General features: G+C 34.4%; 9 protein-coding genes, 1 non-coding gene and 1 pseudogene across 14 annotated transcripts; 5 read left to right on the top strand and 6 right to left on the bottom strand.

Annotated features, from left to right (window-relative positions):
* Window positions 1-507: 507 nt before the first annotated feature.
* Window positions 508-6,393, bottom strand: LOC110702077. The gene is made up of 3 exons (XM_021879724.1): window positions 5,332-6,393; window positions 4,569-4,699; window positions 508-1,663 (listed from the first exon to the last, which is right to left on the bottom strand). Exons 1-3 carry the CDS (start codon window positions 5,638-5,640, stop codon window positions 904-906), a joined length of 1,200 nt encoding a protein of 399 aa, XP_021735416.1. The 5' UTR covers window positions 5,641-6,393; the 3' UTR covers window positions 508-903.
* A 4,250-nt stretch (window positions 6,394-10,643) lies between these two features.
* Window positions 10,644-10,716, bottom strand: TRNAA-AGC. The gene has a single exon. It is a non-coding gene; the product is annotated as a tRNA-Ala (tRNA).
* Window positions 10,717-10,788: 72 nt separating this feature from the next.
* LOC110702076 (photosystem II stability/assembly factor HCF136, chloroplastic-like) lies at window positions 10,789-17,879 on the top strand. Its single transcript, XM_021879723.1, has 9 exons — window positions 10,789-11,204; window positions 12,396-12,631; window positions 13,105-13,235; window positions 13,776-13,908; window positions 14,289-14,411; window positions 14,895-14,969; window positions 16,664-16,779; window positions 17,140-17,223; window positions 17,558-17,879. The coding sequence occupies exons 1-8, from the start codon at window positions 10,907-10,909 to the stop codon at window positions 17,204-17,206; spliced, it is 1,179 nt and encodes a 392-aa protein (XP_021735415.1). The 5' UTR covers window positions 10,789-10,906; the 3' UTR covers window positions 17,207-17,223; window positions 17,558-17,879.
* Window positions 17,880-18,097: 218 nt separating this feature from the next.
* On the bottom strand, window positions 18,098-47,579 carry LOC110702075. Its single transcript, XM_021879722.1, has 13 exons — window positions 47,045-47,579; window positions 44,464-45,190; window positions 35,175-41,167; window positions 33,103-34,556; window positions 32,723-32,986; window positions 31,833-32,050; window positions 29,598-29,869; window positions 25,420-28,447; window positions 24,064-24,196; window positions 22,111-22,631; window positions 21,117-22,022; window positions 19,486-19,662; window positions 18,098-18,767 (listed from the first exon to the last, which is right to left on the bottom strand). Exons 1-13 carry the CDS (start codon window positions 47,380-47,382, stop codon window positions 18,570-18,572), a joined length of 14,229 nt encoding a protein of 4,742 aa, XP_021735414.1. The 5' UTR covers window positions 47,383-47,579; the 3' UTR covers window positions 18,098-18,569.
* A 4,817-nt stretch (window positions 47,580-52,396) lies between these two features.
* Window positions 52,397-58,000, top strand: LOC110702074 (annotated as a pseudogene).
* A 567-nt stretch (window positions 58,001-58,567) lies between these two features.
* Window positions 58,568-66,472, bottom strand: LOC110702073 (glutamine synthetase nodule isozyme-like). Its single transcript, XM_021879720.1, has 13 exons — window positions 66,308-66,472; window positions 66,154-66,193; window positions 65,819-65,922; window positions 64,363-64,411; window positions 63,542-63,648; window positions 60,600-60,687; window positions 60,352-60,480; window positions 59,982-60,056; window positions 59,835-59,888; window positions 59,643-59,680; window positions 59,372-59,531; window positions 59,171-59,231; window positions 58,568-58,928 (listed from the first exon to the last, which is right to left on the bottom strand). Exons 1-13 carry the CDS (start codon window positions 66,379-66,381, stop codon window positions 58,831-58,833), a joined length of 1,077 nt encoding a protein of 358 aa, XP_021735412.1. The 5' UTR covers window positions 66,382-66,472; the 3' UTR covers window positions 58,568-58,830.
* A 1,865-nt stretch (window positions 66,473-68,337) lies between these two features.
* LOC110702072 lies at window positions 68,338-79,486 on the bottom strand. Its single transcript, XM_021879719.1, has 13 exons — window positions 78,685-79,486; window positions 77,938-78,015; window positions 75,819-75,976; window positions 73,866-73,941; window positions 73,058-73,125; window positions 72,014-72,224; window positions 71,768-71,896; window positions 71,552-71,658; window positions 71,422-71,475; window positions 71,248-71,331; window positions 70,013-70,176; window positions 69,267-69,419; window positions 68,338-68,870 (listed from the first exon to the last, which is right to left on the bottom strand). Exons 1-12 carry the CDS (start codon window positions 79,013-79,015, stop codon window positions 69,269-69,271), a joined length of 1,611 nt encoding a protein of 536 aa, XP_021735411.1. The 5' UTR covers window positions 79,016-79,486; the 3' UTR covers window positions 68,338-68,870; window positions 69,267-69,268.
* Window positions 79,487-80,263: 777 nt separating this feature from the next.
* Window positions 80,264-89,880, bottom strand: LOC110702071 (sodium/hydrogen exchanger 6-like). The gene is made up of 22 exons (XM_021879718.1): window positions 89,497-89,880; window positions 88,614-88,665; window positions 88,460-88,519; window positions 88,319-88,343; window positions 88,140-88,225; window positions 87,918-88,029; window positions 86,477-86,539; window positions 86,333-86,352; window positions 86,155-86,249; window positions 84,379-84,407; window positions 84,250-84,281; window positions 84,099-84,146; window positions 83,955-84,015; window positions 83,734-83,831; window positions 83,581-83,656; window positions 83,453-83,472; window positions 83,043-83,140; window positions 82,830-82,939; window positions 81,790-81,870; window positions 81,245-81,342; window positions 81,069-81,148; window positions 80,264-80,933 (listed from the first exon to the last, which is right to left on the bottom strand). Exons 1-22 carry the CDS (start codon window positions 89,675-89,677, stop codon window positions 80,884-80,886), a joined length of 1,575 nt encoding a protein of 524 aa, XP_021735410.1. The 5' UTR covers window positions 89,678-89,880; the 3' UTR covers window positions 80,264-80,883.
* Window positions 89,881-96,505: 6,625 nt separating this feature from the next.
* Window positions 96,506-102,178, top strand: LOC110702069 (nucleolin 1-like). The gene is made up of 17 exons (XM_021879717.1): window positions 96,506-96,684; window positions 96,780-96,822; window positions 97,049-97,215; window positions 97,856-97,957; window positions 98,037-98,132; window positions 98,222-98,362; window positions 98,502-98,621; window positions 98,892-98,981; window positions 99,073-99,174; window positions 99,450-99,503; window positions 99,598-99,689; window positions 99,768-99,885; window positions 100,222-100,310; window positions 100,404-100,488; window positions 100,564-100,655; window positions 101,325-101,662; window positions 101,851-102,178. The coding sequence occupies exons 1-17, from the start codon at window positions 96,652-96,654 to the stop codon at window positions 101,874-101,876; spliced, it is 1,788 nt and encodes a 595-aa protein (XP_021735409.1). The 5' UTR covers window positions 96,506-96,651; the 3' UTR covers window positions 101,877-102,178.
* A 1,022-nt stretch (window positions 102,179-103,200) lies between these two features.
* LOC110702068 (RNA polymerase-associated protein LEO1-like) lies at window positions 103,201-108,935 on the top strand. 5 transcript variants are annotated; one of them, XM_021879714.1, is made up of 12 exons: window positions 103,201-103,634; window positions 105,582-105,935; window positions 106,051-106,197; window positions 106,490-106,609; window positions 106,709-106,801; window positions 106,876-106,986; window positions 107,072-107,206; window positions 107,302-107,427; window positions 107,550-107,603; window positions 108,069-108,227; window positions 108,535-108,591; window positions 108,661-108,935. In XM_021879714.1, the coding sequence occupies exons 1-12, from the start codon at window positions 103,508-103,510 to the stop codon at window positions 108,663-108,665; spliced, it is 1,488 nt and encodes a 495-aa protein (XP_021735406.1). In that variant the 5' UTR covers window positions 103,201-103,507; the 3' UTR covers window positions 108,666-108,935. The 5 variants fall into 5 exon arrangements, with proteins under 5 accessions (XP_021735406.1, XP_021735408.1, XP_021735404.1 ...); XM_021879716.1 differs by having other exon boundaries at window positions 106,051-106,203; window positions 106,888-106,986; XM_021879712.1 differs by having other exon boundaries at window positions 103,202-103,634; window positions 106,051-106,203.
* A 6,850-nt stretch (window positions 108,936-115,785) lies between these two features.
* On the top strand, window positions 115,786-120,200 carry LOC110701821 (protein FAR1-RELATED SEQUENCE 5-like). Its single transcript, XM_021879443.1, has 3 exons — window positions 115,786-115,931; window positions 118,680-119,896; window positions 119,995-120,200. The coding sequence occupies exons 1-3, from the start codon at window positions 115,786-115,788 to the stop codon at window positions 120,198-120,200; spliced, it is 1,569 nt and encodes a 522-aa protein (XP_021735135.1).
* The last annotated feature ends 1,696 nt before the right edge of the window (window positions 120,201-121,896 follow it).

Below are 121,896 nucleotides of genomic sequence, written 5' to 3'. Positions count from 1 at the left end.
TTTCTAAATCCCATTTTAGAGCAAAAAAAAAAACGCAGTTGTATATCCTTTTCATCGAATATCTTTCCTATCTAGAGCGGGTTAACCCACTCCTCTCTCAAGTCTCAAGGAGATACCTTAAGTAATCAAGAGAAACAAGAACATGAATCGTCTATCAGAAACATCAGTAGGAGTGTGGGAGAGATATAGGTAAATTACTGTCGGCGAAAATGTGGGGGTTAAATACATAGGGCTTAGGTGAACTTTAATGAAAGTAAACTCGAACATACTGAAAAATACAGGGAAAAAAAAAGGATTTTATTTTAATAAGAATATATTTAAACAAATCATTCCTGACTAGTTGAACTAAACCAAAACACTGTCCATCAGTATGGCTCACTAATTACACCTCTTGACAAACAACTAGTCCACAGGGATTACTGTTCTGACACGAAGCACGTAAACTACAGCTACTTGATCTATAGATTCAACATTTGCCTAAGGTAACAAATAACACAATGGAATAAATATTTTTTTTTTTTACTATCGACCTGATTATTTCCAATAAAAAGGTGATCCAGGACTTTACATATACAAATTTCTGTGATCTGAATTGTAGCAGAAACTTTCATTAAAAAAATACCTGAGATGAGGGGGCAAAATAAGCTTCATATGTATCATTTGTATCCTTGAAGGTATATCACTGTAAACAAAATTCATGTACTCGGCTTGCATCTTGTGCGACCATCACCACAGGGCATTGTCAATTTAATTAGCCTTACTACCTCTTCCTGTTCTTGTAAATGAATTTAATGCAACCTTATGCACTTTTTTCTCCATCTAGAACAAGATACAAAAAGAGCTTGAAAACACAGTTCAGTCTATATCAACTCAGGAACTGGAATTGCAACGTGAGGACAGCATCTAATCAAGGGCTGCTTTAGATTTTCGGCCACTAATTGGCTTAGGTAGACCATCAAAAATTGGTTTTGTAAGGGCAGCTTGTAGTTCTGGCGTCAAGGACCACTTGGCAGCAGACCATATAGATGAGCTACTACTCCCATCTTGATCTTGGAAACTTGGTGTGCTAGAGGATTTCCTTACTCCAGATGAACTTTCAGCTGCATTAGAATCTCCCAAACTGAAGAGAAATCCATTTGATCCTCCTGCTTCGGCTTCAGAAGCCAAACTGGTTCTACTTGCTGCTTTTGTTCTCAAAGCTAATCCTTTCCCTGTGATTGCAGAAAACCAACCACCACTTCCATTCTCTTCCTTCAATAATTTTCCAGGAGTGCGAGCAAAATCAGCATCTGATTTCTGGCGCCTCTTGTTTAGGTTATCAATCCATTTAGCTGCATTGTCCATATCATTAGACAGATCATCCTCCTCTGTCTTAAAGCCATTAGCCACACTTCTAGATCTCCTATGCTGACTAAGAGGTGGGTTCATCAGTGATGGTGATGTAAAAGATCTCTCATCTTCACCGTAACTGGTACTTCCTTTGCTGTAAAGTGCCATTTCAAAGCCATCTGAAGAGTTTTTCTGTTCATTAAGCCCATAGTAGCCTCGCAAAGAACTCATGGCAGGAGACACCTTATATTCTGGAGTTATTCTCAAAGTTTGAAATGATTCAAGGACATCAGGGCGCACACGACGGGATGGAGTCTGCTCAGAGCTGCTAGGTCTGTAACAAGGTTCAAGAATGAAAGCTCTGTTATTTGTGAACGACTAGGTCTCCATGGCAAAATGCAACAAAGAACATTCATGGACCAAAGAGATACAATATTAATAATCAAGGAACAGGCATATCATAGCAAACCTAAAATTGACAATTTTCTAGATTACAAGTTTTATGATTTCTTATGAGTCTGGTGTTCACCAAGGGCAGATCAGAGGAGAAGGCCTAGAAGCGATATTAGATACATGATAGTGCACTTGCATGGGCTGAACAAGTAACCTCAACACAAGTGAAAGTTCGGTGTCAGGGAGAATTCAAGTAAGCCTTATAAAGGGGTTGTCGTTGACGTGCCAGTTATTTACATTTATTTCAAGCTGAAGGCTCTATGTTGTTCCAATAAAGCAACAAGCCTTGGAAATATTTCAGCACATATATCTCCTCCATGGAACAAGCATTGGAAGTTATATACATTTATTTCAAACTGAAGGTTTATGTTGTTCCAAGCCTAGGGAAATTTCAGCACATTATCCTCCTCCATGGAACGAAGATTGGAGGTATTGAGGTTAGAAAAAGACCCGACTACCAAGTCCCTGATAATGTTTTCCTTTAAGTCAACCAATGAGAAGATGTAGTAAGTACTAAGTAGGTACTTGCTGAGCTAAAAAATCATGTCCACAGTCAAATAGAGAAGCATGTCTAATACAATGTACAATATTGTTGGTTTACCAATTTTCACATAAAGCTCCATGCCCAAGACTCCTCTCACCAGACCAGCATCACAAAAAGAAGAAATGAGTGAAAGCACACCAGAATACATATACTTCCAGGCCATCTATTATATCATGTAATTCTTCATATGAAACGTTAGCATCTCAAGAGAAACTATATTGTCTCAAATAACATCAGTTGCCAAAATGACAAAACAACATCATAAATATAAAACTTTTAATTTCCTAATTAGAGCTGCTTAAAATTTACATTCTAAAAAGGTAAGAGAATGAAATTGAATTGCACCCGATCTATGCCAAGATCCAAGTGTAAAATTCTACATCCAATTTGCAATGTAATTATCACCATATGTTATGAGATGGGCCCTTTAAGATCACAAGTAAAGTTACCAATATGAGCCATTGCATAACCATATTGGCAGCTGCAATTTGCTATGAACAACACCACTACAGTAAAAATGCCACTAAACATACTATTTTTGTTTCTTTTAAGTTAACAAGCATTCCCTTTTGAGGAGTTTCTTTTTAGTTGAGAAATGTACTTAATTGATAACCTTTACATCTCCATTTATACCCATGCTTTACCCACTTGATTTTGTCTTCTTTCTAATCTCCTTGCTTTACATTTCTAATTATTCTTACTTTACCCACTTGAATTTACCTTCTCTCTCCTCCTTATATATTGAGAACCTATTTTTAATGTGCCAACTTAAAAGAACAATGTACAAAAAAATCTCTTGGCTCAATTTGGGCTATTGGGGACATTTATGTTGAAAAAATAGAGCTAACAAAACAAGGTAAACACGTCAGTTGTGTATTCCAACTTTTCCAAGTATGTCCCAACATTGGTCTATTATCAATGTAGCACACTAAAGAAATAGAATCTTTGCAACCTAATAGGTGCAAGTTGTGTAACGCGTAAAACAACTGACAACCAGGTATAAATTGTGATAGTTTAATACATCTTGACAACTTCTAAGGAAAAGGTTCTATTTCACAGACATATACTGCATAGTTGAGTTCCCAAAAGCTAAAGCCTCCAGCCCCAAACTCCTGGGATAGTATAAGCAAACTGATACTAGCCTAATTGTCAATATCGTAAACATCTCCAGCTTGAACCACTAAGTATTCATCTATGAAGCTGATTCAGCTCCACATTGCCCAACAATACTTGATAGGATAACCACAATTAATTCTATTGAATTCTCACAACTCCTTGAGCCTTGAATTTCCTACAGTAGTAACTAACAGGGGGAAAAATTGAGATGAAAGAATTTAACTACACAATCTTAATATCACAATAATTTCACTCATCACTATTCAACTGCCACTAATAACTTCCAAATTACCCCCCCCCCACCTCAAAACACCCCAACAAGTGAAATTACACGGGTGAGCTCCAATGTTCTGGTCTCTCACAATAAGGTACTAACCATTGATCAAAACAATGTGCGACTAGTTCATTCTGACACATGGAAGCCTCAGCCCAAACAACCAAAACAATCAAGACATGATAAAACAAGAAGTGGTTTTGGCAAAGGACACAAGATGAGGACACGGTGTGACAGTGGTAGAGGTAAAGATAAGTGGTAATTACAAGTGTTAAGTGAGGCCGTGAAGAAAAAGAAGTGACTAAGAAGGGATACGAAGGTGGGAGATATGACTGTAGAAATAGGTTGTGATAAGGGAAGAAATTATCATAAAAACAACAATGAAGGGTATCAATGGTCATTCTCAGCCTCCAAACAATACACATTGGGGTAGTTGCACGTGTTTTGAAACTCCGAACTTCTGAAGTTCCTCCCTTTTATTAGAATCAATTAGTCCTCAATCTGATTAAAAAAAAACTCGACTCCATAACTATTTTAGTTTTGTTCCTGCAATTGTCGTCGTTGTTTCTGTATATGCAACAAAAGTTAATCATATAACTATGAAACAATTCTGCCCCCACCTAAACCTATGGCATAAGTGTACTCCCCAAATTCAAAGATGAAACAATCAGGAGATAAATTAACTCACTGCTGCGGATCATACTAGTTGAGTGCTAGATGACATAAGACTATCTAAAAGCACAAGAAACCTTAATGAGATTGTTCAAAAATGCAAAGACCAAGGTGTAGAAAGATAGTATGATACTTATGCTTAACATATAAGTATTTTGAGAAGAAAGCAAGGTAAATTACCCTGCAGTGCTGTGACCATTTGATAAGCAAGGAGAAGGAGGGTGTCTTCCAGGAAGTGGGATATAAAGCGTCTTGAGGGCAAACATTTGTAGATCCGTCACCAAGCCATTTAACTTCTTGATGTCTGCAACCTAAACAAATGAAGAGCTGTGTTACCGCACGGAATATAAAGATTAACCAAACAACTCATCATCTCCATAGAAAAATCCAAATCCAACCACTGAAACCTCATCACACAGTTAATTCAGCATACAGATACAGTGAATCCATCACACAAATAAGTAGCTAACACGAAATTTCTCCAGCAAACATCTCAAATATTTTTCAAAACATAGCAAAACCTAGTCCATTGCCATAAAACAACGGTATCAGAGTCTCGAAGATCCATAGTAATTATTTTATTAACCTCACATCCATAAAATTAATTCCCTACACTTTCTTTGAGCAAGACAATCTCTTAACATCACTAAGAACAACACATTCATTTCAACTTCATAATCTCTTAACACCAATCAATCAAACCAAACTACCCTTACAACATCTAACATTATCACTTTCCATAACCTAATGTTTTAGCCCAAATGTTCTATCAATCCGAAAATCGCAATAAATAAATTTTTTCCCTCATACATCACACAAATTACAAAGCTCAAATCAAAATAACATACTCAAATTCAAAATTAAAAAAAAAAAAAAAAAAAAAAAAAAAAAAAAAAAAAAAAAAAAAACATTTCCAAATATTAATTGAAAGAATATTCAGTACCTCAACACCATATCTAATGGCAACTCCAGCAAGAGTATCCAACTTTGTAACATAATGCTCGATGTAACGCGACGGCGAAGACGAAGACGAAGATGGCGAAGATGAATTCGTTGATGATGAAGAAACCTTGAAAGAATCAGCTATAATTGGTCCATCACCACATTCTCTCTCCTCAAAACCAAAACGATCGAACATCAAACCATTTCCATTACCATTACAGTTGCCGTTTCCATAGCTGTTGCCGTTGCTAAAGCTTCCACCGCCATAACCGTTACCATTTCCATTCTCTCTCCTACGACCAAAGTCCATCACTTTTCTCTCTCCTCCACCCTGAGGGCGGATCCAAAACGCCTTTCCTTCTCCAATTTTCACCGAATCATCAAATTCACAATCCGATTTTTCATTTCTAATCACTCAAATCGAAAACAAAAATTGAGTTCGTGGAATCAAATCAATTGAATTGAATTGATTGAAAATGTTCTTCTTAGCAGGAAAATCAATCAGCAAAAATTATGTGGATCGGAGTAGGATTTTGTATGAGAGTGTGAAAATCAGAAATCGATGAAATAATTAATTAACCAGAATCAAAATCAAAGTGATAATATTACGATGAAGAATCAAATGAAACCCTAATATTGAAGAAATTCCCCCAATTTACACCGACGAATGAAGACGAATTCACACAAATTACAGAAAAAAGTTACGGATTTTTTTGGGGATAGGTAGAGCGAAAAAGAAGGGTAATTGAGGAGAGAGAAAGTGTAGATCTGGAGGAGAGAGAAAATGAATTTGTTTTTAATTTTTTTTTAACATTTTTATTTTTTGTGAGTGGAATTCTAAGTCTTAACGAAAAAAAAACAAATGCTTTTATACTGGAATTTTCTTAAGAAGAGTAGAAATACTGAGTTATCAGTATTTTGTGGTTGGACTTTCCTTTTCTTTTTCTACTTTAAAGCTTTAATTCATCCGTAAATTATTGCTTTCTAATTGCTCTAATTAGTTTGTTTTAACAATAAACTAGAAAAACAAACAATGGCTTTTTATCTCTTTGCTTCGTTATTTTACTTATCCAATGCTAATACGCTATAGGTTTATAGTCTCTTTGTTTTATAAGTTTGCGTTTTAGCAATCTAATCTTTTCTTATAGAACTTGATTTTAAAATGTCAAAATCGAATAAGGCTTAAAATTGTCCTATGGGTGGAAAAAAAAAACTTTTGAAACTTGGTTTAGTTTAACACTCATGGCTTTAACTTTGTCTTTTTATCAAGCGTTTATGTTTATCTTTATCTAATTCCAAAAAAGGTATGGAGTAACTCTATGGAATAACCAAAAAAAAAAAAAATTAAAGCAATTTTAGTGGGACGAAGACAATATCCGACTTATTTTAAGTTGTTATAACATACTTGTATCATATATCTAAGTTTATTAATCTAAACTTTTTTTCAGTTTAGAAGAACATGTGAGATGTGACTATGTTTGAACTAAAATTCAATGCAACAAAACTTAATTTGTCCAAAGTATATTTTGTTGAACTTATTCAAACTAATCTTACACTCTATATATTCTAACTTATTAGAAATGTGGTCCTTACAAATTACAATTGTTACAAATGTAAATATTTTTAACCTCTTCATAAACATCAATATTTTAATAATTAATGACAAGTTTAATTTAATGAAGCAATCAAGTTTCGATTTGATTCATCAAAACACATCAAAAAAAAATGAAAATACTAAATTATTAATTAAGGAAAAATAGCTACTTGTATACAAAAACAAATTGTATAAAATTCTTCAAAAAAAAAAAATGTATAAAAGCTACATCATTCATGGCTTCCCTAAAATCATTATTATTTTATTATCTATCTATACCTCCCCTTAAATCATTGGTATCTTTCTCATCATTTCTTCAACCTTTTTTTAGGTATCGTATTGAATATTGATGATTATCCTTACCTATTGTTGGTTGTATTATAGTCATTTATTGAGCATGACTTTTTTTAAAAACAAAGAGTATAGGTTAATAGCCTATATTCTTGATTATTAAAAAAAAAAAAAAAAAACTATAATAATGTAAATGAGATATTTAAAAGAAATATTATAATTATTTATATGTAATAATTTAAATACTCCGTAACATAGTACATTCTTTGTTTTTACCAAACAATGTCTATGCAAATCCTTGATTTTGGCAAATTTTACTTATTTGTTATACTTTCTCCACTTTTTTTTTTCTTTTTTTTTTAATTGCAAAACTTATACTACCTCCGGGCCAAATTACTCGCAACTTTGGGATAAAGACAAAGAAATGTCAAAAATCGAAAGTGTTGCGAGTAATTAACAATTTTCAAAATAGAAAAGCGTTGCAACTAAAAAGAAACGGATGAAGTATAAGACTGGTTTGATTGTCAATTGTCATTAGGGTAAAAGAAGAGCATCATAAAAAAAATTAACACATGAAGATCTAAAAAAAGTAATTTTTGATTTGAGATAAAATTTAGGGATGCACACTTTTTTATTTATTGAAAATTATCTCATTATCTTCGATCATGCACATCTACCTTTTTACTAAAATAACAGTTTCTGTTACAATGAATTAAATTTTAAAATAAGTGAAGGTATTGCGTGAGACTTGACTCACTAATAGTTTGGTGAGTCAAGCCTTGAAACAACAATTCTTGTTGGTAGATGATATCATCCAACAAACTAATAGAGGATATTATCCAGCCTACAAATGATATCATATAATCATTAGAGGATATATATCATCAAGCGTATACATGATATCATCTAGGCAATGGATGATATCATCTAGCTTATAAATGATATCATAGAACCAATAGAGGATATCATTCAGCCTATAGATAATATCATGAAACCTATATAATAGAGGATATCATGGAACTAATATGGGACATCATCTACACACAATGGATGATATCATCCAACTTATAAATGATATCATCTAACTTATTATAGATGATATAATCTACACAATATAATTTACTTTATAAAAATAACTAAAAGGTCAACAATGGCGGAACCACCATTGAAGGTCCCGTACTAAGCTCATAGGTATAACATAACATGCTCATTTCTCAACCAAAATACATGCAATGTTATCAAAACGCTCACAATTCAACATACAAACCACACGGGACAATTAATATCAATAATTATACACAACACAAGAAAGCCCCAAATCAATATTTATTTTTGGCATTTTTCGAAAAATCCAAAAATCTCAAGCAATTATCAAGCCAATTCAAGCATAAATCATGGACAAATATAATCAACAATCTTTATTTATTCTATCTCTCCTCCATCCTCTTCAATTCTCTTAAACTGTCTCTCCTTTCCTCTATATATGGATGACATCTTTGATCTCGACGAGTTTCTTGCTGTTGACGTTACCAATCTCACTATTGTTAAGGTTTGATTATCAAGTGTGCTAAAAATAAAAAGAGGAGAGAGAAAATGAGAAAGAAGATGAGACAGTGTTTGCGGAAGAGTTAAGGTGGACTGAAAAATGTTTGGGTGAGGCTGGTCTGACCAATACTTGGTGTCAAGGTAATAATTGATAGGCAATTTTCCCCCTCCCTAAAACTATGTGTCATATTACTTATATAATAAGTGAACATAGTTATTTGAAATAGGAGAGGTACTATAAAATAGCTTAGGCTTAGGGCTTGTTCACATTTACTTAATTTCAGTTCAGTTCAGTTCAGCTCTTAATTTCCCTCTCTCATAAAATATTCATTTCAGCTCACTTCAGTTCAGCTCCAATCAATTCAGTTCAGCTCAACTCATTTCAGTAAATGTGAACAGATCCTTACTCTACAAACATATGATTGTTCATATTAATTGGGTAAGTCTGATTATACAATAAATTGGGTGTAAAATTATCACACATAAAGTATACTATACATTATTCACTTAAATTAACTATACTCCCTTTTGAACAACTCATACAAATGATACAATGCATTATTAGGTAGTAAGTTTTTATTCTTAAAATATTAAATATATTAGAGTGAGAGTAGAATAGAGTGATGTAAAGAACAAAGATTAAGGATCGAAGAATACGATTCGATTGGACTAGATTTTAATCACTACTTAAATTTTTTTTTATTTTCTTTAAACAAATATTGAGTGGACTAAAAGTGAGTTCACACGTGTCGGTAGAACCAATAATGGAGTTTATTTATAGAATTTTTTTTTCATTATTCTTGAGAGTCTCATTATATACTTACTGTAATACTCAAAGGTCAACAGCAATTAATTTAATTTCCCTAAAATATTCAATTGGAATAAAGTATTAATTAATTAATAAAAGTATAATTAATGAGAACATGGTCCATAAAATAAAGTTAATTTAAAAATAATTACAGTCCAAAGAAGTTGTATGTCCACCGTGTCCACCGACAGCAGAAATAATGATACATGGTTTATGTGGTGTTTGTTTGGGCTATTGGCGTTACGCCGTTACTACTCAAATTCTCTTATTATTGGCTCACATGTAGTTCACTTTCAAAGCCGACACTAAGAAAAGGTCTATACTTTTAACTTATTTTTGGATAGTACTTGTAATGATTGATTGTAATGAAAGTAGGGTTGTAAACAAACCGAATTGAATAGAAAACGGGCTTAGGGATACTCAAGCTTAGCTTGTGATACTTTGATTCGAACTAGCGTTGAGTCTCAATCTTGGTACAAGCTTAAATTCTCAAGTTCGACTTATCTGAATACTCAACTTTATTATTGATATTCAAGCTTAGTTTGTATTCTTTGATTTGAACTCGAGTTGAGTCGATCTCAAGCTTTTTAAATTCTCTAGTTCGACTTACCTTACTACTATGCTTGATTTGCAACTTTTAGCCATTTAATGTTTAACTGAATAATGTACTTCTCTAACTCGATCCCTTACAAAAGCAAACTTATTGTCAAAACTCATAGTACAATTGTTGTTTTGACATGAATTTTGAATGCATATAATAAAAACATCTTTTTTACCCGTACCAGGGCCATAATTGAAGCTTGTTGAGACTTGATCATCAACCAATTCAATCCTATCAAATACCAGTACGGAGATTGGGCTAACACTAGACAAAGCAACATAAATTTGAAATATCATTAAAAAAGAATAAAAATTATATTTCATTCGTCAGTATTACTTAAAAATTTAAATAAATATCAATATGACAGTATGCATGATCCAAATTTAAATTACATTCAAGTAGAGATGATAAAAAATCGAACTGAACTAGACCGGACCTTAACACAATTTCTCGTGTCCAAACTCGAAAAAAATATGGAGATGCAGGGTATCGATCCCCGTACCTCTCGCATGCTAAGCGAGCGCTCTACCATCTGAGCTACATCCCCTTTCGATCAAATGATTCAAACAATTACATTATATTGATATTTAATAGCATTTCAAAACAACGTTATCCAGACAATTCCATAACCCCGCGAAATCATTGATATTCAACAAGATAAGAAACAAACACCAAAACTAGATAACACCACAACAATCCCAGTACTATTAGGAGAGAGAAAGCTCTTTCCGGCAACAATGGCGTCTTCAACCACCGCCGTCAGCCGTCTCACTCTCTCTCCTCTCACTCAACAACGTCGTTTTTCTCCTCCTAGAGCTGCTGCTTCTTCCTCTACTCCGCCGCCACAACAACCTCGAAGAGTCTTCTTAACGAATACTACTGCGCTTTCGTTGTCGTTGTCAATGTCGCCGTTGTTGACTACTCTTCCTGCGAAGTCCGATGACGTGCTTTCTGAATGGGAGAGAGTTTATCTTCCGATTGATCCTGGTGTTGTTCTCCTTGATATCGCCTTTGTTCCTGATGATCCTAATCACGGTACTCGCTTTTTAATTTTATTTTGCTGAATTTTGATTTTAATTAGTTTTTGAATCATCTGATTTTTCTAATGTTTTTGGTTTAATTTTCGTTTCAATTAATATTTTTCTGTAAATTTTGTGTAATCTGAATTTTCTAATATTTGTGGTTTAATTTTCATTTGAATAATTGTTTTTTTTGGCTGATTTTTCATCACATTTTGAGTCTAATTTGTGTAATCTGAATTTTCTAATATTTGTTGTAATTATTGTTTTTTTTTTTTTTTTTTTTTTTTTTTTTTTTTTTTTTTTGGCTGAAAATTCATTTTGAGTAGAGTTTGTATAATCTGATTTTTTCAGAATTGTGTTTTGTCACTTTGTGATATATATATATTTTTTATTTGGTTGATGTGATGAGCTTTTGATAGAATTTGAGTACTCTGAACAATTCAACAAATGCGCTATTAATGTGATTGTGAAAAATGAATTGGAGGTGTGATATAAAAATCATTCTGAGAATTAGAGAGTACTTATTTTGTATAGTAATAAAATTTTGTATTTTATCGACTAATGTAATATGCTTTGATGTTAAATTGATTTTGTTGCTGAAATTGGTGTTGGATATTATGCAAAGGTGTGGGAGCTTGCTAGAGTTTTGTTTCTAAGACAATGTTCATAACACATCATAGCGTTCAAATACATTAGAAATTCGGCCCACATTTCTAATCTCCTTCTGAATTTACAGAATCATTTCATATAGTTGCCTTCAGTTTGATAATCAACATGTTTTTCTAAAATGATTGAATGATTTGTGTCGCCTTTGATTGCCTCGGAAGGCCCTTACTACCTTTGCTAGTCAGGATTGCTTCATCTGCTATCCATGTGTCATAATAATTTATAATACATAAATGATATTAATGGCCACACTATTGCATTGGAGACGCTGAAATAAAAAGTGAAGGTAGTTGACTTGCTTACTCAAGAGAGTAAGGACGGAAGGATGGCTGGTCAATCAATTAGTAATTATTTTGAAACGGAGGAAGTAAATTCATTACTTTTCCCTAACAAAGTTTAACTGAAGCTCTTTTACTTTGAGGAACTACAAAGTCATAATCTTAATTCTTAAGTAATTTGTGGTGCTTTCTAAGGCTGATTCTCTTATGTATAAAAAGAAGTCTTGTACAAAAGGCTGAAGGAATGTTTTGGCTTGCAGGGTTTCTGTTAGGGACAAGGCAAACTATTTTGGAGACAAAGGATGCAGGACAGACTTGGGTCCCGCGTGAGATAGCATCAGCTGAAGAAGAGGATTTTAATTATAGATTCAACTCCATAAGCTTCAGAGGGAAAGAAGGTTGGATAGTTGGTAAGCCCGCGATTCTGTTGTACACTAATGATGCTGGGGAAAACTGGAAAAGGATACCATTGAGCTCTCAGCTTCCGGGTGATATGGTAAGCGTTTTTTTTCTTGGTTGGTCAAATTGGTGTATTGCTAGAAGCAGATACAATTAAGAGCTCAAGAAGTGATGTTGCTCAATTTTTTTCATTGGTCTTTGGATGAACTTGGAACTTTCAGTTGTATATGATGTTTCCAACTATTTAAGGTTCTTGTGCTTCTATGGTTAGTAGTTGTCAGAGACTCCTAGAGTCCTAGTCCTTATCGTCCTGCATCAAATTTGCCACTCTCACTTCTCAGCAGTTGGGAAGTTGCTGTTTGCTTGGAAGTTATTATTGACTATCATTTTGAAGGAAAGCTTTCTGAGGACTACTTAATGATTAGGTTCACAAAATTGAGACAGATATTCTGTCTTGTTCAATAACCACTTACAGATGATTGTTTTGTTTTGTTTTGTTTTGTTTTAATCAATTTAATTTTCTTCTAATTTGCAGTTGTGTAGCTACTAAAGTGCAGTTTGTCTCTTCAGGTTTATATAAAGGCCACAGGAGAAAACAGTGCTGAGATGGTAACTGATGAGGGAGCAATTTACAATACTTCAAATGGGGGTTACAACTGGAAAGCTGCTGTGCAGGAGACTGTTTCAGCTACTCTTAACAGGTGAATTATTCTGAAACCTTGTCACTTATAGTTCCTTTATATTTAGGCCTTTGTGACAGAACATATGATTATATGTAATCTTTAAATTAAGAAGAAATTTAGAAGTTAATTTAGAACGTTAGCCAGCTTTTGATGTCACTTCTTTCACTGGCAGCTAGACTTGGAATGATGTGCATTTCATGCTTTTAGCTTGCTGTTATACAAAATATACAATTATTCCTGTTATGCGATAGAAACTGTTGCAATATGGCTTTCCTTTTTAAGTATATCCTTGTTCTCTTATATGAATGCCTTTTTTTTTTTTTTTTTTTTCTTAATCGACCCGTTGTCTAGCTTTGGTTACATTGAAAACCAGGGTAGCCATGAGACAATAAAGTGGGAAAGACTAGGGAGAGAACATATGGGTAATTAAGTCAAAAGTCTATAAATTGTGGACAATCTCATTATAGTAACTAACAAATGATTTTACTTGAAAGATGCTTGTTGCACAAAAAAGAATACAATTTTCATTCCACTTATAGAGCTTTGTTGCTTTTGCAGAACAGTCTCTAGTGGTATCAGTGGTGCAAGTTACTACACAGGTACCTTCAATACTGTGAATCGCTCCCCAGATGGTCGATATGTTGCTGTTTCGAGCCGTGGTAACTTTTATCTGACTTGGGAACCTGGCCAGGTAGCATCCTTTTTTGCCCTGCAATTTTAGATCTTGCAAAAACTTATATTTCCAGCACATTAAAGATGACATGCTTAGCTTATTGCTTCTCTAAGCCATTTATGAATATGGAATAACATCAGCTTGAACATGTATATATCGTCATAAGGAATGCTCATAGGACAACCTTAGAAAAGGAGGAGTGTGTGGGGGTGTGGAGAAGAAGTTTTAAATGGAAGCAAGATTTTTACATAAACCATCTATTGATTTTTTAAAGGAAAAGTTTAATCTCTGCTATTATCTGATAATACATTTTCTTAACAATTTTATATGATCTTGTTTTTTGTATACATTTTCTTATATCATATTTTTTGGATCACCAAGTGTAAAATCATTTTCAGGCTTACTGGCAGCCACATAACCGAACAATTGCAAGAAGAATTCAGAACATGGGTTGGAGAGCCGATGGTGGTCTTTGGCTGCTTGTACGTGGTGGTGGACTGTATCTAAGCAAGGGATCTGGGGTCTGTGCTAATATTGTTTACCTTTATATGGAACTCCATTACTTTCTCTTGTTGTGCGTCATCGTATATCATTGTCAAGCCCTGTTTTCGAACCTTTAAATATATTCAGACAATTTTTGAAAATGTCATTTCTCTGTTTGTCTTTCTGGGTCACTACATACTCACATTAGATTATATTTTCTTTCTGATTTTATCTCAAGTAATCTGGAATCATGTCTATGTCTGTGTGAAGAATAAATGAATTATGAAACTAAAAGATAGAAATGAAAGATGGCTGGAGTCGAGGATCTACTTGAAATTTTTGTACAGCAAAATTATTTTGCTTTAATAATTTTGAATTGGATGGTGAATGTATTATGTATCTGATTTCATCTTTATTCTGCATATGTTTATAGTTAGACTATCAATCATGAAATATTTGGACTCCTTTGGGGTTTTTGCTGCTTTCTTCAGTCTCAGTTTAATGCCAGTGTCATTCTGCAGATGTCAGAGGACTTTGAGGAAGTGTCTGTACAAAGTCGTGGTTTTGGCATTCTTGACGTTGGATATCGCTCACAGGTATTCTTTGATTTTGTATCTTATGATGGGGATATGTACTATCACATATCTTCTTTTACTTTCTCCTTATAAAATGGCTTCAAACTTCAATCATTTGAGGTTCAATGCAGGCGTGTAGTTGAACTGCAAACCACTGTATATGCTCTACTGTGAAACTGATGTGAATTTGTACCACTGTATATGCTCTACTGTGAAACTGATGTGAATTTGTTTACACTATTGAACTATAAATATCGGATATCTGCATCACCAAGACTGCATCTAACATGAAGTGACTGCGAAATCTAGCTAAGACCTATGCATATGCCCTTTGTATAAACGTAACCAAGGTAGGAAATGGTTAATTTAGCTGCATGCTTTGAGATTTATCCTTAAAGACCTTATGTTAAGGTGACCGGGACATCTTGTGAAGATGTCATGTGACTAGGCTGTCTTCTATTCCTGTCTCTACTCCAGGGACCCATTTGGTTTATTTTGGATATTGATGGTGTACTTAGTTTTAATGGAGCAAATCCATGTGGGTGACATTGTCCATTTCCTTCGTTAGTGTTACACTATTAGCAAGGTGGTGCATTACAAGAGGAGGTTCTTCTCTCATTTTGCTTTTTATATTAACATGGTTTTGTAAATGGTTGGGTGGTCAACTTGGTTTGCTACTCGAGACTTAAGAGTGCTTATTTAGCTCTTATAACTTAAGCTATTGTTCCCCTACAAAGAAGGGTTGCTACCATTAGATCTTTCACTAATAACTGTTTTCTTTGTTGTGATTCATAATAAACAAATTTTAGCAACCAATAAAGTTTCTCTGATGAGTCTCTCCTTAATGTTGTCATTCTTGACGGGGAGAGGGGGGGGGGGGGGTGGGGTGGGGGGTGGGGGGAGTAGAGGGTGTTAATTCTGTTCAATGGCTTACTGCATATACTGGTGTTTTCTGGAAGAGATGCTGTTTCCTCATAGAATAGCCACGGCTTGCTGCTACTTTAAGAAAAGAAGCAACAGAGAGTTGAATGAAAGTATGTTTTAAATTTATGTACTTCATCCGTTTTTTATTAGATGCATCACTTTGAAAATTGCAGACTCCTTGGCAATTTTTGGAGTAGAAAGAGAGAGAAAAAATTAATGGGGCCCATGTGATATGAGAGAAACAGAGAAATTATTGACTCAAAGGAAAAGTAATGCATCTAAATTGTCCATATATAAAAAGTGATGCATCTAATAAAAAACGAAGAAAGTATTTATTTATTTATTTGTTTTAAAATCTGAAATCAGCATCAACATTTACTCAACGACTCTATGAGGGTTCTGAATCACTGATAGACTAATTAGCCATTAAATTTCATCATGTTCCAAAGTAGTGATTATTCTTTGTTGTTGCAGACCTATCATTAAAGTTACGTCATTGAGCCATGATATCTTTGCCAATAGTTGCCCTTAAATGATTGCACCCTTTTTTCTGGCAAGTGAAAGTGGTAGCAGAATAAGACCGTAATTGTTTACTTATCAAAATAACATGTATTCTGTAGTATAATATTTTTCTTACAGCTTTATTGATAACTATAACTCTTTTTAAGAAAATGATGTCTACTTGGGTAGTATCAAATTTTTATCCTTTTTACGTCTGCCCTCTACAGGGTCCCACTGAGAGCTTCTTTTTGTTGCTTACTCTCAATGTTATGAATTCTTCTGAAATGTAGGATGAAGCTTGGGCAGCTGGAGGAAGTGGTATTCTATTGAGATCCACAAATGGTGGTAAGACCTGGACGCGTGACAAAGCAGCTGACAACATCGCTGCAAATCTGTATTCTGTGAAGTAAGCTCTTACATCTTAATGATTACTGCAGTTATTCATGAACATCAGTTTTTCTGGTCATCCAAGAAACAAAAGATGGATTTCTTTTGTTTGGAATTTGCTCTTATTTTAGTTTCCTAAGAAAGGTGAAGTAAACTGCTTTTAAACGTCTGTATCTGCGTCCTGATGCTTACAGTCACATTTATAATTATCCTTTAACCCTTAAACACTTGCATGTTATTGCAATAGTTAAGTCTTTTATCTCTCTCTCTCTCTCTCTCTATATATATATATATATTTTTTAAACCGCAGATACATGAGTATCAGGACTCCTAAATAGTTGGTTCATGCAGTATTGAATAGTAACCTCGTGCTTTGCAGGTTCATTGATGATAAGACGGGGTTTGTTCTTGGAAATGACGGAGTTTTGCTTAGATACCTCGGATAAAGATGATGTATACTCAGGTAAGCCAGTTACAACTTCAGTTTTAGAGATCTATTCTACTTTGCTAGAAAACTGGATGTTTTTTTCCTTCTGTATCATTGACAAATCCAAAACGTAACATATATTGTGTTATGGGACAGCCTTTAAAGAGTGGAAGTCTCGCTAGAAATGATTCCAAGCATAATTTTACGACTTTTGGAGCTGTATTCCTGTACCGCATCTTTGCCCTGTTTAACTGAGAATACATAGATGATTATCAAATTATTATATAGGAAAATGTTTGGTGGAGCTTGTTCTTCAATTTAGGTATAATGAAGCTACCTCTAACTACATTGTCTATTTAACCACATGCAGGTTCCTCATTGATCGCGGTCAAGTTTTGTATCTGTTGTATGAGTATCCTTACAATTTTCCTTGTACGAGTATCCAAGGAAAGCTGAGGTGATTCTTTCATTGTCGATATATGATATTGTAATTACAACAGGATCTTTTTTTTTTATATTAGTTTTTGTACCGAGCTATTGTATACCAGTCTTGTTGAAAAGCAACAATCACTTTTCCTCCGAGAAATACCGTGACTAATTGGGTTGATTAGCATGAACTGATTCTGTAAATTCTCTGTCTTCAAGGATATATCTGTAACTTGAGCCGAAATTTGGTTCATCTTTTAATGGCATCGATTTTTAGTCATAATTATTTTGTACATTTAGTTTTCCTATCTCCTTTTTTCGGCCAATTTCTGATTCTATTCGCATAAATTTGACACCAATCCGTAGGATAAAAAAGATTGAACAAGATTTGGTGTAATAAGCTATGACTTTTCTAGTCTACGAGTCCAAAGCACGTAGGAAGGAAATAAAGAAATAAATAGTCATATGAGCAGAAGAAAAAAAAGGCAGGTTCAATTTTAGGGATACAAATCTATCCCAAATTCCATTGAACACCTAAATTGTAAATGTTAAGCATATAATTACATCATTTTCTTGTCTGTACCTAATCACTCTCTCTGTAATTAAAAGCCTTAGATATATTTTATGTAAAATAATAGTCGTATATAATTCAAAAAATAAGCCTTTCTCTACAACCCTCTACCTATATTACCATCTGAATGGAAGCTGTTTGGTCTATAATTACAATGACTTTATGATGACCACCAAAGATCTAATCACCTAGGTGGTTATATAATATATATACAGTACACTATACAAAAAAATGAAGCCGAAGCAGACGAACCCTCTTTGAGCTTGAAAATAATACATCACGTATCTGATTCTTTATTGTCATGGGGTGAAGGCAAAGTTCCGCAGTGACTTCCACCCACTAATACACAGAACAAAAGGCATGTGTGTTGAAGCAATCAAGATTATCATGGCCGAAAGATCCTCAATGTCTTTGAAACCTGGAGACGGCAGAAGGGACACTTAGAAACAGCAGAGGAGCACCTGCGACAAAGCACATGCCCACAAGGAACGAGTGTAACATCTACTTCAGCACTCAAACATATCCGGCACTGCCATGCTGCTTTAGCTGTATCAGCTTCTCTAGCTGCAGTATCAGCCTTGTCCTGCGTTTTTTCACAAGAGCATCTCATCAGGTGTAGAACATACATTATGAACATAAACGCAACACAGCACCACCATCACCAACAACAAAGCCTTATTCCCAAAATGATTTGGGGTTGGCTAACATAAATCGTCACAAGGAACCGTAAGATATAAAGAATGTTATAATTTTTTGAAAACTAATGCTTCCTTAGTATTCTACTTGCAACACTTTAACTTAAGCACTATTCACATATACTACTTTGAGTACCTTTGATACTTTACAATTTATTTAGAAAAAAATATTCACGTGGGATCTTGATATATTCATTTTATTATACTTTCATAATATCACATATAATTTTTACTTATTGATTATAAGAAATATAAATAATTGGAATAATGCATTAGCAAGCATGAAATGAAAATGTTGTAAGTTAAAAAAAAAAAAACACAGAGAAAGTAACAAGTTAATTAGAAAAAAAAAATATAACAAGATCCCACGTGAAAAATAATTAAGATTAGACCTTAAACAAAATGAAGTAACTAATTAAAGTCGAAGGAGAAGTTAAACCGAACGAGACTAGTATAATCATGATGAATATTTACCCCAAATTCAGGAAAATTGTTTAAAATTAAGGCATTCATGTTAAGATATTGTTCATGAATTTCCAAGCAAACAGTAGTGTTTTATTTATTTATTTTTAAATAAATGGTATATCATGGATTAAGGACAGAGACCTGTTCAAGCAATAATGCTGCTTCAGAATCCTTAAGTCGTTCCTGCAGGGTCAAGTTTGTTCGTAGCAGTGTCTGTGTTTCCATATCAATATTGACCCCAGCGGCCGAGAGCATCTCATGAACTGCCTGAACCAATTCTGCAGGCGAAACTCGCCCATAGCGGAGATCTTTACCTGTCTGCAGTTGCCCAGGAAATGTCTTATAAGCAATTTTCAACAAAATCCAGCAAATTTTCCAGAGGCATCATTTAACAAAAAGTTTAAACAAACAAATCTATCAGAAGCTAGAAAACATGAAAGAACGTAATCACAGAAGCATAGAACCAAGAGCCTGTAAGCGTGAAAGAGCAACAATATATAAGTAGCCCATATGGAAACCAACCACTGACAGTGTTCAGGGAGATCAAGAAGATATAAGCAGCTATTCTAAGTAAAACAGTTATTTATAACCCCTACAACTATTGTTATCATCTAAATAGGAAGGGTGTTAATTTTGGGAGCAAACAGGTAATAATTATGAGACAATACATTTTTGGCGATTATGGTGAAATTGATCAAACAGTTATACTTCATTTGTTTTGTAATCATCGCAACACTTTCCTTTTACGATCATTCCATTAATTGCATCACTTCTTCATTTGGTAAGGACTCATTACTATTTTATTATTTCTCTCTCCCACTAACCCCACTTTCTCTCTACAAAAATAAAAAAATATCATTTTGGCTCATGTGATGTGACATCACTGGCCAACAATAACCCTCCTTTATATATCCCTACTAACTATACTTTATCCAAGCTTGGGACTGGCAGTGGGAAACCCATAAGCTACGTATTTCTCTCCCTTACTAAATTAAAAATATATCCCTACTAGCTATACTTAATATTACAAAATTCCACTAATGGTCTCTACCCTATAATTTTCCTAAAACTTTGTGGAATTCCTTGTGTTGTGATTATTACAAACGATGGGAGTAACTTCATTCTCGAAAATTTCCGTCCTAAACTTTGTCCTTGTAAGGGTGTTTTACTTGGTTAAAAACATTGCAAACTATTAGCTTCTTATTTGTGGACATAAATTTTGGTAGCCAAAAAAAAAAAATAAAAAAAAAAATGTTGATTCATGTAAGGTCTCGTAATATATGTTTCATGTCATACATGGAATTATCAAGGTTTTTCCTCACATTTCTAGTTAAGAATACCCCAGCCAAAAATTGTAGCCACCCTTGAAACTCGACCACCGGAACGACCCTAAACCAACCTCTGTTGAAAATCCAACAACCTTTAAAAACCATATTTGAAACAGGCTCTACATGCATAATATTATAGGACAGAGGGAGTATAGATTTAACTCCCATGAAACAGTGTGCACTCATGTGCATGTGTGATGTATATACAATTCATAATGTACACACAAATCCCCATAAATTCTATCATCTTCCCTACAGATTCATAAGTTGATTATTAGGTATCTGAGATTTAAATCTATACTACCCGTATTTTTATACAGAAGAGGAAGTTCCTTCCCAGATCTCTTTATCTTTCCCTTCCCCTTTCACTTTGATTGGCATATACTTTTCTGAGGTGTTGAAACAAAAACCCTTCAAAAATATATAAAGGAAAAAAAAAAATACCTGTGTTGATGCAATGTTGTCTCTTCTGGCATCTTCTGGAATTGGTATATGCAAAGTGTTTTGAGATACCATATCATTATTATCTGGCACTACTGATGAACCCTCCTCATCCAGGGATACACTTCTGAATGAGAAGACCTGTGAAGACAGAAGACTGTTTATCACTCCAGGAGCAATTTCAACTCCAAACCGATAGAGTGCTTGCCCTGCTGAGGGTCTAACATCTTCTGGAACTTTACCATACTTCAGCTTCTCTCCATTTTGAGACCGCCATGCTACTATTTCTCCCATGTAAAATGGCCTTAAAGGGTGGAATTGAACTTGACGAGCATCTTGAGCCAATATATCTTTGCCTATCAAGTCACTGTTGTTCTTCATAGTCACACTTCCTTTGTTTTCAAAGCAGATTCTCAAAACATCAGTGAGTGCACTCTCTGAGTTTTCTGGGCAGAGAAATAAAGACCTAAGAGGCAATGGGCTAGGAGAACCTAAAATATCACTCAAGACAATGGAAATCACATCTACAACAGAGATATAATTTGGAGGTTCAGCAACTAGATAGAGGTTCTTCCCTTTATGGATGTAGTAAAGAGCACGATGCTCAAATTCTGCAGCCCACTCTGGAAGTGTTGAGTCCTTTGGAACGTAGGTAATGTCAATGCAATCAGGAAGAAGCAAAAACCGAGTATAAATGGACTGAACAAACTCTATCTTGTCTGCTGCATCCTCAAGCAAATAATTCACTTCATCTGGAGATAAAGTATTGAATGCTGGAATGTTACTTTTAACACTGCTAAGAATCTTGAACACTGCATCCTGAAATGATCTGCTCAACAGCTTTTGCCTCATGAATTCCAATGAAACTGGGCCAATACTTCCCAGAGCATGCACCTCAACATTCAGTTCCTGAAAAGTATGAGCATCCAGAAATAAGGCATCAAATAGACAAATACAATAAAAAAACAAAGTTTGATTATTTAAGGTGGTTGTCTACCTCCTCAACTAGATCAGATAACTTCCTGATGCCCAAAGTTAAACATGTCTTTTCTGGAACACTTGGATGGACAAACCTGAGTCTGGATGAGTTGATAAATTTAACAAACCGGGAGCCACAGGAATCAATATATACACATGACCTGGCGTGCACAAGTCTGCTGCCATCATCTGGTACTACTGCATCAAAATGCCAACGAGACCTCTCTGACTTAAAATCCTCAGTCTCATCACAAATGAAATGTAAAATTTCCATTACTGCACGGAGTTCATTTGGATTTAAACGTTGATATCCACATGCTTTCTGAAGATTCAAGAGAAGGTCTTTTGCACTAGATACAGAAAGCGTTTCCTGTAAACCCATGTTTTTGAGGATCCTTACAAAGGGGAGATAGATAGAGGGAAGTTCAAATACAAAAGGGGACAAGTTAACTCCCAGGCGCACAAAGAGAGAACTTGCTTTCACCAGCCGAGTACCATTTGCTGCAGGCAAAAATGCAACCTTCTCCAACTCTTGTACATCTGCAATTAGGAACATGGATTTTCACAAATGAAAATGAAAGAAATGTAACGAAAAATAATAAAGGTTAACATTTAAGTCTCCTATACCACTAAGGGCACTAAAATACAGGAAAAATAAATAAGTTAAACAGGGTCCTGTGATCCTGTCTCTAAACAACAAATTCATTAATGTGCTCATTAAAAAATAGAAAATCAGAACCCCAAGAGGTCTAAGCCTTTAGCTGGAACTGCTGTAGCTGAGCTTTTGAAATTAGTACCTCCTGCCTACTAGATAATCACAAATTGAGAAGAGCTGATAGAGAAGATAAGAACTAGATCAGATAAGTTATCTAGCACTCTCACTGCACCAGGTGAGAATAAGTTAAGCCTAAAATCACAAAATCTAATCATTAGTCACGTTTCCTGCTAACAGTTGTAAAAACTTTAAATAGTGACTGTAGAGCTAAAAAAGTGAAGTATAGTATTCATATCACCCTCTAAAGTTCTTCAACAGTAGCAAATACCATTCAATTCTGTTACTTGAGACTCCCTAATTAACTAGCCATAGCCAGGTGTGAGGTACTGAGGCTACTTGAAAATAATGTTTGAAATTTAATAGGATAAAAGCTTCTAGTAGCTGTGTTGGATACTTCTAAGTTCAAACAAGTCCCATCCTTTCAAAGAGTCAACATAACATTTGAAAGACCTTCAATATAGATGCTACATGCTTAACGTCTTAATAAATTTGTAAAATAAAGTACACATAAATTTAAAAAAAAAAAAGAGATTAAAAAGAAAGCAGTGAACGTACATTAAGATGTTTGAACTTACAGTATTAGCAAAGTTTATAAATTCACCTGACAACTCAAGCCAGTACACTACATAGGATGAGATGAACAAAATATTTCCACCAATAATAACGTACTTGTTACTTTTGTTCAAATGAGAGTCTTTTGACACTTTGACTTGCCCATAAGTTGAACACATTGTACTATTATTTGTGCTCAAGGCCTTTAGGTCAATAATCATAGTTCAAAAACCAAAAACTTCGGACAGGTCCAGGCCAGGTTTTTGCTAGGCTAAATAACAAGACAACAATAAACCAGTTCATTCCAAGGGGAACAACTTTCATTTTCCCATAAGGAAAAAATAAAGAGAAGTTTTTGGTATGCCAGAATATTAAGCTGAATCTTCAATCTAAAATATTCCCTCAAAGTTTGTTGGCATACCTTTCCTTAGCCACCTAAAATTCAAATTTGCATGATAGAACAATTAACAAAACTTTGAAGAAGATTTTATTGCAGCACTTACGAGCTCTATATACTGAATAGATAAAAGTATTGATAACACTTGCATATAGCCAAAGGAGGAGACAAATGTCACCATTAGAGACTCAGCTGGGCATATATAGTCAATGCATGTACTAATACTGAAGCGGTGAAAAATAAGATACCTGTAGAAGAGAGAGAGTCCCAAACTTTAGAAAGGTACTTGAGGATTTCACATGCAGCATCCTCAACAGTCATCATGGTAGTTGTTGTTGGCCAATGTGCAAGAGCATCTCCACCACCATCTTTTCCAACAATCTAAAGCCATGGAAAAAAAAAATCAGCTTATGTTGCTTTTCTTAACAAACTGATAAAATTATACATCCTCCACTTTCTTACTTGCAACGTTGACTTTCGAACTTGTCAATGCATAATTCAACCATAATACGTATAAAAAGGAGTAAAAAAATTAATTTTGAAACTATGCATTGATACCAATCTAAAAGATACCACATGTAACAAGACTGTTTTAGCTTAAGTATACATCACAAATAATAGTCAAAATAGAGTGTGTGAATAGTGCAAAAGTCAATATGTTGCAAGAAAAAAAAAAAAAATAACCGAACAACAGAGGAAGCTTTTTCGTGAAGCATGAAAGTGCCACATAGGGATTGTCATGTCACTATTATTATAAAATAAGAATTTAGGAAATAAACAGAGTGAGGAATAGTATTAATATTGGAGCATAGTCTCCCATATGTTTCTGTTCTACCAATATAAAAAATCAAGCAGAGAAGAGCCCCATGGCCCCCACCCATGCTAGTTGTTATCTATGATTTTTGATGAGAGAGGAAAAATAAGGTCCAAATTAAGAGTTGAGATTAGTCTCGTGTAATGGGCCAACAAAGGGGAAAAGAGAAAAAGGGCTTTAAATTAAAAAGCATATGTTATTCTGACAAATCAGAATTTTAGAAATGAGGAACAAGTGAATTTGGGGGAAAATTGATATTTATATTTACAATGCATCTCTAGAAATATTACAACCCTGACGTTCAAGTGGCTGGTCGCTAATAGCTAAATGAAGTAAAAAAAAAAAAAAAAAAAACTCAATTCCTCCTAGCTTATCATTCTATAAATAAACCTTCTGAATTTCTTTCCCTCTAACAAACTCACTGCCCCCTTCTTCCCCAAGCTAACTCACTGATTTATTTGCATTGCCTAGAATGCCCCTATCCCTAAGCCTGATGCATTACGTATAAAGTGATAGTGGGTAGAACTTAAAGAATGGATCATAATGGAATGTGGGTGGAACAAAAAAAAAAAAGGGAAAATAATTTTTTCTACATAATTCAAAAAATCATAATCTTCATACCGGTCGAAAGAGATCAAAACTAAAGTCATATAATCACATACTAATACTAACCTATAAGATAAAGAGATTTTGAAGATAATATGATGGTGTCACATTAGTGTTTTTTATACTGCATTTTTTTCAAAAGCAAGAGTTTAAAGCTATTTTGAATTTAAATCAAGCATTTTACCTGCAAATGTTTCAACACTGTAGAAAATGATGGAGGGCTCTTCAGGTATAATGCTCCCCAAGAGTATTCAGGTGGAACTACATTAGGCCTCAAAAGGATGGGGGCACAACTCCAAGCCAATGGCCAATCTTTCAACAATATGGCTTCACTGTATGATGAAAGCACTCGCTTTCCACCCCTCTTACCACCAACATTAGGAAAGCCTCTTTCTGAAGGTACACAAGCAATCTTACCAAAGGCGTTGCAGAAGTTGTTGCTGTAAAGCACAGCAAAGTTTGAGAAAACAGCTTCCACAAGAGATTCAGCTAATGACCATATCTCTGAAGACAGTTCATTATGAGAATTACCAGGGTTCCCATCAAACTCTCCAAGATCTTGATTTTGTTCAACACACTCAGAACCAAGAAACTCTACCCTCCTAGCACACTCAAGCATCACATCTGCTTCAGTTGCTGATCGCAGACCTAATTTTCTCAGAATCTGAAGCCATCCATCTGTCGTGAAGCGTTCCCCAGGAAATCTCTTTCGCTCACCAGAAAATACCGAGGTTAACAAAGCATCATTTGGATCAAATAGATCCTGTGGTTTAGACAACTCCAATGAAAACTCGTCAGCATTTCTTACAAAATGAGTCTCCTTGAGAGCATCCACCACAGAAGATTCAATTTGAAGCTCTTGCCAATTCATATAAATATAAATTAATATGTCTTCCTGTTGAGACTGGCTTTTACCTTCAAATCCAGGCAAAGCAAACCGTACTAGAATCTGCTGATCATGCAATTCAGGAACACCCAGAGCTCTAAGTAGCAAACTTTCATCAGATTCCATGGTATAGGAAAGGCAATGCTCATCATATGGTTTCAGAAATGAATTAGATGCGATTACACAAAGGTCATTACCATGTAATTGTTTATATGACCCCACTACTGTCTTATATATCGGCAATTCGCGTAATACATCCAGTTCCTCTCTACCATAGTTGGACCTATTAATGAGGAAGTCTGAGACAAAAAGATTGAAAAGCTCTTCACAATCTGAAGCTGGAAAAGAGGTAAGTTCAGAGAAATAACCAGCTCGTTTAGCTACAACAAGCTTTGAAGCAATTACTCGTCCTAGTGATTGGCCAGCAGAGGGGAGGCAATCACAGGGACCAGCACAATCCAAAAAAGCAGGATCATACATAGGTATATTGCATTGATTTAGAAATGACAACAGCCAAGGGTACCTACTCTGAGCCTCTCTAAAAGCCAGATAGTATGGTCGGACAGTTTCAGATAGAGATGAAGGATCTATAGTCAGTCCACTTAGCATGTTCACAGATGACTCCATTTCCAAAACATCGTTGCCAGAAGATGGGCATGTAGAAATGGGTGGAATAAAAACAAGATCACGCTCTCTTATACGGCACAATACCGGCCTACCAAGAAATGCAGGAATCAAGGGCCAGTCTGAAAAGAGTGAAAGATCATCTGAAGACCCATCAAAATTCTTCCAGAAGAGTCTAATCCAATCAGGACTCGGACCAGCTTCTCCACCAGAGTCTGTGCAATTATCCCAAGAAAACCATGGAGCCATATTTGAGTTCATAACGTGTTTCACCCAACTTTCATGGAAAAGCAACTTCATATGATTAGCTAGTAAATGAAGGGAAAGCTTATGCAATTTCAACAATGACTGCAGAGAGACATCAAAAAATATATCAGCTAAAGTAGGACGCTCCAATATCTTAAGATGAATAAACTTTCCCAACAAAGGCCGCAATAGCATCTGCTGATCATTGTTTCCAACCCAAAGATCAGTAATTCCCAGCCTTGCTAAATTATTCGCCGCAGTGGGGCATGGCAGGCCTCTCAGCTCAGCTGCTATAGACAAAAACTTATTTCCACCATGGGCAACATTAAAACTATTAACATTTGTGATTCTATCCCTTTGAGCTGTTGGATTTCCAGTTTTTCCTATGTCTTCAACTACTCCTCGTCCAAAATCAAAGAGGGCCTTTCCTAAACTTGACATCATTTCAAGTGCATCTGCTCCTGAGCTTGTTGGACTATGAGTAGATACTCCATGAAGTCCACGTATGCTAGCCAATGATGTTGAACTTCCATCAACTAATCTGTTTGCTTGTGGAAAGGAATTAAAGTCTACAGATGTGTCACCTTCACTGGAACCAGAAGACTCAGGAAGGTGGATGTCTGACAAGCAATATTCAAGAACATCAACAAATGTTTCCACTGACCGGAGAACCATAGATGTTGAGGAAACCCTAAGAAGATCACGAACCATTTTTGGTTTTATTTCTCGAACTGTAACTCCCACCAATTGAAGCTCACTAATGAGATACCATGGCACAGAAAACACTGGATAGTGCTCCTTGACAAAATTACAAACCGTGGCCGGAAGCAAACTCTCACCAACTCCATTCCCAGGTTGTGACAGAAACATACCTTCTTCAACTCTCACCAGATTCCCAGAATAGAGCGGCCACACTGGAAGGTCAGCAAGGCGTACATAGAATGGCCTTATTACACGTTCAACTATGCATTCCCAGTCTGCTTTAGGCACTTTTACTGAAACAAAATTATCACCACCTGGTTGATCATTCTGTGAATGCATATCTGATCTTGGCCACAAAGAATAAAGATGATCACTGAATTTTTGTAAAGCAAGATCAACTGCATGTCCAGCACTTGGCTCATCTGCAGATCCTCGTCTCATTTTCTGCATTACCATAGTGATCTCAATATAGGAATCACGAATGCAAGCCATCAACTCTTTGTTCCAAGCCTCTATCAACTGACTTCCAGCATCAGGTTGCACTTCATAACCTTCTTGAACTTTAAAAAGAAAACGACCTCTATTGTGACGGACGAGAAAGTATCCCAATAATGTAACAGGTATGTCTATCTTTGCAGACAAAGGAAGAGGAGACATAACACAGCTTGAATGGGATAAATCAGCAGGATGACCATTTCGAGATACATGAACTGCAACTCCAGCAACAGGTGTGAGGTTATACGCCAGATAACGCCTGAACAAGTTAGGAACATACAGAATTATATAAAAAATGTTGAATGAGCAATTACATAGGTGCCTTATGAGAGAGAGAGAAAAGGTGGGGTAATAATGGTTGTTAATCTTGTTATCACATGTGAACAAGGGAAGTTAGGGTCTTATGTGTGTAAACACAAGCAAAAAATGAATAAAACATACCAAATAAGGAAATGGTAAAATTTATATGCAACTTCCCAAAAAGGAAAAGGGTGCAATTAAAAAAGACAGAGGTATATATTAACCTGTAGCACTCATTCGAATTTGAGTGTCAAGACTTGGGTTAGGGTCCAAGAGTCTGACATGAAAAAATATAAACAAGTTTGGTGCACAATTACAATTCCCAAAATTGTGTTCATTACATGTGGACAGAGATATTTTCCAATGTTATACATGCATGTAAAAGTAATTAAGATTCTCAATTTCAGCAAAATTGTAAGTGTCCATATCCATATGAAGTGTTAAGTTTTCAACAAGGGAATTTGAACTAAAATGAAGAGACAAACATCAAATTATATGTTAAAAATTCTTACCGTCATGTAAATAGCACCTGTGAAAATTCTATGAAACTCAAAGTAGTATGTGCAGTATAAAACTATAAAAAGTTTGTACTCCCTCCGTTCCTAATCTATGGTTATGTTTCTATTTTCGGAGCGTTCTTTCTTTGGTTACGTGTCTACTTCCAACAATATTTTCACACTTACCCTCATATTTACCGACTTCCAATGCAACTATTCCCATTTACAAAATTATTTACATAATTCCAAAGCAACTATTCCCATCCACCAAAGCAATTATCTATACCCAAAATAAATAATCGCAGTTTACATACTCCCAAAGCAGTTTTCTTAACACCCATGAAAAAAACCCAAACGTAACCATAGATTAGGAACAGAGGGAGTAACAAAGCAGCAACAATGGAGTATGGACTTAAAGTAAATAAATCAAAGAAAGTAATCAGCAAGCAAGTTAAACTTAATGAAGACATAAAGATTGATATCAATCTTGTAACTAAGGCCATAAGAGTGAGATGGGTAGAAGAGAAGACAAATATGGGTCATTTAAATTCAAGTACAAATTCAAAAGAAAAAATAAACTAGAAACCATGCTTATTATTATCTGTAACTTACCTATCGAGGGCCATGTTTCTTGTTTGCCCAGAACCCATACTCAGAGCAGTGACCCACTGGTCAGAAACTTTATTTTCTCCTTGGCGACAAGTGATGTCAATCACATGCATCTTAGAGGCAGCATTAGAGCTGCTAAACAGCCTAGATATCTGGAATTTCCTCCATTTCTTTTCAGAAAAAGGATTCCTTAATCTGGCTGATGATGAATCAATACAAACCGAATAATCTTCTGAAGGTTGTAGGTTTCCTTCTTCCCACCTAGACAATGACACCTGCAATCAATCTCCATCATATGTATAAGTACGAAGCATCTTAGGTGAAATGAAGCTGTTACAATAAAAGAAACAAATATATAATAGTGACACCTCAGCCACACACTACCAAAACAAACAAAAAAAGCGCAATTAAATGTTATTATTCAATAGAAGCAGTTTGTTTTCAGTTGAAATGTTGTTGAAACAGTACTTAGCCATAGCGGCAAAAACATAGTGTCATAATTTGCAAGCTAAGTCATCATATTTCTTTATGAGCACAGAGTATTCACATTAATAGAAGTATAGAACTACCATTGTGTTGTTACATGCAAGCTAGAGTTACCAACTTTTAAGAGAAAAAAAAGTGTTATAATACTAATGGACCTTTGGTAACAGTGTTAGATTGTTCAGAATTTCACTAGCTCAGTACTCAATAGTAGAGCTGTTCATGGGCGGGATGGCCCGCTACCCCGTCCAACCCGGCTGCAAAAAGGGCGGGCTTGGACAACCTTTTTGAAAAAAATTGGATATTTGGGTGGGCTAGGTTCGGCCCGTCAATATAAATGGACAGGTATGGACAAGAAAATATTTATCGCGGGCTAGCCCGCCAGACCCGTTTATAATAATAATAATAATAATAATAATAATAATAATAATAATAATAATAATAGTTTAACTATTTTATTAAGTTAGTTAATTATGACATAATTTGTGTATTTTAGAAAATAAATACAAAGAGACTATATTGAACTATAAGCTTTTATTAATTACAATTATTTATTTTAGTTTTATATTTTATCATTAACACTTATTAAATTTCAACTTTTTTTTATTTTTTTAAATTTCTATTATCATTTGTGAACAAAAAACATTAAGACAACTCTACCAAAATAATTTTAGCACAGGTAAATAATAAAAAGATTAATTAGTGTTATAAAAAAATAAAAAAAAGTTTAAGGCCCGTTAGCCCACGGGCAAGCCTGGCCCAATAAGCGGGCATGGACAAGTATCAAGCCTATATAAAAGGGTTTGGGTTTGCTACATAAAGCCCGTTGGACAAAAAAATAAACATAAGCCCGGCCTGCTACCCGCCCAAGCCCGCAAATGATCACCTATACTCAATAGGTCTTTAAATAATACTTATAATGTGATATAAGATGGTTTTCTTGATTAACAAATAGTTGTTAAGTCATAAATAGTTACTGTACTTAGTTACATAATTTTTAAAGACCACTTGTACTTTAATAAGCAAGAAGCGTATTGTTTAGTTGTTGGTCAAATCAATAAAAGATTAGGTTAAGTCATGACCAGGGTTTTATCGGAATTAATCAACGTTCAGGTTATTCTCAATTCGGGTGTGGTTCAGGTTCCAGTTTTCTATACTTGAGTCTACATTGGGTACATGGGTTTTAGATATTCATCGAGTCAGGTTTTGTTCAAGTACGAATAACATTCAAGGGTCATAATGGGTATCAACTTTTGAGATAATAGATCGGATTTGGTTTGGTTAAATGATCATTTTATTTTATTTTCTTGGGTCAGGTTATGGTTGGTTCCTTACTCTCTATCCAAAATCCAAATAAGCTTCACCATGAAGGGACTTTAAAGTCCTCCAAGAAAAAAAAATGAAGTTTTCAGGGCTTAAATTAAGATTTAACCTCAACAGAACATAATTTCCTCTGCCTCTTTCTCAGCACAAAATGATTATTGCCCTCCCGTCGAATCAACACTATTAATCCTGAACATCACACTTCACACTTTGCCCAGATTTTACAATACAATAGGAACCCAGATATTTCCTTTACTGGAGTATTTATAAGACAGATTACTCCTTGAACAAAAAGGTACTCTAATCAATTGATCCTCCATCAATTACTGTACATCTAAGCATCTTGTATTTGCTAATTAAAACATAGCTCTGGCAGATCATATATAAACAGCGCCATTATATAGCACACTGGATAAAATAAAAAGAGATTACCTGCAAGACTGACTTCAGGGATAAAAGTACACGAGATCCATGCTCCACAAATCTGTCATATATCTGCTTTATTTTATGAAATCCAGCTTCAGGTTCTTCGGTCATAAACTCAGACGAAAGTGGCATGCGGATAATGGTCATATCGGAAGAGAACCTCATATTTTGGCCTCCGAGCATAGGAGAAAATTGATCTCGAAATCGTTCAGTCAAGTTAGTACCTAAAATGACATCAGATGAAGCATAATGATTCCAACTGTATACATGAAGTTGAAATGAGAAATTCAAGAACCCTAACACTCAAACTGAAAGTCAATATAACTATGATTATAGTATTATCCTTGTATCTAAATCAAGCATAAACCATCAACAGTAAGGTACAATAAGAAGACTGTACCCAAACCGAGTTTCTTACTTCACCTTATTGGATGAATGTTACTTGTCAAGATCTACAATGCAAGTCATTTGACGAAGTTACAATTGTTTTGGCACACAATCATAAGTCAAATTTCTTGTCACAACAAAATATATATTCCCTCTCCCGTTCAAATCTCAAATTTCAAATTTTGGTTTGGCACATATATTAAAGCAAGTGAAGAAAAAATATGGTTAAACTTCCCTACCCTTCTATACTAATAAATAATAGAAAGACTTTAGTAAAATATTAATGCTTAACTAGTATGCAAATTGAAATCCTGCATCAAGTTCTGCTAAAATTCACAAATTAAATTACCAGCCCAAAAATATAAATCATTAATGTAATGTGGGAAAAATAATGCCTAAAAGGAAACTAAAAAAATTACTATGAGACAAAGAGAGTACTTATGGAAAATCAAATAAGAAGCATTACGAAAGGTAAAACAGCAGCACAAAGGGTAACCAGAAATAGATACCAGCTAAAGAGAACACTTTTGCTCCAGGCGAATGACTAGAGGAAGGTACAAGCACTAAACCACGCGGATCAAATATATAGTAGTAGCCCCCAGACATCACTGATAGGAGATCACAGACAGAAAAAGAGCTAAGCAAACCTAAACCATAATTAAGAGTATCACCCCGAAGTCTCCATGGGGGGAGGAATTGTAGGCTAGTAACTTCCTCCCTACTTAAGCCAGCACCTTCAAAGATAACTAGTAAAGCAGGCCCTTGAAATTCACCTGCACATCATTACAATAGAAGTTAGATAAAAATATTGAATAATACTTTTAGTATTGACTCTACATGATCACCTTGCAGAGCAGCACCTTTGTTTATAGGCTACAACGTTACTTACCTAGATTATGCTGCAATAGAGACTGGCGAGGATGTTCCCTTTTGTCAAAGATTATGTGCATTTTCTTTGTGTAGCAGCTATCGGCCAACTCAAGGAGGTCAAACAACAAAAATTCGTGACTAGCATATAGCGTTAGAAGCTCACTTATTCTAGCAAAATCCATGCAGACTAAATCTTTTGCCATCTCCTCATCAACCAAAGACATGCACCTAAGTGATTGCACTCCCAACATTAATGCCAAATCATTACTTATCCTTGGGTGAACAAATTTTTTTCCGATTGAGATGTTGTTTTCCATCCATGGTGCATCATTGAAGACAAGATCTTTAGAATATGTCAGAATACCAGAAGCATCCGGAATTAATAAATGAGAGCTTGAAACCTCAGCTGGTGGCATGTCTGAAAAGCAATCAGCAACAGCTTCAAGAACACAATGAACGAAAAATAACTGATCATCTGATAGGGCAGATCCTTTTATATCAGTCTGCAACCTGTCCAGAGCTCGGAAATAGTCAGTAACCTCAAAATCAAGTTTCACACCCATGGCTAAAAGAAGATCTCTAAAGCTTGACAATTCAGATGGAACCACATATAAGTAAGGCTGAAATTTGACAGGTGAATCAAATGCAAGATCATTTGGGGCCACAAAACCATCACCAATCCAAACCCAAGAAATTCCTTCAAGAGATGACTTCAAGATCATAAAATCCTCAGTATTGATATACTCTTGCATTATTGAATACAATAACGTGATGCCCTTCTGCAACTCAGCATCAAAAGTAGGGTCAACAACGGAATCTAACTTGAGCTGGCAATATAATTTGCTCAATTCAACCAGTTGAGTAGTTAAGACTTGCACACTAGGGCGATCCATCCAACCCAATTTGCTTTTAACAAGTGTAGAGCAGCAATCAGCATCTAATACATGCATAGTAGATGATACCATCCACATGTCCGATTTAGGTCTCACCATGGTGGGGGCTTCTGCAAGGTCACTGGACTTCAGCCATGGAAGACCATGCAGAGGCGGATTAACATATATAGGACACCAGTAAATAGATTTAAGCTCTGACCAAAATTCTTCTGGTGGCTTAGCATCAACAAAGCTACCTAAAAATGCAGAAACATCACAGTCATCCTTATAAATCATAGAGTGGAATTCTTCTTCAAACAACTTTGAAGACTCTTCTCCGTCCTCTATTGAAAGCTTCGATCCTAGAGCATCTAAACAAGCAAGCAACCTTCTTCCATGAGTACATGTTTCTGAGTCCCTGGAATCATTCAAAAGTGAAACTGTCCTTGCACAATCAAGCAACCCAGTATAACCCAAGCTTTGCTTCATTCCCAAGCCAGATAACATATCCAGTGTCTCAGGATCAGAAAATTCTTTAGCAGGAAAGAAAACTTCTTTGTGCAGCAGCAGGTGCAGCTCAGGAACACGAGGATCATAAAGCCTGTCAATATTGCACATGAAGAAATTATTCATATATATTATGGTTAAAAAAGATCTATGCATACAAACTCTTTCATCAGATAATAGATATATTAAGTTAAAAATGAAGATGACAGGAAGCGTAATTCCTTATCACAAAGGAAAATAATGCAAGAAACGATGGTAATGCCAAACTGTGATAAAAGAAAAAAAAAACATTGCTCAATAAGTAGCCATAAGAACACCGTACATATAAATAACGTGTATTATCCAAAAATTTAAAAAAAAAATACACAAAAAAATCCCAAAGGCCAAAAACAGAAACTAGAAAGGAAACACAAATCTCAAGACATTTTTCTAAATAAATTTCTTCCCCTTATCCTTCGTGTAACTAGTAACTCCACTTGAGTATGGTTTTAATTATAACGAAGTACTGTCTTTTCATGTTTTAGAATCTTCAATTAGAACAGGGAGATCTTGCCTCCATTTCTCATTAAAGTCCCAGTGACAGGCATTAATAATAGAAAATCCCACACAGTTAGAAGCAACCCAAACACTAAGCAATGTAGAGTTATAATAAGCTTTTGAATATTTTAAAGAAGAGATAAAAGCATGAAGGGTTATACAAGTTGTGTCATACCTGGAAGGCTGTTGCCATGAACCATTGCAAGACAAAACAAATGGAGTGTTTGAAAGTGCATCCTTAATTGAGACATCCTCCTCAATCAGCAGTTTTACTTCATGTAAAATAGCAGAAAGTGCACCTTGTGATGAATGGAAATCCGGCATGTGATTCAGCACATAATTTTTATAAAAATCTGCTTTGGAAAGTTCTTGAACATCCAGATATCTGTTTAATATTATTCTCTCTCCCTCTGATTCAGAACGAACAAAGTCATCATCTATAAGTTCCTCACGCAAGCCACTTGGTTTAAGCCATTTGATACCTCTACTCAGGCTAACTAATTTTCTACTTCTGCATGACTCAAACATAGGAATACGTTTAATGACCTCAATATTTATGTCATGCATTTCACCTTCAACAAACCACTTGGACTGCAGAATAAAGTTCCTTAATTCATGCAACTCTCTTTCTGAGGAATCAGCAAAGAGCCTATCAACATTCTCTAAACTACCAGCCACGGCCAGAAATGCATTCAGTATACCAGTTGCAGTCGGTGCCTGAACATAGTTCTTCAATTGCAGATGTTCAATAGCGAAATCACGTCTAAGAAAAAGGCACCCTACTTTTACCAGCAATGATGAAATGATTTCACTCCATCCTTCATCTTCAATGATATTTGAGTTTTTAACAAGCTGCATGAGAAGATCAGTTCCAACTGGCAGGACAGGCCACTTGGAAAACACTGAGAGATCATCACAACTTGATCTCAGATAACTCCACAGCAATCTCATCCATTCTAAAGAGGGTTGCTGAGCATGACCAGGGGCCCACTTTACTTGTTTAGCATTTTGCCAATCTACTGGAAGTATCCGGAGAAAAAGCTTTTCAAGCAGATGACAAGTTAGAAAAGAAATATTGGAATCCTCATTCTGTGCTATGTCACATAATTTCAAATAAACTTCTTCTGGAATTGCCTTATCAACCAATTGATTCGGAATGGAATCTTTGAGAAGATCATATTCATTGTCATGTGCAATGTAAATTCTTTCATCCACCCCTCTTGGATTAAATGTTGTAGATGAGCCATTTGACAGTGGAATTAAAGGTAAACCATACAAACAATTAGACTGAATAGGTTTTTCCAAATCAAATAAGCAATACTGAAGTGTCAAATTTAATGCACTTCTCTCAGTAAATTTACATTTGCGCCGAATTAACAACATCCTAAGCAATTGTGGTGTCAAAAAATGTAAAGAAGGACGGACTTCCACAAATCTATCAACAAGTGCTTGAGAAACAGTGACCAGAGGTAAGCCAACATCTGACAATGCATCAGCAAGTTGAGGCATCTTCTCAAAAGTAAAATCAGGAAATAAACCTTGTTTTGCTGAGATCCATTGACCACCTCTAGCTTGAGTGTGAAGAACACGAACATCAAAATCAGCTATAAACATGTATAGCTTTTGAACCACAGATGACCAAGGTTCCCCTCCTAATTTTGTCGGCCAAAAGGAGAGGAACCAATCATTAGAACCAACTTCCATAGCCAGCTTTTCAAGCAAGTGAGCATATGCTGGGGCAGCAACATGCTCAAGGAGGTATATATTCCAGTCAGAACGTGTTCTTCCACCGCCTGACATATCATTACCAAACCAAATATCTCTCCGATTAGATGACAATTCAAAGTAGGCATTAACATGGGCTGGAATACCAGTGCTTATTGGCAAAGGTAGGAAGCAGAAGGCACGACCCTCAAAGTTCTTTCGATATTGAGCAGACAATTCCACATCTTGAGAAGTACTAGACATATTGGCAAGAGATCTATCATCTAGTGTGGAATCACATGACTCAGCATCAACCTTAGAAGACTGCAAGTAGGCAGCAACAGCTGCCCAAGGAATGCCCTTGTGAGACCTTAACTTAGTAACAGCAGAATTTTTGTCCAGTCCACTACCTAAACACTCACTCATCATCCACACATGTGATACATCATCAGATGAGGATTGTTCTCTAACCACAACCTTCTGTAATCTCCTGGGTAGATTCTCATCCCCATATCCTCTCAACTTATCAAGAAGCTGATTTTTATCCACCTTGCACAGCTGGATCCCATTCAGATAATCAAACATATGTTGGAGAGCATGTGGAGGACGTTCTGGCTCAAGGACATTATGCCTTTGCACTCGGTGTACTAGCTGCAATTCTGAATTTGATCCATCCTTCACAAATAGGGATATGGATTTCACTCTGCGTAGAAAAAGAAGAGTCTCAGAAACAATCTTGGAAAATGAAGAGAAAAGTGATGTGACATCTTCAGGTTCATATCCTTCTTGTTTTATTTGACTTCGAGGGGCGGTGCTGGCTGTCCTAAGCGGGAACCGGAAGAGTGTACCAGGAAACTGATTTTGTAAGTCACAGCCAAAGTGCAAAAATGGTGTGAATTGATCTGGAAATTGTTCAAGAATCCTTCTCCCAACAAACTTAATACGCAAGCCAGGGTGAGAAGGGGAAATTCCAGGCAAGTTGCATGCATGTGGATCAAACATCACAATGTTTTCCCCAGATACAAATGAAGGAATGTCAGTAAAATGGTAAACACAATTAAATCCTAGCCCAAACCGACCAATTGCAAAAGGCTTCTCCAGTTTGCTATCTTGACCAATACGTGAAATTGAGTAAAGATCCGTTGGGCTAAAGATGGAGTCATTATAACAATATAAAGCAGGGCCCTGCCAGTCGGCCATCTCAGGTGAAAGCAAAGATGAAGTTTTATATTGAGTTTTATCCAATAGAAAGATAACCTCTGAAGCTCCAGCATCCTCAGCATTCTGTACCAGCTCAAAAAGAATTCCAGGTCCATCCGCATACATCTCAAGTATATGTTTCAGTCTAGTGGTTAATGCTTCATGCTGACCAAAAGCTTCAGCAGCCCCCGATAGACTCAAATTCATTGAATCGGCACTCTCAGCAAGCAATGATCTCCGTAGTGAGCAGACACCAAGCTTCTCTGCGACATCATTTGATATGTTACCGTGCACAAATTTCTGAACTGACCGTCTTGCACTCATCAAAAGACTGTTTGCATGACTTGAAGGACTGTCCAAATCTTCTGATCCAAGCAACCAGGGAGCATCATTATATACTAAATCTGATGCAGGAAGGAGTCGACATGATGCATCAGGTAAGTAGATCATTACATGTTTTTCATGAAACGGGGCTTCAGCCAAATGCTGCACAACAAGAATAGCAGCGGTGAGCTCCTCTCCAGTCAAAGGCTCCTCCCCTTTTCGTGTAGCCATTCTACACAAAACCATGGCATAGTCGTTAAAATTTAAGAATTCCCTCACTCCGAGCACCAAAAAAAGTTCCTTGAAAACAGCCAAATCAATAGGAATAATACGGATATAAGGAGCCAAATGTAAGGGACCATTAAGAACAACCTCTTCTGCAGTTGCAAAACCATCTCCCACCCAAATCCATCGACTTCCTTCCAAAACAACCTTAATAATGTCCATCTCATCTGAACCAATCATATCTGTCAGTCTGGCATATATCCTAGGCATGGCAAGGGCTAACTGTTGGCGAAAAGCTTGATCAGTCACGATCTCGTTATCTTTTCCAAGCTCAAGAATTTGCGCAGCAACCACACTTCCAACGGGTGGGGAAGACCATCCAAGTTGATAGGACAAGATAGTTGATGCACATTCTCCATCTAGTATACGCATACTAGCTGACACAAGCCACAAATCTGTTTTAGGTCTTACAAGCTTCGGAGGAGCAACTGTTGATGACACACCAGGCCAGGGTAGAGCTTGATAAGGAGCAGTAACTATAACTGGGCACCAACAAATCATTCGAAGATCATTCCAAAACTTTTCAAGGTCAGATTTCAAATTACGAGGCCTAAATGCAATTGCAGCTCGTGAAAACACTCTATTCAGTGTCCTGTGATCATCATTTAGTGGAATGGCAGCCCACCTATGTGCATTTACCTCCAGATATGCCAAAAGATTCTTTCCTTTCAAATATGCCTTATCTGGATCTTCTTGCTTTATTTGTTCAATGTATTGAGCACATTGAATTACTGTATCAGGAGACGCAGATGTCTTAAGACCTAAACCCTGTAGAACATCCAAAATATGTGATTCTTGAAAAGAACCACATGGGAAAAGGTCAGTATCTTCAAGCAAATCAAGTAACTCTTCATTCCTGGGGTCATATAGAGCACCAGGACACTTTGTAGAACCCGTATGGGTTGGAACAAATTCAATATTCCTCACAGCTTCCTTAAAACCAGAATCCTCAATGCACAAATGCGGCAAATCTTTTAAAATAGAGAGCATGATGTGGTCACGATCCTCAGCTGGCAAATCTTTAATCCTACAAAAAACTTGTCTCCGATAGAAATGTGCCTTGCCCATACGCTGCAATCCATAGTATCTCTGTAGTACGTTTTCTTCACCATCAGAAGAAGTGAATATGAATTCACTTCCAAGAAAGCAATTTGAAACACCCTTTGGTGGCAAATATCTTGGTGACTCAACTAGATCAGCAAAATGGAAGCTATCATTAGATTCTTCTCCATATACTCTAAAAATGGGAAGCTTTTTGCATTTCCATTTATCAGAATCGCCCATATACCCACCAATGTACCACTTTGGATCAAGAATAAAGTTACGAAGCTCATTTCTCTCTTCTGCTTCTAGCACGTGAAGACATGTATGCGTAACACCGCCACTTGAAGAGACAACATCAAAGATCGATTCAAGTACAGCTGGCCCAGTGGCTTCACAAATGTAATATGACAGATCAGGATGCTCAACTTCATACTGAGGATCTAATATCTTACATCCAACTTTCTCAAGAACACACCTCAATCTCTCAGAAAGTTTTTCAACAATAATTAATTTTGATTGCTTGGAAAATCTATATAGATGCCCCGAAGTTGATGGTAAGATGGGCCATTCGTGAAACAAAGACAAATTTTCACATTGCAACCTGAGATATTGCCAGAATATGACAAACCATAATGGAGTTGGATGGTTATTCTGACCCCTTTCATGATCCCAAAAAACCTTACCCTTTAATCTCCACTCAGGAGGCATGAATTTGTGCAATAACTGGACAAGGTATTCAGCTTTGAACACAAGTACATTAGCCCCTGAGCAATCTGCAACAGCTGAAAGTCTTTCCATAATCTTTTTTGGGATATTCCTATCAACTATTCGGTCAGGTATCTGTTGAAGCAGTTTGTGCTCCAACTCATTGCAAATGAAATAAGAGGTGCCTTGAGAAGATTCGGAAAAAGAACCAAAGCTGCCATTTGCCAAGGGGAGCAAAGGCAAGTTGTTTGCATACTTTCCAACATCAGAATCTAAGATGTCTTCAAGACAATATTCTAACAAAAGTAATCGCTGAGCACTGCCAAGATTACTTACTGAACCACAGTCACGAATGAAACACCTCACTGTGTCGGGAGTAATCACTTTCCATTGAAAATCAGTGGTGTATTTCAAAAGCATGTTACGCAGGGGATTAGGCAAACGAACAATGTGCTTTCCAAGCTGCAGGAGGACATCAGCAAGCTCCTCTTTGTCAGTATACTCCTCATCATGAAGAAAAGATTCAGTAGGTGACACCCATTTCCCCCCTCCAACATCAGAATAAAAGACAGGGGCCTGAACAATGTTTTTGTATACTTGCTGTATCAGTATACTCCACGGCTCCTCAAAGTCACCAACAGGCCATAGGGAATAGTATGAACTTGTTGGACCTAACATTCCTTGCACACCAAGCAGTAAGCTTTTAAAAATAGGGGCAATGACATCCTCCAAAAGAAGTCTGTTCCAGATAGATCTAATTTTTCCACTTCTATCCATATCCTCCCCATACCATATTCCGCGACGATTTGATGATACTTCAAAGTATCCATTTACCTGCACCGTCAACCCAGTTCTTACAGGCAATGGAAGAAAGCAAAAAGCTCGACCAACCTTAAGTCCATCACCCTGTGCAATCCATGAAGAAGGAAATTTATTAGCCAATATGACACGTATATCTCACTAGAAAGACTCCCGATATAGTATGATAGATATTAATGGACTGCAAAGTATCAAAAAGGAAACAATTTTTATTTCCTTTTTTCCTGCTATATAGTCATTTTATAAAGCTAAAAAGAAAAACTTAATTTATATGTTGCTTAGAATGACAAGAAAGTCGAGTCACGATACTAGTGAGATTCACTTAGCATAAGTTGTAGAACATTACATAAAGTGTACAAGTTAGGCTCATACGAAAGGATAGAATGATAGAATTCTTTATCTGATTGCTTAATTTCTAGTGACAATCTAAGCTACAAATTAATTGGAACAATTTCTCATAAATTTTTCCAAAACCAAGTTTCTATGGAGTTGCATCATCATTTTACAGTGGCATATAGTATGTCATAGAAGTTGCTGCCATAGAAAGTCCAGTCCAAGCAGGATTAAAGAATTGCAGAACAAATTCAATCTTGAACAGTGTTAGAACTAAAACAATCACAAAACGGCCAAAATAAATTTAGAGGGAACAATTTTTTTTAAAAAAGGCACTTTTGAATTTAGATCCTTAAAGACGAGACATATCAACTAACTGATTCAAACATGAGACATCTAAATGCAATAGGAGCTTCTAAACACACCATGCAGATAAGACACCACTTATTACAGAAGTGGCAGAAAGTCAATAAACCAGCCACAGCTTTAAAAACGCATGTTCCACTATATAGTTCTTTGTATAAGTTTTTATTTACAAGGGAAAAAAATAAAAACTTCAGCAAAAGAGATGATACAAAATAGGGGGCCTAGGAGTATCATTGATCTCTCTCTCTCTCATCTGCACAACAGGGAATCAGGGATTCCATAGGCTATCGCTTTCAAAATATCTTGACACCATACTCAAGTATCTTTCTACAAACCGGAAATGATTCAAGTCCAGCAATACAATTTTGGCGGCAATATCTTAAGTTGGCAATATCCTTTCTTCTACCAAGAAGTCTCATTTCAAAGTTTGAACCTTAAGATAAATCTCCTTGTTTAGTGTCGTCATCCTCCTCAAACATCTACTTTGCAGTTCCGACACTTCTAGAGACAAGAACATTGTGGTAGGCCTTCAGAGACAAGAGGCCATTGCAGTTCTGATATTTCTAGAGTCAAGAACATTAGTATCAATTCTCTGTGCATCCATATTCAAGGGGATCTAATCTGAGTCCAGAACATCCCTAAAAATGCAGAGGCAATGGAAGTTTTTGCATTGGAAAAATCCCATGATATTTCCACGTAACATCAAAGCAAATAATAACAAAAAATATCACGCCTTCAATGTTCCTTTTCAATTCTATAAGTTAATTCTCATATTCCAACCTATCATTAAACCAAATTCAGGCTCAAGTCTCAAGTTCTCAACAAACCAGATATCTATTTTATTTTTATTTTTTTCTTTTTGATATAAGAACGAACTACAACGAAACCAAAGCCTTATTCCCAAAGGGATGGCATTGGCTGCATGTACCAAGAATACATCTCCTATGAAGGATCCTCTTCCTCCATTCGCTTCTATATTGCGTGACTTTTCTCACACAAGCCTATTATCTTCATGTCATGTTAAATTTCATCCACCCATTTCATTTAAAACGTCCCTCATGTTCTTTTAAAATCCCCATTGTTATAACGGATTTGTGCAATGGAACGATTTGAAAATTCACCCTCAAATACAATATAAAATTAATAGCAAAACACGATAATAAAAGAGACAATGTTTATGAGGAAATTTAGATTTCCTCCCCTCAAACCAAAATATTGTTTTATTAAGTTCCTACTAAATAAGACAATAACCCTCTTGATGATTTTCCTCCTTAATAAAACCATCATTAGTTTCTATTAAGCGTAAACTCTCTTATATAGGTTAACCTAGAAACCCACATCAATTTGGATATATTACTTCTTCCTAAAGCCTAAATAATCCTAAATTGATTATATATATCTAAAATCTATCTAGTTTTTTTAATTACAAATCCCATCTAATTAGGAAAACATAAAAGATAGAAATGAATAAAAGATACAGCATATCTTTCCCAAAACAAATCTCGTTGGTATTTGGTAAGTTTAGTTTCTTTCCTAACACCCATTATCCCAACCCTCCACCTTCCGTACTAATACATCATCCAATCAGCGTCTCACATGCCCAAATAAACGTATTCTACTCTACCTCATTTTCTTTAAATTCAGCAACTATATGTTTACTCCAAAGTCCATCAGAAATCAAGGAAAAATATTCAAAGAGAAAACGTTAGGATATAGATCATAAAGGGGCCCGAAATGGAATGCCCTATGAGCAACTGCCCAAATAGAAGCTAAAAACACCACTCACTCCCATCTATTAATTTTTTTTTTTTTTTGAAAAAAAAAAAAAAAAAAAAACAGGGAAGAAGACTCCCGACCAAGCTAAAATTTACTTCTTTTTTTCCTAACAAAACAATGTGGCCAAAAAAATTGTCTAAAAAATAATGCTCTTTTCACCCTCCAAACATTTTACACAATACACTTAAATATCACCAAAGAGTAAAGTGCAATCCAATGTATCCTTTGATTCCATACCAAACCAAAATCCATATAACCCCCAAAATGATATTGCAGCATGACAATGCAAGGACAAATGATTTCCTATCTCATTGCTAACAAGACATATTATGCACATGTGAGGGGATAAAGCCATGACTGGTGTGAAGCCTACTGAACATCACAAGTAATTGAGATTCCCCAAACCAGAGCAAACTAAAGCTTTCACTCACTTCAAAAGTCATGAGCCTAACCCTCTAAATTAAAAATAATAATGATGACAAATAAAAAGAAATAATAAAAATAAAATAAAATAGAGAAACCTAATATGAAACATGGTGTTCCCTAACATTCGAGATTATGGTTCTCAATTCTCACAAAGCTATAAATATATTCGCTTTTAAATTTGTAAGTATCAAAACCAACAGCAGTTAGATATGCTTGCAACTAATGACAAAGATGAAGCCACACTCTAGGGTACAAAAATTCAACCACACTTTAGGGTACAATCAGTTCAAGGCACTAACATACAAATAACATTTTCATAAGGAATCCATGATAGGTGACAACACATGATCAATGGAAGGAGAACGATGAGCTTCAATACGAAATGGAAGCATATACAACCAGTTACATGGAAAAACTAGCAAGCAATAAGAAAAAAAAGTTATGATAAAATGAAGTCATCATTACTACATGCAGCAACTTACATCTATGGGATCATCAGAAATGCATGCAGCAATGGATGCCCATGGTAGAAGGTGAATGTCATATTCACTAGAAGCCTTGGCTGCAAAGGATCCAATCCTACTGGATGATGAAGCCATGGCTTGGACTATGTAAAAGGTGTCTGTCCGCTTCTGAATGGAGCTTCCACTAACAGCTTCTCTTACAAAATCTAACTTAAAGGAATCCATTTCAAAGGTAGAAATGCTGGACAGTTTAGACAATCTCAAAAGCAACTGACGATGTGAAATTACGTCTTCATCTGCTGAGCTGACAGAACAAGAATAGAGTTTCCTCGGCACTGTCTCCCCAACATCCCATACATACATTTCAATTGACAGCACACTTTTAAGGAATAGCAAAGAAAAGACCCCTTCTTCATAAAGCTGAGTAAACATAGAAGAAATATCATCTTCTGAGTATGCCTGCCTTGAAAGCTTACTTTCCGCAGCCTGCTCTGCATTTCTCAGAGGGAAACGAAAGAGGGTTCCATTGAAAGTACTTTTCATATTGCAACCAAAAGCACAATACGGAAAGAACTGATCTTTATAGCGCGATAGTGCTGAAGAACTGACATACTCTATTCGCTTTCCTGGATTTGACGCAGAAACATTAGGAAGATAGACTCCTTGAGGATCAAACAGCACCACATATTTACCACTTACAAAAGATGGTAGGTCAGTCAAATGGTACACTGAGTTGAAGCCAACCCTGACAAAAAAACAATAGCAATCACTACAAATTTCGGCTTTTCACAATACTTAAATGACAAGATAATTACTTTTCTAACTGTGTTTTGAAAATTGGGATTAATGAAGTTCAGGGCAAACAACCCATGTCAATAAGAGAAAGGTGATCGGATTGGGATCCTGTATAATTGCAAGTCTGTTCTGTATAGAAATGGGGAAAACTTTTTCTTGTTTTCCAGATAAGAAAATAGACATTCATACAGTGAAAGAAAGCAATATTCAATTGTATTAGCTATTATGTCCCTCTTTCTTCAACTTTCACTGTCACTCCACCAAGTTAGCGTGCTCTAACCTCTCCAATAACTTGAATCTTAAGTAGTCTCAATCATTGACACAAACTTTGCACTATAAGAAAAATTACAACATCATCCACTTTCTACAGTAAACAACACAAAATTGCATTGAAGGCTTTAGGTTTGGGAAAGTAGATGTTGTTGGGTCTTGGGTGAATGAAGTGGGCAACTTCATGTTGGATGTAGAAAGTGGGTAACTTTTAAGAGTCACGTTTGACAGCCCAAACATCAGGCTATTGTAGAAAATTATCCCTTCAGCTCTAATGAGAATACAAAAAATGCTAACTCCATCACCATAAATTAGATACTTCCTCTGTTTTTTTATTATTGCACCATAGGGGTTAAGTACAAATATTTTGGTAGTGGAAAAAAGTAAGAGAGAGAAAGGTAAAAATACAAAATTGCCCATGTGACATATTGATAAATTAAAAAGTAAGTGTGAAAAAGCAAGGGTATGTTGGGTATTTGTAGTGTGAACACAAATAATTTTTTTCCTAAAGAGGAAATGGTGCAATATTTATGAAACTTCCTAAAAAGGCAAGTGGTGCAATAATAAAAAAACGGAGGAAGTAGTTATGAATATATTTTATTTTATTTTTTAATGAATATATTTTATTTTATTTTTTAAAAAAAAAAAACACAATTCGGATTAAAAACAGCTTGTATCAAAATGTTACAATGGACGTTCATTAATTAGAGAGAGTAAAGTTCCTACCATGCTTTGGTGCTATGAAATGGAATTTGCTTTTTATCTCAAGAGTCAAATTAGGACAACTTTTTAATGTTCCTAGTTAGAGAGCATACAGTTTTACTACCATGCTTACTGATTGTTCCATGGTATGAAACAACTCAAACAAGTCATAAGAAAGTCTCAAATTGATGAACCTAGAAATATTGTTGCGCTATGCCACCTGTTAGTATGATAAAGAGCTTGACAATGTCTTTTAGATATCATGATCTAAAAGTAGGGATTGAACATCCATAGAAGCCAAGCATCCATTGGCAGTGAAATTGTTAGTCAGTTCATATAGATGAATATAGTTGACCCGTCATTGTTTGACAAGCAAATAGCATAGATACAAAACACATAATCTAAAACAACACCACCATAAAACATAAAATTAAAATCTTGAGTAAACACAAAAGAAAAACAATCACACATTCCCACTACAATGCCTACTTCCATTTCAATCAAGTAGCAAAAAAACCTCTGATTCATAGTATTGCTCCAATCACTTAGCTTATATAAATCTAAAAAGCAACTCCAATAGAACCTCCACTATTCCTAGCATTGTGTTTTCCCTAAGTAAATTCGATCATGTAGTACATTATCGTATTCGGGTTGTAAACAATACCAGGGCAATTATACTTGTTCATGGCAAGTAAAAATTTGCACCAATTCAACAACATTATCAATTCTACTAATCAATATCATATAGTAATTAAAATCAATCATAATGATTAATGAACATGATCATAATGTTTCCAAGAAAGTAACAAGAAAAGAAGAAAGATGAACTCACCCAAAGCGGCCAGTCTTCCAAGCTTGGCTATGCTTAGTACTACCACCAATTCTAGAAATACTAACAAAATCATCCTCAGTAAAAGCAGCATCATTGTAAGCCAAAAGAGCTGGACCTTGCCACTGAGCCAAGCTATTCGATAACAACGATTCGCCGCCATGGGAGCGGCGGTCCAAGCAGAGGCAGACCTTAGTGGCGCCGGCATCGTCGGCATTCTGAACAAGCTCCTTAAGCACCGTCGTCCCTTCAGGGTAGTTCACCAGAACTTCCCGAATTCGGCGAGTAAGATCGACTTTTTGCCCAAAATCCTCCAGAAAAATGGAATCGGAGGAATCCATTGGAATTTTTGGTGATCGGAATTGTGGAATTGGAGTCAAATCATTGGAATTTGGAAGATTTTGATTGAAATTGAATCAAAATTGAAGTGATTAGGGTTTTGAAAAGGGAGAAATTATTCAATTGCAGCGACGTGTACTCGGAGACTGAGTCCAAGCATTCATCTTGTATCAATGACTTCTTTCTCCACCATCTTTGTTTATCTTTTCAAAGAAGGTAAAAGAAATTCTTTTTTTAAGCTTGATGCCCCTTTTTAACTTCGATTAAAAAAAAAAATTACCTAATGACATTTTTGTAAATGAATGAGTTGTGCTCGGTTAATATGACAATGATAATATAGTGGCAGTCTTGCAAAATTAAAATAGTTTTGAAGGTAGCGTTTACGAAAAATTAAAATCATATCATATCATATAACTAATATATAACTAAAGCTAAACTTTTAGCCAGGTCACGAAATGGCGACACTTGGCATTCTAACTTTTCGCCAAGTGTCGCGCCACCTTGGATAAATTTAAATAGACTTCATGTGATAAAAAAAAACCGTCAAGTGTTGCGCCACCTTGGATAGATTTCATAAGATAAAAAAAAAATAGGTAAGAATTCTATAGGATAGAATTTTAGAATAAGATTATTAGTTTAGAGTTATATTTTTGATAAAATACCAAATAATAAATTTATAATTAGGGCACAAGACAACACCATTTAGCATTTTAATTTTTCGCCAAGTATCCACGTTGGATAAATATAGATTGACTTTGTAGCAAAAAGAGTTAATTTAGAATTATATTTTCAATCAAATTGAATTATAATACGTAGTCTAATTTTATCTTAAAAGTCCATAAACTACCCGAGCATTGCCGGGGCACAAAACTAGTAACTTATATATAAAGCTAAACTTTTAGCCATTATAAAGTTAAACTTTTAGCCAGGTCACGAGGCAGCGACACTTGACGTTCCAATTTTTCGCCAAGTGTCGCGCCACGTTAAATAGATTTAAATAGACCTCATAAGGTAAAAAAGTTAGTTTAGAATTCTATTTGGATAGAATTTTAGGATAAAACTAGTTTTATTTTCGATAAAATATCAATATTTCAAATGTACAAATTCAATTATAATTTTATTAAAAAAATTATTACATTATAATTCTTAAAAATCATAAAGTAAATTATTTTTTTGGACGAAGAAAATAGTTTTAAGCGTAAAACATACATTTATAATATATATTAATCGGTTAAAATAATATACTTCGTGATCTAGCAAATCGTATAAAAATTAAAAATTTATCTTAAAATTCAATAAACAACCCGGGCATCGCACGGGCACAAAACTAGTTAAAATAAAAATACACAAAAGTTTAAAAAAAACCCGGATGTATAGTAATTTAGTGTAAATCTGTAATCCCCCGTATTTTTAAAATATTTTATAAATGAAATTTTATTTTATTTATAATATTTATCTGTTATTTTCCGGAATTTAATTTCAAAAGTTTCAAATTATTAATCTGGGTCGAAAATTATTTGAACAAATTATTTTATACAACTTTATTCTACAATTTATGTCTAATCAAACAAGCCTAACCCATTTGTTTACTTAATTGACCCATTATTTATATGAAGCCCAATCTTCCTTTTTACCCTACAATAATTCTCTCCTATAAATACCCCATGAATCTCCAAAAATTTCCCACACAAAAAGGAGAGGAGTTTATTGAAGGTGATTTCTAGTTAGTAAAGTGGCATACCAATTCGTTTATTCAAGGTACGTACAAGTTGCAAAACCTTTCTTTTAGGTGCATGTTTAAGGACGGATCAAGAACTTAGTATCATGTATAGGGATGACTGGGTTAAATTGTTTGGTTATACATTGTGAATTTCATATGATGTGCACTATTTTATATTGCAAGTATTATTTGTGCTCTAATTATGCAAGGTGCGCTTAGAGGCAAAGGTATGTGATTGGTGTAATGATTAATTTATTACTCATTCATGATTATGCAAACAGGATGAGTAAAGGAAGAATTCAAGTCTTATAAGACGAGGTTAAGGTTTTGGGGTGCCTTATGCACTCAAGGTGTTTATACACCGAGGTAGTAAAGGAATAAATAATTAATGTTGTTCGTCACTAATAAATCAAGATTTGAATTGGAAACTTGCCTTGTTTGATTGAATTGTGTTTGGAATGTTTGTATTGTTATGCATATGAGTCATCACCAAGTCTAAACCTGTAAATCACGTAAAGTGCAAGATGGATGAGCAATAAAACTCTGGATTGGTGCACTTCTGGAGTAATGACAATCAGGGGTTGGGGTACACGAGGTATTAGCCGTGCACTTTTCTCGAGGCCATCTGATCTACGAGTCTCTTATTTCAAATACTTTTCAAAATTAGGAGTTAGATGAGATCTCATACTAACTACGGTCACGGAGCACTCGTGGTCGTTGGATGTTTATTAATGTTTCCGAAAGGAGACATGGGGTTTTTCTTTTATTGATGTTCCAAATGGAGCATGGGTTGGACAACCTTGTCTATTGCGTAATCCAATGAAATAAATAAATGAGTTAGTTAATATCAACTAGTAAAGTCTTAATAAATTTGATAGTTGAGTCACGTGTTGAGTCTATAATTTAATGATGCATGATGATTGATTATTAGTATCATGTTAGGGATTTCTTAATTTATTTCGCAGCTTGTATGTACTCAGTTTTGCTGATTGCGTGCTTTTGTGTGTGTCTTTCTTTGGTCATGGCCTTCGCCTTTCAATGACCCTGTGACGATCCAATTTTTACACTTGTAATATTGGGGAGCAGATTAACCACAGGTTCTTACATACGCAGCATTCGCATCAGGGTTGTAGGATTTTGAGTAGAGAGTTGGTTATTATTCGTAGTTTATTTCTTTTCATAAGTTTTAATTTATTTAAACTCTGGTTTTATTTATTTACTACTTTTGTGGGGTTTTGAATAAGGGCCTTAATGTTGTAAGATTTAATTTGGTTTTGGTATTGTTTTTGAAACTTATTTATAACTGAGTTAGTTTTTCCGCTGCTAATTTCTGATAAAGCCTTAACGTTTGAACACGTGGCGGTAGCACGCCAGTAATTCTCTTGGATTTTGTTCAGGGTATTCACAGGTTTTAAGAGGGAATTATTGGGGTGTTACAAAATCAGCCCAACTTAAGCAAGTGGGACTCGCTGCTTACACGTGTGAGAAACTCAGGGTTCGTTTGGCATTGCTGTGGTTTTTTGTTTTTTGGTTTTTTGTTTTCTAAAAGTATATGATATGTGTTCCATAGTGAATCAAAAATTATATAAACTTATTAAAATTATGATAATTTTAAAAACTGACAACAGAAAAGTGGAAACACCTTTTTCTTGTTTTTTGTTTTTGGTTTTTGGTTTTCAAACAAACATAAAACAGAAAATCAAAACTGATGCCAAACAAGCCCATTTTTCAGTTTCCATTTATATTTTACAATCTTCCTTCTCTCTGCTTTAAAGGATATATTTTTCTCTCCTTCCTTCCCTTTTCTTTACAAGAACAAAGCACACTTTAATTTGTATTTCTTCTTCCTCTCCCTTTTTCACCGATTTATAGTATTTATCTTGCTATTTTAATTTTTTAAACTAATTTCGAGGTATGTTCATGTATCTTTCAATTTGATATTTTTTTTAAAGCTTTGATTAATATTAAATAGTGAAAGTTGAGCTTTGAAAAAAGAAGATGACAATTGCTTTTTTTTTTTTAAAGAATGACAATTGCATTTTTAATTTCTACTAATCTAAACGACAAAATTGAACTTATATTTTTTGAATTTATTTCTTTGCCTGACAAATTTGTTTCTGTTTCTGTTTCTGTTTCTGATGAACTTGATCTAAATGCATGTACATTTTATTTTATTATTTTTTTTAAATTTGTTGTTATGTGATGTCGATCTTTATTATTTTGATTTTTTCGAGTGATTGTATTGTGTTTTCATGATTATTGTTAATTTTGCGTTTATTTTTGTTGATTTTGATACTCTGTTTTTTGAAGAAAAAAAAGGGGTCACTTTTGTGGAAAAAAAAAAGATTACTCTTAAAAAAGGGTCACTTTTGTGGAAAAAAAAGGTTCAAATTTGTGAAAAAGGGTCATTTTTGTGAAAAAAAGTTACTTTTGTGAAAAAAGGGTCACTATTATAAAAATTAAGGGTCACTTTTGTAAAGAAAAAGGGTCAATTTTCGCAAAATGTTCGATGTATAATAAAATTATTGTATACCGGGCGCATGCAAAAGTTTTTGATAAAAATATTAGCTTTCGAAGGTAAATTTTGAGATAAATGCTAAAAAGTCCTAAAATACTATCCCCTTAATCAAATAAATCTAAATTTAATAGCGACTGGTCTCTTTTCTTCCTCAAAAACAAAATCCTATATGACCTCAAAGAGATCGGATTTCTTGTCCAATACGGAGTAGGTCTCAAAAATACACTCACCCAGTCACCCTCACATATATAAACATTCTTTTTTTCACCTCACATATATAAACATTCTTCTTCCTCTTCTTTCATCATTCAAAAATAAATAAAAAATACAGTACTCTGCTCGTTGTTCCTTGCCGCTGCCACGTCACCACCACCATTCTCCGGCCGCCACTTTCACCGGAAGAACACCCTTTACCGCCCGACAGAAGCGGTCGTTACTCCTCTTCCCTCCTTTCTCTCTTTAAAGTTCTCGTCTTTTTTTTAAAATAAATAATTATACTGCTAATATTATGATCGTTGTTTCAAATAATTTGTTAGTTTACTTCAATTAGGGTTTTATAAATATTTAAAAGGTGCTGAAATTTAAAGGTGCTGAAATTAATTTATTTATTTTCGTCAGGAAAATAACTGGAATTCTCTTAAGGTATAATCTGAGATTCGAGAATTCTGCAATATGGAAGCTAATAAAGATGTAAGTTTGAATTTCTGATTAGGGTTTTTCATATGTTATTATAATTTACAATTACAATGTTTTGTTGTTTACACTAATATGGCATGGTATGATGGTACAGGAAGAATGTGGGGGGAATATAAAACAGTTGTTAGCACAAATGTTTGCAAGGTCTCTTAAAGGAACTTTCCCGAATGAGGCTTATGTACAGCCGCTAATCGCGATTTGTAACGAAAATTTTGGTGATTACCAATGGTAATTTAATGTCACTTTGTGTGATTGATTAGTGTAGTTAATTTAATTTTGTGGGCTACTTTTTGATATTTTTTTTTTTTTAAAATTTTTTTTTTCAGCAACAATGCTATGGTTTGTTTGGAAAAATTAGGAAAACAATGCCTGAATTTAAGAACCCAAGATCAGTTGGTGAGGTAATTTTCTATATTTTCAGCTTTTCAGTAGTGAAATGGTTTTTTTTTTCTTTTTCAATCACATATAGTTTTGTCTTTGTTTTTGTTGTAATTGTAAGTATAATAAGAAAATTGTTGGTTTATATTTCCTTGGAATTATGTAGGCTATCATGAAAAATTTGCCCAAATCGGATATGATAGAGAGTTGTTCTGTTGCTGGACCAGGGTTTGTGAATGTTGTCCTGTCAAAGACATGGTTAGCTAAGGTGATTGGAGTTTATTCGCTTTAACTTTCAATTGTACCGTTTGGTTTTTGTTTTTGTTGCATTTGTATTAAGAATTTAGAGATGTTATGCAGAGTATTCAGAAGATGCTTGTAGAAGGCATCCAAACATGGGCTCCAAAATTGTCAATCAAGAGGGCTGTAGTAGACTTTTCTTCACCTAATATTGCTAAAGAGTTGCATGTTGGACACTTGAGATCGACAGTTATTGGGGATACTATTGCGAGGATACTTGAGTTTTCTGGTGTTGAAGTGCTTCGAAGGAATCATGTTGGTGACTGGGGTACACAGGTATAACTGGTTTTCTAATTCTGGTGTTATACTCTGATCTTATCATTGTGCCATCTACCTTGTTAATTTTCAAAACTGTCTTCTCAAAAGGGGGGAAAAAGTTCAAATTGGTTGGGTTTTAGTCTTGCAATTCTAATCGCGCAATGTCTTATATATGTGGTAACAATATCTGAAATCTTAAGGAAAAGTAGAAACTAATACTTCGTTACAATCTTTTTTTTGTGTTAGTTGTTTTGTTTTAATAACCAATTTCAAAATTCCATTATATTTTTGCTTTCACATGTATTTAAACCTTGGTTACTACATGTAGTTCGGCATGCTGATGGAGTTTCTATTTGAGCAATGGCCACAATGGGAGGATGACAAAGAAATTCCTATCAAGGACCTTCAGGCAAGTGAAAATTGCTTGTAGTTACTTAGTAGTAGTGTCATATCTAATGTAAATCCTTTCTTCTTCAAACTTTTCGGTCTTTGGTGTTTTCATATGTTTTGTTTCTGAACTATTTTGATCTCACAATCATGATTTGCTTAGTGTTTGTTTGGTTGGATGTGTGTTAGATGCCTACATATGGTTTATTGTTTTAAGATTTATGATCTTGTATGCTTGATTGGCCTGTGATAAGCAAAATAGTGGATGCAGATTTTGACTTGGGAATTTACTTGCTTTGTTTTTAGGACTTCTACAAACAATCCAAAAAAGATTTGACAATGATTCCAGCTTTAAGGAAAGGGCACAAAAGGCGGTGGTGAGCCTTCAGGTAAACAATTGGACAACGTTTGCTAGTTTATTTTAGTTGCTTAAAAGCTTGTATGTGTTTGCTGATATAGTCAAGTATGAGTATATTTTCTTTATTGGTGTTCTATATTCATTTTATTTGCTTGTGCACAGAGTGGAGAACCTAAGTATTTGAAGGCATGGGCTCAAATATGTGAAATAAGTCGTAGGGAATTTCAGAAAGTTTATAATCGTCTCAAAGTTCACATAGAGGAAAAGGTATTCTGTACTTCTATTCATACTTACTAATTATTTTTTATTAGCTTTTAGATTATTTCTATAGTTTGAGTTCTATGCTCACCATCTGCACATTTTCCTGCACAATTCAGGGTGAAAGTTTTTATAATCCTTACATTTCAAGGGTTTTGGAGGGCCTGCGGAATGAAGGATTGATTGAAGAAAGCGAAGGAGCACAAGTTATACAGATTGAAGGAGAAACCATTCCTCTTATCGTTGTCAAGAAAGATGGTGGTTTTAACTATGCTTCGACTGATTTAACTGCTCTTTGGTAAGTTGTGTGTATTTAACTATACAGCATGTGTTTTTAAAAGCGCATTTTTGCCATAACTTTACTCTTGTATGTCTTCCCAAATTTTCATAGCCTCTTTTGCCCTTTGTAGGCTTTGTCGTTTGTCTGACTTTTACCTCCGAAATGACTGTTATTTTACTAATTTCAATTAGGTACTGCCTAAACGAAGAAAAAGCTGAATGGATTATATATGTAACCGATGTTGGTCAGCGTGAGCACTTTGAAATGGTCTTCCATGTAAGTATGCATAGTTATATACGGTGTGATTGTTGATATTATCAGTGCCTCTTTTGGAGGCTTTTGTTAGTACATTATCCATTTATTATAATTTTTATTCAAGGATTAAGCATAACCTCCTTTTTTCTCACTGATTTTATTGAATGTAATTGTTTACTTATTTGTAACAGTATCTGATGCCTTGTACTTGAGTGCATCTTTTACTTTCGTGTCTTGTTTAACATCTGTAATTTGATATTTAACAGGCAGCAAAGCGAGCAGGGTGGCTTCCAAGTGATGACAATGCATACCCTAAAGTTACTCATGTGGGTTTTGGTCTTGTGTTGGGGGTTGATCACAGGCGTTTACGTACTCGATGCAATGAAGTAGTTCGTCTGGCTGATTTACTTGATGAAGCAAAAAAACTGAGCAAACAAGCACTTGTTGATCGAGGTGCAACAAAATAGATACGAATATTGCCTATTTGATTCCTTTAATTTGAGCATCCTGTCTTCTGAATTTATCTTGTTTCCTGGTGGTCTCAACTCTAGAAATTTTCATCTTTATATCTTAATATTCAATTGTAGCTTACCCAACCAAATTAATCCCCAATAGGTAAAGCAGCGGAGTGGACTGAGGAGGAGCTGGAGGAGACTGCTGAAGCAGTGGGTTATGGAGCTGTAAAGTAAGTATTTGAATTCGCTGTTGAAGTCCCTTCCATGATACATCTATTCACTGCAAATTTGCTTCACTTTCAAGATGTGTATAACCAACAAGTATTTATTTAGTTACTAGCAGGATGATCTGAGCTTCAAGGTTTATGAGTGAATTCTAACTTGGAACCTAAATGCTCAATACTAACCTTGTCACACCGTAGTTTTTTACAATAATGTCATTTGAACAAAGCCTACAATATCATGAATTGATAGTTAGCAAACTTTCATCAGCTACTTGCCATAAACAGCCTTCTAGAAGAGGTTCTGTTTTACTAGACTCTTCACTTTCACACTTTCACCTAACTAATGAAAATGCCAATTTCTTTACATTAACTTGAGATGCCACTTTTTTTTTTTTTTTTTTTTTTTTTTTTTTTTTTTTTTTTTTTTTTTTTTTTACTTAGCAATACAGATTTCCTGCAGAAATCTGTATTGCACCTTTTGTAACATATGGTGCATTATAGGCTATAAGACTCGTGTAAACTCTGTGTATCACGTCTCTTGTTTTATAAAGTGGCAAATAACACTGTCATTCCCCTCTTATTTTTCTATTCAAGACAAGCCATTTCAGCAACTAAGTCCCTATAATGCCTGCTATAAATTGACATGATTAGTGTGTTTTTCCCCATGTTTGGGCACACATATATGTTTACCATTGCAAGTGAAACTCTCTCTTTGAATAGCCTTTTGTTACCAGTCTTGCTCGAAGGTCTGCCTTTTGGGCTGGGCTGCACCATTTGAACCTCCCGGTATTTGTGACACTTAAGTGGCACTGGGGTGGTGTACTGATGGACGGTGTTGTAGTATTTGTGAACAATTAAATATATTTCGATTGGATGGAGACACTGAGTGAGTAGCAATTACTTGAAATAAGCAATTTTTGTGAACATTTTCATAAATCTTCACATTATTTGTGGTCAATTTTTTACTGCAACATTGCCTAATACGTGTTTGATGCAGTAATTTTATGGTACTTGTTCAGGCACTGATTGAGTTACACTGATTATGTATATGTTTGTTATCTTTTCTCAGGTATTTTGATTTGAAGGACAATCGATTCACAGATTACACCTTTAGCTTTAAGCTGGTGCTTAATGATAAGGTGCTTCTTGTTCTCTGTGATATTGGCATTCCCTTTCTCTAAATTTTTAGTCTTGTCAGAATACTACTGCTATGAAAGAGGGAAATCTTTAATGTTATTATTTATCATTACTCCCCTTATGTCGTTTTTTTCAGCTAAGCTACTCAATTATTGGTCTCATTTTTAAGAAATTATGGTGAAGTATGAAAATTGACCTTTGAATTCAAATTATAGGAGTGTATTTTTATATTTACCTTTTTCAATCAATAAAGAGTACTCCCTCCATAATATGAATCTGAGGCAAATAAAATTGAATGGAGGAGAAGTGTTTAAAGTTTTATATAGTTTGCATTTTCATTAAGTTTGCATTTCTTGTTGAGCTTTGTTAATGAAGCTTTGTCATTTTGGTGGCAGGGAAATACTGCTGTTTATTTGCTCTATGCACATGCTCGAATTTGTTCGATTATCAGGAAATCCGGTAAAGACATGGAAGAACTGAAGAAGGTGAGCTATTTTTCTCACTTGGCTTCCAAATCACATCCAGAAAATGTGGTGAAGCTTTTAAATTTCACTGGCTAACTGATGTTTTTGCATGCTTGCTGTCTGATGACTTTTCGGCTTGTTTGCTGTAGGTTGGGGAGATAGTTTTGGGCAATACACATGAGCGTGCATTGGGGCTTCATTTGCTTCAGTTTTCTGAGGTAAATATTAATTTTTAGAACACCTTTAGAATGTACTGCTTGTTTTAATCTTGGCATCTAAACAAGGTCTTGCTTTCCATGATTTCAGATTGTTGAGGAGGCTTGTTGCAATCTATTGCCTAATGTACTATGCAAGTACCTGTATGATTTATCAGACTATTTCACAAATCTCTATAACAACTGCAAGGTAAATTTATAATAGAATCACAACTATCCGACTATTTCTTTTATTTTTATTTTTTTTCTAAAGAGAGTGTCATGTCTAATTTAGAGCCTTTTTTTTCCCATTGGTGGGTTTCCAATTGAGTTCCAAAATAGAGCTAGTCGGGTTTTCGATTTGTGTCATATTTTGATGAGTTTAATTCATGAATTACAGGTGAATGGCTCAGCAGAAGAAACAAGCAGACTCTTGTTATGTGAAGCTACAGCAGTGGTAATGCGGAAGTGTTTTGAACTTCTTGGCATTACCCCTGTCTACAAGTTATGACAATTTTAAGTATTAACACTCTTTCCTCAACAACACCTCTCAAATCTCAACTCCTTGCGAAAAAAATGTACCCTTTGTTTTTTAAGATGTAATAATTTTGTTCAATATGTAGCATTGGATTTTGTACAAATGATACAATAGATACACACATTTTGTTCAATATAATTGATTGGCTTCACTCGCATTACACAATATACTAAGAAAAGACTAATGGAAACTTGCATCAATTCCAAGGTCTTTTAGGTCAAAATAATCATGGCTAGATGCTATGACATAACTTGTTATCAAGGGGAGTTTTATGGAGTTAGTTTCTCTGGTAAGGTTGTCAAATTTCAGACAGTTCAAGGTAATGCTCATTTCAAGTCATCACTCAGTTGGCACACACACCTGATAGGCTGATATAGAATTCGATTATGTGACGGAACTAGATAATCTTGATGCTTACAAAAGTTTTGGATATGATTATGAAGAGTATTACTACTATTACTTGGTTGAATCAGTAGGTCAATTGTTAGTCATCCGGCAGGTTATGGGGATAGATATCCCCACGATGGATTACGATACCCCTTGGCTCTACCCTAGGCGACTCACAAGAAGATTCGAGGTATTTGAGCTGAATGTCGATGATGGGATGCTCGAGAAAGTGCCAAGCCTAGGCAATAAGTCAGTTTTTATAGGTGCAAGCTCTTCCTATTCTATTGAGGTATCTCTTGATAACCATGAACTGCATTTATATTCATCTGCGGATTTGATATAAGTGAAAATAAGGTGCACTCTACCATAGTTGTTGGGTATAGTACATTAACTTATTAGAAATTTGACTTTATCATTTTACGAAATTGAAAAGTTCCTGTGAAAACACAGGTTAAGAGAAGCACAAACCATGTACTCCAACTTTTAATGAAAAATTATTGTTGTGACATAACAAAGTAGTACTGCTAGTACTAGGTTCACAATGCAAAGGCAGTCTAACCACAAATTCAACACCAAAGATAATCCAAATTCACATAATCATAAATGTTGAATTGCCCCAGCTAAATTTGTCAAAACCTTGCAATTAAGCATCAACCTTCCCGAGGATGGTTGTTTCAGCAATCATGGAGGTAACCACGTAAGGATCCATGTTTGATGCTGGCCTTCGGTCTTCAAAGTAACCTGTTGATGCAACAATGTACATACGACTTTAGATTTCCATGGCCAATTTCCTCGAGAAATAAAAACTTACATTTATAGCACCTATTTTTACCCTACTATATATCAATATTACACATGCACGTAATCCATACACGTATGAACAAAGAATAACTATCAGTACGAACTTTTGAAAATTTGTCAATTACTATCGTGCTTATTAATCTCAAACATCAAGTAGAGCAATGATTTTCAGAATTACACACCTTTGCCGTCTTTCTCTGTGTCACGACCAACACGAACAGAGGCACCCCTATTTGCAACACCCTGAAATTTGAAGCATTTACAACAAAATATTAAGTACTTAAAACAAGATTCTGATCACAATAAATCAGCATGAAATTTACCCAAGATTCTACTACTTTGATAATAAGCTAATTCTTGATCAAGGTTATGATGAAATTTACCCATGAGAATTTGGTAATGTCAGCTGTCTCATGACGACCAGTGAGCCTCCTCTCATTGCCTTCTCCGTAGGCAGCAATGTGCTCCTTGTGGCGGAGGCTCAACTTCTCGATGGCTTTCTTAATAACATCGATCCCACCATCACTCCTCATTGACTTAGTGCTGAAAAAATGATGCACACAATAAAGTTGCAACCATAAAATCTACAATCTAATTTCAACTTCAAAGTTCGAACATTATTGATACTTGTACAAAGCAGAAATTTATAGTTACCTGTAGTTGGTGTGAGCACCAGCACCATTCCAGTCACCCTGTTTGTTTTGAGACGAACAAACACATAAGTATAAAAATATTCAAATTTTCTCGTTCATAGACAAACTCTTGGGTTATTTTTTTATTTCAATTTTTTTCTGTATTAGCTAAACGTGCAAAGAAAACAACAAAGGCAACTAGAATATGGCGAACCTTGACTGGTTTGGGGTCGAAAGAAACAACTACTCCAGCAATCTCAGCAATTCGCTGTTCATTTAATCAACAATGGATCAGACACAGAAATAAAAGGGAAAGAATGAAGGAGCGAATAGAGACGAGTAAGAAAAAAGAAAATAATACCTCGAGAATGTATCTAGCAACCCAGACTTGATCACCAGATGAAATTCCAACAGTAGGACCAACTTGGAACTCCCACTGCATGAAAGATTACAGCAGGCTTAATTTAAACAGCGAATTATGTTACAAACAGGGAAACTACAGAGTACTAGTTAAACAAATCAACTTGAATTGCTAATTTTTCACCAAAGCATGAAGCAGACACTACAGACTACAGAGTTACTTGGTCGGTCTGCAAGAAATGTTGCTAACGAGGAATAAAAGGCATTCGATATAGAACGATGATTTGAGGCTAATGCAGAGGTAAATACTAAACAAAAATGAAGAAATTTTTATGCTTGAAGTCTTAGGAAAAGAAAAGGGCATTTCATACCTGTCCTGGCATGACTTCGCCGTTAATTCCACTGATATCAATACCAGCATAGATGCAGGCCTTGTAGTGAGCATCCACAATGTCTCGGCCAAACGATTTATCAGCCCCTACACCACAATAGTATGGCCCCTAAATGAACCAAAAACATTGCACAAACACTTGGTCATCTAGACGCGAGTGCATAAAGATATAAGAAATCAAACATGCAACGAGAGTTACAAGTGACAAATGATTATTTACGAAATTACCTGAGGACCGGGGAAGCCACCAACTGGCCATCCAAGAGGCCAGTTAACATCCTTCTGAAGGAGTGTATATTCTTGCTCAATGCCATACCTGAATAGTTCGAATACACGCAAAACTTCAATAAAATACTTCTCAATTAACGACAAAAAAGGACTATAAATTAGAAAAATGTTTATATATACAAAGTGTTATGTTCTCAATTCCGGATTTCCTTATCATCAAATCTAATGACACTTCAGATGATTAACCAAATAATCACGTAATACACGTTTGTAAAAAGAGTGAATGGCGTCTTTGGCAATGTACATTAGCAGAGATTTAAAAAAACAGAATACATACTTGATATTTCAAAAGCGTTATCACAAAACATGACATCCTATTATTCTATACTACTTTCAAGATGTAACAAAGTTATTATGTCCCTTTCTACTATTACACGAACTAAATTTCTATCAAAATGATTTTCGACAAAAAATAGTTGTTGATAAAAAGCAATAGCATCAAGCTAAGCAAAGACAAGACGTGACATTTGTAGCTCACACGAAAACGACGTACCATCCGAATTATAAACGAGTGGTACCACATTAAATTACAAAGGCATAACACTTAGATAATTGATAAGTGCACAAAAATAAAAAGATAGGCACTCCTAAAACCCTACCTAACTTATTGATGTGTGAACACTTCAGTTATCAAGCACACCGTACTAGAAGACAGCTACAAAATAAAGATTCACATGTTATCCTAAAATTATTACTAGAAATTTTTTTTCTTACAAATAGATCAAAACAAACATAATAGAGTACAATGTTTTGGTTTGTTTGTTTTGATAAAGGAGCAATAACACCGATGCCATAATGTGCTCAAGCTAAAGGTTGGAGAGAAAATGTGTATAGAGGCCAAAAGGCATAGACCCATCGTGTCACCTATTTGGGGGTCGATACACCGCGATGGAATTATTTTCTTTTTCTTAATAAAGTTTCATCATCGATTGTTTTTTAAAAGGTAATCTGTAGTTGAATAATGTTGTATTCTCACGATTTAGGAAAAGTGTGTGAATGTAAAAAAAAAATGGATAAATTATAAGTGGAGTATGAATAATAATAGCATTTAAATATTTCACAAAGGTTTGAAAGTGTGTGCTTAAAAAAGTTAATTAGGTAAAGAGTTTTTGCCACAATGGAATAAATAAATAAATAAAACTTTATAAACAAACCAAAATAAAAAGTATTAAGATCATACAAAAATAGAGGTTTATACTTATTTGTATTAGTGGACCATAAACCCAAACCAAATTCAAATCAATTCTCCTTAAAAATACACTACTCCAAAAATAACCTAAATCACGTGTGAAATCCAAAAGAAGTAAAGGATAATTCAGACATAAACAAGTGCAGTACGGCATCCTCCAAATTACAAAAGCTAGATAGTACCATAATAGAGTATTATCTAAGATTCGTAGTACCTAGACTACGATGATACATCTTATAAATTATAAGTTTGCGGGAAATTCACCATATATAGTTTTTTCCATATTTCGTAACAATGAAAATCAATGAGAACTTATAGGATCCAGCAAATGAAGGTCAAAAATAGATAAAGTAAAAGCGAATAAAACTTTGAAAATTAGATTTCCACTAGTCTATTTTTTTTTTAAGCTCAAAATGTAATTACAACTTATTACTTGAAGTAACACACCTCTTAGGGTCTGTTCTCTTCAGATTATTTTCAGTTCAGTTCAATTTTTTTCTTCTCTCGTAAAATATTTAGTTCAGTTCAGTTCACTTCAGCTCAACTCAGTCAATCAGAACAAACCCTTAAAGTAGTATAACATCATGTAACATCATCCCCCTTTGACAATTAAACATTAATGATTAAGACTATCACAATTTGTTGACACCGTATATTAATTTCTCCTTAATTTGGAAAGCAATCTCTTTAATAATAAAGCAAAAAATACACCGTATATTAAAAAAATTTAAAAAAAAAAAAAACACTTTGTAGTATTAATTATTTCATTTTTTTTATTTTAATTTAAACAAATATTAATCAATTTAAGCACACTAGTGAGTAGCAAGTCTAACAATTTCACTTCAGCTCAACACAGTCAATCAGAACAAACCCTTAAAGTAGTATAACATCATGTAACATCATCCCCCTTTGACAATTAAACATTTATGATTAAGACTATCACAATTTGTTGACGTGCGGAACATTAATTACTCCTTAATTTGGAAAGCAATCTCTTTAATAATAAAGCAAAAAATACACCGTATATTAAAAAAAAATTTAAAAAAAAAAAACACTTTGTAGTATTAATTATTTCATTATTTTTTTATTTTAATTTAAACAAATATTAATCAATTTAAGCACACTAGTGAGTAGCAAGTCTAACAATATGGACCGTTGATTATTCATTTTTTTTATTATACACCAAGGACCAAGCCACCAATTAATTAAAAAGTTTGTTAATTAATTAAAAAGTTTGGTGACTTTCATAAGATGATGAGCTTTAAGACTGACCAAGTCAATTAAAGATTATACAAGTAGGACCCACATCAAACATTTATAATTAGTTGAGCTCCACTAGCTAAAGTTGAATCTATCTTTCGTACGCCTTCTTCGTTAATACTATTGTACAATTTTAGTGTCACACTATAAAAGATTCTACTTTCTATAGTATCAATCAAAGAGTGTCACAAACTTTCATTCAATTAATTATCTTTTGACTAAATCAAAATCATACTAATAATAATAATACTCCAGCATTATTATAATAATTGTGATAATTTATCAACCAATAGATTCTTAAATATACCACAAATATATAAGAGCTAACAACAAAAAAAAATACTCGTATCATAACAATTTCTTAGGGTCGTTATAAATTTTTATATTCTGGAGAATCGCGAAGAAAAGGAGTTTTAAGGATGAAAAATGGTACCATGGCTCCTCAGCAGCAACGTCGGGGTGGCTAAAGATTTTCTCAGCATTGTACCTCTTGTTTGTTGGAATTGGCTCACCAGCTGGGGTGTACGCATCACACATAACCTATTACATTAACAACTTTGTAAGGCCGTCAAATAAAAATAAAAATAAAATAAAATAAAATAAAATAAAAAATAAATAAAATCATTTTTATTAAAGTAACATCATTAATGTCATTATCATACCAACGTAAGTTGTCCTCTTTGTACTTTTTTTGTTTTTGTTGGAGTTATCAAACGATAGTGCAATACATGTCAACCTAACTTTTATTCTTTACAAAAATAAAAATAAAATAAATTCCTTCTTCCTAATTTCCTATTGCGGTGAATAATGATATGTTGGTGAGCTTCTAATAATTCATAACTAGTGTGTAGCCCGAGTGTTGCACAGGTTGCTACTTTAGTTAGAACTTATGATTATCAATTTACATTTATTTTTATGTTTACAACATAGTTTATAATTGACTTAGATGGTTAAGTAAGTATCTTTCTCATAAAATGTTGGGTGTTCGAATCCCCTTATCATTACTTTTGAGATGGAGTTCGAATCCCCTTATCATTACTTTTGAGATGGAGTAGGTGATGTGGCGTGGTTTACATGGCACAGAGATGTTCTTAGTAACACCTTTTAATATATTAGTATAGATTGTCATTAATCAAGCGATTTTGATAGGTTGTCGTAATAAAATAGTACAAAAATTATAGCTTTGACTTTTCAAATAAAGCCGGCTTTTGAGCTGTGTATATCATATTCCTTATTGAAAGAAAGACAACTCACCAGGATATTGTTTCCTCTTCTGAATGGATCCTTGAATATAGCTTGAGGGCTGATTAAAATTACAAATATATATTGATTAGAAATGGAAACAATTTCAAATTTAACCATTGTAGACTTGTAGTGTACTCTGTATATATATAATTAACAATTTCAACTAGTGCACTATTATTAAATGTATGGGCATTAATTGCAATAACAACAATAGTTTACATTTTACAAGCATACTACCAAAAACCTATAGCAAGTGGAGTAGTACTCTATTGTACAACTAGTAAACACATTCAACCACTCTAATCAATTAAAACAATACAATAGTTGAATAGTCTCTCTTTTGCCAAAAAACATAAACCAATAAGCATTCCTTGTCAAAGTTAAAAATTAACTTTGGGCTTGTGAAATCGTAATTTATTTTGATGGTAGAAAACGGCCCTAGACTGATAGTACTATCGGTATTGTAGGAGCTATGTCAATTATTTTAAAACAAAAAGAGTATGACGCAACGATCATACCACATTAACGAGGTCAGTCTCACAATCCTAATACTGTATGTTTAGAGGGACGTTTAAAACCACCTGAGCAATTATATTAATAACATGTTGCCAAAATGGTGAAATTGCCAAGTAAACTTGACTTAATTTTAAATTAAAAATATAAAGGTACATTTAACCATATTTGATAGGTCCCCAAAAAACAGCTGGTGATAATTATGACTATATTAACCTACCGCACACAACTGATCACACGAATTAAATACTGATTCTCAATATTAATAAGAATCTTTCAAATACTTCCAACATATTTTTGTCAATTGATTCTTTTTCAACCTTGAATTTAAATCTACATGTATCTTTTTTTATTTTTGGAATAATTATATACAGTGAGTACAATGTAAGTACCCTTTTATTTTTCCTAAGCCAGCTGTTAATCATATTAGTGAACGATTACCATTATCCCGCACATTTTATGATTTATTTCTACGTTTTATGTTTTCTGTATAGTAAAATTTACCTAGTTACCTATAAAAGAGATTACTGAAATGATTTTGACACATCAAAAAGTGATTTAAAACGCTCATTATTAGCGCACATACTCTGATACTCCTCTCACATGGAAATGTGTAAAAAATATAACATTCAATTTTATGTCGTTGATTTTTTCAAAAGTTAATGACTAAAAAAAAATAAAAAATAAAAAATGATAGATTAATCTGTAATTTATACGGAAAATTTATTATATGGGTATCTCGAGAACAAATGAGGATATTTTTGGGACAAAAAGTGTAACAAACTCCGTGCCTCAACCTTAAAGAAAATTATCTTAAATTTATATATCAATTAAAAATTAGCATCAATGAATTAAACAAAACAAATCATGGTTAGCAACTTAAGCACATTAATAAATCAATCAAATTTACAAAAAAAAAAAAAATATCACAAAAATAATTAAGAAAACTTACTAAATGATGACTTCACTGTCATCACCAGGGGCTTGATTGGTGCTTGATCCATCGTAATTCCATTTTGGCAATTTTGCGGGATCACTCACTGGCCCCGGCAAAGTCTGTATATTCGTCGTAAAAATTTTATTTTATTTTACTATCATATAGAAATACTTTTAAACCCGATAAAATAATATACAATCAAAATAATGATCTAGCATTAGGAATGTAATTTAGGGATGGAGGGAGTAATAGAATATATAGGGACGGAAGGAGTAATAGAATAAATGAATACACTTTTTAACAGACAATATGAAATAGAAAAAAGTATTGAAAAATAAAAAAATATATACCCTTGCTTTGCTTCTCATATCCAAGCCAGATCCTCCAATCCTGTGATCGATATATTAATTAGTCGTTCATCGACGAACAAATTATATTAAAATTATTCATAAAAATAAACAGAGTGAGATAAAAAAGAAATTAAAAGGGTTTGATTAATGATACCATATGTACTCAGCAATAATTTTCTCAGATGTTTCTGAGAGATCAAGGTTAATGAGATCGTTCAATTGAGACATTTTTTTGTTTTTTTTTTTTTAAAAATGTGAATAGAAAGATTCAGGAGAGAGAAAGTGATGAAGGAGAAAGAGAAGGGGAATTCAAGAATGAAGACTTTTGGTGTAGAGCAAGTCTATATATAGATCAAAGAATCTATACAAGAGGGTTGTTGCTTGGTGAATTAAAATAAGTATTAAAAAATATTATTTTTTAAAAATATATTTTTATGCTTTTTAAAAAAAAAATTATATTTTACTTTATACTAGTATATATGTGTACACCGTTATGCACTTATGTGTGCTTTTGTTACATTTGATTGTCAACGGTTTTTTTTTTTTTGTGTGGTTGATCACATCGTATGTTGAAGAATTTAAGGAGAGTAATATTTTATGGCTATAAACCTAGAATTAATTGTGAGTTTGTGACAGCTAAATTGTAACAAAGGCATTAGTTGATTAACACCTATAGAATTCTTCACCTACTTTAAAAGAAGTTAGACAAGTTACAAGTATGATTGAGGTACAATTTGATCTTAATTTGTGTTGACTCGTCAATAGCACGACAAATGAATTTAAACAAGCCTTTAGTATAGCGAACCTGCTACAACAACTTATTGTGAGACAGTAAAAATTATGCCTAAAAGGAAAGGGGTCATCTCAATTATTGTAGTCAATTATGTAACATCCTTCTTTGGAAATATAGATCAAGAAAATTCCATTATTCCAATTCCCAAATTCTAAGAATTAGAATCAGGATGGAATCATAAAGAATCTCATAGAATCCCATTAATTTGGATAAGAATCTTGTAATTACTTTGAATTTTGATTTGTTTCACATTTCATTTTCAGATGCCAAAAATGGTATTAATTATAAATTTATAATAGTACAAGTAGAAGATTATAGCGATTAAAACACTACTACCTGCTGATTAAGAGTATCAGATACAGATATAAGTCAATGTATCAACTTTAAAGCTTATTTTACATAATTATATATGAAGGTTCCTCAATACTTTATTGTAAATTTGTGATTTATTTTATTTTATTTTTATTTTATATTATTTTTTTGACAAAAGACTATTAAGAGATTTATTTTTTAAGAATAATTAAAACATAACGCAATATTTAATTTCAGACTTTCATTTTTTTTTAAGCGCGTGAACAATAAAATTTTAGTAAACTTTGGAAGAATCAATATTATACTTAGCGTAGTACACCCAAAATATCATCGCTTTAAATTAGGATAGGTTATATTTTGCACAAAAAAATTGATGGTGACGATTCCATAAATCACTTTGCCACACAAATTGAATTGAAAAGAAAAATTAACAACTCCGTAAGCATTAAATACATTCTTGTGTGTCAATAGGTACAGAGTATTGTTTAAACTAATTCAGTTTTTTTTTTTTTTTTTTTTTTTTTTTTTAAACTTTTGAGTACTTATATTCTAGACAATTTTTCATTTACAACCAACTTTACATTTATACCTTGTGCATGACAAGACCAACAAATTTTACTTTGTATGTTATAATTGCATGATATTTTTTATTTTTTAAAATAAAAAAATAGACAATAAATAAACATTTACTACACCGATTTACTCGTGAATTGTCGATAAATTTTCAACTTAATACTAAAAAGGGAAAATAAGGGTTGCATAGAACATCACCCTAAAAAAAATATTAATTATGTCGTGCAAGATACAATAAGTTGAATACTTGTTTTTAAATATCTTCGAATAAATCACATTAATTGTAACGTGCAAGATACAACCAGTTGTGTGTTAAACATCTTCAACCCAGTACTTGTATAAATTACAAATCTCACAAATGATTCTACCTTTAGAAATAACTCCAAACCTTTATGACTATATTATGAGCATAGTACTTTCATACTTAACTCGTGAGGCTAGAAACGTTTCTATGGTTTTGGCTTTTCAATATTTATTATAAATTATAGGGTATTAAAATCCAAATATACGCCATAATTAAAGCTTATACTTTACAATTAACACCAACCAACAATTAACAGATTTTTAACACAAACCATACAATAGTCCAAGATTCTACTCGTGAAGTCAATCGTTTCAACACAAAAGGAAGACCCAAAAAGAAAATAAATCAAAAACGGCATTATCGCCGTTCAATCAAATAACCAGTTTAAATCTCAAAGAATGATCGTAGCACCAAGCTATCAACCCTGTTCTAACTGATTGCGAGTTGGCGACGATTACATCATTATAGAAATGTATAAAACTTGTATTATGGTAAGATCAAGATCTCGTGTCTATAGAGTACAGCCCCAAAAAAGGGAACATTTCAATATAAGTTCCTGCTGAGATAGTCATGTACGAGCTGCTTGTAATATGTAAATCCCGACTCAATGTTGTATAACCTTAGCTGTCCTGTTTCAAGCAATGAAGATCTCGTGTACTTGAACTGTCAGCAGAATTACTTAACTCGTATATAGCCACGCTGAAAATTTTCCATCGGTTGTTCAATTGAGAGAACCTGTAAATATTATGTTAGCATTTGTTTTTGAAAGGTTACAGTCGCAAAATGAAGTAGTACGATGGCCCGATGGTAATATCATGCAAGCCCCCGACTTCATTTAAAGCAAACACAAAAATCACCCAAGTCAAAGGTGTTTTCACAAAACCTCCAATTTATCTTCCCTTCAAAATCATCAGAGATACAAAAAAGTTCATGGTCTACAACGTAGGATGTGTTTTATTGACTAAACTTCCACTTAAAAAAACTTATCAGGACTCGACTAACCTTATATGAATGTTAGTTGTCGCCTCTCGGGAAGGCATATGACAAAGTGAATGCACATATCCTAACCTTTTACTATAATTTTTTACTTTTTTGTGCAAAATGGGATGGTAGGCCAGTTTTCAGCTTTACCTTCAGTCACGAGCCCAAAAAGGCTCACTAGAGAGGTTCTTTCTATGTCTCGCGTGTGCAACAGCAGCAGCTCCAGGTGGAGGTGCATGTACATTAATTGGAAGACACCACTCGCATTTGTCTCTCCCTTCAACTAAAAGAGGATGACCATACCTGCAAACAATAGAGTGACAAAACAATCAAGGTGACAGACAAGAAAGATCCTCGAATGAAAAGATAACCCTGCACTACATTTTGGGAGCAAATCATAGTGCTTAACCTACATAAAGTCAGCATCCTGCATCCATACAAAAGCACTCAACTCACAGCGACATTTCACCTTCCAAAAAAGGGGAAACTAGGTGGCAAAGTTAAACAGCTAAGATAAAACATACTATAAAGTACTACTGATAGATCTCTTAGGGTTTCTTCCGATGAACTGAAAACAACTGAACCGAACTGATTGGGGCTGAACTGAACTGAGCTTAGCTGAAATGAATTGTTTATGAGAGAAGAAAATTAGAACTAAACTAATTGGAACTGAACTGAAATTAAGCTGAACAGAATTAGTCACTAGCCTCTTATATAACCAGAAAACTGGTGTTGGTTTTCAGCTGCATGCTAAATACAGAGTATTTGTCTTTTGCCTATTAGCATATGAGTTCAAAGACATATAATAGCAGAATGCCCATCAACTTTGCAGTTGATAGCAATTAGCTAATCCCGCCAAGTAAAGTATGTGAGCTGAACAAACAAAAAAGGCCTACCTACTCCAGTCAATATTCCTCGGAGTGGTAAAAAATTCAAACCGCAGAGCCCATTGAACAGACACATGAGGTGTTGAAAAAGACATTGGTCCGTCCATGGGAATGGAAAATAGAAAGCTAGTCTGCACCAAGTCGGCAACAACCTCGTGATGATCACTGTGAACCTACATAAAATTAGATCACAAAGCAGAAAAGTGAGAAAAAGACAGGTCAAATTTTGTAGAGCAGATAAGACAGGTCAAATTTTGTAGAGCAGATGAAACAACAAACCTAAATCATTTAAAGCTTAGAAGAAAGTATTGTCAGCATCCATCCAAGATTAAGAGGTTAACCAGATATTTGATGCATAACATCGTAACAGCTTTAGTTTCAGAAATAGAGTGGAGGGTTTTTTTTTTTTTGGTGTGTGTCTAGGGGTAGGGGGGGGGGGGGGGGGAGCTACAAGTGATACGCTCTGCTATGTGGAATGTGCGCAGGAACATAGTATACTAGCTACCTTGCTTTATGCAATGTCTTATTAGGTTAATTGGTGTATGTCTTGATATTAGTGTATGGTAAGCATTTATTCATCTATCCCTTTATTATATAATTTTTTTTTTTTTAGGGTTTGTATATGATATGATTCCGATAGGTTAAACAGACTTCACTAGTTCTAGCCCTTCTAGGTGTTAAAAAAATCCCACCCAAAACTTTCAAGGGGGTGGAGTAGGAGAGGATATATTTAAAGAGAGAGAAGAAAGGAGTGATTTGCAGCTAAAAAAATAACATGAAGCACCATCACCAGAGAAGGTAGCCAGTGCTGCAACTGATACGAAAACATACAAACTGCTTTGCTCTAGCTCTTTTAGGAAAGCCTGTAATAAACCGACATAAGGGGAGGGGCAATTTTGGTAATGCATAAAAATCTGTTGGGATTGGCTTGGAGAGGAAGCTAGGAGGTTAGTTGGTTCAATAAATACGAAGATTAGGGAGATGGAAAGCATGGAAAATATTGCGTGAAGTTTACTTACTAGGTACCCCTAACAAAATACGGAGTATCAATGTTTTCATGAGCTGCTTTATAAAATGTGCAGGAAAACAGTTAGACACAAATTTCAACGCATGACAAGAAACAAACAATTCTTTTGTCTCAAAACCAAATTGAGATAGAATAACCAGGAAGGATAGCAAGAAGAGTAAACATAAAGCAACTAAGGCTTTTTTTTTTAAGAGATGACTGAGAAACACAACCACACCTTTGTAAGCGTAGGGGAGTTCTTCCGGGAAGGGTGGACAGAACGTCGATTTATAGTCTCCGAAATCTCCAAGGTGATCGATACCTGGAAAATCACAAGTCTCATAGCGAATTACATCACCGCAAACCATCTGACTTTTTTTCATGATGTTTTCATTTGTGAAAAATTATTTACCTCAAGGCACCTCCTTGTTCCTTCTTCATGAAAAAAGGTAAGGGTCCCACCTATCTATTACCAAAGTGTTAAAATCGAATTTGGGAATCTGACAGAGCACAAATTTCACTATGCATTCCTACAACTTTACCATATCACTGAAATAATAATTTGAATCTGACTTCTTGGGTGAGAACCTGAGCAGAACTTGATCATCAAGCTTGATGTTATAAGACCTGCCTCGCATAGAGCTTTCTGCTGCAGAAAATGTTTGGATCTAATTAGAATGTAAAGAAACATGATAAATGATCCTTGAAGTGCCGAACAGAATATAGGAGACAATGAGACATGAAATTGTAACAATTACATGCAGCAGCCTCTGTAGTTTGGATGGGAGAAGATGGTCCCTTTTCATCTTCATCTTTTGAAAAAGTTTTTGAATATCCTCTTTGCAGTCTTGGAGAGATAACAGAAGGACTCTTGGATGACAAAATATCTGGTAGCAGAGAGAAAATTTGCTTTGTATCACAATTGGATATATGACATTACTTTTAACTTAAAAGGCCTTGAAAAAGAAGCCAGTTGCTTGAAAGACATCAGCTGCTTTACTTACCCCCAATTGAATTATGTAGAACTTCATCAGCTTCTGCATGCAAGGGGGGTTCTCTAAAGGACCTTGAGGCCGATCCTTGTAGAGATAGTGAACTGCCAAATGACTTGTGAAGACTGTCTCTTGATGGATTATATGAAGAAATAGATAAAACTTCGTCCCTCGAACTATCATAGCCTTCCTCAGCTCCATCATATATATCATTAGCCCTAACCTTTAAAAACAGTTCAAAATTAAGAAATGATTCATATCACAGCTGTGTCAAGTTATGATGGTTGAAATTGAATACAAGATATCAGAGTAATATATAGAACCAAGAGTCGATCAAATAATCAATATAGACCCAAGAGTGACGTGGAATGTTCTGAACTTAATGATTCACTGACACAGTTGACTAGTTGAGTGTTAGCTGTTCCAACATGTCCAAATTTAAGGTATAGTTGTAAAAGATATTCTCAGATAAGAGCAGTTTAAGGGAGGACATCTATTTTGACCTGTCCACTTTCAACCTGGTGGCCTACACTTAACTTTATGCACCTCAGATAAGAAACAGAGCATTTTGTGGCTCAAACAAGCTGAATTTTGTTAAATAGTTTACTATATTTTTTATAAGCACAAATAAGAAACAATTTACAAGCACAAATAAGAAACAAAAACTAATTTTTTGAAAATGAAAAGATTTATTGGCATCTTGAAAAGATTAAGCAAAACTAAAGGAAAGTACAATATGAAATTCAAAAACCCCTTTGACATTTTAACTAGACCCTAGCCTCCTCATATTTTTATCTTTTCCTCAACCTTCTAGTACTACAGGGTTACTTAGGATTTTCAGAGAGAGACAGGAAGAGGGTGTATCTCGTATTCATAATTAATGGGCACATATGGAAAGATGGTGAGTACAAGCGTCATTGGTGTCACATAAGCAGATAAGCTGAAAAGATTTCTCAAAGCAATAAATAGCACCAGGAAACTTGCTGTATCGATTGCTTTGAAGAGAATACAAGATATCGCGTGAAATATTAGTGAAAACAAGGTTCATAAGCTTACCCACTCCGAATCCCCATCGAGCTCTTTCCAATATATATCTGTTTGAATGGTCTGGACCGGTACAATTCCTAAAAACATGACAAAATGATTATTAATTGCAATTTCAATGTAGAACAGCACAAACAGAAGATATTTTCCAGCAAGGGTTCTACAAAGCCGTAACCGGATTGGCTGAAACTCCAAACTAGATTTGTAAGAGCTGAAGTTGAGCCAACAAGCTTAGAGCCACTAACATGATTACATGCATTGGTAAAAGATGACATGGAGTGGTATCTCCTTGTCAAGTGACATTTACGGGAGGAAAAGAGTCAAAAGATGTCTTTTTGTCTCAGAGGATAATACATAATAAGATTTGCTTGCTTACCTCTCATGTGACTTAGAATGAAAGAAGAGATTAATCCCCACCCCCCATTCTCTCTCTCTCTCTCTCTCTCCCTCTCCCTCTCCCTCCCCCACCTCTCCCCACCTATGGAGGCATGCTTTTTCTTTATTTTCTCTATCAGCAGACATAACGTATATTTTGACTTCATGAATGTTTGAGAAATTAGCAGCTTATAAATCAATCAATCAAAGCCTTAATCCCATAAGCTTATACTGAGGAAAAAAAATAGAATGGTGGGATTAAAAAAGGCCAGTAATGAAATATTTAGTCCTTATTCAAAATTTTCATCGTGCAAGATTGTGATATTATCAATCAGCAAGAGAGTAAATAGGCAGTAAATGTATACCAGGATAGTTTACACTAAAAGTACTCCTGAAGGAAAAAAAAATTAACCCCGTCAAAAAAAAAAAAAAAATAAAGACCTACCATCCGCTTGATCTTCATCAATCGTTAGTCCACTTGCCTGTTGAGTAACCCAAATTTTCAAGGGGACACGAGCTTCCTGTAAATTTTGGATATTGTCAAAAAATAACCATAATTTTTTTTTTTTTTTTTACCATATAATCTAATTACCAACAAGCAAAAAGGATATGATTTTACATTCAAGTTTCTCGTTGAAAAAAAAAAAACAAAAACAAAATCAAATTTGCATTTTTGTAAAATAATAATTCCTGAGATTTTGTGAACATGGGATAAGACAGATAATGTTTTTTTTTTTTCCTATTTCACCCTAGATTACCGCTAATACTGTTGGTGGCTTTACCCAAAACCACTAATGGTGTGAAACACATAACGCGTTAGTGGTTCTTCATGACAATGTATGTGTATAATATATATATTAATAGTAAAAAGTGAAAAATGGAGACCATCAATATAAACTTCTCCAAATATTTACTCTCTCTGGCATTATTAGCCTATTAGGAATGTGCATTCATGAGAAAACGAGACCAACAGTTTGACCTTCTTTAAACAGTAAGAGTAAACCATGTTAATTTTTAAAAATGAACAAAATTGAAACAAATTGAATGGAGCTGAGCTGACTATAATTCAAGAGGAAAAAAATATGCTTTTTTTAAAACAAAGGTTTATTGTAATGCTACCTTACTGTATAACTGAATAACTCGGTTAAAGGTATCTGAATTGAAAACTTTATCCTATAACAACGATATAAAAACCTATTGTAAATCTCTCCATATTTGTCCTTGTCTATGTCAAGTGCCCATTGGGCCAATTCAATTAAGGAAACTCTTTCACATAAACTGAAAAAACCTATTGTAAATCTCTAGCTTGAATGTTGGCTAAGCTTTTAAATTCATCAAAACAGTACTTCCATATCTTTCATCAAGCACACAACTTTCTACTCCCCCAATTAGAAGCAATGCCAATAGCAATGAAAGCAGACTTTTTTTCTAAACTCTTCTTCAAATTTTATTTCAACAGCAAATTTTGCAACAACTTTTTATCACTCGCCCTTTTCTCATATTCCAATTGAACAAATTTGCTGTCAACAGATTAATTTTACAAAAACCCTTGCCACTTGATTCCATGATTTTAGAAGCACTCCCTATCCATCACACCAATATCATCTTTTTTTAAAAAGGAAAAAAAGATATTGATATTATTCAACTAATCCTTTAATAACATCAAGATGTATTAGTTTCTCCAAATTTTGAAAAAAAAAAAAAAAAAAAAAATCATGAGTTTTTCCAGACTCATCAGACAGAGGTATTCTGGGAGGAGAGCTTTGCCTTCTTTGGGGATAATTATAGAAGAGATTGAGTTTCTTGGGTTAGACTTAGAACTACTTCAAGAGTAGAAGGTTAGAATGCCAAAGTCATTCGGCACGGTGATGTTTGAAAAGGTCATGTAAAAGAATAGAATAACACATACTTCCTCCATCCCATATAAACCGTTGTTTTGTTATCAAACTTTGACTGCAAACATTTCTCATGGTATATTGACTAAAGAATTACAACAAAATAAATTTTTAGAATTTACGAATCTACCAAATTATATTATATTTTTCAGTGTTTCAAAATAATTATCAGTATAAGTTCATCTTTAAAAAGCAAAAACACCAGTTAACATGGAGCAAAGGGAGTACCAGCCAAAACAATAAGACACAATGGTCGTATGAAGAAAGAATTGACACTACAATAAGGTATACCAAAAATGGTCATCAAAATGAGGTGGGCAGAACGAGTAGATCTATTGTGTTAAACCTAAATCTAAATACAAAGTCTGAAACGAAAAAACCACCTATGTAAGCGAGACAACGGGACATGGCCAAGAAGGGTGCTGAGATAATAAATGGTTGCGGGCCTTGAATTCTCTAAATTCAAAAGGGTAAGAAAAATAAGAAAATCAATAAGAACTAACCAGTCCAGTAATATTATGAGCCAGATCACTCTCTGTGTGGCCATTTTCCAGTATCAACCATTGCCCAGAAAAAGTGCTTCTAACATAGTACAAGTATCGTATTGTTGTACCCCTGTATGATGGCGGTATGATGCTAGGCAAAACCGTTCGAACCACATCTGTGAAGACAATTTTCTAATAGACAATTAGCATAAAGTAGATGACAGACTTCATATAAACCAAAAACATAACGAGATTCACTTAAGCATAAGAGCTGATGAATGATGAGTAAATGACGTCAACCAAGTGGCACTACTATATAAACAGGAATACAGAATACAAAAGGCAAGTGCTGATGAAACATATTAGATATAAACAAGTACAATACCAGAAGTAGCAGTCAAGTGAACAACCAAAAGACATAAGCAACCGTTTGGATTACAGAAATTGCCAAAGCAGACCTTTTTTCTCCAATTTTTCCCATAGGTTTCTTCTCCTCATTGTTCTCATTTGCTGTCCTCAAGACATTAAAGGATCAACTATAGGTAATAGCCCTAGCATCACCCTATCCAGGTTTGTTAGAACTAAATTTGATTGGCCACTTTCTTCTTGGCAAGCTTTCTTTGAGAAGAATTGGGCATTGATCATGATGATACATGATGGTAAAGGATTACGTTCAATCAGGTATTCATTCTCTCTCGTCAAACAATGATTGGAGTAGTGTAGATTTGAGGGTTAGTTATAATCTCATGGTGAGTTATGAAGGGGAGGTAGCAGTAGTTAGTAACCATGGAATGGTTTTTGTTTCACTTTCTAACAAGATGTGTTACCTTGGGATGAGGGAGGGGTACAAACTGAAGAATTTTAAAACTCAAGGATAACAGAAAATTGACCAGGGGCCAAATGTGAAATAACGAGCATCATATGCCTCCTGTTTTCAGACATATAAATGAATAAAAGCACCTATCCAAATGGACTTTGATTAAGAAGCTTGTTGAAATCTGACTCGTAAACAGTTTTCTACAGTCGTGAAGGTTCTCTATGTGCTTAGGAAAGTAACGGTATGAGCAACTGAAAGGTAACAGGGTCGAACAAATGACAGATTACAGTATGCAACCTTATGTTATGCCTCATCCTAACATATAATACTTTAATTATTTCCAAGTTGGCATTGAACACTGAGAATTTACTAATTTGAACTTTGCTTTCTTTATACATCCTAACTGTTCTTGAGAAGACCAATAGCTCTGTTGCATAAGCATCTTTTGCAAGAGAGATATAACACAAATACTTTCCATTAAGAATATGTTTCAACAGATCAAAAGCTCAAAACCAATGAATAATCTCAACTTCATGCCTACACTCCAAGCCCCAACGTACAAGATGAATCTTTTGATCATCCACATCCAAAAGGAAGTCCCTAATCGACTTCTCAAGCCTAGGTGGACAGTAGACTGAAAAGATTTAACAAAGAGAATAGAGTGATACTGGACAATCAAGACCAGAGTAAAATATTCAGCAACTTAAGAAACTAGGGTTCTTTCGAGCTGTCAAGACTCCGTCAAAAAGAAATAGATTATGCTTTCGCCATCTAATAAACTGATTGCAATGTCATCGCCCAACTCGTAACATGAGGACATGAATTTTATCCTTCTCCAAAGGTACTTTGGGAACAAGATAAAAGTGGAAATGGCTACCCTAACTTAGAAGTTTAATCATAAAAAAACATGCATAATGTCACAAAAAGTATTATCCTAATCTCCAAATAAAATTTCAGATTTACTTATCATCTCCGCTACAAGTCACTCCCATCCTTCGCCACCTTAAAGGGCTTAAAGGCCTTAAACAACTACTATATGAAAATTCTCAGACCTTCTTTATCTTCTTATAATATTCCCACTTAATAAGATTGTAGCTATTAAATATATGAGGTTTGCATAAGAAATATAATTTTTAGTTATATGCAACCAATAGGGTGTTCTACCAATACACTTATGATAAAGATTGTTAGCAGAATAATTAATAAAGCAAGCTGGTGTTAGAGTGACATGAAATAGATCAGAATAAATACCTTTTAGTAACTAGAACAGAATATCTTTATCCAAGAGAGTTAGGAAGAATAACTATAAAATCAACTCACACTTTTTAGTAGCCCCAGAAGAAATGATCTGGTTTGAGACTAATGATGTTGTAGAATAATCCAAGAACACATGCTCACCTGAGAAATAAAAATTATATAGTCAATCCAACATGTGTGAGTAAATTACTTTTTATAGCACTCTACTTTCCTCCAAGATACATTTCAAGCAACTAATAACTAAACCATTAGTCATGCAACTTATGACAAACGCATATCCGGACATTGCACCAAAGAGTGTTGCTTGCATTCACAATCACAATATATGACAACTAGGCATATAAAATAAGGCCATTGATTAACATGTAATGCTACACTTCATCCACACCTCTTTTCACTAAAGTGCTAAGAGAGACCAAACAAATACCAAGTAAAGAAACATATTAAATTTGTATTAGTTTCATTGATAGTATAATCTTCAGAGGCCAATGGTAACTCTAACTAAAAAGTATACATTGTTAATACATTTAGAACATACATGTGACATTTCAATTCAATCCTTTAAAACGATTCCCGGTCACTTCTGCCCCGGCAGCCTCGGCCCCCTCAACACCTCCTCCCCAAATTCACACAGAATTGCACTCCTCAACCAAAGTGCCTAATCCTCTATATACACTACTGAGACATCAGAAAGCTCAACTCAAAACATGATCAAAATTCCAAACATATCAATACCCCAATAACATTAAATTCAATTAAAACAAACCAAAACTGGAAATTAACATAGGAAGAGAGAGAAAGAGCACAAACCCTTCCTCTGTTTCGAACCCGGTAACGGTTTCTGAGCAGTAAACCATTGAGTATCAAGCTTCTCAACCCCTTTAAGCTCAAAACCAAGCCTTTCTAACAAAAGGGAACGCTCAGAACTACTTGTAATTTCATGGGAATTGCTTGGATCACTAGGGTTTTGAAGCTCAATTGTAACCAAAACCTCATCACCAGGTCTATACACATTTTTATCAGTTTCAAGCTTCAAAATTGGGATCAATTCTTCCCTTTTTCTATCAATTGAGCTTTGCTTATTACTCGATTCTCCGATCCCAAATAGGGAAAATCGCCGAGAAATTTCGGGGGGCGGCATTTTTTGTTGCCAAATTTGTTCTGGGTTTGTGATAATTTGGACAGATCGAATGAAATTTGTAATTGAAACTATAATATGATAGAAAATTAACAAAGAAAAAATGGTGAATCTAGGAATTGTATAATGTATGATAATGCAACGAAAAAATTTGTGTGATGAATCTGAAGAATTGTTAATGATGAATGAGGGAAAGTAGAAAACAAACTGACAAAGTGAGTGCAGTAAAACAAAATTCTGATCAGAAATTCAAGATCTCAACTTTAGGATTAAATTAATGAGGGACTACTCCTGTATCAAATCGGGTGTTTAGGTCGGGTCGTATTGGATCATTGTGTTGTGCGGTTGTTTAAAGTTAAATTGGGTTCAACCATTCAAATTGGTTAAGTTGGGGCAGATTTTTTTTTTAAAAAATTGGGTTACATTTTTTTAGAAATTGAGTCTATCTCAAGTCTAGTCTTTTGGAGTTAAACTCCGTATTTAGGAAATAGGAACTCATCATCATCGAATTGAAGCAAGTGGGATGTTAGTCATGTTACACATATACAACAAATAAACGCTTTTCCTTTATGGTAAATTTTTCGTGAGTAAATTTATCAGTAAACCCTATTTACATTAGGGTTTAGAGTTAGCCAGTTAGGGCTAGAGTTTAGTGGTTAGGATTAATAATGATTTTATATGTCTTATACCTGAACATTATCCCCGACCAATGGTGGTTCGTGATGATTTGTTGGAAAGAGAGAATATTAGATTGATTTAGACAGGTGAAAATTTTAAAATACACGCGAGGGTATATTCAGCCATTCAAGTTTATATATGATCGTTACCTAGTAAAATTCGAACGTCATTTAACAAACCCCTTTTGGCAAGTTAGGGGAAGGTGTCATATGACTCATATCGATTTTAAACCTCTCATAGGTCAACCCAATCTGGGTTAGCAAGACTCCTTGGAAATGAGGGGAAAGAATAAGGAAATCCCCACCGCCACATTGTCTCTTAGTCAGGATTAATCCCACAACCTTAATGGTAGTAAATACAATCTATCTCATTGGACCAAGTACTACTTTTTATCAACATCCGTGAATTGATCCAATAATACCCAACATAAGTTGAGAAATTTTAAAACTTAATACAAAGTATAAATTAGCTTTATATATGTAACATATAAGCCAAATAATATCTGATAAAACTAGTTCAACCATAATTTACATATAAGCCAAATAATATCTGATAAAACTAGTTCAGCCATAATCAATAAGTGATTAAATAGCATTATAACATTCCTTGGAAATAAATTTACCAACTGTTAAACAAATAATTAGTGGAATCTGTGAGTAAAGGTTTCATTTCACTCATAGGGGATAGACAACATTTATACTATTTAGAACATACTCATTTCTCCTTACGTAATAACTATTGAATTGCTATCAAATATCAAGCTCATCTATTGCAAGTTTGCAAATGTAACCCTGTAAGTGACGAATGCCACACTATACTGTAAGAAAAAATGTTCTTTTTGTTTCTTGGATACACACGAGATGAAACAGCCATGAAGTTCAGTACAAATGATCTCTATACATGCATTGAATTTGAAATCCATCGCACCTGATTAAACTCTGACAAGGAACACCTGATCTCTAAAATTATAGGAATCAGACAATGATCAGCAAACTAACCAGCTAACCAGTTTATATGCATGTTTTACAGTAGTAATGGACATCACTACTTCCAGCTTTAGCGTGAACCAGCTCACTAGCATATGTACGAAACTTGAAGTTTTGTGAATGGCCGCTTTTAGTTGTTAAAGCATGATCCGCCGTGTCAGGAATACTCTCTATTGATTAATCGTCATTATATTGCAAAAGAATGAATCAGTTACGAGTACTGTAGACTTCTCTTCTTGGAGTGGGCATCAGATTTTCTGTTTCACCATAAATTAGATTTATGAAAACAAGATAAGTGATACAATTTCATGTTAAATAGCATGCTGCACACAGCTAATGAAAATTTCGCACTCAACCTCAATGTCCTCAAATCCAAAATGAATGATACGTACCTTCTTCTTCTTCATCACCGGTCTGGGTAGTGAAGAATGGGGTCAGATAGTTTTTGTCCAATGATGAAAAAGATGGTGCACTGCAATTTTTGTTTTTTTAACGAGTAATTATTTAGAATTAAGAGCAATAGTTCTAAATGGAAACAAATTTTTGTACATGAGCCATTATACACTACCTTCTATGGAATTCTTTTAGTCTCATCTTAAATCTGTTTGAAGATGATCCCTCGTCTTCTTGGCCAGAAGACACGAAGCCATCGTTCCTATTGAAGCCCTAAGAACAGGAATTATGTCAATTACAAATGTTTAAGCACCAACATGATAAATTTATCACATGTACTCCGCATGATATAACAAGCCAGTTAGCCAGAGAATAATCTAACTAACACCATATAATGAGACTCGCAAACTGGTGAAAATTCAACAGATAATAGAACATAGTACAATGATTCAGCCTAGGATCACATCCATCATTATATAGTTCATATCAAACGACTGCTGATTGATACTCAAGAATTCATGTTCCCCCTGTCAAAGAGTCCAATTCTTACCTCCTCACACACACCCTTTCAACAAGGCAAAACAAGAAAAGATCCACTGCTGACTACCGAAACAATGAACGCCCAATAAAAAAATGTTCTATGTCAAAGAAAGTAACAGGCTTTCTGTCCCGTCAAAAAGAAAAAAAAAAAAAAAGGAGCATTTCTGTACTCAAACTTACATCTAGGTGGCCCTCAGTGGTATCACCAATAACTTGCAAAGATTCAAGCATGGTTCCTGTTGTTCCACCAATAAGCAAAACCTGCAGGACATATCTTAATTGTTAATCAATGTCACATTTCAGTCAAAATCAAAGTCAATGTTTTGAATTTTATTTTATTTTATTGGGCAACTCCCAAGCTGGGATGCAGCAATCTGAAAAAATAAATTCTTTAAAATGCACTCTTTAGGGAATTGCCTCCAATTAAGGGTAATCAGCGAAAGAGCCGAGCTCAGTGGAGCCGAACTTTGACATGAATCAATTTGCCTCAGTTCTTTTCTTTCTTTCTTTCTTTTTTTTTTTTTTTTGGCAACACACTTTCTTGGTAAATAATTCAAAGGTAAACAAACAAATTAATTTATATAACTTTATTACCATTTTCCCAGGAAAAAAAAAAAAAAAAAACCTACTCCCTTTGTTCCTTTCTGTTTGTGATGCTTTGACCATTTCTCTCACAAAAAGATTTCAAACGTATCAAATAGTAAGGACGGAGGGAGTATAGCTTAATTACCAATAAGAGGAAGGGTTAGGTTGTTACAGTTAAATTTATATTTGATTAGTTTGCCCATTTTCCTTCTCTAATCACTTCCTCAAATATGTTAGAAATTATCTGACTTTTATAAACTTAGTATTCATAAAGATTATATTTGTTAGGCCAAAACAGAATATCCTGTCGGTCACAACCTTTAGACACACACAAAAAGGAGTTTAGAGGCCTTTAATTGTTAATGTCCAATTATTACATCCATACACAGAAAGAGAATCAAATCAGACACCAAGAGGAGAAGGTGACAGAGTAAATAAAGAACATTCACTGATTCACAGGACAAAATGAAGCTGAAACAAAAGGGACGAAAAACAAAGATGACGAAGACGAAAAGGCCATGGAGAAAGAAAAAAAAAAGTTTAAATTGAAGCACTCATTAGCATAAAAAATTCTTTAAGTTTAAAATTTCAAGTCAAAACACATAGTTCCGAAAAGAGAGATAAAGAAAGACTACCGTTAAAACAACTATTGCCGTGGTAGCTGTGAATATCGTCTGGCCATGCCCTTCAGGCAGATCATGAACAGACTGGAGAGCAAGAGCAAAAGCCATAGCCCCTCGAAGTCCTGATCAGAGTATAATGCATTATGCACATTTCTTTTGACTAGGGTTATGTCATATATTAGTATTTAAATAATAAGGTAACAAACATAAAGTTGTTACTCATACCATTGTACCAAAGTGCTTTCTGATGCGTCATTGGTATCTTTCTATGTGCTGGTCTTACCAAATTGACCAAATATCCACATGAGAAGACATTGACAGCCCTTCATAAATGATAGCAAACCTTGTCAGCAATTTCATACACAGTAGCATCACACCGTTGTAAAAATTTACATGTATTCTAGCCACAAAAGTAAACTTGTAGACATGTCAATAGACTGCAATGATGCACAATTATAACTTATATAATTGCCAACACTAAACTATTTTATTATTGACAAAGAGAAGCTAATTGTAGGTGGTCTCCAATCTTTAGAAGCAGCAACTGTGTCAAACACAAGTTAAATACCAACAAATTTATCAAAAGATTAACATAAAGCGGGGAATAAAAAAAAACACACACGAAGTATTATTACCTGGCTAGCACAATAGTTATCTGGAAAACCAAACCAAGTTAAGGAACAGCAGCGTGACATGAGAAAATAAACCCAATAATTAACTGTTTGAATGAGCCTTTTACAATTTAAACAATTATGAAGGATACAATTGAGAAGAAAATAAAGCCTATATGCGACCAGCTATGCTTCTCCATGACAATATCAAGGCCCATGTATATGAATCTGCATAAGACTAAGTTAGAAATGTCTAGAGCTCCCAAGCAAATGAAAACTGATTTAAACAGCATCAAATTTCTTACATAAAAGTCTCCGCTAAGGATGATATTAGATGGAAAAATCCAGATACAAATTGTTGAGACTTCTCGGACAAATTTGAGTAAGTATAGTGCTTCATGACCTGAAAAAGAGAGAATTAACCTCAGATAGATCTTTGACTTTAACTATAGTGACTATACATAAATAGAACATTTAAAAATTAAAATTGTAGAAAAAAAATAGAGCATGTCCTTAGACTACTTACAATCCCGGTGAACAGTATTGACACGATACCAGACATCCCAAGACCTTCCGCAAGCATGTACCTTAAAATGTGTATAACATCACTAGAAAAAAGCTTTCACCAAGAGGTACCCTATTGCAATAAAGGAGGCATTGGACAACTTACGAGAAATAAGGGAAAAGAACAAACAGACAGCATTCCAAGTTCTGAAGGCTGCAAAGATGATGTTACAAAAATGGTGATGTCAAAAAGTGTCATAAGAACATAATCCAGCTCTCATCTGAAAGCCTAAGAAACAAGTTGTCAAGGCACTCACTTTTCAATATCTAGACCTGCATACTTGAAAAGGTTCATGCAGTCAAGGTCGCACAATATGTAGCCACCCAAACAGTAAATCAAGTAGAGACCAATGTTCACAAGAGTAAAAACTTTATTAAAAGGATATCAGAGCAGATATGAATCCAGCACCAACCCCTGCAAGAGAAAATTAAATGCTTAGATTTACTTGAATCAGATTTCACTAAAAACTTAGACAGTTTCAATGGGAGAGACTGAAATTTAGGGAGTGGTCAAGCAGTCAAGCTAACAATAGTACAAACAATATATGAGTTTCCCCAGCCTAGAAATAATAACCAAATATAATAATGTAGATATCCTCATAGTATGATCTCAGTTTTAAATTAAAAGTATATTCAATCTAAATTTCAAACGATATCCCCGCTGAAAGAGAGAGATGCAAAGAGGATGGCTGTGAAATGACTATTTTAGAAGGGATATTTGTAATATAAAGTTATGTCATCGGTTATGAGAAGATGGGAATAATGTAAAACTGTTTTCATATAAGAGAGTACAATATATATACATATACACACTGGAAATGCACTGAGAAGTTGGTTGGTAGGGGCAATAAACGGTGGCAATGAAATTGAGTATATATGTAAGTTTGCAAGAAAGTCTCATGATAGTATATCTTTACCTAGGTCTCTTCAGCTTATTTTCACTTATTTCAGAATAATAAGTTCAGATTAGACTTCGTTATTAGGGGTCAGTGCAGGTCAGGTTGGGTCATAAGTGTAACATGTTATGAGACAGGCCAAAGCAAGTTGGTAGAGGGAAGGCCAATAAACAATCAAGCAAAAATAACATGGGCGAGAGACAAGATTGAGCACATGTGTATTCGTAACTTAACATGTAATATAATTTTATCCTGTTTTCTTTTACAAATTATTGGGCTACCATTTTGAACCTATTGATTGTTCAATAAAGGCCCTATCCAGTAGAGAGTAGAGATCTTTTCCAATAAACGCCTTTTCAACTTTGACATAGGTCTATAGCCAATGGGTTACTCAAAATATTAATCAAGTCTAGTACCATATGTCAAAGTTTAGTTATACAGACCCAAGTATATGCTTTGCTCAAACAAATTTTCATTAATACTCAATACCAAATCTCTTAAAGGTAATGTAGGAAATTTGCAAATTAAAATAAATAAATAAATAAACTTGGGGATATAACATGGACTCCCTAAGAGAATCCCCACTAATGGTATAGTTTATACCATGGGATCATATTGGCAAAAATTTATACCATGTAAACCATCTCAATCCATGCATAATTTACTATTGTAATTTTTTCAAAATTAATAATTATAAAAGAATTGAATTATTTTTTTGAGAGCTACTCCCTCTGTGTTTTTTTTTTTATTATTATTATTATTAAATAATTTACAGGCTTCTCTTTTCACAAAAGAATTGTATTTAAAGTTAGGAGAGAGAAAAAGTAAAGTGTAAAAGTGACAATTAAAAAAAAAAATAGTTGTGAGTAAAAGTGGTGGATCCCATTTCTTAAAAAGTGAGTGAATTAAAAAAAAAAATAACATCCAAAAAAATGAAGTGAGAAATTTAAGGAAAATGAAGGGAGTATGTCATATAGTAAGGAGGGAGAAGGATGTGAGACTTTTTTTTATTGTTCATGAGTGTGGTGAAGTTTGAGCACAAAAAATTCATAGCATGGTATAGATGATGCGGAGGAGTGAGAAAATGGTAAAGAGAGAGATGGTATAAAATTTTATACCATGATTTTGCATGCTCTAAATTAATTACTTTACGCAACAGTTAAACCAGCACTAAGTAGTCGCACAGGACAACAAATTTTTGATTCACCATCTGAAGAACATAATATAGTTACATCAAATACCAAGGGATAGATGTGAAAGAACTACCTGAAGACATTGAGCCAGCAAAAGTCTCAATAAACCTCAAGAAGAACGTGAACACATTCTGATCTGATGACTGACCCTTCAACGCCGACATTGACCTAAAAAAGGGCAACACAGTTGAAGTTATCAATTGTCATCCTCTGAGCATAACAAATACAGATAAGAAATCAACTGCTCGCACCTGTACAAGGAAATTGCAACCTGCAATATGTGTTGCAAGAAGATAAGTTTTTGCCAAAATCACGAACATTAGTGATTATCAAGCAGTAGTCAAACCAAACAAAATATATGTCAATAGATCATACACAGATTGGGTAGAACTTACCGCATCATTCAAAACTGATTCTCCAAAAACCAAGGCATAAAGATTCACATCTGTGCCAAGTTCCTGAAAGCAAAAAAAATTCTTACCTATCCTGAGAAAATAGATGGATGCAACAAAGAGAAAGCTGAGAGAAAAAGAGAAGACACGAGAGTGATATCAAGTGCTCCCTCCTTGAAACAATGGTCTGACGTTGTCACCTTCCCTAATATAGTATAGGTTAATTATTGGATTTTAAACAGATGCCCCTACTAAAGAGTGAGGGAGAGAATGAGCAATTAGGTCTATCATATTATATGGGGCTATTCTACTAAAATCAAACACACACGGATGCAACAAAGAGATATCTGAGAGAGAAAGAGAAGACGCGAGAGTGATATTAAGTGCTCCCTCCTTGAAACAATGGTATGATATTGTCACCTTCCCTAATACAGTATTGTTTAATTATTGGACTTTAAACAGATGGGCAATTAAATTATATTATATGGGTTTATTCTACTAAAATCACACACGCACGCACGCACGCGCATGCACGCACACACGCGCATGCACGCACACGCACGCACACACACACAACATACACGCACACGCACACACACAATGGTGTGTTCTCAATTAAAAAGTACTGTATATTGCTGGAAGGGGCAGAATATTCTAGTTGCTCTGACAGATTAAGTAGAGGGTGAAGGCTCCTCCCAAAGCAATTTTCTATACTAAGAAGCAATAAAAGGGAATCTTTTTACTAAAGATGTTCTAAAGAGAAGGTGTTTCAGCAAATCCAAGAGGTGCAGCCTTTGTGATCAAAAAACAATCAGGGAGAGTAACTCTTACTTATTTTCCCTTTGGTGACCTCATTATGACATCTAAACTTTTGTACATTTGGGGTCTTTTAGGTTCACTAGGGATTGATCAGTGATTTTCTAGAAACACAATAATAAATAGCTATATAACAAGTACACTAGTTTGCATTGAGGACTAATCTACTCCCCTGCTGCCCTATGCTTAGTGACAACTTGAGGTTAAGGGTTTGTTATTCTGAGCCTTGCCTCTTAATCTAAATGGGTGTCACCCCCTTGGCGTCTTTCTAATACATTTCCTCATCTACATACTACTACTGAAGCAGAGTCCACTGAGGATTTTTTTTTTTCTACGTTACTCTATTTAATACTATGTACTTCCTCCATTCCCCTAAATATTGCACCATTTGCACTTTTAACACTATTGGCACTCATTTTCAACCTTGCACTGTTTATTTGATGTCTAAATTTTAATAGATTACATTCGAAATTTTAGTTTATTTAACTAATGTCCTTTTTTTTCACGTATAAAGTTCAAGTGACAAGCATGGCATAATCTATTTACATACAAAACAATGTAAAAGGATTTAAAGAAGCAAAGGTTGATAACCTATCAAGCAGGCAATAGAAACAAAATAGCGAGTCACCTGGAATATTGCCAAAACAGTTATAGGATCAGTTGATGTTATCAGCGCTCCAAACATCATACATTCAACAAATGGGAGTTTGTATATAAGATATGTGATACCACCAAGATACCTAAAACAGAAATGAACAGCAGTCTAAGTCATAAGCAGATGCACATAGCAACATAGTCATAATCACATGTTAAGGATAAAATAGATAAATAAATAAAAAAAGATGCTTACACCAGAAGGCCAGTCAAAATTGAGGCTATAAAGGTTCCAAGAACAGAAAATGTAACAATGGCTCCAAAATTTGAGAAGAATGGTTTCTGGCAGTCACAATATAATAATTAGATATGTATGTATCAATGTTGCATCGTCAAATGTTTTAACTAGAAGATTGTGAAAGAATCGGGACTCACTGGAGCAAGAATGAACCCTGACTGGGTGGCCACAAAAGAGTCAAAGAAAATAATAACTAAAACACAGTATACACAAATGAAGTGAAATAATACAAATTAATCCAAATGAATAGGTATTGATTTAAAAGCTCAAAAGGATATAATATGATGGGCGGTAATAAGAAAAGAAAGAAAAACTCCTCGTGAAAGTTAAACCATTCCCTGCAGTTTGGGCAAAAAAAAAAAAAAAAAAAAAAAGTCAGTGAAATGAAGAAAAAAGGAAGAAATCATTACAGTTTAATAAGGTAACAAGAACCTGATGCTAGTTTCTGTATTAGAGATATTAGCAAGTCCACCAACAACTAAACCTGTCAACCACAATTAATACATTTTCAGATAATAAACAAAGAAAACACCATAATATTTGCAAATGTAAACCTGCCTTTCCGTCACATTCACTGCATGACAATTGACAACAAAAACTCAATTTGTAGGAAGGTATAAATCAGAATAACCCTCAAAAAAGATGTACAGATAGTGATACCGGCCTAAGTATAGATTTATCATACAAGGACAAGGTTTATAGCAATTAGCTTCCGCTTTAAGATGCATGTAATCATATAAATTTTCAATTACGGATGCACTTTAACCTGATTTCCCCCAAAACCCCTCGTTGCCCTCCTCATGAAAGCACCACCTTACCAATTACACTTTTCAAAAAGCATTCGAAAACCCCATTATCCTCTATATTACTCAGAATCTCCAATTCACCTAAAGTACCCATATCAGATGCTCAACTCTCATCCCTCAGACATGGATACGACACTTAGACACTTCATTCCGGCAAACATAAAAAGGAACCTGAAAGGATTGAATGAGATCACCAGTAATAACACCCAAAAGCTGTAACATAAATAACAGACACCCACTTCAAGCATCAAATAACAAACATCAAAAACTAGCTACTAAATTGTAATGTCTGAAAACCCCGGGATCATATATGCTACTCCGACTCTTCATTTCACTTCAAGTAACCGTATCAAATACTCAACACTCCGATACAAGTACAACAACACTTAAACACTCCATTCTGGACCAAAATCGTGCAAATAAGAACCAAAATTGACAAAACACAACACACATTGCAACATTGATAGAAAATTACCCAGTTCAATAAATCAAAAGAGGGGGAATTATACCAATCAAAAGAGAAGCGCTAGCTTCAGGAAGATAATAAAATTTATGGCGACGCAAAACATGACCAAGTACAAAAGAAAGAACCAACATCATAATTTGAAGCAGAATTCCAACTCCTGCTGCTTGTTGCTCTTTCGCCGGACTTCCACGAACATCTACCGGAGAAATCTGCTGATCCTCCATTTGGGTAATCAATTTTACACGAATTCCCGTAAAACCCACCAATTAAAACCCAGAAAATGATGTTTTTGATTGATGGGGTTTTGTGATTCTTTGAAATTTTGATGCAAAATTTTGGGAGTATTGGTCAACAATTGGGTTTTTCAAGTGGGAAGTTTCTAATTAGTTCTTCACTCTTTTGCCTTTTTATTGTTTTTGGGTTTTTCAATTAAATTTGCTAACGTCTTCTTTATGGTGCAATAGTGCAAATGAAGTTAACTCTTCGACTTGTCATATTCCTTTTTTTCCCTTTCAAGCCACTTTCTCACTTTCTAATTGTTCACCATGGTGGGCATGGTCCATGTAACATAGTATCGGTAATTAGACTCGATAAGTTGACCTCAATCCAAAAAATGATTTGAATTGCATACTCAAATTATATCTGAGATTTTACTCCAAAGTAAAGATATAGATAATGCGACTCAAACTTGTGACTTTGAGTTCCTAATCACCTCCACCAAAAAAATGAACTTGATGACTCGTGCTCGAATACAAACTAAAGAAGTAACTTCACTTTTAATCAACAAAATTTAGCTTATGTAACAAAATAGTAAAAGTAGTAGTTTGAATTATGCATTAAGAAAATTCTAACAATATCCCATATAAACTAGCATGTTTTTATTAAGGAAAATAGGTGATATTACTTGTTCTGATATATGTGTAGCCTTAATATGTTATATGCATAGTGATTATTATTAGTAATTGTTGTACTGGATGGTACCGGCGCCGATATGAAATAGTAGTGAGTTCCTAATTCCTACTTTTTGCGGAATGTAAAACATAATGTAAAGGAACTTGCAATGTACACAATATTTTACAAGGAAACCTTCCAGGGTCCAACTGGAAGTAAAACCTCGACCTTTCTAGGGATTTCCAAACCAAACCAATTCACTATAATAGGAAAAACTCACAAGTTACAAACCTATTATAACCAGACCTTTTTCTCACAAGTTTCAGACTGAACTTTGGTACACAGTAGAACCCTATCCTACCCAACCTAAGTCTCTGACTTAGAATCACTCATACTCACTGAGCACTACTCACTCAGCTTTAACCTAGAAGCCTATAATACTGTATGCAAAGATACATACACACACGCACCCAATAACCCAACCAGTTACAAAATATTAACTCTAATATATGAGAGGCAAGCTACGCATGAAACCCGAAACTAATAAGACAAAGTTATGGACTTGGCAAACTTACACAATTAAGCACATTTCGATATCTTCACGCATAAACTCACAAGAAAATCATGATTTAGGATTACTACAATTTATACAAGACTTGCTTGTATAGAAAGTAGGGTTTTCAAAAGATAAACATGTTAATTTTCTAAAATCCTAAAACACGGTTTTAAGTAAATCCATTTTAAAGAAAATCCTAAAACACGGTTTTAAGTAAATCCATTTTAAAGAAAATCTTTTTAGAAAACTTATCAAAGATAAATTATCAAAAAGAATAACTTTTTGATAATTGGTTTTTAAGAAATAAATCTTATTAAAAAAAATCTTTTCCTAATAACTTATCTTTTTAAACTTTCCAATTTTTAAGAAACTTGCCAAGCTTTTGTCATGTTTCTAATAAGTCTCATGCGTAAACCTACTTAACATATTTACAGCAATTCTAAAAGATAAGAAAAAAAAAACTAAATTGCTACACCAACACTCAGTTTATGTAGGATACTTGGGCTTCACGCGGTCCGGGACTAAGTTCCTGCTGTCAATTTCACTCCAATTTCTAACTGAAACTTCGCAAGCCAAGTTCTTCCAAAACTTGCTAAATTCAACGTAGACCAAGTCAATTCAAGTTCCTGTTAGGGAACTTCGTTAGTTCCTGTGAGGGAACTCTTCTTCTATCTTCCTTAACTTTCCTTGAGTTCTCTTATAAGTCTTCATAGCTAGGGGTGAGCAAACCGGGTACCCGGTCAAAATTTTAGGACCCGGACTTTGAATTGGTTAGGACCGGGTCCTAAAATTCGGATCCAGAATTGGAATTGGTTCAACCGGGTCCTAAAATTTAGGAATTGGTATTGGAACCATCGGGAGCCGGTTCCGATAACCCACTTATGTATGTAATTGTTAAAATATAATACAAATTATAACTCTTATTGTAGTTAGGTTTATTTTTAGCGTTTAATACTTATATTTATATATGCATTAAGCTATTTGTATTTATGTTAGGTATTAATAATACTTTTTTAATTTACAAATTAGATACATTCAACATATTTTTATTATTTAAAATTTATTTAGTTTAGCATCTATTATTAAGGTAACCGTGTACCCAACCGATTCCGGTTCCAAAAAGTTGAGAATTGGAATTGGTTATAATCGAGTCCTTAATTTATTACCCGGAATTGGAACCACCGGGTGGTTCCAATTTCAGTTTCGGACCCGCCGATTCCTAACCGGTTCCAGTTTCAATTCCGGGTACCCGAACTTTTTGCTCACCCCTATTCATAGCTAGGCTACTCTTCCACTTCCAAAGTCAACTTCACCTGTTCTAGTCACAACACTTAGAGAACTCTTATTAATTTAAAGTTTGCTTTGTTTAAGTTCATCATCATCAAAACCTTTAAGCTTCAGCACTATGTTAGGGGATAAACCATTATCAACCCATATACTACTATAAAAGTTCTTGGAGCTCATTCGAAACAATTATGAGTATATATTATTTTTATCTTTTTTTTTAGTGTTGGAACAATTATAGGTTTCATGTATATGCACCACGTGAAAAAATGAATTTGGCACCGGTTCAAACCGGTGCCAATGTGGGGGGTGCCAAAAAGGGTTTAAAAAGGCACCGGTTCAAACCGGTGCCAAAACTCGGAATTGGCACCGGTGCCAAAAATGGCCAAAAAAAATAATTTTGTTGTTTTTGGCACCGGTTAACCGGTGCCAAAAGTGCCAATTTTTTTTTTTTATTTGTTTTTTCCATTTAAAAATTAAATAGTCTAAAATACATAACAACATCAATACGTAACATAAATCGAATATCGATTAAAACAACATCAATATCATCGAAAATTTGCAACATCAATATCATCGAAAATTTGCAATACATAATCAAAAAAAAAATTACAACATATAAATACAAAAAAAAAATTACAATATAAATTTTTTTAAAAAAATTACAATGTTGTTAATCAAAAAAATAAAAAACAAAAACACCATTCATTCTTGTATCTTGCTTCTTCGATTTCATATCTGAATAACATATCTGCACCAATTATATATAAAAAAAAAACATTAATACAATTAAGCTTCGAAAAAAAAAATCCAGAATTTAATCCCAAAAATTGAAAAAAAAATTAAAACGCAAAAAACTGAAATCGAAACTTAGAAACCCAGAAACACAAAAACAAAAACCCAATCTGAAAACTAAAACCCAGAAACGTAAAAACCCAGAAACGCAAAAAAAACCCAAATCTGAAAAACCCAATCTGAAAACAACAACCTAGAAACGCAAAAACAAAAACCCAATCTGAAAATAAAAACCCAGAAACCCAATCTGAAAACAAAAACTGAAATCGAACAAAACCCTTACTACTTGGATTTTAATTGACAAAAACCCAGAAAACAAAAAAAATTGAAAGAGAAGTGAAACAAAAACCCAGAAACGCAAAAAAATTGAAACAAAAAACCCTTAATGTTGAAACCCAGAAACGCAAAAAAATTGAAACAAAAAACCCTTAATGTTGTTGTTGTTGTTGCGGTGGTGGTGTTGTTGTTGTTGCGGTGGTGTTGTTGTTGTTGTATAGAAAGAGAAGTGATTGGGACGGAGAGATCGAGAAGGCCAGAAGAGCTGAGGAGAGAGAAGGGAGAGTAGAGGAGAGAGAAGGGAGAGGCGGACTGAGAGGAGAGAGAAGGAGCAAGCTTAGATTTTAGGGTTTTAATTAAAGTTATAAGGCCGTTTTTTTTTTAATAATTAAAAGATTCGGTTCACAAAGGCACCGGTTTGAGTTGAACCGGTGCATTTTCCCTTTGTTTAAAAACCCGCCCAATTTTGGGCCGATTTTTGGCACCGGTTTGGCCTGAACCGGTGCCATATGGGGGGTGCCTAATGCTATTTTTCTACTAGTGATGTTATATTTGAAATTTTGATCATGGAAGCTTATTAATTAATAGGAGTTGGTTCTAATTAAGATCAATGTATTATGCATTTCTGAAATTGACAAATCATACTTAGACTGACACACATAACGAGCCTCTAGCACCAATTTAATACAAACATAATCCTTGGTATTCGAGAATAGCACTTACATGTTACAATAATCAAACCATATGTTGCGAATCAACAAGCTTAATATGTGTGATGATGCAACATTGAAGAGCTTGTGCTACCCTTTCTTTGAAAAAGGAAAATAATTCTTTGACCCAATCGAAGACCAAGACCATAGGTATGCTTCATCGGGCCTAATGTATGTGATGATCCAATCCAACATTGAGTAATAACAAAACATTAAATGCAAATAACAGGATGCAAAAAAGAATGTAGAATAACGTGACTTTCAAACCCTAATAACGCCGAACAACACTAGCAAATTCCACTTAATATGATGTAGCCTTGTCAAGACAATTCCAAAAAAAAAAAAAAAATAGGGGGGGGGGCTAAGTACGTACGGAGTACTAGTTAACATAAGGCATTTTTTTTAAAAAAAATGAATATAACTTGAAGTACTTTTAGACTACGTTCAGTTCACTTTATTTTTGCTTATTTGATTGATTCAGAACTTTTTTTTTTTTATCTAGTTTGTTCAAATCTAAACTTTTTTTAACCTAACCCGATTGCTCGATTTGATCAAAATTTGAACTTATGTGTACATTAATCTATAAGGACACAAAATAACAAATGGTTCTTATTAGACTTGTATAAATGTGTCTTATTTTTAATTTTCATCACAAAACTAAAGATATATATTATATAGCAATGAAAAATTACACATAAAACGATAAAGTGGATTTAAACTTACTTATATTTTATAATATATTTGAAATCAAGTGAACTAAATAAAAACATAGTTGCTCTAAACATGCTTTGACTTTTGGTTTAACACATTAATTTTTTTTTATATTAATTCTAAAGGTTTGTTCACTTCACCTTACAAAAATAATATTTAGTAAAAATAATTTCAGTTATGTAAAGATAAGTTCAGTTCAGTAAATTTTTCCTAAAAAAAAGTTCAATTCATTAAAGATAAGGCTCCGTTCACTTCACCTTATTTTTGATGAACTAAAATTATTTTTGCTTAAGTACTGAAATTATTTTTGCTAAACTGAAATTATTTTTTACTGATTTCTTTTATATTTTTTATAAGTTTACTGGTTGTTACTGAACTGAAACTATTTTTGCTGAAGTGAACTAAATTGAAATTAATTTTACTGAACTGAGTATTAATTTTTTAAGGTGAAGTGAACAGGGCCTAAGTTTAGTTTAGTTTAGTTTAGTTTAGTCAATTTAGTAAAAATCAGTAAGTTTAAAGAACAAAAATAACAAAAAATTAGAAAAAATAGTTTCTGTTCAATAAAAATCAGTAAGTTTAAAGAAGAAATATAACAGAAAATCAGTAAAAATATTTTTATTTTAGTATAAATAATTTCAGTTTAGCAAAAATAAGGTGAAGTGAACGAGACCTAAGGGAAAATCAAAACCATACATATCAAATATATTTTTCAATGCATATGATTAATATCAAACCAACGTCACAAAAATTGATCACCATTGGAATACTAAATCTTAAAATTTTTCTGGGAGTCAAAAGATAGATTGAGTTGATGTAGTAACACTTATTGCAATAAAAACCTGAATCAATCATTTCATAGATTAGTCACACTCATTTCACTATTGAAAGACTACACACAATCGTTAGTTGCCTTCGTGATATTATCATAATAGGATTCATTTACACGTTAAAAATGTTATCAGCGAGTAATATCTTTCCATTCTCACCCTAGCTTTGCTTATAGTCACACCAACATTGTACTCAAGCACTAAGGTAATTTTTTTGTCAAATTAAATATTGAAATTACACCACAATAAATTTAGATAAGAAACATGCATATCAAAATAAACCAGATTAGAAATTTTACAAAAAAAAAAAAAAAAAAAAAAAAGAGAAATTCAATAGGTGGAAATAAAATAATCCGACCCGTTCGACTAAAAAAAAGCCGATTCAGGTTTTGATTCTTGTGACATAATAATTTAGTATGACTCAACTTTAAAATAGACCCAACCTGTTTTTTTTTTTTTTTTTTTTTTTTTTTTTTTTTTTTAATAAAAATAATTGACTCAACCTTACTAGAGACTTTACTATGCCTGATCTAGATACCTAATTTGATACCTCTAACCTAATTAAACTTGACCCGAATATCTAAATTGACACCTCTAAAATTAATATGTAGTTAGGGCCTGTCCACTTCAGCTTAATTTCAGTTTAGTTTAGCTCTCAATTTCCTTCTCTCATAAAATATTTATTTCACTTCTTTTCAGTTCAGTTATGATCAATTCAATTTTGCTCAATTCAGCACATGTGAACAAATCCTTATCGATCCTTATAATCATCGACGAGTCCTCTGCCTCTAGTGGCTAATCAATTCATTCATCTTGAATCCTCGATACAATATGATGAATAGCACGTGGACGCATAGCATAGCAAGCGATTAGGTCAATTACTTGACTACAACAAACCCAAAACGGCAAAAACCCCCCCAAAAATATCTCAATCGTAAAACCCTAATCTCCTTCCGCCTTCTTTTTCCTCTTTACCAAAATATCCTTTTTATTTTCTCTCTTATAAAACCTCTCTTTCTCTTTCTTCCTCATTTCCATCTCTCTTTTCTGCCGTAAAACCCTTTCATTTTAGGGTTTTGCAGCGTCTTTCTCTCTCCTCCCTTAAACCCTAATTTCGTTTCAAGCCTCCCTTTTCTTCTTCTACTATGGGCAAGTCTAGCAAGAAATCCGCTACCAAAGTTCGTCTTCTTCTCTCTTTATATCCTCTGTAAACCCTAATTTTATTGTTTTAGATTTCAATGGGATTAATGTGTTGTTGTTTTTCGTGTTTCAGGTTGATGCAGCTCCTGCTGCTGTCGTTCCTTCTGGAAAGAAAGGTTCTAATTTAACTTGTTAAATTTATGGTTTTAATTTGTGTTGATTGTTGTAAAAATTGAACTGGTTTTAATTTTTTCATCGTTTTTTTTTTTTTTTTTTTGTGAATTTGGTTTTAATTTGTGTTGATTATTGTAAAAATTGAACTGATTTTATCAATTTTAAGGTTTTTAAATTAACTTTGGATTATTCTGGGAATTGAAATGATTTTTGATTTTGGGGTTTTAGGTAAGAGAGGCGCAGAAGAGGCGATTGAGAAGGCTGTGAGTGCGAAGAAGCAGAAGATAGAGAAGAATGAGGCTGTTATTGCTCAGCAGAAGGCTGCTGAGAAGAAGAAGCCTAAGAAAGTTGAAAGTAGCAGCAGCGAGGAAGATTCTTCTGATTCAGAGGAAGAGGTGAATGCTCCTCTTTTTTGAATTAAATAAAGAATAAAGATTTGTACTTGACATATTTCGCTTGTTATATAATTGTTTTAATCATCGTAGGTATTTATTTGTAATTGCAAGTTTAAGGATTTGATTTTTTTGGTGGTAAAATAAATGGTTTAATTATTTCGAATTATCGAATGTTTTTAGTGTATAGTATCATTGGTAGGTGTATATTTTTGTTTGTGTATAAATTATTTAGATCAAATATTTAATTGGGTATTGGTTTTATAGGTTTTGTTTGGACCAACATTTTTCTTAAAAGTTAATAGTTTTGTAGGGGTAACACAAACCGTTTGACTTGTGGGGAGTGAAAATGTGTTGGCTTTTTCCTGTGTACTGTGTTTCGTTGCATTGTTAAGATTAATGACATTGCTTTGAATTTCAATGTCTTTGTGGTATGTAGTTTTTTAAGTGTTTTATGTCTTCAGCAGCTTGATCTTTATCATTCAAGATAATTTGCATGAAAGATTTCGTATGATAGGTGCAGCTGTTGTATTATATATTTGTTTATGTATAGATTGATGATCATATATATATATACTGTATGGTTAACTTGTGTACACTTTGCAATTGTTGTATAACTAATTTACATTTTATAATTCATTAGGTTGTTGTGAAAAAGCCACAAGCTAAAGCCCCTGCTGTTGTCAAGAAAGCCGTGCAGGAGAGCAGCTCAGAAGATTCCTCAGATTCTGACGGAAGTGATACTGTAAGTAGTTGATGAAATATCACTGATAAAAGATGGAGATTTTAGTCATAGCTAATACTTATGTTGGTTATGTTTGCAGGATGAACCTGCACCAAAGAAAACTGTACCTGCTGTGAATGGTTCCAAGAAGGATGATTCCTCTGATGACAGCGACGATTCTTCCTCCGAGGATGAGGTAGGCACTTGATTGTGTAGCCATATGGTGGCAAACCAATTTTATTAACGCTGCTGCTGACTTTGTATTTTATGGTTGTAACATTTAAGGAGGATGTTAAATCTGCTGCCAAATCTAAAGCAGTGCCCGCAGCAAAGAATGGTTCTCTTTCTAAGGCTAAGCCTGCTGAATCAACTGAGGAAAGCAGTGATGATGACTCAGATGAAGAGAGTGATTCCGAGGATGAGAAGGTATACAATAATAATTTTAATTAGTATGAGTACTAATGAACTTTTATTTTTTGATGCTTGCCTTGTGAATTTATAAACTGTATTAAGTTGGAAAGGTTCAATTCTCGCTCACAATTTCACTAAAAATATGTTACTGCAGAAAGTAGGTCCTGCCAAGACTGTTAGCAATGTGAAAACACCAGCCAAAGAATCTGAGAGCTCTGATGACAGTTCTGATGAGAGCTCTGAAGAGAGTGACGATGAGCCTAAAGCTAAAAAGGTATAATTGATTGTAAATAGATGGCTATTGTACTCAATTTATCTATTTTACGGAGTTTTTTCACATTGCATTGTCAATTAATTCTTGCTGCTTGAAGAGTCTAAATACACAGTAGTGTTCGTTTTATGATTATTGTTAATTTAAGCTTTTTAAAGATCCCCCAAGGGTATGTGTATTGTGATGGTTGTTCTTTAGTTCTCTGATTCAGCATTGGTATTAGTGTTGGATCCTGTTTCAACTGGAACCTTAAGTTAACATATACTTTTGCAGGCTACAAGTGCTGTGAACGGGGCTAAAGAAGCTAAGAAAGATAGTAGTAGCAGTGAGGAGGAGAGCTCTGATGATGAACCTGCCCAGAAGGTAAAGCGCTGCTACCAATATTTAATGCCTTTTTAATAAAAAGCCATCATTATTGTAGTATTCATAGTGTTCATATGCTTCTGTATAACAGACAGTCGCATCCAAGAAAACTGAAAGCTCAGATTCTGATGAGAGTGACGAAGACAGTGACGAGGAGAGTGAAGATGATAAGCCTCAGAAGACCCCAAAGAAGGTAATGATCTAGGTCTTGCTTCCACTACCTCTCCCAACAGCTTGAAATGACAAGAATCCACTATTGTTTGTCTGTGATGACAAGATGATAAGGGAAATGGCATGGAAATGATAATAGTTTCTATTGCATGATTTTTTGTAGTTAGCCAATTGTGATTGTATAACCCGTACTGCCGTTTTTGTATTTAGTATGCCATTTGAAAATTTCTTGTCTGTTGTAATAAAGTGTGTTAATTGGTCGAATTATCTCATTTAAATTGCTTTGTTTGTTTGCAGGACACTGATGTAGAAATGGTTGATGCTGAAGAAACAAAGTCTTCCTTGAAAACAGTAAGTACATTGTTCTTTATCTAATATCATCCAGCAATGGGCTAAATCCTTCTGTAGTTGTAACTGTGGCCTGATTGTTAATTTCTTTTCTTAGCCTAAGACACCTGCAACCCCACAAGTTCAAGCTACAGGATCTAAGACGCTGTTTGCTGGAAATCTTTCATTTGATATTGAGGATCAGAATGTGTATGTATTCTTCTTTTATTTCAAGATTACTAGTTATTGCTTAGTTAATTTTTCCTTACATCATATTGCTGTTTACAGGCGAGATTTTTTCAAGAGCGCAGGAGAGATTGTAGATATTAGATTTGCCTCCGAACCTGAAGGTAGATTCAAGGGTTATGGCCACATTGAGTTTGAAACAGCAGAAGCTGCTCAAAAGGTGAGTCTCCAAAAGATTGCTGTTAATCGACTCTATGTTGCTATATGATGGCCTTTTCTGTATTATATCTACTATGCTATTCTGTTGGCTGTTGGCTGTTGGTTATCTGCTATAAATACAAATGTAATTTATTGCAATATATTAGATGTAATCCTTTACTTTTTATACTTGTATATTAGAAGATTGGTTATTCTTTTTTCTGGTTAAACTTTATTATACCAATTTCTAAAGGTGTTATAGCTATGCATATTCCTCACTGTGGTAGTATGGTACTTTCAACTCTCTAAATTAATCTAGTAAGCTGCATTTACTTTGCTAACAATATATTTTTTCCAGGCTCTAGAATTGAACGGCCAGGAATTATTAGGTCGCCCAGTGAGGCTTGACTTAGCTCGTGAGAGAGGTGCATACACTCCCGGCACACGGTATGTTTTGTTATGTTTGTTTTTATTCTTAATCTTTACTTTTAATATACATGTGTTTTTAATTAATAATTTTTATTTCTTTTGTTTTGTTAGAGAGAACTCTTCTTTCCAGAAGGGTGGAGGCCAGAACCTTACAATATTTGTAAAGGGATTCGATACCTCTGCTGATGAGGATGAGGTATCATTGTTCTCCTTTTGTTTCCGTCTTATTGTCTGTCAGCTGTTTTTGATTGTTTTTACTGTCCACTTGCAGATGAGGGGTTCCTTGAAAGAACTCTTTGGTTCGTGTGGAGAGATTACAAGATGTTCTATCCCACAAGATCGTGAAAATCAATGTCTTAAGGGGTATGCGCTAAGAATCTTTTTTCTGCTTTGTGTTACTGAAGACATCCAGTGTTCTTTTGGTTATACGTATTGAGAATCATTTTTATACTCTATTCACTATAAGGCAACCCTGTCTTTCTCATTCTCTGATATGTGCTTAGTGTGTGGTATTTTGCTTTTGTCAAAGAACCAAATTATCAGCCTTAGGCATCTATCCTTGCACCCTTCTTTGCTTTCATTGGACCATTTTTTTTTTTTTTAATACTATGGGGGTTGGTGATTGGAATTATAACCTGAGTTGAGGTTGTGATGCATTTGCTTTAGTACTACTCAATTCTCCTTTTTTCACAGCATACACTTGGTGAGGCTTATATAGTACATGAGAATGTGATAGTATGTTTCTACCACATATTTCATGGATGTCAAGTTCTTATCAACTTATCATGCATATCTGTTACCTCCAGGCATAGTTATCTTCATATGGGTTTATTGCTGACTTCCAGGTTACTTGTTATTGAATATTATTCCATGATTGTGTCCTGTTTAAGACTATTTTCCATGCTAAAATTTTCTGGTGATTATTTTTATCCAATTTTGTTTCATGTGTTGCTGCCTGCTTTTTTTTGTACCATTCTTTACATTCCTGGCAAACATGTTTCCTTTCTAACTGTATTTTCTTGTGCTCTGCAGTGTGGCTTATATTGATTTTGCAGACAGCGATGCATTTAACAAAGCTTTTGACTTAAATGGATCTGAACTTGGAGGTTGTTACTTGAATGTTCAAGAGGGTAAGCCTAGAGAACCCCGTGAGTTTGGGAGTGGAGGATTTGGAAGTGGTGGTGGATTTGGGAGTGGTGGAAGAGGTGGTGGGAGAAGAGGTGGCAGAGATGGTGGTGGTGGAAGGTTTGGTGACAGACGTGGCGGAGGAAGGTTTGGAGGTGGTGGTCGTGGTGGTAGAGATAGTGGTGGTCGTGGTGGTAGAGGACGTGGTGGTCGTGGTGGGTTCAGCATTACTGCATCTGCCTCAGGTAACTCTTCAAACCATGAAGTCATAGAAAGAGTGAGAAGAGGATGATTAGTAAAAAATCGGTTATTGCTTAAAAATTGCAAACAAAATTCTCCTAGCATTTACATAAATCCTTCTGAATCGTGTTCTGCGTTAATTTAGCAACTGTTAGTGTTTAATCTGATTTTTTTTTTATTCTGATGAATGCAGGAAAAAAGACAACCTTTGATGATTAGGATATTATGCAAATGGAGAACATCAGTTTCGGCCAGATGTATTAAAGTGTTTTAGATATTTTAAGTGACTATTGGGACAGTTAGTAATGATGCTGGTTTAGTGTGAGCCCAAGTAGAGAATTTGTGTACTTAGGCCGAAGTTTTGTTCAGAGATGTGACCATTGTATTAGTTTTATGCTTTTTTTGGCTGAATTACTTTTTCTTGAAAGAATTATAGGGATATATATTTGTCCTTAAATGGAATGTTTTATTACTTTATGCAATTCATTTGGTATCTAATCTATTTATTATAATTTGTGCAACTTTATTTATACTTCTGATTGACTAGTTTTCTATTATTTTAATACTTCCTCGTTCCCTATCCTTCATCATAAATGTTTGGAAATAATCTAAATCATGGATGTACTATTATTTATTATTTTTTTTTTTTCTAAAAATAGCTCCACAATTCAGATTGAATTTGTGGTGAAGATTGTACATTTGTACATGATTGTTGCAATCTTTGAAACCTCTTAAGGCTTGTTGTCCACTGGACTCCCGTCAATTCATCCTTAAGTTAGGATGATATAATTCACTCCTTTACTGGTAATGGTTTAGGTCAGAGTGTCAGACTTCACCAATAAAACGAGTAATATTAGGTGCGTTTTCTCTCAAGACGTGATTGCTCAAAACAAAGAAAAGAGCATTTGCTATCGGAACAACTTATTTTAACCTAATTAGTTGGTACAAAACAAAAGGGAATTTGCTTATCGGAACAATTTATGTGACTTCGTTACATATCTCAAAGAGGCTACATAATCTATAACCATATTTGTTACTCGTATAAATCAAAATTGTTAGATCTATACGAGTAACTAGATATGAAGCTAGGAGCCTAGGACACGAAGACTGACCCTCTTTAATAACAAGGGACAAGGGTAAGGGCTAATAATCGACTATCAATCTCTTGTTAGATTCGATTTAAATGCATCTTTTTAAATAATTTTTTTTTTTTTTTGAAGAAAAGCTTGAAGAAGCTACTAACTTTCATTCATAGGGAAATCATTGTTCAAAAGAGAAACAATACAAGACGGGAAATCCGTCAACCAAATAATTTTTATTTTACTCATATAAGTATGAGAGAATTCAAGTTAATCTCTGGGATTGACATGAAAAATTAATCTCTTCTCACAGTATATTGTTTTATTTTTATTTTTTAAATAACAAAAGTTAAAAAGTAAAGTGACACGAACATAAATGCGTAAAGTTGTGAGAGGAGATTAACTTGGAATCTATAAGTATATAACACAATTTAAAATAGAATTATATTTTGTACAAAGATGATAAAAATAAATATGTCTTGACATAAAAAAACAACAAAAAATTTCATTTACTTCCTATATGAGTATGTAAATTATACTTCTATATTTATATACTAGTATGTCGATTGTACTATATAAAAATGGCATTTAGTCCCTCCTATCACGCGGTGTTGGGTGCGTGGCTCGAGTTTGTTCATACTTAATTTTACCGACTTAAAAACAACATTTTTCAATCTTCTTTTTTTTAGTGCTAGTTTTCATCAACTATATTTGTCCTCATATTTTTCACTACTTCGTATTTTTCCATTCTTCAAAAAAAAAAAGGAAAAAATGAATATTGGAAAAGATGTTCGTCCATTGCCAATGTACGAATACAAAGTTCTAAAACATGTACCTACTTTTGTTAGAAGACGATACGATCGAGATCTTGACCACAAGTTGAGTGATGCAACTCTAGGTACGTACGACTTTAATGTTTTTACGAGTAGCAATTTTCTTTATTAACTAGTAACTAGAGAGAATTTTAATGTTATTTGGAAATGTACAATCTTCTTTAATAACTAGATGGTTGAGTAACTAGGGAGAATTCAAATGTTGTTATTATGGAATATAAGACTTTTTTTTAGTAATTGAATGGTCGAGTAACTAGAGAGAATTTAAAGGGTACGTATTTGTGAATATGCTATGTTCTCTAGTAATTGAATGGTCTGAGTAACTAGAGAAAATTAAAAGGGTACGTGTTTATGAATATGTTATATTCTCTAGTAATTGAATGGTCGAGTAACTAGAGAAAATTCGACTATTTGTTATAGAAAGTATTTGATTCAACAAAAAATGTAAGTTCACACGTTCAAATGTTGAGGAAGAAAGAGAAATGCATCCATGGAGGTCAACGGGTAAGAGTGAGAAAGACATGAATGAATTTAATTTTTAGAAGTATTTTTTTTATTTTAAATGTTAATTTTAATATTTTTTTAATGTGCGGTGATATTTAATTTGTTTTTATTATGCTAGTCCATCCATAAGATTAAATAATACTGAGATACTAGATGGTTCTGTTGGGGTGATAATGATGGGAGAGATTAGTGCACATGGTTGGAGTAGAATTGTAAATACGAGAGAAAAAAGGAATATTTTAGGCAACCAAGCTAAAGATTAAAGCCTAAAGGTCATGGGGACCATGGGCCATGATACTGGTTCACACAAGGGGATAGTGAAAACATGTTCCACGTATAATAAACTCGATATTTATAAAAGCGTAAAGTTGTGTATTGACAACCATGTCTAGTCAGTGTATATTGTCAAGAAAATAAGAAAGAGGGTACAAGAGGTCGTTTGGTTGGATTATTTGGACCTAAGAGTCGCAAACTCACAATTCATTCAATTAATGAAGTATAATCCATTTCAACATTAAAACTGAACAACTTTAGATTAGTATGAGCTTTAGAATCTGTACCTCTCAAGTATGAGATTCTATACCAATCCATTCCACTATATTGAACTAAACACCCCTTTAGTAGGTTTTGGCTTCATTGGAAATTAGGGATTAAGTATAGTAAGTTGATTGTAGCTGGTTTGATTAATTGATTGTATGAATTGCGTAAATTTTTTGACCAGCTTAAGAATAGAATATATAGTCATTTCCGGTTATGTGTCCAAAGGCCACCCCTTGCCCACCCGCCACTAGGGGTGTGCAAAAATGGACCTGGACAGGAAAACCGACCGGGACCGGACCGGAATTGGATCGGACCGGCCCGGTTCAGAATTTCCTCTATTCTTAAAATCTTATACAATCATTTTTCAAAATTAACCTTTTGTGCTCAAACGTTTTTTACTCTTTCAGTTCTCTTTGGGGCCATGTTTGGTGGTTAAAAACTAGCGTGTTGTATAAGCTGGTTTGACTAGGTGGTTACATTAGCCATATGTATACACGTGTTTGGTAAAAATGTGTAGCCATATCTCCTTTATTGAATATGACCAGGGCACTAAGGCTTTCAGAACCAATGTTTTCTAATATGTTGGTATTCATGATTGAAACTTTCTAGTATTGTTCTGCTAGTTTGGTTAGTAATTTTACCAGAGTTAGACATCAACACAACTTTCCAAACAAAATTTAAAGGGCTCTTCACTTATTCAGAATATGGCAGGATAACCGATTAACATTAGCCTGACCATTAGTTCAATCAGCTAATGGTGCTCATGTAATGATGTGAGTTAATAGTTTTAACACTAAGGCAAAATAATTGTAGAATTAAAATGCTACATTAGACTTAAAAGACAAACCCTTATGATATACTGGTAAAGTTCTGACAAGATTCAATCTTCCAAATTGATTAATAAAAAAATGGATTAAAGAGTATGTTGTGAGTAGATCCTTGGATGAAAGACTAGTTCATATATGCAGATTTGTCATCTGAAGACGGCGAAAGCAGAGGTGATGATGGTGCTGAAGCTTCCAATCATGCTGCTGTTAGTGATTTTGATGATGAAGCAGAAGATGAATTACAGGCAGATTTCAACAATGAGCAGGATTCCCAAACTTATACAGATGATATGGGCATGTTTTCAGAAGATAGCAAAAGCGAAAGTGGAGGAGCTGAAGATGAAGACATTGTGTATGTAGGTTTGGATGATGTAGAAGACAGCAGAAGCGAAGGTAATGGTACGAAAGATGTGAGTATTGTTAGTGATTATGTGGATGATAGTGTCAAAGACGAAGTTGAGGACAAGGATCAGGGAAACTCTGACAATAAGCAAGGTATTCAAATCACTGCAATTATGCTAATGTGTTGTGATTCTTGTAAAGATGTCAATTATGGATTGAAAAGTGTGTGTAAAACCCTGGATGAAAGACGTGTTCATATATAATACAGGTTTTCAATCAGAAGACGGCAAAAGCATAGGTGATGATGGAGCTGAAGATTCTAGTCCTGCAGCTGTTATTAATTTGGATAATCTTCTTGTTAATAATGAAGCTGAGGATAAACAAACATATACAGAAGATTTTGATTCTATACAAAGTACGAGTAAGTATGACAAACTTGGTGTGCTATAGTTCTGTCATTTAATTTGAGCTCAAAATTAGCTGCATTGCATACAGTAGCAAAGTTGATGATGCAGAATACAAGCAATTTCAATCTAAGAACAAGCTCTTTTTCTATCATGGACTACATGATTTAAGGAATTATGTAAATGCAATTAGTGTTAATATATAGATAGAGAAAAACAATAATGGTGTCTTTGAGTAGTTCTTAATTAGGAGTCACCCTAACAATGTAAGCAGAATTCACATATATGTTGGTATTTCTTCAGATGGTAGCAAAAGTGAAAGTGGAGGAGCCAAAGATGCTGATCTTACAAGCAATAAGGATGCGAATGTTGAAGATGAAATCGAGGGGGATGGACAAGCAAAATTATCTGACAATGAGCAAGGTAATAAGCAAATATATACAATTGCTAAGATTCTTATAAACCTCTAAAAACTTGTCTTAAGTGATTTGCATTATCATATATGTTGCTATATGTATTCAGATGACAGCAAAAGTGAAAGTAAAGATGTTATTGATGTTAATGTTGAAGATAAAATCGAGGGAATTGGAGATGTAAAAACCGACAATGAGCAAGGTAACAAGCAAACATGTACAATTGTTAATACTCTCATAAACCTCTAAAAACTAGTCTAAATAAAATATATGTAGGTCTATGTTCAGAAGATGGCAAAAAAGACGATAACGCAGCTACAGATGAGTATACCCTTGAGAATTTTGTGGATTCTAGTGTCAAAAATGAAGTCCAGGAAAGAGAACAGGGTATGGAAGTATGAATATTCTGAAGATTCTCATAAACACCTTAAAAGTAGACCAGACTAATTAAAGTAAATATATGTATATGTAGATTTGAGTGTCATAGAAGATAGCAAAAGCGAAGACAATGGAACTGAAGATGTAAATATTATTAGCCATAATATGGATGATAGTGTCCAAGGTGAAGTCGAGGACAAAGGTCTTCAAATATCTGACGGTAAACAAGGTTTGGACTTGTGCAAATGTGTTGTGAAGATACCTAGACAAAACACATTAGCTGATCTATAGTAATAAATTGATGTATGTATGTACTGTATGTAGCAGATATGCTAGTAGAAGACAGCAAGAGCGAAGCCGATGCCACTAAAGATGCAAGTGCTGATTGCTATCATATGAATGATAGTGCCAAAGATGAAGTCTTGGACATTGAACATGACAAAAAACAAGGTATATTCAAATTAAATTGTGGGAAATTTTGTTAGTCCTTTAAATTGTACTAATTTTCCCCGTCAAAAAAAAAAAAAAAAAAAAAATTGTACTAATTTTGATATATGTATGCCTGGATTTAGATGTTAGTGTTGAAGTCCAAGACAAGGGAGTCGGAAGCTTTTCTGATGAACAAGGTACGCATACACATGTCTTCCTCGGATTTTGGTAGTAAACTCTAACATGCAAGTACTCCGTCCAAATTTTATCACTCACTATACTATTTTGGGATGTCCCGAATTTATCTTTTACCTTAATAAGATAAAATTTGCATCCCCTTTGAAGTGAAACCTAGCTTTTCTCCTACGAGTACTACTTTTATCTCTATCAGTCACAACTCATTTTCTCTTCACAATGACTGTATTTTCTTAACAATTCTGCACTCATCTCTCTATATCCACTTTCTTTCAATTTCCTTATTCACCAAAATTTTTAACCACTTTCCCTATGAATTTACTAAATACACTTAATAATCTAAGTGTAAGATGATGTTTAAGATAGAAAGGAACACTAACAAGTTGACTAGTGGTTTATGATAGAACAATTAATTATTACCGAAGGTCTGAAGTATGCTCTTGCTGATAAAACTTTCAAACATGCAGATTTTAGCCCAAAAGCATTCAAGGAAACCCTGGAACGAGATGGAATTGATCTGTGTTGTCCCAAATGCAAGAATAATATAACCCACACAATGATTTATCGAAAAAAGGAAGCTAGCCAACAACATCAAACAACATGCTATACCTTCTTGACAGCTCTATGTGAGTTTTCAGGCTAGCAATTTCGAGCCAAATCTTGTTATCATCTTCTGTTTTTTCCATAAACACAACTAAGTTTTTGTTAATGAAAATTTGGTCCAACTATGTCATTTAACTTACCAGCATGATAAAAGTTTTATTCTCATATATACCCCCTTTAATTTGTTGACATACAAATGTAACACACAATATTTAAACTAGTCATTACAATAAAAATCCTAAGGTAAAGAGTATGCATTTGTTGTATTTACATAGTTTTCTACGCGAAACTTTGATAATTTTGCTAACAATAATCCTGTTGAACTTACAGTTAGTTGCATGCATTCAATGGTAGTTCACTGGAGAACTAATTATCGCTCACACTTTGGTAAGTCCCCTAGCTCGCTCTTTTGTAGCCAAAAAAAAAAAAAAATGTCTTATATTTGTTGTTGCATAGATTAAGGCATTGGTGGAACGAATGCAAGGAGTTGATCATGATAGATATGCAACGAACGCAAGCTAGCAAGCCTCACCAACATGTATTGGGCGGCGACTGTGATGTACGTACTAACTAATCATGACTTTGTTGCAAATGAAAATTCCTCTGTAATTACTAATTACTTCCCTACTCCTCGAGTTTGTATGATTTCTTGCATATAATCGGGTGTATTCGATCACTATACAGAAATAATTGTACTTGAATTCTAGCTAGGTACAATAGCACTTTATGCCCACGATCACAACACAGTTAAGACAAGCTAAGGGCGCTATGTGGCCTATGGCCCTGTTTGGTGGTAGCGTTTGAGGTAGCGATTAGCGTTTTGACCAGTCAAAACACTACTAGAAAATATCTGAGAGTGTTTGGTAAGGTAGCGATTTTAGTAGCAGTTAGCGATAGAGGTAGTGTTTAGATAGTTTTTTTCAAACGTTAAAAATAACAGCGTTTAAAAATAGCGGGTAGCGTTTGACAGATTTTTATTACTTTTAAAACAATATTTAAATAAATTTTGATAAATTTTGATATTGTAACCGCTACTTTTGCCAAACACTCATACTATCAACCGTTAATTTGACAGCTAACCTCTACCCACTACTAATTAACCGCTACTCACTACCTTAACAGTTACCCGCTAGCTACTCGACCGCTAAAAGCAACCCATTACCGCTACTATTGCCAAACAGGTCCTATATATATCTTAGGCGAATAAAGGAAAATAGCTAAACGAGGGAGTACAAGCTTAACTTGGCAACAATGTTGTAACACAAGAAGGATTTTTTTGATACTTTGGGTATACTTAGGAAGTTAGAAGTATTCTTGAACTTATTCACAATTCAAAAGTTAAAAACGGAGTTAGAGGTGATTATTGGATGGGTCGGGCCGAAGCTAAAAAATTAAGCCCATTTCTTGGGTCGGGCCGGAACTTTTGTACCCAAACCAGCCCAAAATGATCGGGTCGTGCCGGCTTTTCGGGCTAATTTCGAACCGGGTCTAAAGATCAACTAAATATTGAAAATTTTACACTACACCCCGGTGTAGCTTCTGCTACCTACACCCTCTCTCCCCAAGTGACGTCATTTTGCACATATAATATTTCAAAACTGAACATATTTTATTAATAGTTGTAAATGAACATACAATTATTTATAATTAAACATTTAATTAAGGAGCATTATTATAGATGAAAAATGTATAAAAATTATAATTTTGTACTTATTATTGAAATTTTTTGAAGGTAGCACACACTCCTTATTGTAATTGTAAGAATCATTTCCATGAAAATTACGACATAGCACACACTTTTATTGAAATTCCTTATTAAATTTGTTAAAATAACTAATTCATGATATAATTGGGTGCTTTAATTAGTAGTATAAAAATGGAGGAAATTCAAGTTTATAACAGTTGTTTATCCCAGGGTATAAAAGTAGTTTTCTTCCAGTAAGTAAGGGGTATTGTGGGGCATTCTTTGATAAAGTTGGCTGAACCTCAGAAACGTCTTGTTTTTATGATACGTATATGCACATATTCATTTTAAAATTAATGCATTTACTTGTTGATCATGAAAAAGAACGAAAATGAACATTTATCAATACGTAAATTAACATTTATATATAATGAAAATGAACATTTATCAATACGTAAATTAACATTTATCATCTATTAAAATGTGAATGACGTTATACTAACATATAAATGAACATTTAACAAAATGAAAATGAACATTCATAAAAATAAAAAAAAATTAAAGAAATAATAATAATAAAAAAAATAACTACGAACTATAATCTTTGTTTCTCTTCTCTGAAACGGTTTCCTTCGCTCTGCAAACAAAACTGAAGAATGTACAGATATAATTCATTAGTTCTTCAATAAAAATTGCTAAGATTATAGTATAATACTTACATTGATTTACATTACTATATATGTAAATGAACATTATGAATTTCATATATGATCAAAAGATTTCATAGTATGCATAAGTCAGTTTCTCAACTCACATGAATGAATATTTATGCATTTCATAAATGTGCATAACGTATCATAAAAATGAACATTTTTTTTTTATTTTGGCATATAAAGTAAAATATAAACTCAAATAGATTCAAATATACAAATGAACATTTATAATTCAGTATATGTTCATACATTACCTCGGAATTGTAGAAATGTTAACATCTATACCATAAGTTTTAATATCTTTTAAAAGTTCTTGATCTACAATAGGAGATTTTTACAATGACTATGTAGTAATATATACATAAATATTTGTATTAATCATTTATTAACATGTGAATGATTGTATACTAATATATAAATGAACATTTATCAAAATGAAAATGAACATTTATAAATTTTTTTTTTTTAAAAAAAAAAACCACTACGAACTAATTTAATTAATGTTTACTTTTCTCCAGATTTTTTTTGATGTTCTTCTCTGAAGCTATTTCCTTCATACTGCAATAAAAAAAAATGAAATACTTCATACTCAAAATTCAAAATGTACTTGTTCAAATTACTAGTTTTAAAACTAAAAATAGTAAATGTTCCTGTAACACAATTGCAACAATAATTTATAAAAATTAGGGTTTATATATACTCTTTTTCGAATTAAATATGAACAAAATCACTTACTCCTTTGAATTTCGACCTTGATTTGTTGAATTATGTAGCAGTTGAACAACTTTTTTGGATAATTTGTCGCAAAGTTTGTTGAAAATTTTGGATTAGAAAATGCTGAAAATGGGTGTAGAGAGAGAAAATGCAGAAAATGGGTGAGGAGAGAGAAAGTGAAAAAAGATAAATGGTGGTTTGATTTTTACTGTACAATTGCAGAAAGTGGGTATATGAGGGAGATTGTTAAACGCATAGTTTAAGGGGGGGGGGGGTGGGGGTGTAGGGTGTGGTACCTACACTAGGGTCTACTGTATACCAATTAACTAAATATGCATAAAAACGCATTCCCAAATGTGCCAAAAAAAAAAATTAATTTTTTGGGCCAGACCCAACTTGATTTCGGGCCGAAAATTTCTGCCAAAAACCCGCCCAAAATCAAGCCGGGTCGGGCCAAGTCAACTTTGATCACCTCAAACTACTGAGTTAAACTCGAAAAGGCTTGTAAAAAGGCTCAAATTTACAAGGAAAATTTGTAAATAATAATCCCAATTCTGCTTCATTTTCTTTTAATAATCCCAACTTTGGATTATTCCAGAATAATCCCAACTTTAGGGGTTGTTTACTTTTTTCAATCCCAAACCGATCAATGAAAGTTGATGGCCTATTATATTAGGTTACTTAACACGTGTCAAGTCCTGATTGGTCAAAAAAAAAAAAAAAACAAAACAAAAATCACAAAACACCTTCCAGCCTTCCCTCCTCCACCGACCCACCATAACCTCCATCCTACTCCCCAGTCTACCACCTCTATCTCACCGGCCGCCTTCGTCCCTATCTCGCAAACCTGCCACGCCTACCGTACCTTTGGCGTGGTCGCTAATTCCCCTTGACCCACTACCCCCAAATTTCCCCTGCAATCCGCCGACGTCGACGCCATAAAATCATTGATTCCGTTGTAGAGCTGCCGTACAATCAATATCTATCAAATGTAAAGCAGCTCATACAATCCGGAAATCGCTCATACATCTGGCAATCAATTCTGCTAATTAGCTCATACATCCGGCAATTCTGCATAAATCCGATGCGTGAAACCGGGAATCATAAATCAGAGATGGGACTTGGGAGAAAGGGGGGTTACGGGGATTGGGAGTGGTGGTTCAGGGGGAAGGGCGACGGGATGGGAGGAGGGGTGTGGGTTTTCCGGAGCGAGAGGGGATTGGGGTAGCTGTATTTCCGGTGCGCGGTGGGGCTGGGTTGGTCAGGGAAGGGTGAGGCTGTGGTTTTTAGATTTTTTTATTTATTTATTTTTTGTTTTTGTAAAATATTTTTGGCTAATCACCTCTTGACATGTGGCATTTATAAAATTAAAAAAAAAATTAACCTTTTCAATAAGGAACAGATAATTGGGATTGAAGAAAGTAAACAACCCCTAAAGTTGGGAGCATCTTTCTCATCTAAGAAATAAGGGTGAGAATAGAATGCTCCTAGGAACTTAATCCCGCGGTCCAAGCTCTCAACACCAGCCCTGTAACACCCCAATAATCCTCTCTTTAAATCTGTGAGGACCCTGAACAATATTCAAGAGAATTAACGGCGTGTTACCGCCACGTGTTCACACGTTAAGGCTATATAAAAAATTAGCAGCGGAAAAACTAATTCAGTTACAAATAAGTCTCAAAACCGATAAGCAAAACCAAATTAAGTCTTACAACTTGGAACCGTTAAAGCCCTTATTCAAAATCCAAACTAGAAGAAATAGTATAAAATGAAAACGAGTTTAAATAAATTCAAAGGTAAGTAGCAAATTAAAATTATGCAAAGTAACCAACACCCCACTCAAGATCCCACCACCTAAATACGGATGCTGCATGTGTAAGAACCTGTGGTTAATCTGCTCCCCAATATTACAAGTGTAAAAATTGGATCGTCACAGGGTTATTGAAAGGCGAAGGCCATGACCAAAGAAAGACACACAAAGCACACAATCAACAAAGCTGAGTACATACAAGCTAAGCTGCGAAACATAATAAGAAAACCCTAGCATGCTACTAACAATCAATCATCATACATCATTAATTTGTAGACTCGACACAATGACTCAACTATCAATTTACTAAGACTTCACTAGATAAAAGTAGTTAACTCATCATTATTATTCATTGGATTAAGCAATAGACAAGGTTGTCCAGCCCATGCTCCATTTTGAACATTAATTTATAAATTAAAAGTAAACCCCATGCCTCCTTTCGAAAACATCAATAAAACATCCAACGACCACGGGCGCAACTTCGTGACCGTAGCTAGTATGAGATCTCATCTAACTCCTAGTTTTGAAAAGTATTTGAAATAAGAGACTCGTAGATCAGACGGCCTCGAGAAAAGTGCACGGCTAATACCCCGTGTACCCCAACCCCTGATTGTCATCACTCTAGATGTGCACCAATCTAGAGTTTTATTGCTCATCCATCTTGCACTTTACGTGATTTATAAGTTTAGACTTGGTGATGACTCATATGCAAGCAATACAATCAATCCAATATCCCTTCAATCAAGTACACCAAATTTCCAATTCAATTCTTGATTAATTAGTGACAAGCAATGTTCATTATTGGTTCCTTTAACTACCTCGGTGTATAAACACCTTGAGTGCATAAGGCACCCCCAAAACCTTAACCTCATCTCATAAGACTTGAATTCTTCCTTTACTCATTCTATTTCAATAATCATGAATGAGTAATAAATAAATCATTCCACCAAATCACATACCTTTTCCTCTAAGTGTATCTTGCAAAATTAATGCATAAATAATTCTTGCAAAGTAGAATAGTGCACCACATACGGAAATCACAATGTATAACCAAATAATTAAGCCCAGTCTTCTCTATACGTGATACTAAGTTCTCGATACATCCCTAAACATGCTACTAAAGGCAAGGTTTCGTAACTCGTACGTACCTTGAATATACGAGTTGGTATGCCACTTTACTAACCAGAAATCACCTTCCATAAAGTCCTCCCCTAAACAAAACAACAATAATTTAATAAATACCCAAGCAATTAAATTTACAGCAATACTAACTTACTTAAAAACCTTCAAAATTCAATTAAACAACACTTTAAAACCTTCCCTATAGTTAAAATTAAAGGCTTATATATAGTTCTTTAAATTTTCTTCATAAAAACCTTAAAATATACTCTTATACATGAAATTACAGCAAGTTTAAAGTTTAATAAAAATCTGAAAATTATTTAAAAACCCCTAATAATCTTCCTTTTTAATGGGTGATTAAACCCTCTTTATAAAACATTAAAAGTAGTACTTAGAAACTATTTCCAGCACTTTAGATTAATTAAATACCCTTCAAAACTTTATCAACACATCACTTTTATACTCAATTAAAAGTCTCCTAGGAAATAATCACTTCCTAAAAAAACAACCAACAATTAATATTACTAACCCAAGTAATTTCCAACAATATAATATGATGAAAAACCTCTTAAAAATTCTATAAAAACATATATTTATGCTTAATTAACTTTAAACATAATTAATTTTATTAATCACACTCAAGGATAAAATTTTAAGCATAAAAAAACTTCGTTAAAAATCAAAAACTGTCCGAAAATCATATTTAGAGGCTGAATTTAGCCACGAGAGGGTGGTGCTCACTACCATAGGTAATGAGTCTTTCTTAAAACGTTGTTTCCACATGGAAAACACCATTTTTTTTTTTTTATCAAAATCGGATGAGTTCAGAACCTGATCGGGATTAAAACTGGATTAATATTAACGAGCGGAAATCTAAAAATTAAAACACGAATTTACGTGTTCAAAATAATATGGAATTAAGTTAAACTAATCATTAGTTATAATCACCAAAATTTCAAAACATCATTACTATAAAAGCCCTAAATCAATTGTTCATAAAAACCCTAAAATCATGATTTTCAATAATTAAAAACCCTAGGTTATAAAATTTACAAAATCTGAAAATTATGACATTTATAAAATCTGAAATTATAATGTTTAATCATCAAAATACAATTTGAAACTAATTAAATTAATTTTAAACAATAAAATCAAAACCCATAAAACAATAATTATAATTACACAAATTAATAAGACAAAGGAGAAAATAAGACTAACCTTTTTGTGTGGGAAATTTTTGGGGATTTATGGGGTATTTATAGGAGAGAATTGTAGGGTAGAATTAGGCTTGATGAAAATAATGGGCCAATTAAATAAACAAATGGGTTAGGCTTAGTGTTTATGATCATGGATGGTAGGATATAGGTTCGTAAAATAATTTGTGCTAAAATAATTTTTTTTTTGACCCAAATTAATAATTTGAAACTTTTAAAATTAAATTTCTAAAAAAAACAAATAAATATTATAAATAAAATAAAATTTAATTTATAAAATATTAAAAAATACGGGGGATTATTACAAACCCTCATGACTATGTTATGGACGATGTTTCCTCCTGCACTGTTGCCCCCAATGAAGATCGCCTCGAGGTCCCCGTGGTTAGCCAACCAAGGGTCCGAGAGCGAGGCAGTCAAGTTGAGGGCAGTCCAGCAGTCTTCATAGGCTGCTGGAAGAGGGTGTTCAGGTGCGAGTCTATACTCGACTTAGACTATTAAGACTTGAGCTTGGGAGGCAAGGATGTTCATGTAACGGTGGTTTTGATCATTGTTGGTGATAAGTTTGTTGGGAAGGTAGAGCCTACCTGAGAGGTTTGTGGTAGTTGAGATTATGATGTCTTTTGACGAGACCCCGGTTTCGGGGTCTTGGGGTGTAGGAGGGACATGGGGTGAGCCAAAGAGTCGCTCAACTGAGTCGTCTTTGAAGACTCGGATGAGACCTGGGAACTCTAGTTTCACCTCTTTGGGTATGAGTTCCATTGATTATTGGAAATGGTGGAGTTAAGCAAATGTTGTTGTACAAGAAGATAATATAGATAATGAAGTAACGTTAAATTATGTTAAGTGGACGGTAGGTGCGTTCACTTGTCACTTGGTTTCTTTTGGAAAAAGAGCATACAAATATGGAATGCCTCATGGCTTCACAATGTTGACCTTAATTTTATCAAAATTAGAAAAAATTATTGATCTAGAGATTCATTGTCGATCTAGAAGATCCAATATATATATGATTCTCTAACTTAAATAATTCATAGCAAGCCAAATTTACAACCACTTTTTTGTAAGATCAACCTTGAGTTTACATACTAGGGATACTACGTATTAGAGTATATGCATGCAATGAGTGAAATTTTATATGCATAGCTATAATTTATAGATTCGAAAAATGTTTGGAAAATTTGAAAGATATTTGTCAAGATAATTTTCTGGAATAACAAATTTGACACTATTGCAAGGGTATATTAGGAAGTTTAAAATTTGGACACGAATTCAATCATCATGATTAGCTTATAAAATTTTGTAAAATTACAATTGACTATAAACAAATAGCACCAATGACTCCAAAAAAGTAAAAGTTATAGGATACAATACTTAAATGCAATATGAATTATACTCTATTAAAATATTAAATATCTCCCCCCTTTTTTTAAATTGCAACGTTTCTCTTGATTTTTATTCTAAGAGCATCAAACCATCCATGTATATGAGGTGAACATGCCTCATTGAATTGATTCTCACATATAAAGATTGTCATTACCATATATGGAGACATGGAGTATATGTTATCACACAAGTAGACAAGAAGTTTTATTTGAGAATACATTCACACAATACAAAATAAAGGAATGGTTCAGGAAGGCCATAAAGGAAAGATTGGCCTGATATGATGAAGATATCTTTTAGGAAGAGCACTCTAACCAACACCCCCATACAAGAAACGAAATTATTAACTCAACTGCTATTTGTCGCACCCATTTTACCAGGTAACGCTCCCTTTTTGACTTGAATGGACAACTATGCCCTTTATGCAATTTGTGTTATAAAAAGGACCTTGTTCCCCATTTGGACACATTACATGAAACGGTCCCTTCACTTTACGACCTTGCTATCCTGAGCCTCCCAAAATCGGTCCCCACGACCTTGCAACCAAATCGATCCCCACGACCACCTAAATTTTATATTTTAAAAAATCGTGAAATTTTCCGACGGGTCTTGGGTCATGGACGGCGAGTGGAACATACGTACGCCGGAGAATGCGTCGGATCATTCTGTAAGTTTTTTTTTTATTTTTTTATTTTCGGCAATTAGGACATCCGCCTAAAATTTCCGGATGTCCTAGGTACATCCGCCTAAAATTTCCGGATGTACCATGGAACATCCGGAAATTTCAAGCGGAAGTAGGGATCCGCCTGAAAAATCCGGATGTTCCATGGTACATCCGGAAATTTTAGGCGGATGTACCAAGGGACATCCGGAAATTTTAGGCGGATGTCCCTGTTCATATTTTTTTTTTTAAATGTTAAGTACGTTTATTTTTTTTTTATGTTAATTAAGTTTGTTTTTTTTTTTATGTTTTTTTTTCGTGGTCTTGTGATTATTGTTGTGATTTAGTATTTGATAATTAATGTAATTTTTTTGTATTAATATGATTATTAGTAATATGATTATTTTTTGTTACATTATTATTATTATTTATATTATTATTATTATTATTATTATTGAAAATATTATTATTATTATTATTATTATTATTATTATTATCATCATCATCATCATCATCATCATCATCATCATCATCATCATCATCATCATCATCATCATCATCATCATCATCATCATCATCATCGTAGTAGTTGTTGTTGTTGTTGTTGATATTATTGTTGTTGTTGTAGTTGATATTATTATTATTATTATTGTTGTTGTTGTTATTTTTATTGTTGTTGTTGTTGATATTGTTATTATTAATTAGTAGAAATATAATTTTAATAATAATTTTAATAATAATAATATTATTATTGTTATTATTATTATTATTATTATTATTATTATTATTATTATTTAGTAATTAATGTTATGGTCTTATAAATTGTTTTGTAGTTGTTGTTATAATTATCATTAATATTGTTATTATTATTATTATTATTATTATTATTATTATTATTATTATTATTATTATTATTATTAATATTGTTATTGTTTTGTATTTGTTGTTATTATTATTATTATTATTATTATTATTATTATTATTATTATTAGTATTGTTATTATTTTTATTATTATAATTATAATTATTATAATTATTATTATTGTTTTTATTATTATTATTTTGACATAAACTATGTTTTGTTTAATTTGTATAGGATATGGAATCTGAGGAAGGCGGTGACGACGTGAATTATAGTGGGAATTTTGTCACCGATACGTTTTTTTCCTAGATTTGACGATGCAGTTACATGGGCTGATGGTGTTTCCATAAAATTGGGATTTATATTGGTGAAATCGTCTTATAACAAAACCAGAGATGGTCGGCCGTATCGGTATTTGCGATGTGATTGGTCACGAAGGAGCAAGCCGAGAGATTTGGAGAACGCGATACGGAAGGACACCAAAACCAAAGCTAATGGTTGTCCATTCTACATCAAGATATATTATGATGTCAGCACCGACAGTTGGAAGATCATTGCGAAAAATGATCACACCGGGACACATAACCACCCAATGATTGTGTACCCAGAGGGTCACCGTAAAGTGAGCGGATTGAGTCCGGGTGCAAAACAGGTTGTGCGGGACATGACAAAGTCCAAGGTTGCTCCCCGTAACATCATGTCCACTATTGCCGAGCAATTTCCTGATGATCATCCAAACATCCGACACATTTACAATTGCCGAAATGACTTCAGGATGGAGATGTCCGAAGGAAGAGGAGTTGTTCAGCAATTTCTTCATCTGGCGAGAGAGAGTAAATACATTTACTGGGTCACGAACGATGATAACAACGTTTTGCAACATGAATTTATGGTGCACCCGATCATGGTCAACATACTCCGCACATACCCACATGTCATAGGTATGGATTCTACTTACAAGACCAATCGATATAACATGCCTTTCTTTGAGATAGTAGGCGTGACACCGACAAACCAGAATTTTCTAGTTGGATATGTTTTCATGCGCGGCGAGTGCACGGCTAGCTATCGGTGGGTGCTGCAGAGATTAAGGGAGTTGATTGGGTTTGATAAAGAGCCATCTGTATTTATCTCAGACCGTGATCTTGGGCTATGTGCGGCTTTGAGAGAAGTCTTTCCAGGGACGTCACATTTACTCTGTCTGTGGCACATCAACGGAGATGTGGAGGCTAAGGTGACGAAGATGTTCGGAAACAAGAAGGTTGGTGTCAGTTTTAGAGCTGGGAGATGGTTCAAAATCGTGAATGCAACAACACAGGCGGAGTATGATCGTGCTATAGATGCCATGCAAGTGAGGTGTGGAAAATATCCGGCAGTGATTCAGTATGTTCAGAGAACATGGCTTTGTCATAAGGAGAAATTTGTGAAATTTTGGACGAACCAGGTTCTTCACTTTGGTAACACCACTAACTGCAGAGTTGAGAGCCAACATTCAGCAGTGAAAACTTGGTTTGAATCATCCACAGGTTAGTTGTATTATTTTATTAGTTGTTCTCGTTGTTACGTAATTGAAATTGTATTAATTGTAATTGTATTAGAATTTACTAATTAGAATCATTGGCAGGTGCTTTGGATACCGTATGGGCCCGAGTCCATTGTCATATCGGTAATCGCATCATACAAATTCATAATGACTTGGAGGCATCAAGGTCTAAAATTGGTCAGATGTACAGACAGTTGCCACTGTCACGTATAAATGGAAAAGTGTCTCAACATTGCTTGAAAATTCTGCATAACGAGATGAAAAGGATGCGGGATTTGAGTTACTAGGTCCATGAATGGTGTGGATGTGCTATGCGTGTGACCCATGGTCTTCCATGTGCTTGCCAGATACATGATTCGTTAGTTGCACAAACAGGATTGTATAGCAGCCAAATTCATTCTTTCTAGAAGACACTGGTTATTGGTGATGGTGTTAACATTCCTGAAGTGGTAAATGATTCGACTGAGGAGGCTGCACATTTTCGGTCCCTAATCGATGACGTCATGGAAAGTGACCCGGCCGTACGTCGAAATGTAACGCGAATCATTGAAGAGGAGCTACATCCAGATCATTCACACCTTGAAGAACCACATATCAACCTTAACACTCGTGGTCGACCGAAGAGAAATGACACCAGGCGTGATCGTAGCTATTTCGAGCATGTGAACCGTCAACACACTCAATGTGGTGGTGACCCAGAACCAGGTAATACTAAAATTCTATATGTGGTTTTAAAATATGTAAACTTAATACTTGTAGCTTTACTAATAATTTATCTTTTCATTTTGTGTTGTAGATCCAAGTGACATTAGTCAATGCAGGTATTTGAACTTGCTTCCAACCCCAATGTTGCCGTACATTTCATCTTGGAAGGATGTCATTGTTGATGGGAACTGTGGCTTTCGTTGTGTCGCCGACTTCTTCTTTGGCGATCAAAATCAGTGGTTTGACGCTCGGGAAACAATAGCGAACGAGATCGCTGGTCATCCTGATTTGTACGAACGGATTTACGGGCTTGGGCGACTTTGTATGAACGTAAAGCGTATTCGATGGGATGGTGGGGCCGTCGGGGAGCGACATTGGATGGTTACAATTAAAGATTTATTTCCTATTGCTACGTGGTTCAACACAAGGGTGATTTGTCTCGGAGTAGGCCTAGTACCAACTTGCTACTACCCATGCATCACAGTCTTACCGTTGAGGGCACGCTACGGGGTTCGGTCACCGACTCGAGAGTTTGTGATTGCTATAGTTGGTGGATCACATTTCATCCGTCTTGACCTTATACCTGATTCACCACTCCCGCCGATTGCCGGTTAGTGGATGGAACACCACGAGGATAGTGTCAATGGATGGGATCAAGCATATCAATTGAGAAGGGACATGTGGGATGCATTAGTTAGGTAGTTTGTAATGTACATTCACTAACTTTGAACATTTGTGAGAAAATTAGAATTATGAAATTAATTTTAAATGTATTTGCTTTTAATCTAACATGATCCATTGGAGGGCAAGTCTGGTGCCAGCAGCCGCGGTAATTCCAGCTCCAATAGCGTATATTTAAGTTGTTGCAGTTAAAAAGCTCGTAGTTGGACCTTGGGGTGGTACGACCGGTCCGCCTTTTGTGTGCACCGGTCGTCTCGCCTCTTTCGCCGGCGATGCGCTCCTAGCCTTAATTGGCCGGGTCGTGCCTCCAACACTGTTACCTTAAAAAAATTAGAGTGCTCAAAGCAAGCCTACGCTCTGTATATATTAGCATGGGATAACATTATAGGATTCCTGTCCTATTTTGTTGGCCTTCGGGATCGGAGTAATGATTAATAGGGAAAGTCGGAGGCATTCGTAATTCATAGTCAGAGATGAAATTCTTGGATTTATGAAAGACGAACAACTGCAAAAGCATTTGCCAAGGATGTTTTCATTAATCAAGAACGAAAGTTGGGGGCTCGAAGACGATCAGATACCGTCCTAGTCTCAAACATA

The sequence above is a fragment of the Chenopodium quinoa genome, unplaced genomic scaffold (genome assembly GCF_001683475.1).
Source record: "Chenopodium quinoa cultivar QQ74 unplaced genomic scaffold, ASM168347v1, whole genome shotgun sequence".
NCBI lineage: Eukaryota > Viridiplantae > Streptophyta > Magnoliopsida > Caryophyllales > Amaranthaceae > Chenopodium > Chenopodium quinoa.
The sequence above is the reverse complement of the archived record's forward strand: the minus strand, read 5'-3'. Positions and strand labels throughout refer to the sequence as shown.

Coding starts and splice junctions, on each gene's coding strand:
- LOC110702077 (XM_021879724.1), bottom strand. CDS start 5,640: ATGGACTTTGGTCGTAGGAGAGAGAATGGAAATGGTAACGGTTATGGC. Junction 4,700..5,331: donor CCATTAGATATGGTGTTGAG/GTACTGAATATT, acceptor TCATTTGTTTAG/GTTGCAGACATCAAGAAGTT. Junction 1,664..4,568: donor AATGGTCACAGCACTGCAGG/GTAATTTACCTT, acceptor ACCTTGTTACAG/ACCTAGCAGCTCTGAGCAGA.
- LOC110702076 (XM_021879723.1), top strand. CDS start 10,907: ATGGCGTCTTCAACCACCGCCGTCAGCCGTCTCACTCTCTCTCCTCTC. Junction 13,909..14,288: donor TGACTTGGGAACCTGGCCAG/GTAGCATCCTTT, acceptor AATCATTTTCAG/GCTTACTGGCAGCCACATAA. Junction 14,970..16,663: donor ACGTTGGATATCGCTCACAG/GTATTCTTTGAT, acceptor TCTGAAATGTAG/GATGAAGCTTGGGCAGCTGG.
- LOC110702075 (XM_021879722.1), bottom strand. CDS start 47,382: ATGGATTCCTCCGATTCCATTTTTCTGGAGGATTTTGGGCAAAAAGTC. Junction 34,557..35,174: donor TCATGGCAACAGCCTTCCAG/GTATGACACAAC, acceptor CAATATTGACAG/GCTTTATGATCCTCGTGTTC. Junction 32,987..33,102: donor TCTATTGCAGCATAATCTAG/GTAAGTAACGTT, acceptor AATGATGTGCAG/GTGAATTTCAAGGGCCTGCT.
- LOC110702073 (XM_021879720.1), bottom strand. CDS start 66,381: ATGTCTCAATTGAACGATCTCATTAACCTTGATCTCTCAGAAACATCT. Junction 59,889..59,981: donor TTGCTAGATACATTCTCGAG/GTATTATTTTCT, acceptor TTAAATGAACAG/CGAATTGCTGAGATTGCTGG. Junction 58,929..59,170: donor CACAGAGAAAGACGGCAAAG/GTGTGTAATTCT, acceptor TTGCATCAACAG/GTTACTTTGAAGACCGAAGG.
- LOC110702072 (XM_021879719.1), bottom strand. CDS start 79,015: ATGCCGCCCCCCGAAATTTCTCGGCGATTTTCCCTATTTGGGATCGGA. Junction 78,016..78,684: donor GGGTTCGAAACAGAGGAAGG/GTTTGTGCTCTT, acceptor TTTATTTCTCAG/GTGAGCATGTGTTCTTGGAT. Junction 73,126..73,865: donor TGATGAAGATCAAGCGGATG/GTAGGTCTTTAT, acceptor TCATGTTTTTAG/GAATTGTACCGGTCCAGACC.
- LOC110702071 (XM_021879718.1), bottom strand. CDS start 89,677: ATGGAGGATCAGCAGATTTCTCCGGTAGATGTTCGTGGAAGTCCGGCG. Junction 84,147..84,249: donor GCAGGTCTAGATATTGAAAA/GTGAGTGCCTTG, acceptor TCATCTTTGCAG/CCTTCAGAACTTGGAATGCT. Junction 81,149..81,244: donor CTAAAAGAATTCCATAGAAG/GTAGTGTATAAT, acceptor CAAAAATTGCAG/TGCACCATCTTTTTCATCAT.
- LOC110702069 (XM_021879717.1), top strand. CDS start 96,652: ATGGGCAAGTCTAGCAAGAAATCCGCTACCAAA. Junction 97,958..98,036: donor ATTCTGACGGAAGTGATACT/GTAAGTAGTTGA, acceptor TTATGTTTGCAG/GATGAACCTGCACCAAAGAA. Junction 101,663..101,850: donor CATTACTGCATCTGCCTCAG/GTAACTCTTCAA, acceptor TGATGAATGCAG/GAAAAAAGACAACCTTTGAT.
- LOC110702068 (XM_021879712.1), top strand. CDS start 103,508: ATGAATATTGGAAAAGATGTTCGTCCATTGCCAATGTACGAATACAAA. Junction 106,204..106,489: donor TGATTCTATACAAAGTACGA/GTAAGTATGACA, acceptor GTATTTCTTCAG/ATGGTAGCAAAAGTGAAAGT. Junction 108,228..108,534: donor TACCTTCTTGACAGCTCTAT/GTGAGTTTTCAG, acceptor TTGAACTTACAG/TTAGTTGCATGCATTCAATG.
- LOC110701821 (XM_021879443.1), top strand. CDS start 115,786: ATGGACGATGTTTCCTCCTGCACTGTTGCCCCCAATGAAGATCGCCTC. Junction 115,932..118,679: donor TGCTGGAAGAGGGTGTTCAG/GTGCGAGTCTAT, acceptor TTTTTTTCCTAG/ATTTGACGATGCAGTTACAT. Junction 119,897..119,994: donor TTGGTTTGAATCATCCACAG/GTTAGTTGTATT, acceptor AATCATTGGCAG/GTGCTTTGGATACCGTATGG.